Below are 144,179 nucleotides of genomic sequence, written 5' to 3' on the forward strand. Positions count from 1 at the left end.
CCAGCTTTGTTCTTTTTGTTTAGGATTGACCTGGCTATACAGGCTCCTTTTTGGTTCCATATGAATTTTAAAATAGTTTTTTTCTAACTCTGTGAAGAATGTCAATGGTAGTTCAATGGGAATAGCATTGAATCTGTAAATTACTTTGGGCACTATGGCCATTTTCACAATATTAATTCTTCCTATCCATGAACATGGAATGTTTTTCCATTTTTTTTTTTGTGGGTCCTCTCTGATTTCCTTGAGCAGTGGTTTGTCATTCTCCTTGAAGAGGTCCTTCACTTCCCTTTGTTAGGTGTATTCCTAAGTATTTTACTCTGTTTGTAGCAATTATAAATGGGAGTTCATTCATGATTTGGCTCTCTGCCTGTCTGTTGTTGATGTATAGCAATGCTAGCGATTTTTGTACATTGATTTTTGTATCCTGAGACTTTGCTGAAGTTACTTATCAGCTTAAGAAGCTTTTGGGCTGAGACAATGGGGTTTTCTAGATATAGGATCATGTCATCAGCAAACAAACATAATTTGAGTTCCTCTCTTTCTATCCGAATACCCTTTTTTTCTTTCTCTTGCCTGATAACCCTGGCCAGAACTTCCAATACTATGTTGAATAGGAGGGGAGCCAGGATTTTAAAATTGTTCTTAAATCACAATAAAATTATAGTTGCAAGCAGTCACATGACAAAATGCCTCTAGCACAACTTCCACTCATTCCCATGTGGTTAAAAAAACGTGAAATTACAGACTTGAAAGCTTGTTTTTTTCTCCAACATGTTTCTACCTTGTCAGTGGTCACTTCTTTTTATGTCCATAATCTAATTCCTTCTTTGTTTCTGAACAATCTTCTGGATACTAGAACAGAAATATCCATTTATTTTAAATCTTATTTTGTCCCTTGGCTTTAAGTGTGGTTCTTGTAAACAACTTGTGTAAGTTAAAAAAAATCCATTATGACAGTGTATGTCTTTTTATAGGGGAATGCAATTCATTCATTACATTTGCATTCACACTGGTACTTAAGCTTTATGTTTAATATATATACATATTAGTCTGGGTTCTCCAGATAGAACCAGCAGGAATACACACACACACTCTCTCTCTCACACACACACACACACACACCTCTGCCATAAGGTATTGACTGATGTGATTATAGAAGCTGAGAATTGCAAGAATTGATTATGGAAGCTGAGAATTGCAAGATCTGCAGCTGGAGATATGCTCCTGGAGACCCAGGAGAGTCAATGGTGTAAGTTCCAGCCTGAGTCTGGCTGAGTCCAAAGGGAGAAGAAGCCCAATGTCCCAGCTCAAAGACAGTCAGGCAGAGAGAAAGAATTCTTTCTTACTCATCCTTTTATTCTATTCAGGTCTTCAATGGATTGGATGAGGCTCACCCACGATTGGGAGGACAATCTGTTTTCTTCAGTCTACCAATTCAAATGTTAATCTTACCCAAAAACATCCTCACAGACACATCCAGAAATGTTTAACCAAATAACTGGGCACCTCATGGTCCAGTCAAGTGGATATATAAAATTAACCATCAAAAGTGTGCCCCTTGTCAACGTGGACACCTCCTCAAACCATGCTTATTTCCAAATAAATATAATAACAAAGTGATAATTCTGCCTAACAGGGTACAGCTATCCTGCATACCAGCAGAAACACACTAACCCCTCCCCCAGAAGATGAGGTAAAATCCTAGAATGATGTTTACCCTTCTGATATCTCATAACTTAAATACTATAATTGAAATACTTAACTACATTTAAATATTATGATATAAAGTTAATTCATGTTATGTTACATAAGGGAATTAGAAAGGGAATAGAGCAAAAGTATTTGCATATATGTGTATATGTATATTAATGCACACAAACATATTCATAGCAAGATAACTCATAATTACAATCTCATTTCTGTAACTGATCACATGATTGTAGCTGGTATTTGTAACTACTGACAAATACCATTACCCATTCTGCATTCCCTTTGCCTTCAGCAAGCACTTTAGCTGGTTGTGATTCTTTACCTGGTGGGGTGAACCAAGCCTTCATTCCTGAAGGGTCTGGACCATTAGCAGTGCTGCCTATATTGGGTTGTTGTAATTTTACACTGACCTTAATCACAGGGCATGGTCATACTAAAAGAAGCCCTAAGGTATCTCCTGTATTCCAGACACTCTCTCCCTTAACTCTATTGTGGAGTAGTAGTCCCAATTCGCTTTGGTAGTCAGGATCAATCACTCTAGCCAGATCAGTAACTCCCCTTTTTTGTCTATTGGTTCAGAGGCATGGAGATCCCCAGTGGCCAGGCGGCAGTCTTTCACTCTGCGGTTTTCAAGTCCTTGATGGTGGCACCGTCTCTGCAGTCCCACCAGAGATGTGGTATTGTTTCTGATTTACTATTTTCCTAGGTGGAGTCAGCTCTAATGGCTTCCATTTGGTCTTTCCCACAATAATAACCCTCACTACACAGGTTAGGGAACTAATGTGGGGATTCTGCCGACTGCTGAGTATATCTATTTCAACTATGCATTCCAGAACAGAGGTACACCTGATAGCAGCAGCAGCCTGTCTGGAGCAGCTGCTGCCATGACACTGGCTGCAGCAGGGGAGGCCCAGCTAGGGCTGCGTGCTCCATAGAGCCACAGGGACCCAGGAACAGGTGGAAGCCCCGTCCCCTTCCAAGTTGGCAGGTGAGAGCACTGCCCTCCTGGGTGCAGCTGCAGCTGCTCAGCCATGGCTGCATACTGGGCATCCCTGTACTCTCTGGGGCCCAGGAAACCCCCATTACCCACAGGCTTAGAAGTGCATGGTCCTGCTGCTTGGCCTCTCCCTGCTCCCAGTGCCAGCTCTGATTTTGGAGCAAAGTTCTGGCTGAGTCCTGGATGCTGTCTGACCTGGCTGGGTGTGCACACACTCGGGGTGGTGCTGACATGTCAGCCCCCTGCTGCCTTAGCCTTCTCCAGACATTGGTTACTGATGAGCTCAGGAGGGAGGCCAAGGGAGTGCTGAGGGTGGGTGGGCACAGGCTTGCAGGTGCTCCTTGGTCCAAACAGCCTAGGTGTCATGGATGACATGTAGATGGTGGCAGGAGGCAGGCAGGCTCCTGGGCGGAAGGAGACAGGTCCCTGGTGAAGTTCCTTCAAGCCAGGGGCCACCTGAATCATGGGGGTTGGGCTGTCAGTGCTGAGTGGAGTCTGCAGCCTGGAGTGAGAACTTATGGTGCTTCTTCTGGGCCCACCCATGGCTGCCTGTGGACAAATCAGCATGCACTTCCTCCCTTCTAAACTGCATAAAAACCCTAGACTCAGTCATACTCACAGAGACAACATGATGACCTGCCTGCAGATAGGAGCTACCCACTCCGGGTCTCCTCTCTGCTGAGGGCTGCACATTGGTCAGGACAACCTCCCTGTGGATAGGAGCTACCCACTCTGGGTCTCCTCTCTGTTGAGAGCTGACACTCGTTGGGATGACTTGCCTGCAGATAGGAGCTATGCACTCCAGGTCTCCCGAGAGCTGTAATGTTGCTCAATAAAGAACCTCTTTGCCTTGCTTACCCTCCAGTTGTCTGCATACCTCATTCTTCCTGGACGCAGGATAAGAACTTGGGAGGTGCCAAATGACAGGACTGAAAAAGCTGTAACACAAACAGGGCTGAAACATACCCCATCACTCGCCATGTTGCAGGTGACAAGAAGGAAAGAAGAGCTGCGAGACGTTGAGGAGCCCAGACCTAGGAGCTCCTTGGGTCAGGATTGTGATACCTTCTTTGGGGCTCTGCAGTTCCTGGCATCTCCAAGCTTCTGGGTACCATGTTCCCCGGTGCCCATAGTGGAAGCCACTTGCAGTGTGTTTGGTCCAGCTGCAGCCTCGCATGGAGCTGGCACCTGTGCCAGTGCCTGGACCTGCCTGTCTCACTGCAGCCAGCATGCCTGGCTGTGTGCAGTGGCCAGACCCCATGCTCACTCACACGCCCCTTGCCACTCTGCGCCTGGCTCACCTTTGGCAGGCATGAGATCTGGGCTGGTAGCAGAAGCCAAGTGCAGCCTGCCTGGCTGGGTGGGTGGAATGAGCCCAGTGGGCCCGAGCCAAACTTGGGCAAAGGCGCCACCAGCCACAGAGGTTTCCGGCTGGCAAAGCGACACCCCAAGGATTCTGCGACACAACCACAGCATGGGTTCAGTGACACACCGAGCCAACTGTGAGTTGGACTTGAGCTAAAACTCAGTTGATCACTGGACCTAAACCTGTACTCTGACTGGTGGAGTATAGTGACATAGTGGGTTACCTGAAATTAGTGTCAACTCAAGGCCAGTGTCTAGTAGTCTCTGGAAAGTCTGATTATTTCCTTTCCCCCATGCACAGTTACCTTGATAGAAGGCCATAGGTCTTTTTAGGGAAGTCTGGGAAAAAAGATTAACAATATAAATTATTGGCAGTGTCTGGGGTCCTTCTTTAAGGAGACTCAGCCTCTTCCTTCAAGGGGTTCTGGGCCTGTAAACTGGCTCTGTAAGTCTGGGAACTGACTGAGGGGTTGTGACAGTCTGCTTTTATAATTCAGGTTAGACTTTTATTCAGGTGACCTATAACTTTTTTGCTATCAGATGAGAATAGGCTTCCTATTTCACTTCTAGCTTTCGTGGGGAAATAGTTTAATCTTAGGTAAATAACCTGATTCTCAACAACATAGTTTTGCCCATTAGTAGGTATCCACTGATGATTCATAGTTGCCAGTTCCTGGCTTGGCAATTTCATCATTCTTTCTACAATTATTAGATGGAATTCTCCTTCTCTACTTATATACATATTTGTTTGTTTGTTTGTTTGTTTATTTATTTAGTGAGACACAGTCTCACTCTGTCGCCCTGGCTGAAGGGCAGTGGCGTGATCTCAGTTCCCTGCAACCTCCACCTCCCAGGTTCAAGTGATTCTCATGTCTCAGCCTCCTGAGTAGCTGGGATTACATGCCCATGCCACCATGCCCAGCTAATTTTTCATTTTATTTTTATCACCATGGCTTCATAAGCTTCATATATTCTTATCTTATTCTATGGGTTATAATCCATTACCATCACTATTTATTTATTTTTGCCCAAGTGAAGCCAGTGGGTGCCCCTTGAAGTTGGCTTCTGTGTCCTTTTTCACATGTTCTCCCATCATTCTTTAAGGATTTCCTTACTGTCTAGTATAACAATATGTTGGAGGATTGTTTTGTACTTTACTTGACACACCCCTAGAAGCAGCCCTGAATGTTTTAGTGGAGAATGGTACTTGGAAACCAAGATTTGGGTATTTAGTGTGCTCATTACTACTAGCTATCACTGCTTCTAAGCCAGCTCAGATGGCAGAGTTAGGAAATACACATATGCATGCTTGTGTGTGTGTATATACATATATCTCTATGTCACATATATACACACATTGCTTTTTTTAAGAAAAAATAAGGTTTTTTTTTCTTTGTGGACAAAATAGTCTTTCTTATACAGAATATTAACGACAAGATTTAAAAATTATTTTCTATTCCTCATTGTCTTTGTTTCACCTGCGCTTCCACTTTTCTTTTTTGTCATTTAGGTCTCTGTCTCCTTCATGTGGAATGTTGCCCGAAACATCCAGTGGTCACTGATTGATTTCATATTTAAGAGTGATGCGCAGCCGGGCATGATGGCCTATGCCTGTAATACCAGCACTTTGGGAGACCGAGACGGGCGGTTCACGATGTCAAGAGATCAAGACCATCCTGGCCAACATGGTGAAACCCAGTCTCTACTAAAAATACAAAAATTAGCTGGGTGTAATGGCATGTGCCTGTAGTCCCAGCTACTCACGAGTCTGAGGCAGGAGAATTGCTTGAACCCCGGGAGGCAGAGGTAGGAGTGAGCTGAGATCGTGCCACTGCACTCCAGCCTGGTGATAGAGCAAGATTCCATCTCAAAAAAAAAAAAAAAAAAAAAAAAAAAAAGGGTGATGCACAAGGGATTATTCTGTATAATGCTGAAATAGTTTATTCAGACCCACCTTTCCAGGAAAACAACTACAGATGTTGGGGGAATGTACAAAGAGAAAAATAACTTGTTAAAAGCAACATAAATGGGAAAACATATTCATATAACCATTTTGGAGGGAAACTTGGAGAATCAACAAAACTACCTGTGCACTTACCTTTTGACTCAGCAATCGAACATCTAGAGTTTACCCTGAAGATACACTGCTAACAATGTGAAAATGCATATGCAGTTATTAATTGCAGCATTATTTGCAACTGCAAAATATGTGAAACAATCTAAGTATCCATACATAGGAGAGTGGTTAAATAAGCTATGCTACATCCACAGAAGATAAAATTATGCAGTATAATAAATAACAAGGAAGAGTTCTGTGGACTGACTTGAAGTGATTTCCAGGATATATTGTTACATGAAAAAGCAAAACATAGAACAATATATATCCCATAATACATCTTTTGTGTAAAAAGTGGGGGAGGGGAATAAGAAAATATATATGTTTTGCTTATTTGTGGGGAAAAAAAAGAAAGAAATTTAGGAAGAATAGACTGGAAACTAATGAGATTGCTTACCAAAGCCGATCGGTAAGATGTGGGTAGAAAATGTGAGAGTATGAGAATAAGATAAAAAAGATGAAGAAGTGGTATTTCTTTGACATAGTTTAAAAATATATTCTGAATGTTAGAACCATGTTAATGTTTCACATACTTAATTAAAGAAAATATACTCAAAGAAAACATCAACAAGGACAGGGAATTTAAAAAAGTAGAACACAAAAACAAATGAACCCAGCTATACTTTATTTTATTTATTTATTTATTTTTTAATTGTACTTTAAGTTCTAGGGTATCTGTGCACAATGTGCAGGTTTGTTACATATGTATACCTGTGCCATGTTGGTGTGCTGCACCCATTAACTCATCATTTACATTAGGTATATCTCCTAAGGCTATCCTTCCCCCTTCCCCCACCCCACGACAGGCCCCAGTGTGTGATGTTCCCCTTCCTGTGTCCAAGTGTTCTCATTGTTCAGTTCTCACCTATGAGTGAGAACATGTGGTGTTTGGTTTTCTGTCCTTGCAATAGTTTGCTCAGAATGATGGCTTTCAGCTTCATCCATTTCCCTACAAAGGACATGAACTCATCCTTTTTAATGGCTGCATAGTATTCCATAGTGTATATATGCCACATTTTCTTAATCCAGTCTATCACTGATGGACACTTGGGTTGGTTCCAAGTCTTTGCTATTGTGAATAGTGCCACAATAAACATACGTGCACATGTGTCTTTATCGTAGCATGATTTATAATCCTTTGGGTATATCCCCAGTAATGGGATGGCTGGGTCAAATGGTATTTCTAGTTCTAGATCCTTGAGGAATCGCCACGCTGTCTTCCACAATGGTTGAACTAGTTTACAGTCCCACCAACAGTGTAAAAGTGTTCCTATTTCTCCACATCCTCTCCAGCACCTGTTGTTTCCTGACTTTTTAATGATTGCCATTCTAACTGGTGTGAGATGGTATCTCATTGTGGTTTCGATTTGCATTTCTCTGATGGCAAGTGATGATAAGCATTTTTTCATGTGTCTATTGGTTGCATGAATGTCTTCTTTTGAGAAGTGTCTGTTCATATCCTTCACTCACTTTTTGATGGGGCTGTTGAATTTTTTCTTGTAAATTTGTTTAAGTTCTTTGTAGATTCTGGATATTAACCCTTTGTCAGATGGGTAGATTGTAAAATTTTTCTCCCATTCTGTAGGTTGCCTGTTCACTCTGATGGTAGTTTCTTTTGCTGTGCAGAAGCTCCTTTGTTTAACTTGATCCCATTTGTCAATTTTGGCTTTTGTTGCCATTGCTTTTGGTGTTTTAGTCATGAAGTCCTTGCCCATGCCTATGTCCTGAATGGTATTGCCTAGGTTTTCTTCTAGGGTTTTTATGGTTTTAGGTCTAACATTTAAGTCTTTAATCCATGTTGAATTAATTTTTGTATAAGGTGTAAGGAAGGGATCCAGTTTCAGCTTTCTACACATGGCTAGCCAGTTTTCCCAGCACCATTTATTAAATAGGGAATCCTTTCCCCATTTCTTGTTTTTGTCAGGTTTGTCAAAGATCAGATGGTTATAGATGTGTGGCATTATTTCTGAGGGCTCTGTTCTGTTCCATTGGTCTATATCTCTGTTTTGGTACCAGTACCATGGAGTTTTGGTTACTGTAGCCTTGTAGTATAGTTTGAAGTCAGGTAGCATGATGCCTCCAGCTTTGCTCTTTGGGCTTAGAATTGTCATGGCAATGCGGGCTCTTTTTTGGTTCCATATGAACTTTAAAGTAGTTTTTTCCCAATTCTGTGAAGAAAGTCATTGGTAGCTTGATGGGGATGGCATTGAATCCACAAATTACCTTGGGCAGTATGGCCATTTTCACGATATTGATTCTTCCAATCCATGAGCATGGAATGTTCTTCCATTTGTTTGTGTCCTCTCTTATTTCGTTGAGCAGTGGTTTGTAGTTCTCCTTGAAGAGGTCCTTCACATCCCTTGTAAGTTGGATTCCTAGGTATTTTATTCTCTTTGAAGCAATTGTGAATGAGAGTTCACTCATGATTTGGCTCTCTGTTTTTCTGTTGTTGGTGTATAGGAATGCTTGTGATTTTTGCACATTGATTTTGTATCTTGAGACTTTGCTGAAGTTGCTTATCATCTTAAGGAGATTTTGGGCTGAGACAATGGGGTTTTCTAAATATACAATCATGTCATCTGCAAACAGGGACAATTTGACTTCCTCTTTTCCTAATTGAATACCCTTTATTTCTTTCTCCTGCCTGACTGCCCTGGCCAGAACTTCCAACATTATGTTGAATAGGAGTGGTGAGAGAGGGCATCCCTGTCTTGTGCCAGTTTTCAAAGGGAATGCTTCTAGTTTTTGCCCATTCAATATGATATTGGCTGTGGGTTTGTCATAAATAGCTCTTATTATTTTGAGATACGTCCCATCAATACCTACTTTATTGAGAGTTTTTCGCATGAAGGGCTGTTGAATTTTGTCAAAGGTCTTTTCTGCATCTGTTGAGATAATCATGTGGTTTTTGTCTTTGGTTCTGTTTATATGACGTTTATTGATTTGCATATGTTGAACCAGTCTTGCATCCCAGGGATGAAGTCAATGTGATCATGGTAGATAAACTTTTTGATGTGCTGCTGGATTCGGTTTGCCAGTATTTTACTGAAGATTTTTGCATTGATGTTCATCAGGGATATTGGTCTAAAATTCTTTTTTTGTTGTGTCTCTGCCAGGCTCTGGTATCAGGATGATGCTGACCTCAGTAAAAGAGTCAGGGAGGATTCCCTCTGTTTCTAATGATTGGAATAGTTTCTGAAGGAATGGTACCAGCTCCTCTTTGTACCTCTGGTAGAATTCGGCTGTGAATCCATTTGGTCCTGGACTTTTTTTGGTTGGTAGCCTATTAGTTATTTCCTCAATTTCAGAGCCTGTTATTGCTCTATTCAGGGATTCAACTTCTTCCTGGTTTAGTCTTGGGAGGGTGTGTATGTCCAGGAATTTATCCATTTCTCCTAGATTTTCTAGTTTATTTGCATAGAGGTGTTTATAGTATTCTCCGATGGTAGTTTGTATGTCTGTGGGATCGGTGGTGATATCCCCTTTATCATTTTTTATTGCATCTCTTTGATTCTTCTCTCTTTTCTTCTTTATTAGTCTTGCTAGCAGTCTATCAATTTTGTTGATCTTTTCAAAAAACCAACTCCTGGATTCATTGATTTTTTGAAGGTTTTTTTTGTGTCTCTATCTCCTTCAGTTCTGCTCTGATCTTAGTTATTTTTTGCCTTCTGCTAGTTTTCAAATGTGTTTGCTCTTGCTTCTCTAGTTCTTTTAATTGTGATGTCAGGGTGTCAATTTCAGATCCTTCCTGCTTTCTCTTGTGGGTATTTAGTGCTATAAATTTCCCTCTACACACTGCTTCAAATGTGTCCCAGAGATTCTGGTATGTTGTGTCTTTGTTCTTATAGGTTTCAAAGAACATCTTTATTTTGCCTTCATTTCGTTATGTACCCAGTAGTCATTCAGGAGCAGGTTCTTCAGTTTTTATATAGTTGAGCGATTTTGAGTGAGTTTCTTAATCCTGAGTTCTATTTTGATTGTACTGTGGTCTGAGAGACAGTTTGTTATAATTTCTCTTGTTTTACATTTGCTCAGGAGTGCTTTACTTCCAACTATGTGGTCAGTTTTGGAATAAGTGTGATGTGGTGCTGAGAAGAATGTATATTCTGTTGATTAGGGGTGGAGAGTTCTGTATATGTCTATTAGGTCCGCTTGGTGCAAAGCTGAGTTCAATTCCTGGATATCCTTGTTAACTTTCTGTCTCATTGATCTGTCTAATGTTGATAGTGGGGTGTTAAAGTCTCCCATTATTATTGTGTGGGAGTCTAAGTCTCTTTGTAGGTCTCTAAGGACTTGCTTCATGAATCTGGGTGCTCCCGTATTGGGTGCATATATATTTACGATAATTAGCTGTTCTTGTTGAATGGATCCCTTTACCATTATATAATGGCCTTCTTTGTCTCTTTTGATCTTTGTTGGTTTAAAGTCTGTTTTATCAGAGACTAGGATTGCAACCCCTGCTTTTTTTTGTTTTCCATTTGCTTGGTAGATCTTCCTCCATCCCTTTAATTTGAGCCTATCTGTGTCTCTGCACATGAGATGGGTCTTCTGATTAAAGCACACTGATGGGTCTTGACTCTTTATCCAATTTGCCAGTCTGTGTCTTTTAATTGGAGCATTTAGCCCATTTACATTTAAGGTTAATATTGGTATGTGTGAATTTGATACTGTCATTATGATGTTAGCTGGTTATTTTGCTCGTTAGTTGATGCAGTTTCTTCATAGCATCAATGGTCTTTACAATTTGGCATGTTTTTGCAGTGGCTGGTACTGGTTGTTCCTTTCCATGTTTAGTGCTTCCTTCAGGAGCTCTTGTAAGGCAGGCCCGGTGGTGACAAAATCTCTCAGCATTTGCTTGTCTGTAAAGGATATTATTTCTCCTTCACTTATGAAGCTTAGTTTGGCTGCACATGAAATTCTGGGTTGAAAATTCTTTTCTTTAAGAATGTTGAATATTGGCCCCCACTCTCTTCTGTCTTGTAGAGTTTCTGCCGAGAGATCCCCCGTTAATCTGATGGGCTTCCCTTTGTGGGTAACCCGACCTTTCTCTCTGACTGCCCTTAACATTTTTTCCTTCATTTCAACTTTGGTGAATCTGACAATTATGTGTCTTGGAGTTGCTCTTCTCGAGGAGTATCTTTGTGGTGTTGTCTCTATTTCCTGAAGTTGAATGCTGGCCTGCCTTGCTAGCTTAAGGAAGTTCTCCTGGATAATATCCTGCAGAGTGTTTTCCAACTTGCTTCCATTCTCCCTGTCACTTTCAGGTACACCAATCAGACTTTTCACATAGTCCCATACTTCATGGAGGCTTTGTTCATTTCTTTTCACTCTTTTTTCTCTAAACTTCTCTTCTCACTTCATTTCATTCATTCGATCTTTAATCACTGATATCCTTTCTTCCACTTGATAGAATTGGCTACTGAAGCTTGTCCATGTGTCATGTAGTTCTCGTGTCATGGTTTTCAGCTCCATCAGGTCATTTAAGGTCTTCTCTATGCTGTTCATTCTAGTTAGCCATTCGTCTTATCTTTTTTCAAGGTTTTTATCTTCTTTGCAATGGGTTCGAACATCCTCCTTTAGTTCAGAGAAGTTTGTTATTATCAATTGCCTGAAGTCTTCTTCTCTCAAATCCTCAGTCATTCTCCATCGAGCTTTGTTCTGTCACTGGCGAAGAGCTGCGTTTCTTTGGAGGTGAAGAGGTGCTCTGATTTTTAGAATTTTCAGCTTTTCTGCTCTGGTTTCTCCCCATCTTTGTGGTTTTATCTACCTTTGGTCTTTGATAATGGTGACATACAGATGCAGTTTTGGTGTGGATGTCCTTTCTGTTTGTTAGTTTTCCTTCTAACAGTCAGGACCCTCAGCTGCAGGTCTGTTGGAGTTTGCTGGAGGTCCACTCCAGACCCTGTTTGCCTGGGTATCACCAGTGGAGGTTGCAGAACAGCAAATATTGCAGGATGGCAAATGTTTCTGCCTGATCCTTCCTCTTCCTCTAGAGCCTTTGTCTCAGAGAGGCACCTGGCCATATGAGGTGTCAGTCGGTCCCTACTGGGAGGTGCCTCCCAGTTAGGCTACTCAGAGGTCAGGGATGCACTTGAGGAGGCAGTCTGTTCGTTCTCAGATCTCAAACTCCATGCTGGGAGAAACACTACTCTCTTCAAAGCTGTCAGACAGGGACGTCTAAGCCTGCAAAAGTTTCTGCTGCTGTTTGTTCAGCTATGCCCTGCCCTCAGAGATGGAGTCCACAGAGGCAGGCAGGCCTCCTTGAGCTGTAGTGGGCTCCACCCAGTTTGAACTTCCTGGCCATTTTGTTCACCGCCTCAGCAGTGGCGGACCCCTCTCCCCCAGCCTCGCTGCCGCCTTGCAGTTCGATCTCAGACTGCTGTGCTAGCAGTGAGTGAGGCTCCCTGGGCATAGGACCCTCCGAGCCAGGCATGGGATATAATTTCCTGGTGTGCCGTTTGCGAAGACCATTGGAAAAGCGCAGTATTAGGGTGGGAGTGTCCCGATTTTCCAGGTACCATCTGTCATGGCTTCCCTTGGCTAGGATAGGGAATTCCCTGACCCCTTGCACTTCCCAGGTGAGGTGATGCCCTGCTCTGCTTTGGCTCAGGCTCTGTGGGCTGCACCCACTTTCTGACAAGCCCCAGTGACATGAACCCGGTACCTCAGTTGGAAATGCAGAAATCACCCATCTTCTGCATTGCTCACGCTGGGAGCTGTCGACTAGAGCTGTTCCTATTTGGCCATCTTGGAACCTCTCCCAAACCCAGCTCTATTTTAAATGGATAACATGACCACACTGAAAGAGGATGGGAGTAATAGTCAACACAGTATTTTGACTACATGCCCTCAGGTTAAAGACCAAAAGAACTGTAAACAAATATTATGCTCTTGTGAGTAGATATGGGTTAGCAATTATGAAGCACTTTTATGTATATTATAAAATTGGGTAAGTAAATATATTGTAGATAATAAGAACCAGGAGAAGAGAGTTAATATATGAAAAGGGGGAAGGTTAGCATGGACTCTGAGTTGTTGTATTAAAATTTGCCTATGCATAACTATGCACTGGTAGAGATGTATCTACCTGTATGTATATATATCTCTATATCTATAGAGAGATAAACACACACATACATACACACGTTTTCTCATATATTCACAAGAAAACTTCAGATCAACATCTCTCATGAACACAGATATGAAAAGCCTTAACAAAATATTAGCAAGTAAAATCCAGTAGTCCATAAAAAAGGATAATACTGTACAAAGAAGTCAGGCTTATCTCAGGAATATAGGGCTGGTTCAGCATTCAAAATTAATCAATGTACCTCACTATATGAGTAGACTAGATAAGAAAAAACCTATCAGTAAATGAAGAAAAAACACTCAAGAAAATTCAACATCTACTCATAATTTTAAAAAACTCATACAAATTGGAAGTTGAAAGGAATTTCCTTAACTTAATAAAAGATGATTATGAAAAACTCTCAACTAACATCATACTTCATGGCAAGATACTGAATACTTTCCCTATAAAAATACAGAAAAAGGCAAAGGTGTTTTCAATTAACACCTTTACTTAACATCATCTTGGAAGTTGTAGCTAGTTCAATGAGGCAAGAAAAAGGAATAAAAGGCATATACAGTGGAAAGGAGAAAAGAAACACACACACATACACACACACACACACCACTACCTGGAACTAATAAGTGGGTTTAGCAAGGTCACAGGATATAAGGTTAACATACAAAAGTCAATTTTAATCTTATACATCACCAATAAAAACTAGAATCTAAAATTTAAAAAACTACTATTTACAATAACACTAAAAGAGTACTTAGGTATAAGTCTTATATGTGGAAGATTTGTATGTAGAAGACTATACAATACCAATGCAACAAAGATCTAGATGACTGAAGAAAGATACTAAGTTCATGGATTGAAAGACTTAATATTTGAAAGGTGTCCATGTTTCCCAAATTATATATGCAACACAACACAAATAAAAATCCAAACAAACTTTTTAATAGGTATCAATATGTAGATTATAAAATATATACAATCTATGTAATGTACACAGAACCAAAGGAATAGCCAAGGCAACTCTTAAAAAGGAAAATATACTTGGAAGATGCATGTGTCCTGATTTCAAGACTATTACAGTAATTATGATAGTGTGAGACTGGTGAAATGATAAATACACACATCAATAGAACAGAATAGAAAAGTCAGAAATGAAAAAGTTGTCCTAAAACAAATGACCATCCATGTGAAAAAAACAAAACAAAACAAAAACCCAAATCACATAAACCTCAAACCTCATATACTTTACATCTTATACAAAAATTAAATCAAAATGGATCATAGGCCTACATGTAAAACATAATACTACACAACCTACAGAAAAACATCTAGAATATCTTCATGACCTTAGTTTTGGTTATAAATTTTTAGATACAATTTCAAAAGCCCAATCCACAAAAGAAAAAAAATATATAAATTGGACTTTACAAAAATGGAAAACTTTTGCTTTTTTCGATACTGTTGAAACAATGAAAAGACCAGCAACAGACTGGGAGAAAATGTTTGCAAATCATTTATCTGATAAAGCATTCATATCTAGAATGCATAAGGAATTCTTAAAACTCAATGACAAAAAAATCAACCTAATACAAAATTAATCCAATACCAAATAGACAAAGGATCTGAACAGATATTTTGCTAAAAATGTTTTATGAAGCTGGAAAATAAAATATAAAGGTTCTCAACATCATTTGTTATTGGGAAATGTAAATTAAAACAACAACTAGCTAAAACCGCCTGAGACCAATATCAAAATAGCTTAAGAATGTGGGGCAACAGAAATTCTCACTCATTATTCATGGAAATAAAAAAACTGGTACAGTCATTTTGGAAGACAGTATGAAAAGTTGTTATAAAGTTAATCATAGATTTGTATGACCTAGGCATCACACAGAATCTTTGCTACCTACAAAGATTACACACACACACACACACACACACACACACACACACACATAATCCTTCATTCCTATTGTATGTAAAGACCATAAACCCATAAAAGTTGGGAACTTTTTCTGAGAATTAACAGATTTCATAGCTTTTTCAGATGCAGTATTATAAACCAAGGCAAATAAAATTCATTTTCCAAGTGTATCACACACTCCCAGGGCAACTAAATCGCAGATAGAACTTTGTAGTCTTATTGACTTGAAAAATCAGACAATACAGTTTGGAGGGAAAACAGCAGCTGGGAAGTAAAGGAGGAGGTGGGAATCCTGGAAAGCAGAGAGACTCAGAACAGGAGGCAAATTCTGTGTACAAACTTTGCCCACATTTCTGACTCTTGTACCCATACAATGGGCAGACCCCAAGGGGCCAAATTTAGGCTAAAAGAATCTCTATATCAGAGGCTGGGCGAGGTGGCTCATGTCTGTAATCCCAAGCACTTTGGGAGGCCCAGGCAGGTGGATCACCTGAGGTCAGGAGTTCGAGACCAGCCTGGCCAACATGTTGAAACCCCGTCTCTACTAAAAATACAAAAATTAGCTGGGCGTGGTGGCACGCACCTGTAATTGCAGCTACTCGGGAGGCTGAGGCAGGAGAATCACTTAAACCTGGGAGGCAGAGGTTGCAGTGAGCCAAGATAGCATCACTGCACTCCAGCCTGGGTGATGCAGCAAGACTCCGTCTCAAAACAAAACAACAACAACAAACAGGAACATGTGAGCCACAGACAAGAGAAAAGGTGATCCGTGGGAAGACCCTGAGAAGGAGCAATGGCTGGGATCAGCAGAAAAGGATTTGAAGATGATACTGAATGACATAAAAGTACGTGCTCACTGAATGAACACATAGGAAATCTCAGTAGAGAAAGAGAAACGGTAATAAAGAACCAAATAAAGATTATAGCACTTAATCCACCATCAGAATACATTTAAATAGATGGTCATCCAGAGTTATGGAAAATAATAACGCTAAAGTTTGCTTGCAAAGTATTGGGGTTGTCCGAGAAGTGCCATGGGGGTGTGTGTAGGTGGGGGTGGTAAATGGGTCCATTTGTGAAGAACAGGGTAGAGAAAAGGAATAGCGAAGAATTAGTGTTATGGGGCGTTCTCAATGGAGGAAAATAGTTGGTATTTTCGTCTACAAATAAAACAAGAGTCATGTGTGATAAGACTTAAAAAGCAGGGGAAGGCCGGGCATGGTGGCTCACACCTGTAATCCCAGCACTTTGGGAGGCAGAGGCGGACTGATCACCTGAGGTCAGGAGTTCAAGACCGGCCAGCCAACATGGCGAAACCCCATCTCTACTAAAAATACAAAAAATTAGCCAGGTGTGATGGCACTCACCTGTAATACCAGTTACTTGGGAGGCTGAGACAGGAGAATTGCTTGAACCCGGGAAGGGAAGGTTGCAGTGAGTGAGATCGCGCCACTGCACTCCAGCCTGGGCAACAGAGGGAGACTTCATCGCAAAAACACAAAAACAAAACAAACAAAAAATAAAAAGCAGGGGAAAAGGGACTGTAGTGATTAAAGAGACGAAAACATACAAAGGAACATCAAAGTTAAAAGGGGAAGAAGTGGAATGATTAACAACTCTATTAAACTGAGAAAAATAAGGTAAATGAAAAAGAGAAACCATCCTTAAAGTAATAAGCACAGAGTAAGAGAATAAAATCAGTCTTAACTATGAATGAACTGAATAAACTCATTAAAGACAAAGACTGTTAGATTAGGTGAAAAATTGAAAACCAATAGTAAACTATCACGCACACAAAATTAAAGCAAACAAAGGGTGACCACATCACAAATAGATGGTGAGATTTTTTGAGTGCCAGCTTGGTGAAGTCAGACTAGAACGGCTACAAACATAAGGGAGTCTCCTTTCAGTGGAGATGAGAGACTCCCAGCATGCAAATCCTGTGGCAGCACAGGTGAGATTCTGCAGGGAATGGGTGATTTCCTGGCAATTCCAAGTCCCCAGATGGATCCAAGAACAACAGGAGCATTTGAAGTGAGCAATTGCCTGAGTAAAGATGGGAAGGAGGAACTGCCCAGAGGAAGGGGAGCCTCAAGCACCATCCGCCTTTTAGAGAGCAGGCTGAATTTCCCATAGTTAAGCTCTTTCAAAACGGCAAGAAAATGAACCCCATCCTCCACCCTCCTCCCTACCCAACCAGTCTTTCTGAAGCCAGAATAACTTGAGTTCCAAAGGCTAATAAATTCAGCAAAAAGGAAACTAGGTGCCGATTTTACATATTGATATGGAGTCAAAAGTTCAAACAAAGTATTAGCATAGAGAATCCAGTAATGTGTCAACAACAAGCAGATAGTTCCCGGAATGCCAACCTGTTTCAACAAAGATGAAAACACCAATAAACGAAAGTAGAAAAACCTACATGGACGCATCAACAGATGCTGAAAAGGCATTTCCTAGAAGTCGGCAGCCAAACTTGGTAATTCTTGCATGTGATAAAGGCGACCGTCTGTTCTGCTTGGAGGGGGTTTCTTAACAGGAGGGGCCGGATGCAGGCGTCACATCAACGCCGCCCCAGGTCGCACATCTCGGCCGTCTGGGTTGTCCCAGAGCCGCAGGCCCCGCACCATCCGCGTCCTCGGCGCGGAGCCCGCAGCCAGGTGCGGCCGAGACCCGCGCGCCTGAGGAAGCGGCGCCCCGGATGGCGGAGAAGGTTGGTGGGTACAGGCTGCCCCTGGGCCGGAGCGCCCACGCAGGGCGAGCTGCACACCGCAGAGAACTGCGGTGGGGTCGCCAGACCGCCTTGCTCCGCGCCTGAGCGGGGCGCCCCGGCCCAACTCCCCCGAAGGAGGAGGGTCCAGGTGCCGCAGACTCAGAGCCCCTGGCCCGGCGCCGGGCAGGTCCTGGCATTCCTCTCTGGTAAGCCCCGTTATTTTGTGCGCAGTGTTTAGAGAAGAAAAGGTACTTCAGGAAACGATGTTACAGGAGAAACGCTTGGATTGTCCCCAAACTATCAGAGAGTATCTTATTAAAAAAAAAATCATTTCAGTTAACCTCAGGAATGAGACACCAATGCCTATCGCCATTATTATTTTTTGGAGGTTTTAGTAAAGGTAATAAGAATATGAAATAACTGGCATGGACACTAGAAAAATACTGTATTACTTTTGCTTTAAATTGCTCCCCAAACTGGATTTTCCAACTCGAACTCCATAGCACCTTGTTCTGTGGTTCCATGTATGTCTCCAAAGGGTTAGCAGGGATCTTTTATTCCTTTGTGTATGTGTGGGGGTGGGTGGGGTGGGGGGAGAGAGCAGGGAGAGTGCGGGGGAGAGCAGGGAGAGGGAGGGGGAGAGGAGGGAGAGGGAGGGGGAGATAGGAACTTGATATGTCAATCCTAGCCACTTGTATGATTATCAAATAGCCATTGAAAACATTTATATTACATTAGCATCAATCGCTTTCAAAAATACTTATTCACTAGCAAATTATCAATAACTTAGATTTAACCAAGTTATTGGTAACTCCCTGTTTATAACCACATTTATCTTCTGCTTTCTGGAGATATCCATATTGATTCGATTTTTGCTTCTCTAGGTTATTTGTAATTAAAAAAAATACAAAGTATGCTTTCTGAGTCCTTAAGTATCAGAACTGTGTCAGAACTCGTCTTTTGCTTCAACACCTGGTTGACAACTTCCACACCTGGTTCCACTGACTTCTTTCAGTGTTTCAAGTCTGTCTCATTCTCTTTCAAATTGTAGGTCTCTGGGACCTGTGTATTTTTTCTTTTTATCCGTCTAATTCAGAGCTTAACGAGCCTTTGAAGTACAAAGGAGGATTAGAATCTTCGATGGCTCCCTAGTTTTGGTTCACTGTAGGGAACGCATTTAGTGATGATGTACCTGTGAAGAGACAGTACACGTGTAGCATCTCCTCACGTTGATGCAGAAAACCAGAACAAAAGGAAGTTTAAGGATAACTATACACTCTTCAGAGTATAAAATATACTTTTCCACAGAATAGAGATGCCCCATGTCAAAATTATTTTATTAATTTCTAGTGTCAAATTTTGAAAAGGTTTTTTAAAAGTCTCCTAAGTATTAAAATGGCTGAGTCTTTCTGGGAAGCACTGTTTGTCATTCTTCCAACAAATACTTGATTATCTGCCCTGTGCTTGGAACTATGTGGATAGGGTTTTACCCTCAAGTTGTAGAAAATATATTATTCTGGCGTGAACCCGGGAGGCGGAGCTTGCAGTGAGCTGAGATCCGGCCACTGCACTCCAGCCTGGGCTACAGAGCGAGACTCCGTCTCAAAAAAAAAAAAAAAAAAAAATATATATATATATATATATATGTGTATATATATATATATATATATTATTCTGAGACGATTTAATCAAGTGTATGTGGATAGGGCTTTGCCCTCAAGTACTAGAAAAAATATTATTGAGATGATCTAATCAATGTATGTGGATAGGGTTTTGCCCTCAAGTACTAGAAAATATATTATTGTTATCAACTGTAATATATGTTCAGAGGGAAAATAAATTACTGTTCAGTTAATGAGACCAGAAGGCTTTGTGGAAGAGAGAGAATTAAAAAAGGGGTGGAGGATGGATAATGGGTAAGATTTTGGCATGTGGAATTCCTGTGCAGGAGGAGAAATCCAGCATTCCAGGGATGGTGGACAACTGGAGGCAAAGGGACAGATAAGCACAGGCTCCAGTATAAGGAACAGTGAGTAACTGCTTATGAAAATGATGGAAAAAGGCAGAGGAGGAAATGGGCAGGTGCTGTTAAGGATGGAGGAACATTTCAGGGTCACTGACTGACTCAATAAAGCTAGCATATAGGAATAAATATGGACATATATAAAAGAATTTATGACAAAATACAAAAGTAGCACTTTACCACTGCAAAAAAAAATAATAATTATTATTTAACTGAGAAAGCTGGGGATGAGTTGAACTTACTGGCTGGAAGTTATTAGACAGCATGGTCTTCAAGACACAGGGTTTATATTTGTTATAGCCACTGATCACCATTAATTCTGGGATGGGAAAAGCCGACAAAACTTAAAAATCTTTAAACAGGGCATCATGGCTTGGGTTATTAACTTCCTTACACAATGAACATTCCTAGGTCATGAGAATCTGTTTACAGGAACCTGCTTAAAAATATCAGGTGTGTGTGAATCCTAATAATAGATCAATTATTTTGAAACAGCAGTTTACTAACATTATTCCAGTAAGACTACTAGTTGCACTAGGAACACTTTGAAAGGAGCCTCAATAAATTATTAAAGTTCTCTAATGACAAATAGAGTAAACCAGAAGTAATACCTTTCCAAAAATTATAATACCATAAAGCAGAAAACCTTATGTGAGGGGCCTTTACTCTTCCCACTCATTCCCTCAAAACCCTAAGACCTTGATGGAGGTGTTATTTTAAATGGACTATCTGCCTGTTTAAAAAAAAAAAAAGATTCAAATTTATAGAATTTTCCACTTGTGCATTTATAATACACATTGGTTTACATTTAAAGTATCTATCTATTGAGTAAAGCAAAGTTAGCCTGTTTACATAAAAAAAAAAATTGTTCATTTTCATCTGCAATAATGGCAGCCAAATACTACAGTAAAGAAGATACTCTGTGTACTCCTTCATGGATACAGTCTCCATCAAGCACCATGCTCTTTTCCCATTCCTTTTCTCAAGCAGACAGAACCTGGGAATTTATGTGCTATGCTGTTAACAGTGTATCAGGGAGAAAAGTATTTTCGTTTCCTTTAAGGTAAAACTATCTCCTCGAAAGAATGGCAGTGACATATTCTGCAAAAGGCAAAAGAGCACAAGTATTTTCCTTCTGTGAAGTCCTTGAACTATTTCATATGAATTTAAAACATATTTAGTGTTAATTCTAAGAACATAGAAATATTGCATTAATTTGCAGAAATTAAACAAGTGAAAAGAGGCGGGAATTGCCACACTGGAATTATGTTCATTTTCTTTACCTCTCTGGAAGTTGGAAAAGGTAAGGGAAGAATTTTTCCTATTATACTCAAAGAGGTGCTATGAGATACATAACAAATTATTTTTACAGTTGGTTTCTGGAAAGGTATTAACCAAATTTTTAGAATTAATACCTGTCTCAGAAGCTGTGTTGCTGACCATTTAGCAGATGAGTTTTAGCTGAAATATGTGTGTGATAGCCATTTTGGTCCACACAAATTGTCAAGGGAGCTTTCTTCAGCAAAATTTTAGGCAAACAGCCCAAAGCTAAACATTATTCTGAAAAACACATAAAAATATTCTGAAAGAATAATTTTAGTACTGACAAATAATAAGTGTTAAATAAATGCTAAATGCCAATTTTATCTCACAGAAACAAGCAACTAATATCATTTTTTGAATTCTAAACTCACCTGGATTAAAGTTTTGATGCATCATCTTTTGACTTTTTTTATTTACAATTTCTATCCTTCCTCTAAAGATACAAAAGTTTTAAAACAAACCAAAAACCTAGCTTTTACATTTCATTTCAACAATATTGTCCTAGAGCCAGCTATTAGAATCTTAATCAAAGGAGAAAATATTTATAATTTGAAGAAAAAATGTGATAGCAAATAGAAAAGTATCATCTATTAAAATTTCAGGAAGATCTACATTATCTAAAGCCATTCTATAATTTTATTCATATATTTTGTGGAATTCACATATCTTATTCTTACAGCAAACATAACACTGTAGGCCACAAGAAGCTGCAGTACTATTGTTTAATTAGCAGCAAATTAATATTTTAAATCCGGTATATGGACAATAAATAGCCTGCTTCTTTGGATGTGAATGTTTAAAATGTAGTATCACTGCAGCTTCATAATGTGATTGCTATTTTACAGAGCTTATACACACACAAAAAATATGATCTTTGTCTATATTTTATACAAATACAACAGTAGTTTGTGAATACATTTTAAGTACATGATATACATGATAAGCCACTTGATTTCCCAATATTACAGAATAGCAATTTTAAATGCAATAAAAATATACAAAATTCGGCCTGGAATGCAGATTTTTTCTTTTCTATTTTGACTCAAAACTTTATCATTAGAACATTTTTAGAGTACTAGTCCAAATACTTTTTCATTAGCTAAAAATACAATTTCAGCAGTCCAGCTTATGTTCAGGTATGATGCGATCCGTTTCCTAATGGATTCCCAGTTTTTGTTAAATTCAAAGGGCTGTTAGTAACATACAGCACGTTCTTCACTCCACACCCTATTATAAAGCCCACTTTCCATTCTGAGTTACAGTCACCTTGTGGACAAAAGCTGGGTTTGTTCTGGTAACATTTGCATGTCCGAGATCTCCTTTTGCAAGTGCACATGAATACATTGTGGTGGTGTAAAAGTTTGTTAATGACAAATTAAGTCACAGTATAAAAATATATTGTACACTTTTACACCTAATGTAGTCCTTTTTCTATGGATAAAAAAATACGACTGAATGAGACAGAGAAGTTTGTAGCACCATGAAGAGTTGTAGCCCAAGTTACATTAGCAGCATGATCCAACATAATATTGAAGGAGTGTTTCTGAGAAGATAAACATTCATTCTGGTTCATCTGTACCACTGAAGCTTATACAATGAAGTGTTTTATACATTAGCAATAGTTCTGTGTCACTTCTAGGCTAGATAACATCAAAAGACACTGCCTTCCATCCTCAGAGGGTTGACAACATCATGGAAAGGGCCTAAGTGCAATCTGAGTGTGCCTTCACCAATGCTGGTCACATGATCTTCTTTTCTATGATCCCAAAGGAGCTCCCTATGGGTTTTTAGCACAAAACTGCACAACTTATGTAGATCTATGTGATCACAACAGACTCTGTGTGTTGTAGACATGGCTGCTGACACAGTGTGAGAAAAACAAGGCACGTTCAACTTAGGCACACATTTACCAGAACTAACAGCCAGCCATTGCTAATGACGAATACTAAACATTGAAAAGATCTCCTCCAATGTCACATGGATCTCAGTAGGCTAGAAGCAACTTGGGTGAACTGGTATTTTTCAACTTACGTACTGGGAAGACAGTGTGCTTTGAGACACGTAAACCTTGTAAAAAAATAAACCATTGTAAAACCTTATGAAAAGACACACACTGATTCTGTGCAATATAGCAAATTGATAAGAAAACACTGTAAAAATGTACCTGTTTAAAATACCATCTACCATTTTTGTACACAAAGCATTATATATCAAAGGCCTACATATATATCATCTAATGGCACTTGAAATGAATTATAATAAGTCTTAAAAGGCATAACCTATAAGCAAGTTTCTGTAAAGGTTTAGATTCATTTTGAAAGTGCTATATCTTGTAATATGTGTAGTATAGAGGTTGACCAAGCTCTATTTTTAAAAAAAATATTGGCCTATAATATGTGTATTGCTCACTAGATGAACGATCCTGAAAATATGTACTCTTTAACATTCATTATTAGCTTAATAAAGCAATCAGCTCTGGCTCATGTTTCAGTCAGTATATGGTTTTTAAAAACCGCTACTGTCCAAATTAACACAATATATCACTATATTCCACAAATAACTAAGAAAAATAAAGCACAAGCAACAAATAGGCAAAAATACACAGCTTGGAAGAAACACTAAATGAAATAAAAAAGCTGCACACAGAGTGATGCATAATCAGCCAGGACAACTGAAGTTTTAAAAAACTGAACTTGGTAATAGGATTTTAAAATGAAAGTTTTAACAGTGATCGATAACTATAAAGGATAGCATTGCTTACAGTGCCAAGATCCTTCCACACTCACACTTCTGTTTGGTGACCTAATTTGTACACACATGTGGAAGTGAAACTGAATGAGGTTCAATATCTTGTCTGAGGTCCAAATTCTAAACTACTTTTATTTAATGTTAATCCCTTTTTTTTTTTTTTTTTTTTTAAACCAAGCTAAGGCACTACCAGAAATTTCAAGGATAATGATTCTGGCCACTGGAGAATGAAAACAGCATTGGCAATACTTATTTTTAATCATATCTAGTTGACATAGAAACAAACAATCTTTTTCTAGGGGGAAAAAAAAGCCAATTCTGTGTTACATCCTTATTAGAATGTTGTGCAATTCAAATAAGCGAGTCTGCCTCATCTTTAATAGAAATTCTCTCAAAAAGGGTTTAGTGACCACTACAGTCAATTTTCAAAACAAATTAGCTGAATTCCCTCTTACTCTGAAGTGTTATTTCAAGTCTGTGGGGGCGGGAACAGGCAAAGAGGTGTACATATGAAAATTAAGACTCCACAATTTTAACACTGGTGCCCTGAAAGATGTGCCTCTATATATTTGAATTTCATGCAGGGCAAGATTTAAGTGTGTGTGTGTGTATGTGTGTATATATATATTTATATATATATACACAGATACACACATATATGGCGCTATTCCCCATTTCCAAAATGCTTTACTTAATAAATCCTGGTACTCCCTTTTTAAAATTAGCAGTGAATACAGCCTACTAAGGCCAATGTCTCAGTTCACTAATTTGATGCCTTCTTAAGTAAATTTTAAACAGAATAAAGTAGTGCTTCCATACTTGCTATTTGTGATTTCTATTTAAAAATAGGTTTTCTATTTGTGCTCTGTCACCAATTTTTTTCCTTTTATATGGTGATTAAAGCAATATTGAACACTAATCATTCAACTAAAGATTTAGGTAAGCAATCTGTTTCATAGAAACTAAAGGAAGCAGTAATGAAGCAGAGCGAAAAGCCTACTTTCAGAACAAATATTCTCCTAACCAAAAGCTAGGAGCAGTTTGAAAAATTTAAAAATGTACTTCCTTATTAACATATATAATTTTAATGCCTTTGGAACACACTTTTTTAATAAATGTAATTTTTCATAATAAAATTTAAATACATAAGTATAAAAACTACTGCTCCTAGGATTAAAAAAATATAGGAGCATGATAAACTATCAGGAGCCAAAGCTCCTTCAGAGAGCAACTTTGATTCTATGAAGTGCGATATGTGTGTGTGTGTGTGTGTATTATATATATATATATATTGAAGCCCCCATTTACATTATTACAATTTACATTTCTCCACAAATTATACTACTCCCAAATATTTTAAATAACGTATTATATTCAGTAATCTGCACTCATTTTTAGAAATTCTTGGTAAACATTGCAATCTGCAGTGATAACTGGCCCTACAAAAAGGAAAGAAGTTTCCATATAGGGCTAATGAGTGCTCAGAAATATTTTTCTTTTTTTTTTTTTTTAAAGAGATATATACTCTTCTAAAAACCTCCCACCCTTGCCCCCGTCCCCAACGGAGAGGGTCCCAAAATAAGGTGTTAACAAGTGCTTAATAGATATGTTTCTTAGGTTAATGTCCCAACTGACCCTTAGAAAAATATATTAATTAGACCTTTAAGAAGATTATGTTGGTTGTCTAAGGTGAGGAAAAGCCTATAATTATTCAGTGAATATAATATATTCTCGATTGTTACTTTCATGTTAACTAAGATAGGCTTGTTTTACTTTACTTTGTTCCCCTCTACAAACTCAACTTATTTGCAACACTCCTATCATTTCCCAGAGAAGCATGAAAGTGGGATTTTACTGTATATATTTCTAGTCACTTAAAACTTTGTGGTAGTTCCTCAGGTAGTTTTCTAATGCATTTAACTTCAAATTCTCCATCCAAAAAATTGCAAGGAAAGATGGATTCACGTTGAATCAGAAAGATAACATGGGGGTAGGACTGTTGTTTTTGTTTTCTGCTTTTGGTTCTTAAGGGAAAGAAAAACATATCAAATTCAACAAGAAATGATATAAGCGATATGCTTTCACTTCACTTCTAAAAAGTCCAGTTTTTAACTGTGGCTACAGGGACCATGATCCCTAGCCAAGTTCCCAAATGTAACCATGTTCTTCACATCTATCTTCCTGCTTAGAAGTCTGTCACCCACAGAGGCTGAGTCAGTCCACTCTGGGATAAACACACCTCATGGCTGCAGTTCCACAATGGCTCTAGATTATGGACTAACCATGGACCAACAATCAAAATAAATTGCTGGCTGTACTTGACCCACCCCTTGGATGTGAAAGGTGGAAAAGACTAAAGAGATCTACCTATGTATTGACTCTGAAGACCCCAATGCCATACATTATTACTATTATTAAATGAAAAGGTAGCATGTTAAGAAGGATGAAACATGACAAAATATCCTGTGTAATAATTTAGGGCCAACTATTAAGTGGCACGAAATGCCATGTCACCTAACAAAGAGTTTATTTTTGCTATAAATACTGATGCTTTGTGTTTAGGGTTTATTTTTCTTAAAGGCTCATAATAAAGATGGCAAATATTTTAGCCAGACAATAGCGAGTCTTCAGAATATACTGCTCTGAAATTATGGTGTATCTAACAAACATCTGTTATCTTCCCAAACTGGACTCTTAATTCATTTGAAGTACTTGATTATTAATCCATTTAGATGCTAGTAACAAAATTTAAACCCTTTAGTTATTCAAAAACATTTTATACAATTTACATTCTATTGCTAAACTTTTAATGAGCCAGATGTCAAAAGGTAGAGCCATTGTTATTAGACAAAAATGAAAATTTTAAGATCTAAAAGTAATTTGAAAATGGGATTTATAAAGGTTTACTACTAATAATGGCTTTCCTATATGGAAAAAAAAAAAAAAACAAAACCAACCTCTTAAAATATGACAATTGGCAGTGAATCAGGACAAAATACCCAGGTAAACATAACTGAACACAAATGGTTCCAAAGCTCGTTTTAAAAGCTAGTTTCTATTTTATACTGGCTTAATGAAAATTTGTATTATACAAAAGCAGAAATTTTTATACTGTTTTAAAGTAGGCACTAAAATAAAAATGGTCATCTAGGGCACGGCTACACATACATTTCTGTAATCAATCCATGTCCCAGAATCCTACTGAAAAGCTTGATGGAAACGTGGGAGGGTGGTACTTGTGCTTAAACTGCTGGTGAAAGCTGCTGACAGTGAGTGCAGAGACCCAAGCCCTATAGTGTTTGCAGGATCCTGAAGATCCTGTGTTTGTGGGGGGAGCTGGGAAACAGAAGAATGTGCTTCTTCCTGGGAATAGCTCATTCCAAGGCTCCCCACTGATAGAGGATTATAGGGAGGACCATTTAAAGGTATGAAATTAAACAACTGAGAAAAATCCAATGCTGGTGTGTTTAGGGGGTCACTGATGGAGATAGAGCTTTTGGATAGGGAGAGGTCCCCTGCACCATCATCTAGGGACCCAATCTGAGGATCCAACCCTAGCTTAGATGATGACGATGCTTGAGAATCTTGGGATGAAGAGGGCACGCCACTTTGTAACTCCATCAGGTAACTCTCAATTTCCCCCTTTAATGGCTGTTCTTTTTCAGGAATAGAAATTGCATATGAGGTAGAACTGAACGGATATTTGAAAGAAAGGTGGTGAGAGGGATGAACAGTGTCCATATCTATTGGGCATGTCATTCCCAAAGGTAAAGTTGTGATCATTTGGTGGGCAGATCCCGAGCTCTGCATGGACTGAAATGGAGTGTTGTAGAGGTTTAACTGCAAAGTGTTTGTGAATGGCTTTGATAACAGTTCACTGGAAGGTAAGGACATCACCGGAAGGAGCTCGTCTTTTATAGGCACAGACACATTGCAGGTAAATGGGTCAAGGAAATCCACTGGTTCTGTTTTGACCTTCAGAAGCTCTTGATTGTGACTCTTCTTCATATGTCGAGTCAGGTGATCCTTTCGCCCAAATCTCTGTGCACAATACTGACAGAGGAAGTCCTTTCTTCCAGTGTGCACCACCATGTGTCTCCGGACATCCTTTCGGGTGTAGAACCGGCGATCACAATGTTCGCACTGGTGCTTTTTTTCTTTAACCCCACCAGACGACTTGCCTGCATGAGATTTAAGGTGCTCCAGAAGCACTCCCGTGCTTTCAAAAGTTTGCAAACATACCTTACAGGTGAGGTCACCACTCGTTGCGGCATGCAAGGCCAAGTGACGTTTAAATCCAAGCTTGGTATTGTAGTTCTTGCCACACTCTTCACACTTAAACGTCTCTTTGTTAGGGTCATGCGTATGGAGGTGATTCTTCAGATGATCTTTCCGGTGAAACATTTTCTCACAATAATTACACTTGTGGGTTTTCTCAGGAGAATGAGTAGCCATGTGCCTTTAAACACAGATATAATCTATAAGTAGTTATCATGACAAAAATGGCATGTATTCACTTTTCAAATGGAAGCTAAACTACTATGCTAACACAGAATTCCCTTAGTAATGGAAACTGTTTAACTTAATATATACCACAAGGATAGTTAATATACCTAATTACTGCAAAACTTGAGCCATTTAAGTTGCCACTTTAGTTTTTGCTGGTTTCCAGCTATCATTACAAAAGCAAATGAGCAAGACTGAATATACTCACGTAAACGTCCTTACCCTTTTCTTGTTGTAATTTCATTCTACAAATGGAAATTCTACCCATTAAGCATTTTATTTTAAAAAGTCCAAAGACACTAACACATAAAAGTATGTGATTCAGAATACTAAAAACTAACCAATGTCTAATCTACTTAACATTTCCTCTCTGCAAATTAGCTGAAAAATGTGTATACAAATACATACGTTTACAATGGCTTCAAACAGCCAACATAAGAGAAAATATAATCTGAAAGACAAATAGAGTTTAATACCTTTGTAATTTGTACTTAGAAACAAAGGCCTTGGTGCAGTCTTGTTGTATGCACTTGTAGGGCCTCTCTCCTGTGTGAGAGTAGGAGTGAACCTTTAATTTCTCAACACTGTTAAAGGCCTTGTCACACAGTTGGCAAGGAAAGTTTTTTCTTGGTTTGGTTTCACCACGCTTACGTTTCCCTGAAGGGACTTTCTGGGTATCTCTTACTTCTGACAAATCACCAGGAATGACAGTGGCCATCGCAGCCTAAACCAGGCCTTCTTGTTGGACACTTGGGAACTGCCCAACTCCACTAAATGATATAGCTTTAGGTGGCTTCTCAAGTTTCATGTGGTCGTAAAAGAAAGCAAAAAGGGACTGGAAAAAAAAATAAGAAACAACTAGTTTGTAACTAAACTCAATTTTTAAAAATTTTATTTGCTATGTGATGCTTTCGAATTAAAAAAGAAACCAATAAAATGGATTCAGCTGGTCTAATGTAATATCATTACATTAGAAACCCCATAGGTTTCTTTATATTTGTCAAAATACATAGAAATGCATTGCTCAGAATGAACAGTTCATACATACCCTGAAATTCCACTTGACACATGTTTTACTTAGGCATAGCAGTAGTGATTTCAGGAACTCTCATGAAGCATCAAAACATGACTCTAAAAAGTGGCATTATTAAGCTTCAATTTTTACAAAGGATGAGAGAACATAAATCTGACTAAAAACGTTTCAGCAAATATTTCAGTCTCTAAAAATCAGTTCGATTTGTGCATGTCAGCTCTAGTCAGACTGCATTATAGGAAAACAGAGATAAGCAACTGTAAACTCTTTTAGGCACCTTGTGAACCAGCAAGTCTGTGGAAGAGGTACTTCACGCAGAGACACTAGAGGCCTGAAAGAGTTGAATGCACCACCCAAAGTGATGCATTATACCAGTGTCATCATACTCTGAGGGATTCCTGAGTCAAGAGTAGAAATGATTCATCTTCCCAACAAATACTAATTCTTCAAATAGTAAAACCTTTTGATGTTTTATTAGGTGAAGCGCATGGTTCTTTGTCATTTTGGGAGAAAGACATGGTTAATGTAATTTTCCTCATCGTTTTTCACATCACAAAAATTTTAGGCACACTGAGGTTAGTAGGTAAATGAGTCAGCAGGCATCCCCGAGAGCTGAGGGCACTGGCCTTTGGACACACCTGCAACCCCTGTGCAGCAGACCTGTGTGGACTTCTGACATGGCACACAACACATCATCAAAGAGGTGTTTAAGGTTGGCAAAAAGGTATGTCAGAGTTTCAATTTGTTATTGGTGCTGCAAAAAAGAATGAAATGTACATATTGTACAGCAAGGAGTATATCTTTTTAAACAAAAAATTTAAAAATCAATTAAAACCTTTAAAAATTCATCGACAAAACGCAGTAAATATTATTGACTCTGTTTCTAGGGTAAGAAAACCAACTCCTCAAAGATCCAATTCTTCAACGTTTGTAAAGGCTATAGAGTGATGTACTTTTTTTCTTTTTTTTAAAAGACAGAGTCTCACTCTGTCACCCAGGCTGGAGTGCAGTGGGGCAAGCATGGCTCACTGCAGCCTTGACTTCCCCGGGCTCAAGCTATCTTCAAGTGCCTCAGCCTCCCGAGTAGCTGGGACTACAGGCACATGCCATTATGCCTGGCTAATTATTTTTTATTTTTTGTAGACACAGGGTCTCACTATGTTGCCCAGGCTGGTCTTGAACTCCAGGGCTCAAGCAGTCCTCCAGTCTCAGCCTCCCAACATGCTGGGATTACAGGCGTGAGCCACCACACCTGGCCTGTGATGTACTTTTAAGAGACCATAGAAATAATACCTGCAACCTCTTTTAAAAATATCTGATTTTTAAATTGAAAACTTGAATATGACTAAATGACTGTTATTAACTACTAATCAATTGATTTTTTCACCCTACTACATGTTTAAAAAAAGAAAACCAACTTCCTTATATCACTTTGTTTTGGCACCAGACTGACACTGACACTTGCTGTCCCAAGCTACTACCAAGCTACTATTAGACTGACTTTCACAGATTCCAGTTACACTTTCACAGGAACTCTAACTATCTACATTTTTGTAAAATTAACTGTATGTTACAATAGGTCTTACTGTATTTTAATGTAAAGGCTGTTTCTAAACAGGCAAAATACAGCAATTATCCACTCGCTTGATTAAAATGGTAAGGCATATGGGTAAGTTCATCACTACTTGCTTCAAGTATCTTTCTTTATTGGGTAGATAAAGGCAAGGCCTTTGTGCTATTCAAATGGTCTAAAAATCCGCCTTGCTGTTTAAAAGTGACATTAACACAATGCAACTGACATTACCAATGGTAACATACGTTCTTTTTGTTTTAGATTTTCTGGATCTCAAGGACTTCTTGCTCTTTTTCTGTTCTATTCTCATTCAAAAGCTAGGTCCTCTGCCTCCCTCGGAAATATCTAAACAGCTATTCTGCTGTGACCAGTAATGACACTATAAACTGGCATAAAGCATTCTACCAAGGCAGGAAACAAACCTTAATTTTCATTATTTGATTTCCTAATCTGATACTTCTATGCACCTATTTAGAACATCGTGGGGAACAAGTTGATCATTTCACAATTGCAAAATCTACAAGGAATGCAAAGTATCTGAATCCCTGTATATAACTAATATCTGAAAATACTTCAAAGACTGGTCATATTTGCCATTGTGTTATAAAATCCAACCATAACAGGCAGAGAATTCCAGTTAAGAAAAACAACTTCTAAGTTATTAAAAAAATTATTAGAAGTGCACCAATATGCAATATACAAACATTTGATTGTACTAAAATTGGTGATAATGAATATGGAGTAACACATGAATTCTGTTATCTTTGGATGTACATACTGAGCAATGAAGATTGCACTGATTTCAAATATTACACTTTTCTAAGACCAGCTGAAATTTTTTCATGGCTGATTAACACCTTTTTATTTTAGTATATTACAAAACTCAAATTAATTATCATAGGTGCATTTCAAACTATAGGATAAGGTTGTGAGCTCAAAATCTAATAAAAGACCACATTCATAATATGCATATCAGTCAAATACTTTAAAGGTGCATGCACAGAATTACAGTGATTTTCAGTTCAATGCATACCTGATTATAGATGGAAAAAGCCTCAGACTTTGATCTTAGCCAGTCCCATTGACTCTTCGTGGAAGAGAGTGGAATCCAATCCTTCCCATTTTGGCCAATCTATGAAAAAAAAGTGAAAATGGACTATCCTCTAAATGGAATCGGTGTGTAAATGATGGAAAATACAGGATAAAAGAATTGCAGTTTCATGGCACATGCTTACATTCCATACTCTGCTTATGAGTCATGCATTAATTTTCACCAACTACATATGTTTATTAGGTCTAAGCACATTTACATGACCAAATAAATGCATAAATAAAAAGTATTACCTAGATAAATAGCAATTTGTGATGCTGAATGACTCCCCACTTCTTTCCCAAATTTATTATTTCTAAAATCTGACTTACCTACTGAAATGGATATTAGGCCTACTGTTTATAAACCAAATGATCAAAATTTTATTGTTTATTAATATTATGGAAGTGACAATCTTAGGCCCCTTTCGGAGGATGTATCTGGAGCCACCCAAAGAACAACAGGCTGCCGGTGAAAGCACTCACGCCCATACTGTGCACACTAGCACAACTGGGGCTTCTCAGAGCTACACCTTTGCTATCTGCAACACCTGCCAATTTATTTTTCAGGATGCTGCAAGGATGGCTGAAATGTAGCAACAACTCTGCACTCTTTAGATTTCAAAAGCATGCAAGAGAAGTTAAATATAGATTTGCTACAGAAGAAGGGGGTGTTAGGAAGAGAGCATCATTTGGTTTAAGAGGTCATTGTTGAAAACTCTTAAAGTAGCTTATAATGTCTATCAGTAGTATGATCATTAGTAGACTGAGATCACACACAGAAAAAAATCTGTTAATTCTTGATTGTACAAGTAAACATGAAAAGAATAATGGTCAAAAGTCAGAATAATCTAGAATCATCTATTGTAGAGAGCACAAGGCATAAGAGATCAGTAAACTCAGAGTATTTTAAAGATGAACATTCAGAAATCATGATTACAAAGGGATAATTAAATCAAACAGTTAAAATATAATAACAAACAGATATGTTAATGACAGGTTAAATAAAAATAACTTTCAAATTCTTAACACAAATCTAAAAATGTCCCCTGTGATAAAACTTTCATTCTTGAAGAATTTGATGATATCTAAATCAAGTATTTAATAGAAGGCATTCAAGCATCATCATAAAAATGCCAAGGGTATATCTGAAAGCAGCAGGTTTTTATAGTTTAAAAGACAAGAAAAGCAAAAATTTAGACCTATAAAAGATATTTTAAACATTAAAGCAAAAGCTCCATTCTTTTGTAAAGCACAGGACATGCATAAATGGAAGAACGGAATTCTGCACATCAAAATTACAAAATAACAACATTAACTTTGTAAATACTTACTTGCCCAGGGCACATATTGAGTTTTTTGTAGGGTAATTAAGAATATGAAAGACCATTTTGTGTCATTATGTTATCTTAAGAATATAAATACCTGACACGTGTGGAGTGTTTTCATCTCTATTATCTCCCTGGAATTCAATGAATCTGAGAGGTGGATGTGTTTACCATCATTGCCATTTTAAGGTGAGAGGCCCACAGAAGATGAACAACTTGACAGCATATGTGTGATAAAGAAGGGATGAATGCCCTAAAACCACGACTTCACTTTTATTCTACTATTTTCTATGACAAGGCAGGTTAGCAAACCAATTTGCAAGTGGATAAATCCTGTCACTACACTTAAAAGATCAAAAGAGGGGATAGTGCCTATTTTCTCTTTTAGAGCTGCCAAATATGCCAAATATCCAAAAGGAAATAAATTTAAGACTTAAAAAGTTTAAAAGACAGTTTATAAAGTCAGTTTTAAATAATTTAAACAACTGTTAATGTAAAGTCATAGCTAATACATCTGTCTGAGTGGATAACGATTTGGGTAGAAACAAATTGAAAACCCAAGTTAACTAGTAAACAATAAGTTTATGTATTTTTTCCTTTATTCTCCAATCCATATAAATTTTATTGCATTCTCAAATACAGTCATAAAATCTTTATTTGTGCTTATTGTTCAATGGCATTTTACAATAAAAAACTTCAGCATCTAAGTATTTCAACAGTTTAAAATTATGTATATTGTGACATATTCCAATAGTTTAGAAATTACCCATGCTGTATATTTTACAGTCTAAAACAACACAGCCAATCATTTTACTTTATTTTATCCCAAAATATAATCTCAAATTTCTTAATTTCCCTAAATTGAACCTATTTTGAGTTCTTATGAGTTGCCAGATAATTTCAAAGTTCTGCTAAATATTTCCCCCCAAAAAAGAAAGCAGGACTGGTTAGAAATTATTCTTTGGATTGATTTAATAAAAATTGAACAGTTTGTATTTATGTAATCCTAACTGAAAAGTTAGATAGATTGGTTACTGTGCTTTTCAAGTGATGAAAATTCTTCTTTGCCTTGGTCTGACGAACTGTGAATCAAAGTAGAAAATACATACACCCATTTCAAATCACTCTGTGATGAACAGCAGTTCAGAGTACCCTTCTAGTTTTTATTGGTACCAGAAGAAGCATTTTTTTCTAGGGCAACTTTGCATACAGAAACAATACAGTATGGAGTGTTTGTGCACACACACCCAGGTTTATTTTCTGATGTTTTACATTATTCTAAAACAGTGACTCATACAGAAAACTAACAAGCAAAAATGAGTCATACAGCAGAGGGTCTACTAAAATCAGTTCCTATGAGATGCCAGCAAAAGAATAGGCCTGTATTAAAACTGCATCTATATTTTAAATTCCATAGTTCTGATAATCATTTTGCTAAAAGCTGTGAATTTTTTCACTTACCTGCATCAATAATTATTTCATATTTAAAAGTCAAACATAGATTTTGCTAATTAAGGGCAAATACCATCAAGCATCAAAGCTTTATCCTCCTTTATGCTTACAAGATGCCTTTAGTAAGTAATTCAGAAAAATTAAAAAAATTTCCTTAAAACAGGTTTTTCATATAGAGTAAATAAAGTAGGTTGCAAAAGGAAACTTACCAGTTTTTAATATTGTAATTTACATGTATGAAACACAAGAGAGTTTTGAATAATGTGAAATAATCTATTGCTAAGATAATAACTGAAGGCAGTCAGTTTGGAAGTAAGAGCAACAGTATACTTAGAACATTTTTAAGAAACAACTTCGGTGTTTCTGTATAATTTGTAAATTTTTATAGCATTCACTTTCCATAGGTCTGTAAAATCACTTATTAGTGAAAAATAACAGGAAAAAAACTATCTTATAAAAACCTAAGAATGAAAAATCAACTGCAGACAGTACAGGGGCAGAGAGGTTGTGCCAGTTTTATTCACTGTTGTTTCCCATAAAAGGCAGTTAAAATAACTGTTGAATGAATGAAAAAAAATTAAAGCGGGGCCAAGTGCTTACCAGCACCACAATGACCTACAGGCTTGCTTAGTCATCGTAATAGACATAAGACAGAATTTACAGTTGGCCCTCTGTATTTGTGGGTTTTGCATCCATGGACTCAGCCAACCATGGATTGAAAATATTTTTTAAAAACTGCATTTGTATTGAACATGTACAGACTTTTTTGGTCATTATTCCTTACACAGTACAGTATAACAACTATTTACATAATATTTACATTGCATTAAGTATTATAAGTAATTTAGAGATGATGTGAAGAGTTCATGAGAGGATGTGCATAAGTTATATGAAAATACTATGCCATTTTATTTCAGGGACTTGAGCATCTGTGAATTCTGGTATCCTAGGGAGGTCCTGAAACTAAATCCCTCACGAATATCAAGCGACAACTGTATATATCTATATTCAAGTCAAAGATAATGTAGTATGAACAAAATTTGGTCCAACAAATTGAATAAGCTAATAGAACAGTATTTTTTTTGAAACTAAGCAGCTATTTGAAAAGTCTTAGATTAAAACAATAGCAATTGTAATAAAAGGTTATCTAAAAATACTTATTTTGCCTCAGAAAACAAGCATTCTCTAACCTTAATACCAAGAAATCAACTAATACCAGTAGATAACATCAATTTGGCTCCCATTCCTAATAAAAATTTCCAAAGTGAAAACATGCCTGATGCTTGCATTAGTCCTTGGTATGGGGCAGGAAGGAAAACGAGACCCTCAGTTGGGGCTGCTGGTCCCTACAGAGGGGAACAGAAAGGAGCTGGAGCAACTACTGAGAAGCAGGAGACATAGCCAAGACATGTACCTAACTCGCCTGAGTTACAGCAGGTCCCCAAAAATGCATTTTATAACTGGAATGTGGAAAACTCAGTATTTACTTTCCTAAATTAGATGTCATAGTTAACTAAAGTTACTAAAAAATAAGGATGCCCTTTTTGAATTATTGTTTTATATTTTTAACTCATTTTGAGCAATTCATTAAAATATAGTTCATCTTTTTGAAATTTACCATAAAAATTAGCCTTACTGATGTTTAGAAATGTCTTATATTTAGCATACAACTATTTGAGAAGTGAGGACAAAAATGGCATAACTTTTTGTGTAAGAACCAACAGGAAAAAGTCAATGAATTCCAAAGTGGAATCAGGAAACCCCAATATCAGTTCTCTTATCTCTACAAGTAGGATGTTCCTTTTCAGGCCACTCATTTTCTAGAGTACCCAGAGAGAATGAATTGATAACCCAATGAAGAAGGAGTATCAAGTAAATATCTCCGATTTCAGACATATTTTCCTTGGTTATTTATTTTATAGAGCAAAAATGCCATGTTAAGTTAAAAACTGTTTTTCTCTTTTGAAAACTCCTTTTTTTTTTTTTTTTTTTTTCCAGACAGGGTCTCACTCTGTCACCCAGGCTGGAGTGCAGTGGTGCAGTCTTGGCTCACTGAAACCTCCAACTCCCAGGTGTAAGCGATTCTCGTGCCTCAGCCTCTGCAGCAGCTGGGATTACAGGCATGTACCATCATACTGGCTAATTTTTTGTATCTTTAGTAGAGATGGGGGTTTTGCTATGTTAGACTGGTCTCGAACTGCTGGCCTCAAGTGATCTACCCGCCTTGGCCTCCCAAAGTGCTGGGATTACGGGCGTGAGCCACCATGCCTGCCCGACCAAAAGCTCCCTTCTAGTGATCCATAACTTAGAAGCACTTCATTTTAACTGCTATGTGGGGTGGGGCGTGGGGAGGGGTTCCCTACGATTGTGTATTTTTATCAAAATAAAAAGACTTAAAAATACAATGGGTGGTACAATACTGAGATATTTTCATTTTCTTCACACAGGGCCATTAGTATTTTCAAAGAGGAAATGAAAAAGAAATTGTGCAAAAGGGAAGCAATGATGCTTCAGAGAGCAAAGAACGGCAATTATATCTGAATGCAAAGTAAGATTAATCAGTACTCTATTTTCAGATAATTTCTTGTGCTTTTTTTTTTTTTTTCTATAAAACAGTCCCAAAATGTTGGTGATCTGGGTCTGATTACAAAGTAGGTAGCCCACAGGTCAGCTCAATCTGAAAACTGCATGTATCCCAAATTGTGGTAAGTTATTGATCTTATTACCAGTAACTGCTTAAGTTTCTGGGGGTACAACAAAAATGTTTGACACCAACTATAAAAATGTTCACAATGAAGGACGCTAAATGTCTGGAGAACATGCCTCCATTCATGTATAGTTAATTGCCTAATGCTATTAAAATCGCAAATACAGAATAATCCAAATTTCATGTCTGAACTGTCAAGCACTCATACTGAATCTGTCTATAAATTCAAACAAAAAGGCAGACATCAGACACTTTATAAAAGTGCTAAGGAAAGAAAATTTTACTTAGCTATAAATTTAAGTTTTACTTAGCTATAAAAGCTCAAGCAGAGAATTAGTTTTAAGCCATCGCAAAGTAAAGTGTACTTTAAAGATGGGCTTGTGCTATGGCATAAATGTTGTATATGTGCTAATGCTTGAGTAGCACTAAAAAATGTATTGAAAACAGAATTTGTGGCCTGGTTCAGGTCTGCACATACCATCCATCTGTCCTCCCTAAGTTATGCCCATGTGGATGTCCAGGATAAAATCACTTCTAGAAACAACCATTTCTATTTATTCCCACATAGTTAAGGTTAAACAGGATCAGTTCTAGGCAAAACCGTCATATCAAGGGTAGCTGCTCTCTCCTCTGCCTCCCTCTAGAGGACGCCATGTACTCTCTTGGCTGGAACAATTAGAAGAGATTTGTTATCTATATTCCTTGACTAATTCTATTTGATCAAGAATGACCTTTAAAACCTTACCTCTCTGAACCTTTTACCCTTAATATGGACTGATATGTCTTTCCCCCAGTGACAGTAAATTCATCAGCAGGGATGCTATTATTCATCTTCATATCCCTAGCACCTGGTCAGCACCCTAGCATGTAGCAGACATTTGCTGAACAGAACTGTGGTCCCTTTAAGGGAATTTCAGGAATCAAACCTAGCAGGTAAATATGTTTCAGGTCTCCTGAAATTTCACATTGGTTATAAAGCAAGCTCAGAAGACAAGCCCCAGAGAAATACATGGTTAGTTTGTTTTGGCAGAGAGGTAGGAACTTAGGGAAAGCACCACCGCCACCTGGGAGTCCGTACTGCTTCTGTGTCCCCAGGAGAGGTGTCACCTGCTTTGGCAGACCTCAAAAGCCAGGGAGTCTCAGGCTCGTACTACCCAGAGCCCGCCAAGCATGGATACAAACCTGGGTAGCACTCAGCCAGCCTGGACGTTTAGAACACTTCTGCTTTAAATGTCCTGTTCCATAGCTCCTTAAGCACATGGAACCTGTATTGATCATGATTTATGATTTAGAAATAGTGAGTGAATTTCTATGGGAAGGAAAAAGGAACAAAGTAAAATTTAAAATCTCTAAAAAAGGACATCCTTCATGTGAAAATAAAATGTGAGGATCATGTTTAAAATATCAGAGAAAATTTTCAACTGATTACAGATACAGGAGAATAAAAAAAGAGAAAACCTGCATAAATGTGGTTTGGCTAAGTAAAATTAATCATTTTTCCTTTTTCTAGCTACTAAAAAACAACTTCATTAAAAACAAGTTTAAAAACTATAGTAAAGAAGAAAAAGAAAAAAAATACATAATCCCTAACACGAAAGATTTTTATAGTATACAGATAGCTAAAATTTTAATGTTAATGGCGTTGATGCTTAAACCCATAGAATGTTGTTCTTATAGAAAATTTTAGCCAGATCAATTCATGTACCTTTAATTTGATTGTCAAGCTCTGTTCATGTATCTTGTGAAACCCTGTCCAAGGCCTCCTTTCCCCCATCTGCCATCAGTGAAGAGTTTAGGAGCCCATCCCCTGGTATCTGGCACAGTCACCATTGGCTTTTTTTCCAGTCTCCCCATCCTAGGGCTGGGGGTCCTGGCCTCTCACCCTCTACCCTATCTTGAAGGTCGTACTGACAGACTTACCTGGTACCATATCCATGTATGCCTGGATTTCCAAGTATTGCTACACCTTGATTCTGTGACACTGAGCTGCGCCTACAGGTTAGGAAATCTAGATGCTTGTGTGTGTCCTCTTCCCAACAATGCTGGCAAATTGCTCTTGTTGCATTGGGTTCCTTATTCTAGCATCTGCCCCATCCCTGTGAGCAAGTCTAATCCCCCTCTCCACCTGCCCATAGGTAACAGGATCCTTCCCAGGACAAAAAGAAAAAAGAAAAAAAAAATAGATATAAGGGCAACATGAGATAGTGTATCACTGAGCAAGATTTAGAGAAAGAAGAGCTTAAAAGTACATCTGTGGGCTATCTGGGGAACAGGAACAAATATTAAGTTTTTACAGCAGCTATGTGTTTTGTGGAAAGAGTGAGGAAGATTGTTCCTTGCTAGTATTTTAGGTCTCCCATTCAACCATAATTATTACTAAAGTCCTGATCACAGTACATACTGATAGACCCTAAGATCGTAAGTGGCATGCTTATTATGTGGCATGCTTTTCAAAGCTTTTAATATTATATCTTATAGTATTTAGGAACTGGAATAATTAATCACTTTGAAAGTCATGCCATATAATGATAAAAGCCACCTACCTGAGGCCCTGCTCCAAACTCTAGCAAGGCAACCTTATTAATAGACCGTCACAGAATGAAGCATTCTGGGTGCCAAATACGGCCAAGGCAGCACCAAGAGGCAACCTAAAAAGAAAAGAAGAGTTAGTTTTAAATTCCAAAAGTCAGGCTAATCTGGTTAATGGCATATGTACTAAACTGCTTTTAATTCATTATCATTTATTCACATTCTTTGCACTTTATTGAAAAATGTATCTTAAATCCTGTTAAAAACATATAGTACATGGAAAAATGAAAAGTACACAAATTAATATCCCTAGATTTATATATTTTCCCCTGAATCACAGTTATCTAGATTACTCACATTTTTATTTTGATAAATTACTTCAAGTTTACTGTCATTTCTCAAAACTGCTGCTTACTTTATGTTCTAAACACACCCATTATCTTCTCTACAACACAGTTTTCAGAAAAACCTTTTGTGGTGTCTATCTTGTCCTTAACAATCGCTATGGGAGAAATCTTGCCCCATGAGTGCCTTCCTCAGTCTGAGACCAGGCCATCTGTCCACAGAGAAGGGTGCAAGCCACTGAGCGCCCTCAGGCAGAGGCAGAATAAGGAGCCAGGGATAATTTCTGAGCTCTTGAATTAGTCTTTATGATGTGATTATTGCTTGTTTTCAGTTAAATTCCCAGGTCATGTCCATCCTCAACGACATACAAAGAAAATGCAAAATGTATTCTGAAGTATTCAATGTTTTGGGTTATCTTCAGCATCCGTCTGTTGGTGCAGGTTATGAAGACCAATCTCTAGGGATATTAACTAGGAGAGAAAAGGAAGCCACAAGTTCTATGCAGAAAATCACTTGCTTCATTTCCCTACACCAGAGAGTCAAGGCTCAATTATACATGGTTACCACTCTACTAAGACGAATATGTGACACTGATGGAATAAACATTACCAACACCTATTATGTATGGTACCAATCTGAATTACTATGGGTACAGACAGACATGATTCCTGTTCTGTAGGAGCAGACAAGTCAGTTGTGGCTGGAGAATATATGTTTTGTCGTGCAGAAGCTCTTTAGTTTAATTAGATCCCATCTGCCAATTATGGCTTTTGTTGCCATTGCTTTTGGTGTTTTAGTCATGAAGTCTTTGCCCATGCCTGTGTCCTGATGGTATTGCCTAGGTTTTCTTCTAGGGTTTTTATGGTTTTAGGTCTTACATTTAAGTCTTAAATCCGTCTTGAGTTAATTTTTGCATAAGGTGTAAGGAAAGGTCTAGTTCCAGTTTTCTGCATATGGCTAGCCAGTTTTCCCAACACCATTTATTAAATAGGGAATCCTTTCCCCATTGCTTGTTTTTGTCAGGTTTGTCAAAGACTGAACAGGCAACCTATAGAACAGGAGAAAGTTTTGCAATCGATCCATCTGACAAAGGGCTAATATTCCGAACTACAAGGAACTTAAACAAATTTACAAGAAAAAAAAAACCCAATCAAAAAGTGGGCGAAGGATATGAAGAGTCACTTCTCAAAAGAAGACATTTATGTGGCCAACAAACATATGACAAAAAGCTCATCATCACTGGTCATTAGAGAAATGCAAATCAAAACCACAATGAGATACCATCTCACACCAGTTAGAATGGCAATCATCAAAAAATCAAGAAACAGCAGATGCTGGAGAGGAGGTGGTGAAATAGGAATGCTTTTACACTGTTGGTGAGAGTGTACATTAGTTCAACCATTGTGGAAGACAGTGTGGCGATTTCTCAAGGATCTAGAACCAGAAATACCATTTGACCCAGCAATCCCATTACTGGGTATACACCCAAAGGATTAGAAATCATGCTACTATAAAGGCACATGCACACGTTATGTTTATTGCGGTACTGTTCACAATAGCAAAGACTTGGAACCAACCCAAATGCCCATCAGTGATAGACTGGATAACGAAAATGTGGCACATATACACCATGGAATACCATGCTGCCATAAAAAAGGATGAGTTCATGTCCTTTGCAGAGACATGGATGAAGCTGGAAACCATCATTCTCAGCAAACTACCACAAGAACAGAAAACAAAATAACACATGTTCTCACTCATAAGTGGGAGTTGAACAATGAGAACACATAGACACAGGAAGGGGAACATCACACACCGGGGCCTGTCAGGGCGGGGGGTGGGGGGCTAGTGGAGGGACAGCATTAGGAGAAATACCTAATGTAGGTGACGGGTTGATCGGTGCAGCAAACCACCATGGCACGTGTATACCTATTGTAACAAACCTGCACGTTCTGCACATGTATCCCACAGAACTTAAAGTATGTATGTAAAAAAAGAATATATACCTTTTTGTCAAGTTAAGAAATATAAATGTTAAATAAAATCTGCCATAAGGTGGTATCAGAGTGACAAATCAACATTTAAAAACAATATTATATGGTATAAAAAAGTACCACAGAAGGTCAGAAAAGGAAACCAGTACTATGGATATTTGGTGATTTTTGCCTTAAAAAATGTACAATTAAGAAAGACAAAGGAAAAAAGCGTGTGTGTGCCTGTAGGGGTGGGCATGACTGCGAAAAAGAAGTCAGAGATTAGAACCATAGATTATTAGATTCTAAGATGACCTTTTGGCTACCATGCAGCACAGTTTATACATGCTGTACAGATTCAGGTGAGAAAAGTGCCCAATGGGCTGGACTGTTCACACTCATGTACTCATTATGAGATGTTTGGCAACTGTAAAACACCAAATGGATCGAAAGCACTGAGAACAGCAAATGCTTTGGGGAGGTAGGATGGGAGAGAGAGGAAAGGCAGTGCTTGTTTGAATGAGACACAGAAGATATGTGTTGGAGTTATCCAAAGCAGACATGAAAACCAGCAAAAATAAGATTTACTAGAAGAAAGTCTACTTATGTGCCCAATAGTATTAACAAAAAGAGATATGAGGAAGAAAGACAATGATAGTTGTACAGTCAACTCTTACAGAGACAGACTCAAGCCAAATTACTGGTTAACTGCTGATGGAGCCGAAAGATCACCTCTATGAGGCAAAATCAGGTAATTTAAGGGGAGAAAGAGCAGAGATAGAACTTTAAGGAGAAGGAAGGAAAGTGTGGCGGAAACCACAAAAATATAAAAATGCTAAGAGCTACAGAACCGGCCCACAGGTTCACCACTTAGGCATGAGGATGCCAAACTACAGCAAGAGAAGTGGGGCGGGAGGGAGTGAGAGAATGGGGGGACGGAGAATGAGAACGTGTAAGTAAGGATAGCTCATTGGGTGACAAGGAAATGACATCCAACAAGAGGATGTTTTCTTTCTAGGAGTTTTGCATCTGAAGAGAAAAATAAAATAGGGGGTAGCTAAGGGGGAACTCAAGATCCCAGAGGGAGAGACAAGAGAATGCTTCCATGCTAGGGATAAAGATACAGGGAAGAAAGTAGGGCATTCTTGGAAGAATCAGGGTAGAACGGGATCTAGAGAAGAGGGAGAAGATTTTGCCCTGGATAAGAAAAGGGGCTTCTTTATCAAACTAGACTTAGGAGGGAGGTATGTTCATCCTGCTAATTTTTTTGGTAGCAAAGGCAAGAAATGCATGGAGTTTGCTCACCTTGGCCAGTGCTGAGTAGAAGGGTCCTATGTCTGGGAAGAATGAGAAAGGAGAATGGCACTTGGCTAGCGGAAAATACTTGCCTTTGAGAGAAGCAGAGGAGTGTCCAGGGTATCCTTGAGGTTTTTACAAAAACAAACAAACAAAACTTGCAATAAAGGATTAAATTGCTTAGTTATTGCTGATGGGAGTGTAAATTGTTGAAACCTTTCTGGAATATATTGTGCAACTATGTAATCAAAGCCATTTAAAAGTTAATATATGTTGACCTGATAATTCATTTAGAAAAATTTAAGCAAAAATAAAAATATTTTAAGTTTAAAGATGCTCAAAGTATATTTTAAGATTAAAAATTGATAATGTCAAATAAAAGAGGTGAAGTGTGATATGCATGTGATAGAACAGCTATGCAGCCATTAAAAACCATGCAGTTAAAGAATATTAAATCCCATGGGAAAGAGCAATTAAAGAATACTAAGTTACGTGGGGAAAGTTATAATGTTAAAATTGTAAAAAGCAGGACACACAGTAAATATATACACTATGATACCAATTTTTTAAAACTATGCACTTAAAACTTGCTCTCCCTCTCCCAATACTGTTAAATGTACCTAGGTAAATTACAAACAGAAGATTAGGAAGACATAAGCTTTACACTTTTCTACATTATACAAATGTCTTCCTAATCTTTACAATGTCTTTACAATCTTTACACGTCTTTATAATCAGAAAAAATTATTTCACCAAAAATATATTTTTTTAAACAAATGCTGCTGGAAAAGTTTGGTATCTACATATCAAGAAAATGAACTTGGTATCACATCTCACATCGTATAGAAAAATTAACTCTAAATGGATCATGAACCTAAATGTAAAGCCTAAAACTATAAAACTTCTGGAAGAAAACAAAAAAATCTCTGTGGCATTCATTTAGTCAAAAAGTCCTTGGTCACAACACCAAAAGCACAACCCATAAAATAAACACACTGATAAATCAGATTTCATCAAAATTTAAAACTTCCCCTCAAAAGGCAATGTTAAGAGAATAAAAAGGACAAGCCACGAGAAGATTAGAACATCTCTGCAAAGCATTTACTTCATAAATTACTTGTATCCAGAATATATAAAGAACTTCCAAAACTCAACAATAAAAAAACTCAATTAACAAATGAGCAAAAGATTTAATCAGATATTTCACCAATGAAAATATATGAATAGTAAAGGAGCACACGAAAAGATCATTGATCATTAGGGAAATGCAAATTAATACCACAGTGAGATAATGCTATCTACCCATTAGAATGACCAAAATTAAACACACTGGACAGTATCAAGTGCTGCTGAGAATGTGAAACAAATAGAATTCCTATCTACCATGGACAGGAAGGTAAAAATGGTACAATTGTTTTAAAAAGCAGTTTGGCAATTTATTTAAAAGTTGAACACGTGTCTACCATATGACACAGTCATTTCACATCTAGTTATTTACCAAGAGATCTGAAAACATAAGCCTTCACAAAGCCTTCTTCATGAATATCCATAGTAGCTTTGTTTATAATAGTCAAAACTAGATGCAACCCTAAGGTCTATCCTTGTGTGAATGGATAAAACCAAGTTTTAGCCGGGCACGGTAGCTCACGTCTGTAATCCCAGCACTCTGAGAGGCCAAGGTGAGTGGCTCACTTGAGGTCAGGAGTTCGAGACCAGCCTGGGCAACATGGTGAAACCCCATCTCTACTGAAAATACAAAAATTAGCTAGCCAGGCGCAGTAGCTAATATCTGTAATCCCAGCACTCTGGGAGGCCAAGGTGAGTGGATCACTTAAGGTCAGGAGTTCAAGACCAGCCTGGGCAACATGGTGAAACCCCATCTCTACTGAAAATACAAAAATTACCTGGGTATAGTGGCATGTACCTGTAAGCCCAGCTACTCGGGAGGCTGAGGCACGAGAATTGCTTGAACCCGGGAGGCCTGAACCCAGGAGTCGGAGGTTGCAGAGAGCCGAGATCATGCCATTGTACTCCAGTCTGGGTGACAGAGTGAGATTCTGTCTCAAAAAACAAACAAACAAAAACAAAAAAACCCCCAAACAAAACAAAAAAACAAGTTGTAGTATATTCCTATAATGGGCTACTAATCAGCAGCAAAAAGGAATAAGCTATTGATACATACAGTAACATGGATGAACCTCAAAATAAGTAGACTGAATGAAAGAACTTGGGCAAAACAAAGAGTACATACTATATGATGGCATCTATACAAATGTCTAGGAAGTGCAAGCTTATCCACAGGGACAGGAAGCAGATCAGTGGTTGTCTGGGGACAGGAGGTAGGATAGTGAGGGATCCATCACAAAAGGGCATGAACAAACTTTTAGGAATGATGGATATGCTCACCATGTTGATAATGGTGATGGTTTCAGGGATGTATGCATATATATGTGAAAACTGCAAGCATATTTTACATGTGGGCATTCTGTACAATATCAATTATACCCCCCTAAACTCTTAAAAAACAACAAAATGACAGTTTTCATATTACAAAAAACAAAATGAGGATGAGAAACTCATTATCATATAAATTTACAGAAGTAATGAAAATAAAACTTTCTGCAAACTGATAAACTAAAATCCTTTAAGGGTAATGACTCAAAATGACAAAAATCTCTCCTTCCCATTCAGAGGGAGGAAAAAAAGAGGAAAGGAATATTGGCTTAAATGTGAGTTGCATTCAGTTCTTACTAGAAAAGGATATATATCTAGGCAGGTTTTAGAGCCACATTCTCAGCTGTCAAACTTGGAGGAAGCCAGTTCAGTTCACCTGTTGCGTTATGGGCTGGCGTATCACACTACATGATTTAAAGGCTCCAAGAATACATCTAACTGGAACTGAGACCCATGGATGATAAATAGTTCTGGGATACGTTCCACTTATCAAATACCAAAGGAAGTACCCACTGAAGTGTTTCAATTCAGCCTCTGCATAGACTTTTAAAAAAATGTTCACTAGCAGTTGCTTTAAAAGAAATAAGTGCCATGCTAATTGATAGGCCTGCCTTTGATTAACTCAATAAAACAGATGAAGTAATACAGAAGCCAAGATAACAAAAGAACAAGTATCAGCCAGGCATGGGCAGGTACTCCAGGTAGAGGGAGTCACAAACTGTACTGTGGGTCTAGGTAACTTCAGGAGATTCACTGTTTTTGGGGCTAAGAGCAAGAGAGGCAGACTGGAGCTCTGCAGGAGACAAGAAGGGTGAAGGAGCCATATATGTGTCATGTCACCAGGGGCTTAAACTTTAAAAATTATTTGTATAATTTACAAATTACCTTAAGTGTAGATGCCTATACAACTTGCTTCCCCAACTCCTATACCCAATGCCATTGTTAGATTCTTCAGAAAGCAACCAATCTTTATGTGCCTTCATTGCTCTCCGAAACAATTAAGTGGCCATTCTCCTTTCAGTTTCTAATTAGGTTATTTTATTTATATTTATTTATTTTTTTGAGATGGGATCTCACTCGGTCATCCAGGCTGGAGTGCAGTGGTGCAAACTTGGTTCACTGCAACCTCTGCCCCCTGGGCTCAAGTGATCCTCCTACCTCAGCCTCCTGAGTAGGTAGGACCACAGGTGCATGTCACCACGCCCAGCTAATTTTTTGTATTTTTGGTAGAGACGGGGTTTTGCCATGTTGCCCACGCTGGTCTTGAACTCTTGACCTCAAGCGATCTGCCAGCCCTGGCCTCCTAAAGTTAGGATTATAGGTGTGAGCCACCGCGCCCAGCTGGTTAGCATTAAAAAAAAAAAAAAAAAGGTGACCTTCCTAAATTACTATTATTACATTATTTTTGAGACCGAGTATCGCTCTTGTTGCCCAGCCTGGAGTGCAATGGTGCGATCTTAGCTCATTGCAACCTCCACCTCCCAGATTCAAGCGATTCTCCTGCCTCAGCCTCCTGAGTAGCTGGGATTACAGGCAAGCACTACCATGCCTGGTTAATTTTGTATTTTTAGTAGAGATGGGGTTTCTCTATATTCGTCAGGCTGGTCTCGAACTCCTGACCTCAGGTAAGCCATCGGCCTCAGCCTCCCAAAGTGTTGGGATTACAGGCATAAGCCACTGTGCCTGGCCTGACCTTCCTAAATTATAAACTCACTTAAGGCTTTGCAGTGTTTGCTGACAGTTAACAAAATGGGGTTCAAACCCATCAATGCAAAGTCCCAGGCTCCTCTTTCTTGAAGCTTCAGCACCAGGATCTGGGGTGGCCCCTACACTGCATGACGACACACTCCTCGGTTTTTCCCCATTCCCCTGGTCTCCTTCCCTACTGCGATACAGAAATGTGTTACAGAGAGAAGATCTTTCCATCATCTCAGGCAGTATAGTTCTGGAAATCACCTTTGCAATGCTACTTTAAAACTCTGACTTGGAGAGGGCCCCAAAACATGAATCCTTGCCCTGATTCAGAGCCTAAAGCAGTGCAGGGGAATAGTAGCAGAGAGGCAAAGGCAAGAATCAGAACTACATTTGAATCCTGTCTGACCTTCACTATCTGTGTAACTACTTTCAGTGATGTATTTGGTCTCTCTTCAGCATTTTTCTCTGTAGGATGCGAAAAAATACTTACCTTGCAGTAGTGTGTGAATTAAAGTGGGGTACGCAAAGTCTCTAGCATAGTTCTGAGGGTTCAAAATGCAAAGTTATTATATTCAGAGTGTTACTCAGAGGTAAGTGCTGCCCTGGCCTGATGTGGATTTAAAAAATAAGGTTTGTTTTTATTTTTGTTTTTTTGGGCACAGGCTCTTATACAGAATCACAGTCAATGGAATCTTTGAAGGACAAACAATGGGAATACTTCCTGAGAAGAAGGCTCATATATAAATGAGATTCGTATTAAAAGTGTTATTTGGTGAAGTAGCATACTTCTAATCTTCTCATCTCTGTGGCATAGGCGGGGTGTACCTTAAATTTTATGGTGGCCATGGTCATACATAAACCCAAATCACAGCTAAAATAAAACTGATCCATGGGAAGTCAGCAGTCATTCTGCATGTTCAATTGAAAAGTAACTTGGGTAATACATAATTACTGACTATTCAGCAATGGACTGACCCCTGTTTATGGCTTAACTTTGGTTGGTAACAGATGATAATGCACGTAGGAAAACATTATAATTGCTAAAAATCAGAGAAAATAGCTACATGTCATAAAAAAAATCTACTCGACTGAAGTACATAGGAGCCACGATTCCATACTGTGAGTTCTACAACACAGGATGCCTCTTTCACATAGCCTTTCAAATTAATCCCCTTCTCCTGTCCTCCTGAAATGAAGGGAAGGTTTGGTAAGAGGTTGTGTGGAACCAAATCCCATCTTTCAGAGTCATTCGGTATGCGGGGAAGATGGAGGGAGGGGACAGGGAACTGATACTGGAAAAAAAATGAATACTCAACTAAGATTCATACCACAAAGGAGGCTGCTCTAACAGATAGTAACTTCTTGGTCTTAAAACAAGCAATGTGTGGTAGTTGATGCTTCTAAATTATTACATGTGTATTCTTTTTACACTCTTGTTTACCCCTTGAAGAAGAACTGTTTCTAAACACTAGACGCAACTTTAAGTAAACTTACATTAGGTCAACTTTATCACTCACCATTAGCACTGACACCGTGTATGTGAAATTTGTCTATAGGCACCTTTCACAATGTTGGACTTGTTTGCTTTCTTTTGCTTTAAAACACTTTACTGGCATTGATCATAAAGGAATGAATGATACCAAGACCTGAATATGTACTTTCTCGTGTATTTACCTGTGTAACATTAGACATGATTTTTTACCTTTAACTTCCATATCTTTAACTGTAAGAAGAACACAGTCGATTCTTGATTAACTGGGTAACTGGGAAGAGGGGAGAAGGTCACCAATAATCATGGCTAAAACAAAATTAGTCACTGTGATTCACTGACCAGTAGTCCCTTTGCTTGTTGAAATGAAACGTGTGTAGATAATATAAAACTATGGATCGATCCATGCTGGGGGAAAGGGGAAAAGATGACTCCAGAAGTAACAAAAAGCAGCAAGGAAACTCTTGGTTCTATCTCCAATATCTTCCACTGGGTCCCAGTGAAGGCCACAAAATGTAAGTTCCATCAGAACAGGATCCTGCCTTTTACTGCCCATTTCTGTATGTCTAGTACCTAGAACAGTGGATGCACACAGGTGACACTCAAGTATGTGCTGAATGAATAAAAGGAAGACGGGAGGAAGGGCAGGAAGAGAGCTTTCCATGCTGTTGGCCAAATGAACCCACAGAAGAAAACAGTTGTCCAATCTATTTGCTCACCTCTGTGAATAACTGGGAATTGACAGAATGCTTTAAATTTGAAAATTCTCTTGGATTTCCCTTGAGTCTCCTGCAATCAAGAAGACATTGTTCTCTTTCCTGACTTGGCCCACCCTCTATAGACACCAGGACGCTGCAGTCACTGTTGCCATCTTGTGGTCATGTCCAGAAAGTTCGTCTTCCCCAACAGACCAGTACAGTCCCCCTATCTGCAGAGAGCTCTGGGAAAGGGCTATAAGAACAAACTTACAGATAAATAAATCCTTATCATTTAATTTAGCTATCAAGGTATCATGGTGAACACAAAGATTAATCAGTCACCAGTTCTACCATCAAGGAGCTTGCGGTCTAGTAGGGGAGGTATCCCAAAAGGATACTCATAATTTATAATTATTGATAATACAAAACAGAAGGTAGAAGATGCCACAAGGTAAGTATAGATTAGGTACAGTGGGAATTCACAGAAAGAAACGATCTTTCCAAGCTTTGGAGATGGGAATTTGGGAAGAAAGAGCCAACTGAACCCAGATTCGGGGTAGGTGAGATGTGGACCTAGACAGGTGAGGCTGGAGAGGTGGGGAGTGCGTCCCAGTCCGGGGAGAAGAAAAGTGCAGACCAGGGTAGAAGTGCTTATTCCTCCTGTGACTGGAGCTGATGGTGTCTTAAGGAAAGCAGTGGGAAGGGAGGTTCCAGAAAGGCAAGGCTGGAGCCTACTGGAGGCTGAGAGCCGCTGCTTTAGCAAGTATAACTGGAGATGGAAGGGCTGTGGGACAGGTCACTCAGCCAGTGGTGTGAAAGCAATCTTGCCTGATGACTGCAAGTCAAGTGGACTAGCTCACAGCCTTGGGTAAATGACTTATCTTTCTTCAGTTTCAGTTTCCTCAGCTATAAAGTGAGATAATGAAGCCCTACAGAGTTGTTGTGAGGAATAAATGATACTGCATGTAAGGCACAAAACACAGTGAGTGGCACACCAGTAAAGGTTTTGAAGAGCAGGGTAAGGACTAGGGGGAAGATGGCATATGGCAGAGACCATGGCACCGCAAGGTGTGGAAATGGGCATGGAGAGGGGGAAAGGAGGGACTACTTGGAGAATGGACAGAGTGGGGAAGCCAGCAAACAGGTCAAAGGTATGCCACTGAGTAGCAGGGAAAGCCAGGATGCTCTAGGGTCACAGAAGCCAAGGGAAGAGAATGTTGCAGGGAGGCAGAGTCAAGATAAGGACTAAACCCTACTTCCTCCTGGTTGTGTGACATGCAGGTTTTTAGTAATCTTGAAAAGAACTATTATATTTGGGGAACCAGAATGGAAGCCTGGTGTGGAGGAATGAGTGCTGCATGAGGAACCCGGGGCACTAAGTCCACATCCCTCTTTGGAGAAATGCTATCAGCTGAAGGGGAAGGTACAGAGAGGAGCGTGAGCTGTCACTGTTTTATTTTTTAAAATATGGCAGAGATTTGTCATGTTTAAATGCTGACAGGAAGGATCAGATGGAGAAGGAAAGGCAAAGAAAGGATAATGCATTAGAGGGGATGGGACCCAGGGCACAAGAAGAGATAGAGAAGGACAGGGTGTGTGCAGATGCTAAACCAAAGACCATCAAGGCACAGGGGGAGGACACAGACAGTAATTAATTTTGCTTCATACAGTAGGTGACACATGAGCAGTTTTCAAGGATGAGTAGGTATTGGTTCAGTGAACTAAAGGGGTAAGAACATTCCATCAGAGGAAATGGCACGTGCAAGGGCAGGCATGTGAAATGTGGCTTGACATGCTGGAGGAACGTGGGAGCCCGGCACTATACGGAATTTAAAGGGAATGGGGGGATGTTCCCATGACAGGGCTGGAGAGTGACTGAGGAGGGCCAAACGACCACAGGCCCTGGACTCATGCCATCATTGCAGGCCTGCTTTACACACGCTGCTTCTGGATCACCCAGTAATGTCACTGTCCTGAGTCATCTGGAAAAGGCAAGAGGAGAGGATTCTCCCAGGGCTGGGAGCAGGAAGGTGAAGTAGAGAGCAGTGGAGAAGCAGAACATTCTAGAGCACTAGCAGGAGCCAGCGGTGGCAGCAGAGAGCACATGAGACCTGAGCTAGCGAGAAGGAGGTGTATACCAAATTTGTCCATAGGCACCTTTCACAATGCTGGACTTGTTTGCTTTCTTTTGCTTTAAAACACTTTACTGGCATTGATCATAAAGGAATGAATGATACCAAGACCTGAGTATGTACTTTCTCATGTATTTACCTGTGTAACATTAGACATGATTTTTTACCTTTAACTGTAGCATAAACTGTAGTAGCAGAAACAAAGTCAGCAGGAGCAAGGAAGGATATAGAGGCAGAGGATGTGAGCCTGTGGTCAGCAAGGGCCACTTTAGGGTTCAAATTCACAGGGGTGGGGTGTTCCAGACAATGATGCAGCTTTACAAGCATTATGCAAATGTGAGGTATTTTTAGTATGCACTGTAATTTCAGAGCACTTCGATGATGACTTTTGGAGTTCTAATACTTTAGATTCTCAACTGACATTGCTCAGATAGGTAATAACTAACGGTACCAAAAGAGGTGCCAATTTCAATCCTTTTTTTTTAAAAAAGGCAACTTGTTGGGTAATGTGAATAATTATTCTCTTAAATTATCTGCTTTACAAATTCCAATATAATTCAGAGTTTGGCACATGTTCTTCTCCCTACCTTAACAGAACCTATGGTATTAACACAGGGTGATCTTTCATTTGTCTGGCAACATCAACAATCTAAAACACAGGAAAAAAAAAAAAAAACCTAGAAAGGAGGAACACAGGAACACAGGTTCTGAACAGCCAAAGTAGCTACTACAAATCTACACATATCAAGCACTTCATATTGAGGCATGTACTCACTCAGTGCCAATCTTGTAGGCAAAACCACAACAAGTTGGGGTTAACTGGGCTTTTTGGTACAGGGAAGATAAGCAGCCCCAGGTATCAAAGGGAAATGCAATGACGGCAGGTAGGTGACTGCTAAGAACAGAAAACACGAAGGACAAATTAAAACAAAAGAAATCAACAAGTGTAGAGAGAGGGAAGGTTGCTCTAAGTGGCTGTGGCCCATGGTAGGGAAAGTGAAGGAAATGGGCACTCCTGTGTACTACCAGCGACAGCAACTGGAAGTCTTCCCTGGAGGTCAAACTTGCTATGCAATTGCCAAGCCAATGAAAAATGGGCACTTATCTTTTTGCCCACTCATTTTACACCTAAGCATTTAACTTAAGAAATAACCTGAGACACCCATAAAGATTCATGCATGAGGTCATTCATTACTGCATTATTTAAAGACTGGACTGGAAACTACCTACTCGCCAACAACTAGGGAAGGCTAAATAAACTGTGGTCATTCATTCTCAAGTGGTCTAGCTTTTGAGGAATACACAGAAGTAAATATAAGTACGCGGGAAACAATCTTTAGACAATATTAGGTTTTTAAAAAGTAAGATACAAAACAAAGATCCCAATTCCATTTTTTAAAGTATTACACAGTTTTAAAGAACATTTCAGAAGGAAATATCTGTTAGTATTTAATGCATTTTTTAAAACGATGGGAATGCTAATTCTACACCATAATACTATAGCTATGATAAATAGCTATATTTACTATATTGGTAGCAACGTTATCATGATTACTTATGGCACTTAATTCAATATGTATTTCTTCCACATTCAATCTTTCCAACTTTCCTTTTTAAGAGACTAGAATGTGTTTGGAGGCAAAAAGCAGAACCTGAACCTTACAGAGCATGTAAAGAATACAAGAGGGATGCAATCTGCAGAACTCAGACTTGGGGGAAACACTACAGGGCAGACAGACAGACACAAAAACAAAAGACAAAACAAAACATCCATTTCTTTAACAAATACGTTCTAAGGAAGAAAAAAAAAGAATAACTGTGGGTCAAAAAAGACTTAAAGAGATATACCAGCTAATAGTAGGTATGGACCTTACAGAATTTGGATCATGGATATCATTAAAAACAGGAGATAGGTAGGCAGATTTTAAAAAACTCACTAGATATTAAGGAATTATTGTTCTTTTAGTGTGTGATAATTGTATTGTAATTATACCTTTAAAAAGAGTCTATACTTTTTGGAAACACCAAGAAATATACAAATGATATGAAGTAACTGCATCAAAAGAGTCTGCAGGAGAGGCAATGGGTATGGGTAGGGGACGAAGGAAACAAGACTGGCTGCTGAGGTGTGGTAACTTGAAACTGGCGATGGGTATGAGGATTCATTCTATTGTTTTCTGTACTTCTATATATCTTTAAAATATTCTACAATGAAAAGTTTTTAAAAAAATCTCTAAAGGCAGCACTACACTTCACCCTACACAGTAAACCTACACGTACATGTACCACAAGCTCTGGGTACATAATAAAAGCTGGTTGACAATGACAAAGTCAGAAATGATTTACACAGTTTATGATGTTTACATCTTCTCCAAACTAAGGAATGCACATGATCATTTTTACACTCTTGACCCTCCTACAAAGGCCACAGACCAATCAACTGATAATTCTACTCTACTGAGGCTAATTCTACTCTACTGAGGCTAAACGGTTATTTTTAAGCATTTGAGACGGATGTACAAGTAACACAGTAACCAAATGTTTAACAGTCAGACCTTTCTTTTTTTTTTTTTTTTTGAGACGGAGTTTCGCTCTGTCACCCAGGCTGGAGTACAGTGGCGCCATCCCCGCTCACTGCAAGCTCTGCCTCCCGGGTTCACGCCATTCTCCTGCCTCAGCATCCCGAGTAGCTGGGACTACAGGTGCCCGCCACCACGCCTGGGTAATTTTTTGTATTTTTAGTAGAGATGGGGTTTCACCGTGTTAGCCAGGATGGTCTCCATCTCCTGACCCTGTGATCCACCCGCCTCGGCCTTCCAAAGTGCTGGGATTTTAGGCATAGCCACCGTGCCTGGCCTTCATTAGGTAAACTATTTTTTAGAAATTAAATATTCCTGTAACCTCAGCACTTTAAGAAGCTAAGGCTGTTGGATCACTTTAGGCTAGTAGTTTGAGACCAGCCTGGCCAACATGGCGAAACCCTGCCTCTACTAAAAAAATACAAAAAGTGTGCTGGGTGTGGTGGCACACGCCTGTAGTCCCAGCTACTCGGGAGGCTGAGGCAAGAGACTCGCTTGAACCCAGGATGCGGAGGTTGCAGTGAGCTGAGATCGTGCCACTGCACTCCAGCCTGGGCGAGAGAGCACAACTCTGTCTCAAAAAAAAAAAACAAAAAAAAAAAAACAAAAAACCGGAAAAAGAAATACTGCCATTAGGCTATCAAGCAACTATTCAGCATATGATGACTAGTTTTTTGTTTTTTGTTTGTTTGTTTTTTTTTTTTCTGAGACGGAGTCTCGCTCTGTTGCCCAGGCTGGAGTGCAGTGGCGCGATCTCCGCTCACCGCAAGCACCGCCCCCTGGGTTCACACCATTCTCCTGCCTCAGCCTCCCCAGTAGCTGGGACTACAGGCGTGCGTCACCACACCTGGCTAATTTTTTTGTAATTTTAGTAGAGACGGGGTTTCACTGATGACTAGTTATTTTTTAACTAATAAAGGTGGAGAATAAATGAGCGTAGCAAGATCAAGGCGCTGTCAGGCTGAGGTGGCAGAATATGGTGGCTCATGGGTGCAGTGGGTGCACTACAGCGGGAGAGACTTGGGTCATGAAGCAGGCAGGTGGAGCAACTGGGAAAGCATCTGCTGGACTCAGCACTGGGGGTGTGTGTGTGTGTGTGTGTGTGTGTGTCGTGTGTATGTGGGTGCAGCATGCGTATGCGGCAGGAGGCCATCATGAAACCTTTGCCCAAGTTGCTTCGGGGGAGTGGTGAGGCAGGAGTCTGCTGGGTGTGTGTGGTTTGAGAAAGATGTGAAGGCCTGTAGGAGAAAGAGAATGGAGATGGCAGAGACAAGTGAGGACTCTGAACCGTTTTGATCTGGAGAATCTTGAACACCTCCACTGGCTGAAGGGAAGAAGTCAGTGGGACCAAACACGATCCCATATTTAATGGGACAGTGAAAGAGTGGATGAGCCTTGGGCAGAAGAGCAGAGCTCCTCTGCAGCCAAGAAAAGGAGGGGTTAGAATGGGAATAAGGTGGGTGGTGAGAGAAGAAGCTGCTGAGGGTGCACATCCGATAGACTCAATTTTCTCTGTGAACTTGGGGGGTAAAGTTACCTAATGACTATCAGAGATTTCTAGTTCTATTAGAGACTATTATCATCATTATTAGCCAAAATTTCATGAAAAACAGTGAACAGGCTGTTTAGAACAAACAAACAAAAACCGTTTGACCACTTGAATGGAACCGAGTGTTATGCTGAGAATTTTTTTCATGTATTATCTCATTTAATACATGTGACTTAAATTCTCTCTGCTCATTTTCTTCCTCCGTAAGTGGGAATCAGGACAATACCCACGTTAGGGAGCCATCACTAGGATAAAAGGCATCACTATGTGTAGGTGCCCGGAACAGTCAGCACAGGGCAAGCACTTCAGTCAGACAGCACTATTATTCCAGATAAGGGAGTCACTTCTCAGTTCACGGAGTCCCTTACAGAGCCAGCTGGTCCACCACCTGCACTCTTCACGGGAGCTAACCAGCTTTCTTGGGCCAGCAGGGGAGAACATGCAGAGGGCAGGTGCCAGAGAGGCTGGGGTAGGGTGGTGGTGGAGCCACGACCCAGAAAGCCAGCATCCAGGGCTGGTGAAGGCTGCAGGGGGCAAGACAGATGTGAGGAAGCCCCAAGTTCATAGCCAGCGGCTGGAGAGAGCACCGAGCAGGTTCCCTTGCCTGAGGCCACCTCAGGCCAACTCTAAGGCGGCAGGAGGTCCTGAAGCTCAAGGCGCCTGGCTTCTTGTGGGAGAACAGGAGACAGTGCAAGCCGGGAGAGGGCCAGTGCCCAGGGAGCTCTGGGTTGGTGAGAAGACAGGGCCCAAGACGGGCAACACAAGTCTCTCCTTTGAGCTGTTACAGCTCGGGGCACTTGTCTCACAAAACCTCCCAAGTGCTTGCTGTGTGCAGGTAAGGAGTGATATCAAGATGACAGACCTAGTCCCGCGGGTGTGGGAGGACACACCTAACTGCAAGGCAAGGTAGCTGCGTGCTCACTGCCATAACACGGGCACCACAGGGGGATTTGGGGAGCACAGAAGTACCATGGAACCACAGAGTTGGCCGGAAAGGTGCTGTCTAGGGAGCAGGGGAAAAGAGAATCCCAAGCAGAAGATGCTGGGAAGCCAAAGATACATGATCATAAATATACAAATGACATGAAATAACTTCACACCTGCAGGAAAATAAACAAGCTCGAGGGAATGGGGACAGGCATGGGTAGGGGATAGAAGAAACAAGCCTGGCCGTGGAGGCACTAACTGTTGAATCTGGTGATGCACCAGCATTTACTGTATTGGTTTAATCGAGAGGTTCTTCACTCTACTGTTGTACTCTCAAGATAGTTGTGATTCACATGTACATCACATTCGGAGGATAGAACCAGCTATATGAGCGTGTGATGCCTCTGCTGCATACTTCCAGCATTTTAATTAGGGTAAAGGACCTTGGTGTGACCTTTTGTCTGGATATGGGTGACCTGAGGAGGATAGGCAGAGTTCAGGTGTTTTCAGGGGCCAAGCGCTGACTGCCATGCACAGACCCGGCTCTATGGGTGCACCCAGTGGGGCTTGAGGACAAGTGGGTGGCACTGCGATCATTTCCCGCCCTGTTCTCGGGGATAGTGCAAGTACCACAGGCATGGATGAGTAGTGTGTAAACATCTCTTGATCCCGTGTATCTCCTCTCACTGCCCTTGGTGCGCTATCTTTCACCTGGCCTGTCTTAACTCCTCTGCAAGCGTGTGGGCCTCCCTCCTGCATCCTGGCATGCGTACACATGTGTCCATCCTCCTCTATGCATGTGTCTCTCCCCTCACCCCATCCAGATGCATGGGGGTGTGCATGTGTGTGCACACATGTGCCGCCTCCCTTTGGAGTTGCTCTGTCTGTGGTCTTGTGTTCCCAAGTGGGGCACAGGCACCCTCTCCCTCCCTAGTGTGTGTGTGTGCTCCTCTCTCCCCTCCAGGGCTGTGTATGTTTGTGGATCTCTGGGGCCCTCCCACTCTGGAGTGTATTTGTCTCTTCCCCCAACTCTGGGGGTCTTTCTCTCCATGCTGCAGAGCAGGTGTCTGTGTCTCTCTGCCAGCTCTGCATGCTTGTGTGTGTCTACCCCGTCTGAGAATGTGTGCCTCTCTCCCCAAATCCTGGCGGGACTGGTGTCCTGTCCTCGTGTCTGGAGCTGTGTGTCTCCCTCCACCGTGGGAGTGTGTGTCTCTGCTCACATCCTGGCGTGAGTGTACCTCTTTCTCCCGCCCATCCTGGAATCTGTCTCTCCCACCTCCACCTTTTGGATGTGTCACTCTCTCCCCCAGTCCGGCTGTCCTCAGTGTCTCTTCCCAGCCTGTCCTGGTGAGCATGCAGTGTCTTTCCCCGCTTTGAGGTCTCCCCTCAAGCAAGGGAAAGACAGAGTCAGAGTTGCTGGTGCATCTCTTTCCCCTCTCTGGGTGTGAACTGGGTGTGTGTCTCTCTTCTTTCTCTGTGCCTGTCTTTCTCCCACTGGTTCTCTCCTGAAATATAAACATAATTTACACATACCTGCACAGACAGATACAGCCTCCCACGCCCACTGTGCTTAGGCCCCCGTGTGTTTCTCTTTCTGGGATTGTGGGTCTCCCTTGCTCTGGGTATTCTAAGGGGCGTGCATCCTTTTGCCTCATGCGTCTGTGTCTGTCTGTCTTTGAGGCATGTGTAGTTGTCTCTGCCACCCCCATGGTAACAAGGCTTGCTGCAGGTGAGGGCTGGCCTGGTGGCGGTCAGGGGGTCTGTCTGTACTTGTTGGGCAGGGCTTAGACATGGAAGGAGCAGGGAACAGGGTGGGTAGGGAGCAGCAGAGACAAGCTTAACTACCCCCTCTCCCCCAACCTTGCTGTTCCACACTTCACAGTTAACAAGGGGCTGGGTGACTCCAAAGAAGTGATCCCAGGCCTCCTCTTACTGACTTCTCCCCGGGACTCAATGTCATCCCGGACACCCTCTGGAATGGACGACCCGCATCACACAGCCTCTAACTGCTGCTCAGGGCTTCCTCTAACTTCCCTTCACCACAATCAAACCTCTGGACTGCCCCTGAAAACAGAGCACTCCTCTCCAGGAATTTACCACGCGCCGGTTCTGAGACAGAGAATGCGGGGTGGAGGACAGCACGCGGTCCTTGCCTTCCACAGCTCAGTCCTGAGAGGAAGATGCATACTCACGCATGGTATGGAGCGGTGTTCCAGGGCAGGTGAGAAGGACGTGGCTGTGCAGGCACAGAAGGGTCACCATAGCTGAGGCAGGCAGGCTGTGGGTGCCCCAGCAACATGGCTCTCAAAGAGGCAGGGGAGGAAAGAGGTGACGGGGCACCCTCCTATAGCCATGTGCAGAGGGCAGCACAGATGAGGATGAGGCTGGAGGTGACAGCCACCCTGCAAAGGACAACCCCCGCTCTGCTCCAGAGTTCTATTGCACTCCAGGCCAGTGGTCCCCATAGAGGTTACAAGACAGTCCAGCAAGATGGCTCTCTGCCCAGTCCCCTATCTCGCTCCCTCTGCCTCCAGCACATAGGGCTCCTCCGATACAACCTCAGGGCCTCTGTCTGGAGCATCCCTCCAGGTCACTCCTGGCCCACCCCTTCTCATCATTCAGGCCTCTATACAAAGGGCCTTTTATCAAGAGGTGTCCCCTGATCGCTGTCTCTTAGAGTCCCTCTTCCCCGGCCCCCAGGACTCCTCACCTTTGAACTCCTTCTTCCTTCCTTCATGCTGCCTGCTGCACCCCAAGGGAACCCTGCTAACTACTGTGTCCTTTGCTCAATGAGGGTGGGGCCTGGCTTAGTACCCAACATGGTACTTGACCTGTGTGGCAGGCACTTTGTAAACTTTGCTGAATGACTAACACACAAAAGGAAAGGTGTCTTGCACATAGATGTGGAGATGTTAGTGTAAACAGAAAAGCGACATGGAGGCCCTAGAGAGAGGTAGAGACTGAGGCTTCATTAGCACAAAGCTGCAAGCTAAAGGTACCACAGGAGTGGGAACCGGTGCTCAGGAAAAGTGTACACTGAGAGAAATGGACTGGGGAATGCCGCAAACCCTGGGGAATGCCAAAATGCTGGTGGTTGGGGGACAGGTGGAAAAATGGTGCCACCCAACCAAAGTGCAAAGGAGGTGTCAGAGAAGGAACAGCAAAGCCAGAAAAGTCACAGATGCAGGAGTTTGCAAAACATGTGGAATCCCGCAGAAAGGCCAAGTGGGGATAAAATGGAAATGATGCCACCAGGTTTGGTACCTGGGAGGCTGTTGATGGATGTTCCCTCCAAAGGCAGACTCAAAATAAAGGGGCAGGATAGCTAAAGAGTAAGGGGAGATGAAAGAAACAGACAGCACACGGACCACTCTTCCAGAAAGTCTGGCCCTGATGAGGAGAAAGGTACTTAGGGAAGGGGGATGATGAAGCCAAAGGTATATTTTACTTTTTTGATTCAGGAAGATCTGAGCTTATTTTGCAAGTGGAGAGGAAGAGATGGGAAATTCCAAGATGGGAGGGGTGAGTGACAATACAAGGCCCTACGAGGGGCCGGAGTAACTGGCTGGCTCCAGAAGCCCCGGCATACAGCCCTGGGGCCCAGCCTCCCCAACTAGACCAACCCTTCCTGGCACTAGGCAGTACATCTCTGCCACCCCCCGATCCTCCCCTACAGGAGGGCTGGGCACCATTACAGAGGAATCCAGAGGTAAAGAGGGCACTGCCAGTCCCAGTCTTCTCTGGGAGCTAAGCTAGACATCTGGTGAGAGGGTTATAGGAGAACATTAGATGTTGAGAATCGCTGGTGAGAGGAATGAGCAAAGGAGAGAGAATGGGAACGCAGGTAAAAGACTGGGTTTACATCATGAAAGACCCAGCTCTGAACCTCAGTGGGTGCCCTCTCAATGGAATAAAACCCCTTGGAATGGAACCCCTTCTGTATGGCCTTCAAGACCTGATGCCTCCTGGCCCCAGTCTCCCTTTCTAGCTTTCTCCACCATCATTCTGCTCACCCCTGACACCCTGATACTCAACTACAGGAGAATGGGGTGCGTGCTGCATATGCTGGGCCTAAGCATCCTTCCCCGGGTCCCCTGGCCATCCCCCACCATTCTCGGCTTTACAGCCAGCTCCTCTGTGAGTCTAATTCCTCCAGGTGGTATTAACTTCTTCTATGTGTCCACTTCATTAATATCTCTATAACACTAGTATTAAACCTATGATGTAAGTTCCAACCGAATGCAGAAAAAGGTGGTTCCATGACTGGGGAACTAAAAAAATGGTAGAGCCATTCACAGAATAGCTGAAGTCTTAACTGCTAGCAGAATGGACCTAGTGGTAAAGACCTGAGACTTCTGCATGCAGCGGGCCCCACTTCCAATGCGGAATATGTTCACATTTCTCTAACTCTAGTCTTACATCCGTGGGGTCAGTTTATTCTGGACTCTGGATCAACTTATCTTTCCTAATTCATCCTCCTCTGCTCAAAAAGCTACAATGCCTTCCACAGCACATAGTGCACGTTCCTCAGGCTGGTAACAAAGGCTTTTCACAATCAGATCTCAGCACACCTTTCTAGCCGCTCCTGAACTGTCCCCTTGCAAACCATCCTCTCCAGTCAGACTGGTCTTCTCTGTCTCCTAACCTCTGCTGAACCCATTCCTCTCACCTGAACAGCCCTGCTTCTTTCTGCCGATTCCTAACTCATGCCTTTTTCAAAGCCCATCTCAAGTTCCATCTCTTCCTCCCTTGAGCACCTATAGTTTTTACTGTCTCTACCATTCATTTAGCATTTTAAAATACAATGCTCTGGGATCTCTTTATATATTAACTCATCATCCAAAGACATAAAAGCAGAGAAGTTTAAAAAATTTTTCTTTCTCTCCCAATTCAACATTTAGCCACATTTCCTGTATCAATTACATTTTTATTTTAAAATAAATTTAAGGAATATTTATGTGTTTATTATAGGGGAGACACAAAGGAAGAGAGAAATCCCCAAATCCCCCAAACCCATGGAGATTACATGAATAACAAAATGGAGATGTGAAACTTGAAATTCTTTAGTAATTGGGACAATACCATATACTGTATTAAATTCTTTTAACTCTCCTGGGTGGGAAGATCATCAGTGGCATTTCTAGCTTGGAAGCCTAACATCTAAAATTAACCAAGCTAAGCAGTATTTTCAATTGTCATCATGCAGAATTACATTGTTTAATGAACTAAGACCATTCAAAAATTTTGGGGAAAATGTTTATTTATTATTCTGAAATCAGACAGCTTTGCAACAAATTTAAGGTCAAAATTAACGAAACTACCTATTTAAGATCCTTATTATGAGACAAAGTTTATGCTTATATCTTTACAAAAATCTCCTTTAGCTTAATAAGTTGATAAATTTCCCCAACTCCTTATGTACAGCTTAAAGCTGACATTTAGCACTTTTTAACTTGAATTACTCTATCAACTCTATGCCTGAAATCTTCATTTTTGTAAGAATGTACATTTTCTTAAATATATGAACTTCAATATGGACATAATTTAGGTTTATACTACCCAAATAACATATAATAATTAGCTGCTATAGGTCTGTCCATTCTAAAGATTTACTTATAAAAAGTAACAGAATTCCAATTTCTGAAATTATTATTGCTTCTTGCATACACATTATCCTTGCAATTCCTATCTCATGAGATTGCTGTGAAAACTAAATGCGATAGTATAGGTAAAAGCAAAGACTGACAGGTAGCCAAAGTATTTTATGGCTGAAGCATAGCATTAATGCTCAAAATATTTTGGGAGTTATAATTTAAAAGTCATGTTGCTAATGATTCAGGGAATAATTCAACCAATCAAATCGAGTTTCTTTTTCTTTTAAACATAAACAGGTTTTGTGCTCACTTTGTTTTGTTTTTACTAGGAAAAATTTTTAACTAAAACTTGGCTGAAATAAAAAAATCTTCTAACATCTCATCTTTAAAGGATCAGAACCTCTGCTTTCTTATTTGATCAATTTCAAGCTAGATTTAAAATACTAATCTAATTCTACTTTATTTCAGTGAAATGATGGATGAAATATATAAAGTTACTTATCTTTAAAATTTTCTAAATTTTATACTTAGCAGTTGAAGACCACACTTCTGAACTGTGCAACTTAAAAAAAAATCTAGATTTTAGTACAGCATTAAACACAGAACCAGAGTATACCACAATGACTTTTATATTAATTTTAATACATATGCTCATTTTCCAGAAGTGGTTTTGGATGTCATTGCTTGATTTTAAAAAGCACAGAAAACTAGTCTACGTAAGGCACTGCCATACACAGGGTGGCAGCACTGAGAACCAAACACATGCAAACAGCAAGAACACTTGGAAGGGCCAATGGAAGCACACAAGTGTGCCTGAAATCTGATTAGGACAAACTTAGATGTACGGATATTTTGGCTTTAATTAAGAAATTTCTTTTAATTCTGGAAGAGTATCATGCATTGTACAAAAGCTATTATGAGTCAGCCTCTGAATGTGATCAATTGCATTTCTCCCACAACAAACTGCTTTCTCTACCTTTCTCTGCACTGACGGATAAAAGGTGAACTAAGAATAATTAAATTCAAGCACCATATGAGATCCAATGTTTAAGTAGAGCAACTGTATCTCTGATATATATTTTAAAAGATAACCCAGGCTATAATTAAAAGTGCTCTCAGATAGGAATTTAAGAATAACATGATCTTGAGAACATATCAAATAAAAGCAGTTATAGAAGTAAAGTTTTAAAATAACTGTCTATCAGCACTCTCAACAGCAATATTGTGAGATAGGAAGTACAGACACTTGTTTATACTTTCCCAAAAGAAGGGCTTGTAAGAAAAACATCTGTAACAGTACTTAAAAAATTGAAATACTATTAAAAGTATTAAATGTTTGATAATTAAGAATTTAAATACAATAGACATTCAACTAAGTGCTGACCTATTTGTCACTCCTTTTTTTTGAAAAATAATGAAAATAATTGAATATATCATGATCTTTAAGTAATTTTGACCATATATTTGAAAAAAAAATATTTTTATTAACTGATAAAGGCTAGCTGCTCAGCAACTTCTACAGAATTTTATATGTATTTTTTGTACTTTGCTTACAAACCTCTAGGCATAAAAAGTAGATTTAGATACAAAAACAACTATTTCAATTAAAATTATGTGTATTTCAGCAGTAAGTCAAGTTATTCAGTTAAATATTTAAAGCTTTCATTCTATGTCTAATTAAGCCTATTACTTGATAGTTTACTTTCATTTTGATTTGGGTAAGCAAATATGACAATATATTTTAATACAGCATCTTTCAAAGCATAATATATGACAAATTATTTCTGAAAAATATGTCTGATACCTTTTTCTTAAAAATAAACTGAGCAAATTACATTAAAAGCTAGACCTGATAGATGTGCTTAACATAGAGCACAGTTAAATCAGTTATTTGTTTGCATGACAGTAGCCCTGAGAATGCTTACGTTTTATGAAGCAAGATAAAAACATAAAATGTCACTAACTCCTGTTTGGTGTGCCTGATCATTACAGAAACTTTCCTTCCCTGAAACATTTAAAAAATCTTCCAGATAACTGGCAGGGCTGCTTCCACCACTCTTGGTGTAATTAACCTATTTTATTATACATCTATTTCTATTTTAATGCTAAAATCCTACGAAATTGAATAGTAAATATCAAGTAAAATGCTACCAATATTAGAAGAGAAAAATCTAGATTGAAATTTATACAATTAAATTACCTCAGTCTATGACAAATTAGCAAAACACATGAAGAACATTTTCTTAGATTTATTTAGAAAGAATTTTAAAGGTGCAAGGAAAACAAATTCACGTTTGAGGTGTAGCTTATTTATAATAGGATATGCTGGTCATGTTAATATTTGTTTTTAAGTTTATAATAGGCTATAAGGTCATAAGAATCCAAATATATAAAGTGACAACTGTTCTATAAGTTGCAAATGTATAACAACATAGAATAATGGAGCAAATTTCTCTTCAATGGAATGCAGTGCTTAAATAAATTATGTTTAGGAAATACAGAAAATAGCTTAAGAAAAGGAAAGTGCTCATATATAATAAAACAGCATTTTTCCTTCATTGCCCAAAGTTGATAAAAATGAAACCTAGTCATTATAACTCTTTTAGGGTATGATGAAAAGTGATGTGAGCTCTATGTAATTCCAGCATTAAGACAACACAAGAAAAAATCAAGTTACTGAGAAAATCTGGTAGACTAAAATCCAACCGGTGCTATTTTGAACCTATACACTTGAACTATCTTAAGTTTCCAGGTTTAATTTCTTAAAATTCTCATGATCAAGAGGAATTCAATAAATATTTACTAATGTATCTTCAAAGGAATAAAAGTGATTATGACACTTTCCAATTTTGCCTTTGAGCCAAAGGGGCTAAATTCCTCATTTGCTAATTGATTTCTAGTTTAAAAGTCTCCAAAAATGTATTTTAAAGTTAAAGGGCTCTAATGTCTAACCATTGGTTAAAGAGATACACTTTTTAAAAAATTGATACGGCAGTCCTCTACATGTAGTATTTATTCTGAGAATATTATCACATTCAGAAACAAAAAGATAGGAAATCATAATCAATATGTATATGTGCAATTCCAATATTGGTCTGCAATAATAATTCAAATATTTAATGACTGAAAGGCTAAAATAGGGCTCTCATTTTCAAAACAGAAGAGTTCAAGACTCTCTAATGGCACATCCTTCACAATCTGTAAAGGATTCTGTTGCCTTTTAAGAAAACATGCCCCCTCCACTCTCAAAATATTTTCTAATACTAAAGGCAACTTCTATCCCAGAAGATAATATCAAAAGTTTAGATTCTCTTTCAGAAAAGTAATTGCTAAATAATAAATGGGAAAGAAAAAATTCCTTTAATCGGCAGTATAGACCTAAAAACATACCAGAAATTAAGAACTTTGTTGGTGAAATGTTATCATTATCTTGTGAAAGGCTTTTTAAATGTGACTAAGTCTGTAACAAATTATTTAAATTGCTCTAAAAAAGTCCATGAAGCAAACTATTCTTAGACTGAGGTTTTAAAATTTATTTCATTAACTTAAAGTTTTAAGCTTTCTGATGAACAATGAAGAAAATGATTTAAAAATAATTTCTAACTTTCTCAGGACACTTCACGAAGACACACATTTAAAATAATCTTTAAAATCTTTTATAAAAATAGGAGAAAGTAATTTTTCTTATTTAAAAAAAATTCTGAATAACCACTACAAATTATTCTTAGAATTTAATTTAGTTTAATTCAAATCTAAGAAGATAAGGAAGGAAAGCTTTGGGGATCTATTTTAAAAAGGTCATTATAAAACCAACAATTGGTATTAAAAATATTCTTGGCAGATCTCCCCAATTATCTAATTTTTAAGGCAAAATTATAACTTTTGCCTTGTAGTTGGTTATTATTTATTCACATAAGATGAATTTTTAATTTACCACAATTGTTATTTTTCTCTGAAATTCTTATCTACCAAATTCTTTACCATGAATTTTGGACATTTTAGTCCATACTTATTGTTATATACTTTCATTGTTTAAAATTATTATTTTTAAAAGGCACCAAAAAAACATTTTTGCTTCCTAACATCTTCACACTGCTAGGTTTTCTATGTTTTTAGATTAAGAAGATTCCACTTTTAAATGCAAGGAAATATTTTAAGCAAATTTCTTGTCCTATTAAGCTAAGACATACTGCATAAGTTCATTCATTCTACACATGCACACACATTTTTTAGGTAGTCATCTCAAATTCTCAACACACACTGTGGTTAGTTTTAATACCATGATCCTGTAGTAACTCTGTTTACAAGACATCCAGGGACTTTTAAATACTAACAATTTTAATGCAGTATCACACCACCTTTTAAAAAAAATAAGATATTTCTGTTTTATAAAATTTTTAACTGTTCTGATAAGCATTTTTTTTTAAAGAGCAAAATTCTTAACAACAAACACCAATACATATGCAAAATCAGACAACAAAAATACCCAAGTGCCCTTGGAAGTTCCACACCACCATATCCTTGTCAATACCACCCTGTAAAGAGGAGGCAGGGATAGCTATAAACAGTGACTATAATGCAAACCTCTGGGCAGCAGACTAATCAATTTAAAAGTAAAAATCAAATTATGTCCCTGTAATAATTTCTACTAGGCTATCACACACATACATTTCTTATAACTTCAAATGTTAATAGCTCAATACTTTTATAAAATTTTACAATCTAAAAATCTTAATTTTTCAAATGATATTTTACAATGAAATTTGCAAATAAGATATAAAAGTTAACCTAATATAAATGAAAAGTAGTAACAGTGGATTTCAGGTTTGAGCATTTCAAAACATTTAGGCAATAAAATAAATACAAAAAGCAAAAATTAGTTACCTCCAAAGTATTCTTATGGTAAAATATAAAAGAATTCCCATGCATGAATTCTAAAATCAGGTTAACTTTACAGCTAATCAACCTGATTTACCCTGCACTTATATTTTACATATTTGTAAATACTTTTCCATGACTACCTAAACACTTACTAATTGGTTAAATATGCTACCTATATTAATTCCTGCTAAAACTAAAGGTCTACCTTTGTTTTTCAGAAGTGACTTATATACTTTCAAAGTATTCAATGTTTCAGAAAAGGTGTTTATCAGGTTCTTAAGACATTTAAAAATGGCTCAAGGGATGATTTATAGCCCTTTTACCTTGATCATATTCACTACCTTGGATTTTGTTGAACAGATTCAGTTTTCTCCTTTTGAAACTCTTCCCTTACTCAAATAATTAAAGAATCTAAGATGTTATCAATATAAAGAGAAAAAATTAATACTTATTTCTTATACACTTGCAAACACACCAAAAAGAATATGTATTCCAAGCAATGTAAGTAAATTTCTTCAGTAAAACTTTTTTTCCTTGGGGATGGGTGTAACTGGTAATTTTTTATATATCTTAATTTTCCAAAGAACAGGATTCTAAAGAAAAAATATTAAAACATTCTTAGATAAAATTATTTGGACTACACAGCTCAAGAGGCAAATGATTACTGAAACAAAACTTCAAAGATAGCTATAGATATATATTTTAGTCATCTGGCTTTTCAAATCTCACTTAAGACAGGAGCATTACATTTAATTTAGGAAACAACAAATTTAATCCTTAGAAAGGAAAATTTGCAGAATATCAAACCAAAATGTACATACTGACAATCAGGATTACATTAAAAATGAAGGAATAACCCCCACCTGTGCATGCTATTAAAACACAAATAGTACCCTTCAAATTTTAAAACTATACTGATAAACCAAATTCACTAATTTATTTTGTTATAAATATCTACTTACTATTTACTAAAATATTTTGGTAATAATATACAGATACAGAATGTGTCAATATTAGCCCACACTTATAAATCTTCTACAGCAGCTAAATTCTTTGTAGGATTTCAAGTAGCAAAATTAGGCATATAAATTTCAAATAAGACTATCAATATATGAGAATTCTCCGATTCCAACTGAAATAAAGATTTTGAGTACACAACATCATTACATTATTTCTGTATGTTGGTATAATTTAACAGTAGCTTCAGAAAAGGATGTTCAACAGGTAGTATTTCTAAGGCATCACAAAAGCTTAGTACAATCACTTCAAATTAAATATTGTGCTGTGCCCCACCTAAATAAGACTCTCTAAGCGATTACAGATTTTAGATTTGTGCACTCTGAGTGCATTTTCTAAATCAGACAAGTAGCTAGTTGCATCAAATACAAACATGAAGAAAGTTTTACACCACCCTATATGAGAGGAAGAAAAAAAATCATAATACTAGCACTTTTATTTAGATTGACAATAAACCAATCACAAAGTGTCCAAACAACCTGAATAATACGATGATCTAATATAACTTGAATTCCTTCATTTTTTTATAGAGATTGAATTTATTGATATTAGCATCTGGTTTGTCAAAGTGGCAATTATTCAAGATCTAAGTCTCATTTACTTTAAATGCACAGCATAATTCTGACTACTTATAGTCAATGTAACTGTCTTGAGCCAAAATACAAAGAAAACGTAAGATAAACTGAAAAGGCTTTGTAAGTCTTAATGGCATTCTGAAACCTCCGGACAGAAGATCATTGGGCAGGGAGGAGTTTCCCTTCTCTATTGATAGCTTAATCCTTTTCCAATCAATTTTGATTTAACTGTGGGTGATGAGATTAATTTTTTAATGAGTTCTTAGAAAGTTGTAATTGCTTCCAAAATCAGAAACCACAAGATGATGTACTCAAACACGTTACCGATGTGATGTTGTTATGGAGGTATTTACAGAAAGTTGGAAGAACTCAGTTGTAAACACAAGTTAACATATAATGGACTACAAAAATAATAACTTGTTTATACAGTATGGCAAGAAAAAACATTCTATATAAGAAGTCTAAAAATTCAGCTCTAACTTTAATCCATGTCTATAAATCATAAAAACAAGAGGAAATAAGGATTTATTTCAGAAAGTCCATATACCTGTGGAAAATGGAACACAAGTAATTTCTACTGAAGATTAACCTTAATCCCCATTATAGTACAGCTAACAATTTACATATTTTAAATTTGGAAAATATCGTGGAAATCTAAAACCTAAGAGCCGATAGTAGTTTATGGTCAGTAAACACTTTCTGTTAAATAACACAAATAAATTCAACGCAGAAGATGAAAACTCATAGGGCTCAGGATTTTTAAAATCTTTTCATTTCAAAGGCGCAAAGTTACAGCCCATGTATAGGATGGACTTTAAATATGGATGTGTAAACTTTTCCATGGTGTTGGTGTGTGTACTTTCCTTCCCCCTAAAGAAATGCCTACTGCTTACAATATTAAAAGAATCTTCACCACTCTGCAATTTTCAACCAGAAGTCCTCAATGTACCTTAAGCAAAATTGAATATTAGGTATTTTACAGCTTTTACAAAATGGCTGTAAAATCACATTATGGGCATACACAGCTCTTTGATCTCACTGCACAGAATTCATAACTGTTCAATAATGCTATACCATTACACCACACACCTTAAACTATTTCCATTTTTCCACAATTCCTTCCAAAATCAGCTTCCAAAGCAAAGCAATGTAACATGAAAAGTTCCTGGGAGGGCTTGTTACACAAAAGAACAGCTTGGATACAAACTATACACATATTCATCTTCAGTTGAGGCTGTTTATCCCTCCTGTCCCTCCATCACTCCTATGGGTGGGTGCACTGGAGTAACAGAAAGGGAAGGATCTTCCATCACCACACCCTCCTAGCACCTCTGCTTTTGGTCCTCAGACAGTGATTCTGTGTAGGTGATGAAAACCATAGGAAAAGAGAAGCTGTCCCTTTAAAATGCCCTGCTCTGTCCCATATCCCACGTGGAACCAACATCAGCAGCACTTTCCCATTAACATCAATGTGATGCAAGAGACATCATCCTTTTATATACATAAAACCAGAAAACCTCAGCTTAACATTCTTCAGGAAGGATGAACAGGTGAAGCAAACGTGTCAGGAAGGGGGAAACCAAGCAACTCCACACCCCTCCCCAAAAGGTACTCCAGCCTTGCACTCCAGCCTCTCTGAGCACCATCACCTCTCTATCCCTCCTTTGCAGAGCCCAGTTTAAAGAAAGGAGGGAGCCACTAACAAAACCTGAAGCATAAATGCGACGAAAATGCAATCTAAAGCCGGAAAGGTTTATTCTTCCAATCACACATATTAACTCTATTAAGAAAATGGCATCACTTTTTTTTCCACCCAAAAAAACCCCGCAAAGATCATTAAAAGAGAGTTATAAAATAGCAAATATAGTGTTTATCTTATCTCAGATCAGTCCACATTACCAATAAGTTTAGCAGTTTCTGCACTACCACCTCCCCCCTCGCTCCCCCTGCTTCTCTTGCATCGGATTTTCACGTTTTCTCATTGTCGGTTGAGTTATAAAAGGCTTTTGCCCTTCGAAAGTTTTAAAAAATAAATAAATATTAACTCCTTGGTCCCTGCAAAGTCAAAATGGACTTCAGGGGAAAGGCGGTACATACTTTTACCTTTAGCGAGAAAAGGGGGAGCATCCCGGATTTTTAGGGATTTTTTGCGATTTTTTAAAAATTTTTATTTGGTTATATGCCTGAGTTCTCCCTCCATTTTGGTTGTTTATGATACTGACAACAAGCTGTCCCTGCTCTGTGCCGATCTCCTGCTTTCATTTAGCACCCCCTCCCCCTATCCCCCCTCGCAGCCACACACCCCGGGCTCACACCTCCCTGCAGACCCCGCACCCCGACCCCGGCTTGCCCACCTGAGGAAAGGGCAAAAACAAATTCATTTCTCCAGAAAAGAAAAACCTCTTTTGAAAAAGGGGCAAAGTTACCCCAAGTCACTCAAAGTGCCCCCCAAATATTGCCGACTGCGGGTTTCCGCCAGGCCCTTTGGGAAGCGACCTTCCCCCGGGATGTTTTGGTGGAAAATGCGGAGAGTTTACTCTCAAAACTGAATTTATATTAATTTTTCCCTTATTTTTCGGGTCTCTAATGTCTTCCGCTCTCGCTGCTGCCGCTGCCGCTGTCACAATATTCACAGCACCAGAGAGGAGGAGGAGGAGGAGGAGGAAAACTTTTCAAACTTTCCAGACCCTGAATAAAGGGTTTTTTTTTTTTCCCACCGACCTCACCTTCGGGTCCCCAGCCGCATCGCCCCCTGCCCTGTCAGAAGCGACTTCGGGAGTCCTCGCAGCCCCGCGTAATTATTTTATTTTATTTTTTATTATTATTTTTCTCTCTGGGGTCCTGAGCAGGGGCTGAGAGTAGCACAAACTTTTCCTCCTCCTGCCGCCGCCGCTGCTCCTCTGCCCCCTCGGCTAGTCCCATAATTTAAATAACCCTGATATTTCTCCCGCTAAACGCCTCGCCGCCGCCCCGGACCCCCGGAGAACTCACCGCGGGGCTTTAACATCCTCCCTCCGGCCCGTCCGCCGCCTCTACACCGCCCGCGGAATTTCTAATAATTTTTTTCTCATATTTCGGGCTGGACGCGGCGGGCCTGGAAATTGTTTCCTTACGCCTCTTTCCAGCAGCCATTGTAGTGTATGCGCTGCCCCTGCAGCCCAACTTGCAGCTGCCGCCGCCGCCGCCGCCGCCGCCGCCGACGTCGCGCCCACCGTCGCCTCCCCCTGCCTGTTCGGCCGCCGCCCCCGCCTCCCATCGGACCGCCCCCAACCCCCGCCCGCCACTGCGCCCGCCCCCCGCGCGCGCTCCGCCCGGGAGCCGTCCACTCGGCGCCGCCGCTGGCGGGAGCCGACCCACCCATTGGGCCGCGGCGCCGCCCGTCAAGGCGAAGTGTTAAGAGACGGGCCGCGGCTGGGAGGCGCGGTGGGGCGGGGGAGAGGGGGCGGGGTCGCGCGCCCCGCCCCGCCCACTCCTCCCGCCTCGGCCCTCCTTTCGCCAGGCGGGGGCGGGGCGAGGCCCGCCTGCCCCTGCGGCCCAGGGCCCCGCGCGGCTGTCAGTCTGGCGGCGGCGCGCGCCGATTGGGCGGGCTGCCGCCGGGGAGCGGGGGCAGCAAGTTCGGATGCGCACTACTTAAGGTCCTGCTGCGTGAGCCATTGACGTGTTTGGAGCTGGAGACGGCCTGGGTGCTGGCGAAGCGGAGGCCCGAGGTGAGTGGTCCCCCGCCCTACCTCCCCGGCGGCCGCAGAAAAGCGGGAAGAGAGGGGTGCCCTTGGGCCGCAGCGGGGCCCGAATCCACTTCTGCGGCGCGGAGGCGCTGGCGCCAGGTTTCGCCGCAGCGCGAACCTCTTCCCGTTGCTCTTCCTCCTGCCACAGCGGTCTGTGCGCTCCGGGGGCGAGGAAGATGACCCCTGCCTAGTCCGGGCAACCCCAGCTCTTCTTCCACTCTCCTTCTCTGTAGCCTCTGAAGCGCAGTTGCCGGCCCCACCCCCAGTTCCCTGCGTTTTCCTCGCCCCTTGCCTCTCTCGGCACGGTCTCAGGGCACAGCAAGGTGTGTTCACCTGTGCGCACTGTCCAGGATCAGACGCTGGCGGGCTACACCGCGGAAGGCGGCGAGGCCTCGGGTTCGCCCCATGTTTCTCCTCGCCCTGCCCGCCCACCTCCAGCGGGCCACCCTTGACTTCTTACCCTCTGCACCTGGCAGTGGGTTAACGGCACGGCGTGTGCAGCTTCCGGGTTTAGCAGAACCGCGGACCCTGCCCGGGCTCCGACCCCGGGGCGTGTGGTCATGAACGTGTTCAGAAACGTTCCCATCCCCCTGCCCTTTCAAAGCTACTTAGAGAGGGGGGACGTGAACCATTGGATGGGAAATCAAGAACTGCCTTATTAAGCAGTTTGCCCTTTGGAGTGGATTTTAGAGTTATTACCCGAATGTGCTATGGTTTTGTGGCCCCTCCTTCAAATCTTTGCTTGGTTTTTCTTTCTGGCTATCCTCTGCAAGTAGTAGAGCCTTGTAACATTTGTTTAGTACATTCAAAAAGTAATAGATAAGGCCCCTTCAGCCAAGCACTCGATGTTGCACTTCAGCCCCGCTTCTCACTGTAAATTGACATTTCCTCTTCAATTCCAGTTAATACACGAGGAACTCATGCAAAGGAGGGGACTTTCGGAAATCCAAATTTAGAGTGCCTTGTGTTTAGAATCCGGAAGGAAAAGGAAATGAAATGTGAAGAAACTCATGCACCAAACTCGAACTGGTTATATGTCATGTTACCTAGGTATTATTTTTAAAGAATTTCTGACTGACAATAAAATATAGAGTAGGATACTTTCACGTAAGGCACGAAACTTTAATGCAAAGTTGTCTGATCCTCGTTGAGATGATTAAAGTGTATGAACAGCTAAGAAGAATTCTGTTTTCTCACATCATAGGATAGATGTAAAAAAGAAAGCTGTGAATTTATTTACTGTCATCTCTCAGGAAGAAGTCAAGCGTGAAATAAAAATTATCTTCAGGAGAGGAAGAAGCTTGTAGATATAATTGAACAGCATCGATTTCTTTTTTGCCAAGATGTTACTGTTTGCAGGATATTTTCTTGTATTGTTCAATGAAAATCATAAAATTATTATTCAGTGATTACTTAATGGACACCAGAATAACCAAACCCTTTTCCATTGATTTTTTTGCAAAGCCTGGTCTCCTTTGGCCTGGACATCCTGGTCTTTCCCATAGTAGAACCGGGCTGGGTGAGTCTTTTTTTTTTTTTTTTTTTTTTTTAAGACGGAGTCTCCCACTGTCGCTTGGGCTGGAGTGCAGTGGCACGATCTCGATTCACTGCAACCTCTGCTTCCCAGGTTCAAGCGATTCTCCTGCCTCGGCCTCCTGAGTAGCTGGGATTACAGGCACGTGCCACCAAGCTCGGCTAATTTTTGTATTTTTAGTAGAGACAGGGTTTCACCATGTTGATCAGGCTGGTCTTGAACTCCTGATCTTGTGATCCGCCCGACTCGGCCTCCCCAACTTTTGCAAAGCTGTTTCTCTAGGAATTGAATTGGAAGATTACAGAAGCACAGTAGCATTCCCTGACTTCCTGCAACCCAGGGAAGTAATCAGTTAAAAAGAAGATGCCACTGGAAGTAAAATTTCTACTCTTTTGTTTTTTAAACAGTATAACTTTTCATAATGTCAACTAAGCAATAACTTGGCTTTTTGGTGTGTTGGTTACCCTACTATTGGCCATAAAATAGGCACTCTGGTACTTCAGTTGATGAATGTTTGTGCTAAAGTTGGACTGTGCTGAATTCCATTCTTATTTTGTATGCTAATTGCTGTAAAATAAGGGAGTAATTGTTGGAATGCATACTGTATTCTTAGGTTTTATTAGTGCATTTGGTTGCTTAAGAATAAGAGTAAACCACAACTGAATTATAATTGAACTATCTTTCTTTTTTGTTTTTTTGAGACAGTCTCTCTCTGTCACCCAGGCTGGAGTGCCCTGATGCAATCACAGTTGACTGCAGCCTTGACTTCGTGGGCTATAGTGATCCTTCCACTTTAGCCTTCCAAGTAGCTGGGACCACAGGCACACGGCACGACACCAGGCTAATTTTGTATTTTTGGTAGAAATGGGGTTTCTCTGTGTCGCCTAGGTTGATCTCGAACTGCTGAGCTTAAGCAGCCCTCCAGCCCTAGCCTCCCAAAGTGCAGGAATTACAGGCAGGAGACACCACACCCAGGCCATAGATGCATTTCAGTCCAATATATGGCCTTTGTGTTGAGGCATGGCCATACAAAGGAAAAACACGTTCAAGTTTTTTTTTTTTTTTTTTTTTTGAGATGGAGTCTCGCTCTCACCCAGGCTGGAGTGCAGTGGCGCGATTGCGGCTCACTGCAAGCTCTCCCTCCCGGGTTCACACCATTCTCCTGCCTCAGCCTCCCGAGTAGCTGGGACTACAGGCGCCCACCACCATGCCTGGCTCATTTTTTGTATGTTTAGTAGAGACGGGGTTTCACCGTGTTAGCCAGGATGGTCTCGATCTCCTGACCTCGTGATCCACCCGCCTCAGCCTCCCAAAGTGCTGGGATTACAGGCGTGAGCCACCGCACCCGGCCACGTTCAAGTTTTTATTCACAAAATACAGAGAATACACGAAGTTCCTCACTAGGTGATCATTATGCCAAAATCAAAATTTCAGGTACTTTTAGGGCTGTTGAGATGTATTGATTTATTTTCTGTCATCTGCATAATTATTTTTTTGTGTCTACCCTCAGTAAGAAGACTGTCAGGATGCCCGTGGTAACAGGGAGGCTGAGAGATCCTGACATAAATCCTTGCTTGTCGGTAGGATGGTTTGCTTTAATTTTCATGAGTGTTAAGTTGGAAAAACAGGCTGCTTTTAGTTTTGTGGGCCTTTGTTTTCTGCAGTTGTTGAATAAAGTTATTTCTCTACAAAAAATATTGCTGGCCAGCATATCCTATTTAACTAGAGCATTTTTAGATGTTTATAATTTCTGTAACATTCATGTTTTCTTTAGTTTTCCTTATTTGTATAATATGCAAGCATTTGGTTGTCACTGTAAAACTACACAGGAAAATGTAACACTGAGAATGTTTAGTCCAAACATGGAAAACTGGAAGGTATGATATTTTTAAACTGTCACTGACATTTATTGTTTCACTAGTAATAATAGCATCATGTCCTTGACAACCTAGCTGAGAGTAATGGGCTGATAATAGAATTAGCCTATTTAAAGCTTAAAGGTTTTCACAAAGGTATCTCATAAACAAAATGTCTTAAGAGTAGGCTTTTATTGGCATTTATTTGGTATGATTTGCAATACTTACTTGTGGTTTTGCTGCCTTTGAATAATGTAGTTATCATACTGGTCCCATGAAAATTATACTCTTTAGTGATATGCATTTTCCAAATATATACATTCATTAAATATTTGGCATAGAAATTCGGCTTTGTTCTGTTTAGGTAGAACATGTTTCTTAGATATGTGTTGCAAACTATCTACCCATATAGCTAAAGCTTTCCTTTAGATCTGTGGTCCCCAACCTTTTGGGCACCAAGGACTGGTTTTGTGGAAGATAATTTTTTCCACAGACGGGGAAGGGGGTGGGCGTCAACAGGCGTTAGATTCTCATAAGGAGCTTGCAACCTAGATCCCTCACAGACGTGCAGTTCACAATAGAGTTCATGCTCCTGTGAGAATCTAATGCTCCCACTGACGTGACAGGAAGGGGAGCTCAGGTGGTAAGGCTCACTCGCCCACTGCTCATCTCCTGCTGTCTGGCGGGATTCCTAACAGACCACAGACCAGTACCACTTTGTGGCCCGGGGTTTGGGGACCCCTGCTTTAGATGACTTCACAGAATCATACCTTTCACTTTTAAGTTATTCAATGTACTTCCAGTTCACACAGCTTAAATTTAATCCCCATGTGGCACCTACTTTCCTTTGAATTTATAGCCTGTGTTGTTGACTTTGGTTTTGAAGTAATATCTATTAAAATTGCTTATATAATAGTGTATTCGTATAATGGAGTAAATGGTAGCCAAAAATGCATTGAGATAAATGGTGTTAATTTAGGTTGTCTTGATGTAGACCAGTTATTAGTGATTTACTTGGAATCTTGAAACCAACGTTATGATCAAACATTCAAGCCAAAATGAAAATCTGGAAAAGCAGGAGAGATGTACTGTGAGTCAGGAGATGGATTCTGATTCTAGCTGTGCAGTAGTCATTTAACACATTGCACCTTGCCTCAGTTTCTTACTAAAATGGTTACTGGATTAATTAATCACAGTTATTTGGCTCAAATTCCTGTGATCACATATTCAGAAAACAGGCCCAGATTATAAAAAGGAAGGTGTTAGCCTAAGCAGAGTGCATACTGGGATAGTTGGCGAGATTGTCCAGTTTTTATTAGAGTCTACCCGTCAAAATGAACACAAATGAACTATTTCACGTTATTTGCTTCTAGGGAAGCAGCTTGTTTATTTTTTTGTCTGTTTGCTTTTAGATCCTATTCTACCTTTTAAATGATGCCTCTCTTATGTCTGTAAGGAATCTGATGCTTCCACCAGATGTCTGGATGAAAATAACTATGACAAGGAAAGGTGTTCCACTTACTTCTTGAAGTATAAAAACTGCCGGAAATTCTGGGTAAGCCTAGATTGGTTAACTTTGTGTTAAAACCCATCTCCTAGGCTTGAAACTGAAGCCTAAAATTAGTCAGTACCGACAATCCTTTCCCACTGATGGCTGTAGGGAAACTTAACTTTTCAACTTTATCCTCTGCTGCTTTAGCCCTGAAAGATCCTTGAGAGCTCTCGTTAGCTGCCTCCTCATCCTCTAAGCTATAAGAATGCAGTTTTAATATAGGTGGGTCTTCCTAGGCATTTAAGTATCTGCAGCCCTAAAACAATGTCTTTGTTATAAATTTAGTTTTCCTGGAGATGAACAGAATGTTTCACTTCCCTTGTCATAACACATCATGTTAGACTTCCATTTCTGCCTTTTTCTTTCTCACTGCCATCCATGGTAGTTAAAATGCTCCATTTTTCTGAAAACATTGGTATATAATTTCTGTTTCCTTGAACCACTGGATCCAGCTATTTCCTTTCCCTTTGCTAAATGCACTGTTGGTTTTATTTCACGATTATTCAGTAGCTCTTCTTGATGGACTGTATATACTTTTGTACTTTGTATATTCCCATCCCAATTGCTGTTAATGTATTCCTGTGGGAATGACTACTTCTATTTAATTGTTAATAATTTAAAAACGTTTATCTGGAGTCCTATAATTAGGTTTTGGGTTTTTTTTTTAAACTTGGTTTTTAGAATTTCCTGTTTGAGGAAGCAATAGCAAATTACTGGCAAATGATTAGCATTTAATACATGACTGATTTTGGTTTCTTCTTTTTTATTTTAATGCCTGTACACAGCATTCTATCATGATACAGAGAAGACGGACCGGAGTGAAGCCATGTATGCCTACGGCAGCAGAAAGAGATGAAATCTTGAGAGAAATGGGAAAGATGCCTTATTGAATGTTTGCATTAAAAGTATTTATATAACTTAGAAGCAGATGAATATTTCTAATAAATGATCGCTGTAATATTTAAGACTGTACACCCCTCACCCAGACAGACCTTAAGTTCTTCAAGTGGAGACAGTGAAGTCACCCCGTGTCCTTTTTGCTTGCTGTCAGTGCCATGCCGGTGGTATGTTGCTGCTGGCTGTGCTGTGGCATGAGTTTGCATGATTTTCTCGAGGCATGGAGTTAGGTAAGGCTACATGAGAAATCAAACTTTTCCACTGAGTTTTGAAAGAAGAGTATGATGTGAACAAGTAAAGACTGAATGGGGCTGAGATGAAGGCAATGTTTCCAAGTAAAGGAAATGTTATTGAGCAAGAGTGTGAGGCAAGGGAAGCTGGAACCACATTCAGAGAGTATCCTGTAGCTTGTTCCACCTAAAATCTCAGGTGGGTGGAGCAGTGGTGGGAGAAGACTGGAAAGGTAAGTTGAAGGTAAGGAATGTGTGGTGGGCCTCAGATCCCAGGCTCATTCCTCAAATCAGTTCTTACTTCCCTCACTTATCTTTGTTTAAATAAGGTTAGTACATTCACTAGGGACAAAGGGGTTTTTCTAAATAAATGGCATAAAAAAGAACTGGTTGTCTTTCTTTAAAGAAAGGCTTAGTTACAGGATTCTGTGATTAAAATCCTTAAATATTGGGTAGCTGTAGTATCAGTTTTTGAACCACAGTAATGGGAAGAAAGACAAATGGATTCCTTTAGAAGTAGAATTTCTATTTGCAGGATGAGTTGGGTAGGGAAAGGGATCGGGGTTCATCAGGTGAACTCAACACTGATGAGACTAGAACCTCACTTTATTATGATATAAACACAATACTTATTCAGTGTGGTGACTGGGGTAGATTGTGAAGCAACCCTCCTTATGCCCACTGCCTTTTAGAATCATTTGTTTAATTCACGGTAGTTGTATGAAGACATACTATTATTGAATGAAATTTAATATGTACTTGAAAACATGCTTTTGTCCCTTCTCTTCATTTGGTCTAATTCAAGAACATTGTTTTAATGGCTGCTGACAATGAACCATCTGTCTGAGTCTAAAACCAAGCTCGGGTTTCTAAGCCACATGACCTTGATTGTTAAATGTAGTTATATTTGAATAAAAAATGAATTATTTCCAAAATTCTTTTCATTTGTATGGACTGGTATAAAAATGATGGATTAAAACAGGACCAGAAAAGAATGAATGCATACCTGTGTAAGAAGTATTTTAGTACTTTTTTAAGCATACTTGTTAAAGGGCTTGGAATTTTAATGTCACTTCTTTGAATTTACATACCAATATCAACATTCATCCTGTAACTAGTTGTCCTGATGCCACTCTTGTTGAGTCTTTTCAGTACCTTTGCCTTATTGCTGAGCACTTCAGGTAAAGACATGGATACCCGCCTTCCCACCAGGCCCTCCTGCCCGCTGGGCCTCTGGGTTGAGGTTGATGTAGGTTCAAGAACTGCAGTTGGCGGCTCGGCGTGGTGGCTCACGCCTGTAATCCCAGCACTTTGGGAGGCTGAGGCAGGTGGATCACGAGGTCAGAAGATCAAGACCATCCTGGCTAACGTGGTGAAACCCCGTCTCTACTAAAAATACAAAAAATTAGCTGGGCTTGGTGGCGGGTGCCTGTAGTCACAGCTACTCCGGAGGCTGAGGCAGGAGAATGGTGTGAACCTGGGAGGCAGAGCTTGCAGTGAGCCACAATCGTGCCACTGCACTCCAGCCCACTGGGCAACAGTGAGACTGTCTCAAAAATGAAGAAGAACCAGTTGGTCACCAGTGGCACTCTGTAGGGAGCAATAGTTCTGGAGATTGGGGAAGAAACTTTTTTTTTTTTTTTGAGATGAGTGCCGCTCTGTTGCCCAGGCTGGAGTGCAGTAGTGTGATCCCGGCTCACTGGAACCTCTGCCTGCCAGGCTTAAGTGATTCACGTGCCTCAGACTCCCAAGTACCTGGGATTACAGGCATGAGCCACCACGCCCGGCTAATTTTTGTGTTTTTAGTAGTGATGGGGTTTCACCATGTTGGCCAGGCTGTCTTGAACTGCTGACCTCAGGTAATCCACCTTCCTCAGCCTTCCAAAGTGCTGGGATTATAGGCGTGAGCCACTGCGCACGGCTCATTTTGTTTTTTAGAGACAAGGTCTCACTCTGTTGCCCAGGCTTCAGTGCATTGGCATCATCATAGCTCACTGCAGCCTTCAGCTCCTGGCCTCAAGCCCTCCTCCTCTCTCAGCCTCCTGAGTAGCTATAGTTGTATCTGCCTGCCTGGCTCCCATTTTCTCCTAAAGCCAACCTCCAACACTTAGGCAACTGGTAATCTACTTTCTGTTTATCTTATTGCCTATTTATGGACATTTATATAAATGGAATCATATAATATGTGGTCTTTTATGACTGGCCTCTTTGACAACCTCATGTTTTCAAGGTTCGTTTATGTTGTTACATGTATCAGTACTTTAGCATTCCATTATATGGCTATACCACATTTTATTTATCCATGAATCAGCTGATGGGCATTTGGATTTCCACTTCTTGCCTATTATGAGTCATGCTGTTTTTTGAACATTTTGTACAAGTTTTTATGTGGACATTAATTTCTCCTTAAGATACATACCTAGGAGTTGAATTGCTGGGTCAGGTGGTAACTGTTTAACCTTTTGAGGCACAAACAGTTTTTCAAAGTCGCTGCACTGTTTTACAATCCCATCAACAGTGTATGAGAGTTCCAAATTTCTCAACTTCCTCATTAACACTTGTTATCTGCTTTGGATTACAGCCATCGTAGTGGGTGTGAACTGATATCTCCTTATGGCTTTGATTTGCATTTCCTTGATGGCTAATGATGTCAACCAAATTTTAATGTGTATATTGGCAGTTTGTATCTCTTATTTGGAGAAATGTTTATTTGGATCCTTTGCCCATTTTTAAATTTTTAAATTGGGTTGTCTTAATTACTGAGTTTTAAGAATTCTTTATATATAACAGATAAAAATTCCTTATCAGATATATGGTTTGCAATTTTTTTCTCCCATTCCGTGGGTTGTATTTTCACTTTATGGTGTACTTTGAAGCACAAAAGTGTTTGATTTTGATGAACTCCAATTTATTTTTTTCTTTCGTTGCTTTTGGTATCATATGTAAGAAAGCATTGCCTAATCCAAGGTAACAAAGATTTCCACCTTTTTTCGTAGAGTGTTATGGTTTTAGCTCTTACATTTAGGTCTTTGTATATTTCGAGTTAATTTTTGTACATTATGAGGTGGGAGTTAGGCTTCATTCTTTTGCATATGGCTATTCAGTGTTCCCGGCACCATTTATTGACAAAGAACTATTCTTCATTGAATTGTCTTGGCACTGTTGTTGCAAATTTGTTGACTGTACATGTGAGAGTTTATTTCTGGCCTGAAATTCTATTCCATTGATCTGTATAGGTCTGTCCTTATGCCAGCACCACACTGTCTTGATTATTGTAGCTTTGTAGTAATGGCACAGCTCTTTGATGATTGGTTTCTGTAAGTGTGTTTTTTATAAAGTGCTTTCAATGACAAACTAATTGGGGATTTTTAATCAGTAAATCCTTAACATATATGTAATGACTCCGTCCAGGCAAAACTGTTCAGTTTAAAATTTGTCTTTGGTAATTCCCTAATTCCTAGTTTGCCTCTTTACACCTACCCTGAAAACTTCAGTATACTCTTCTTATAACCTGGTTGTTCAAGATCTCATGGCACCACTTTTTAGTGGCAGTCTCAGGAGTTTTTCTCATCACCACTGTTAAATTTGCCTCTATTGTATTTATTTCCCTTTCCAAGATTCTGCTTTGGGAGAGGTGAAGCTAATTAATTTGATAACTCAGGCCAGTGGGCCTACAGGCCTTGGCTGCCGGGCAAGCTTTTGATATCAATTATCAACTAACAAAATGTGGAGAAGGCATTTTATTGCTTAAACTACATTTTATTTTTTAATTTTTCTTTGCAAAATAAAAACTGAAGGTGAAAAAATTAGAGTGCATTAGGTGATTTGATTTGCCTAATTTTACCACGTTCAGTAACATACCCAGCTATCCAGAGTACACAAAGTGAATATCACAGTAGAGATGAGGGGGAATTAAGAGGAGGTGAGAAGAATTCTGACCAGGCATGCGAGGAAGGCCTTAGAGAGATTACACATGAGCTGAGCCTGAACAGACTGGTGAAATTTTAACTAGAGCAGTCAAGAGATGGCCATTCAAGTTCAGAAAGTAGGATACATTGGGAATGGTGAGTGTGCATGGAAGGAATGGACAGGTTGAGCAACCCAAATTTGAAAATCTGAAATCTAAAATGTGCTGAAATCCCAAATTTGATGCTCATAGAAAATGCTTATTAGAGCATGCCAATTTCGGATTTTCAGTACAATAAATCTGTCCCAGAAGCAGCCAGTGTCAAGAATTTTCAAGATTTTCCCTGCATTTAAAAGTTTACCTATTACATAAAAAGAACATCATAGTACATGAGATATAGGATACCTTGCTTTTTTCACTTGATATTAAGTGATAATTAAGGTTGGAATAATTTTCTATATGTGATTATAGATTTACTTTATTTCTTTCAGTGGCTTCAGTTTCTGTTTTATGGCATACCATTATTGAAGCAATCTCCTGTTGATGAGTATGCTACAAACAAGGTTGCAACATCTTTGTTCTGGGATCTTTGTCTGTGCATGTTTTTATCTGTAAAATTTCTAAGAGTGGAATTTCTAGGTTAAAGCTTTCTGCATTTAAAAATGTGTAGATACTGCAAATCAATTGCCCTTCAAGAAGGACCACACCAATTTATACGCTCATAAACAAAGCCTGTGAGTGTTTCTTTCCTGACCCCCTCAGTCCCATTGGATACTTGAAAACTCTTTCATCCTTACCAGTCTAATCAGTGAAAATGGAACTGCAGGTTATTGGTTTTCCCTTGCCCACTTAAAACATGTTGGTGTGAATGATTTGGGGACCTTTGGTCTATCAAAGAAATTACCTTTTTGTCATATGTCTTCTATGTGTTTTCCCTAGTTTGTCTTTTAACTTTATTTTTTGCTTGTAAAGATATTTCTGTACAGTGTTTTACATTTCAATGTAATTAAGTGGATCCATTTTTTAATTTATGATTTCTGGAGCTCAATAAATACTCAGTGAATCCACGTACCAGTACTGCTGTTACCGTTCAATTCTGTTCAACAGATATTTGCCAGGTGTCTATAATGTGCCAAATGCTAGGCTAACATTGTGGAGGAGCATGGATGAATAACACCATCCTGGCCCTCAAAGAATTCCATTCTGCTGTAAGGGAAAATGAAACGAACACCGTAATAGGAATAAGAGCAAACTTTTAAGAGGGGAACCTCAATAAACACAAAGGGGCAATAAACATAGCATGTTGGAGGAGAAGTTCTTATGGGAGCCAGGGTATGTGAAGGGAGGTAGCAACAGAAAAAGTCTAGAAAGGTAAAATAGGTGTAGATTATGAAGGGCCTTGAATGCTGTGCTTGGTATTTTAGACCTTATTCTGTATGCAAGAGAAAGCTATGAAGGATTTTGAAATGGAGAGGATCAAATCTAATTTGTGTTTAGAAAAATCTAGAGGCATTGAGGCAGGCAGTTTATTACAGTGACTCTGAATCACACTGCAGCTGTCTTAACTTTTCTCCCATTGAATCTTACCCCGACCTCCCACCACCATTCCTTCTCTATACTATGGCCAGGCAAATCTTTCTAAAACACAAATGAATACTCTCCTGAAAAAAATTCCCAAGACCTTTTTCCACACCTTTGTGGCACATGTTCATATTTCTTCCCTTGGTTTACAAAATCCTCTGAGAGCTGGCACATTTATGAGGGGAGCAGCTCGAGGAAGCTGAAAAGGGATTTGGTTTTGGACACATAAGACCCAGCCCATGTCCTCAATGACCTTAGATTTTAGTTAGAGAGAGAGACACATAAAAATATCTAACTATAGGCTGAGCATCCCTTATCTGAAATACTTAGGACTGGAAAAGCTTTTTATTTTGATTTTTATTTTTTAAATTTTGGAATATTTGCATTATACTTAGTTGAGCATCCCAAATCTGAAAATCCGAAATTGGCATGCTCTAATAAGCATTTTCTATGAGCGTCAAATTTGGGATTTCAGCACATTTTAGATTTCAGATTTTCAAATTTGGGATGCTCAACCTGTCCATTCCTTCCATGCACACTCACCATTCCCAATGTATCCTATTTTCTGAACTTGAATGGCCATCTCTTGACTGCTCTAGTTAAATTTCAACCAGTCTGAAACCAGGCTCAGCTCATGTGTACCCCTCAAGGCCTTCCTCGTATGCCTGGTCAGAATCCTTCCCACCTCCTCTTAATTCCCCCTCATCTCTACTGTGATATTCACTTTGTGTACTCTGGATAGCTGGGTATGTTACTGAACGTGGTAAAATTAGGCAAATCAAGTCACCTAATGCACTCTAATTTTTTCACCTTCAGTTTTTATTTTGCAAAGGAAACATAAAAAAAATAAAATGTAGTTTAAGCATCAGTTGCTTTATTCCAAAAAGGAGACTCAAAGAGACAGATTTGTTTTGCTTTTCAGTTATAAACACAAGAACAATTTTCACTGATAATCTTCCATATTATGAGTGGTGTCTGTCATTGCTTGTGTCCATTAGCACATGACAGTCCTGCAAGTGTCAAGTATGGTGTTGGTGAGGTCTGAAGCCAGGCCTCCTGCCCTGTTCAGAGCCCGCGGTTTCAGAGCAGCTGGGCTTTTCCTCTGACAACTGGATGGTGCTATTGTGCAACGAAATGCAAAGTCTGTTTCAGAACACATGCTTTTTTTCCAGGAAAATTCTTAAATTACATTTTAAAAACTTCACCTACAAAAACTTTAGGTGACTCTACACTCTATTTTTCTGCTTCTTTTGTCATTGTTTAGTCACCACAAATGAATAGGCTTGAGATAGACTCAGATTCCTCCCACCAGTCCTGGTAAGAAACTAAAGGAAAATCAGGTTCATTGCAAAGCCTTGTACTTCAGTATTGGTGGGTTGAGGGAAACAGGGCTAGTTATAATATGAGGAAGTTTAAGCAGGAAGAGAGGAAATGATAGAGACTCATGAGGCACTAGCAAGAAGAAGAGTATGGTTCACTGAGTGCAGGATGGGGGCTGTGGATTGCAGTAGGTCCTGAGAATAAATGATCATCTACCATACACATGAAGATCCTCATGCTAGAATCTCAACCACAAATCCTGCTGCACACACAGAAGTAAAACACAGCAGGGTGTGGAAAGAACGTTGCATTCAGAGTCCAAATACCTGGGTGTGGGTTCTGGCCTTGCCTCTTATCACCTGGATGGTCTTGAGTAGATTGCTTCATCTTCAGCACCTTTCCTTCTGTGAAATATATATTTAAAAAATAATCCGTAGGATGTTGTGAAACCCAAAGAAGCTTCCCATGTGTTGTGCAAGTAGACATTATTAATATTTGAAATGCATCTACATAGATGCTGGATGCATTTGTAATAAGTAAAAGCCTCAGCTAATTCTTGGTCGACTCTGGTAAAGCCATAATATCAACTACTACAACCTTCTTACTCAGCCACCTCTTAAACCTCTCTCCCACCCACCCCCCAAAAATCCAAAATGACAATTTAAAAAACTCCACCTCTCCTATGAAAAGTTACAAAAAATCAAATTGTGTGTTCTTTTATTTCACTCCTTTACTTTTAGTTTCATTATACGACTTGGTCCAGAATGTCCTCTCTTGATAATTTTCTTCTCCTTCACATCCTACCATGATCCTAGTTCCTTAATATATATCTGGAGTCTCCAATAAGCAAGGCATACAAAAACATTTTATTGGGGGGAGGTGGGGAGATTATAAAAGGAATTGGACCTATATACCAAATCATTGAGAAGAAACTTAATAGCATCCATCAACATTTAGAGCACAACATATATAGGAAAACCTGACTGTCGGCTAGATTGTCCCACTGACCATAACTAGAAGTCCTTTCCTTTCTCTTCCTTCCAAAGCTGTGCTTCATTTCCTTCAAGAACTGCTCCAGTCTTTTCTCACTTCCACTGAAATCTGTGTGCTAATTCTGCCTCTCCTAGTCCTGCTCCTGAAGCACCTCTTCAACCTCACCTGCAGCTTCCTCGCTTTCCACCTTCCCTGTGCTGTAGCGCTAAGTAAGGCTCTAGGTGGCTCTGTACATGGTTATATGTTGGTGTCTATCATTTTATCCCACATTGCACACATAGGTTTTATCTGTCACATCCTGCATGAAAATGCAGAAGCAGAGACCACTGGGGTACTTCATATTTGTACAGCCCTTTGCAGTTTATAAGATGTTGTCAGAAACATGCTCACCTTTAAGATGCACTACAACCCCATGAAGTCAGTATTTGTCCTGCTTTGTAGGTGCAAGATGGAAACTCACAAAGTTTAAGTGACCTGCCTACTGAATGGGGTTCTATGTTGCCCCTACTCCCCAGTTTCTCCTGTGGTGAACTCCACTCGCTCAGTGTCCTTCATTTCCTTTGCAGCTCCTGACTCTGACTATTATTCAAATTACTATTCATTTCACCATTTCATACTTACTGAGTGGTACAAACACACACACAAAAATGCTTCTGTAGAAGATGTAAAAGTGAATGAGGATGTTTATACTGTAGAAGAAAATTACAAATTAACAAATACCATTGATTGGATAACTGATTCTCTACTAAACCTTCTCATGAACTCTAAGAAGTCTTTCAAAATGTTTGATTCTGTGTATCCTGTCAACTTCATCGCATCCTCATCCCATCCACTGCTATCCTCTGATAACAGTGAGAGATGACATTGGTGAGAGATGACAACATGCCCTTTTTCATAAAGTCAAAAGGAAGAATAAGGCAAAAAGCCTTGATCATCTGCAAAGTGGGCTTCTCCCCCCTGGATAAGTGGGCTGGTGTTGTCATTTTCTTGTACTGGAGTTTCCTGACACATACATGGACTCTTTAAAGACTTGGGAGTTGTGGACTGGCATGGGGTGTTTTGAGTTTATGGTACACACCCTGGGCAACCAGAGTGTCATCTCATCTCCCTGTTTCTTTCACTTCATTTATACATATATGTCATCTTGTAGAACAGAATTCCAAACCCTTGACAGCTTCTGTATATAATTCCTACTTTTGAAGAATGTCTTTCATAACTTTAATAGATTGCATTTGTCTCCCTCTCTGGAAAACAAAACCAAAGGACCACCACTGCAACAGAAAACTCAGACTGGTGAATATTCCTGCAGTCCTGCTAAGCTGAGGCTGTACATTTCCAGCCTTCTCAGCGTTATGACTTCCCATGCCTAGTACGAGGGTGTTAGACTAGTGTTTGGGTCAGTTTCTATGTCTCCTTCTTAAATCTCATGACTTATTTGCTTATTTATTTTTAATTGTTGTATGGGGATGGAAGAGAAGATACGAAAAAGTAAGGAGAGAGGGTATACAATGGGAGGTGTGTCACTGGTGATTAGAGGCATGGTCTCTGCTCTTTCACTCGCTGGATTTATAATTCTCCTTACTTATTTTTAACTGGGAGCTTTGGATACATTCTTAGATTTAAAAGTCTCAAGTTCTGTAACTGTAAAATGCCAACCTCAAAGAGTGACCTGTGGATATTGATTAAGACAATGTCTGTAAAAAACTTAGCATCGTGACTTGTTCATAGGAAGCACCAATAAATATTGGCTACTTTTATTATTCTCTCTTGTTACCTTTTGAAGAGAAGGGAAAGTCAAAAGACTCTTATAAAATCTCTGTTGAAACAATGAGGTTCTAGTTTAGTTTTTATCTGCTGAAATAATAGATCAATATTCCCTAATCACCATGCTGTTGAGCTCCTCATGTTTTCAAAATTGCATCCTAGTCTTGAGTAAGAATTCATTATTGCTGAATGATTTCAAAACTAATTATAGTCGTTTTAGTATCTGGATATCTCTAAGGGAGAGGGCGAGCTCGATAAAACTGCATGATTTGGCAAGTCATTAATCTTCAAGAAGACAGTAACATATTTCCAAAGATAGCCAGAGCATATTATAACAATTAATTGGAATAGAGACTTTCCTCCTGAAATGTTTATGGCTCTGAGGTTCTTCTCTAAACTATACAATAAATGATGAGATGGATTTTCTTAGAAGAAGTGAGTAACCAAGAGAGGGAATGCATTGGGCACTTTGAAGAATATAGGCTAGGGTGGGACAAGGAAAGGATGTGTTTAGATTAAATAAAAGTTCTGGGCAATGGGGAATGTGGGAAGAAGGTAACAAAAGAGAGAAGAGACCGGGTACAGTGGCTCACACCTGTAATACCAGCACTTTGGGAGGCCGAGGCAGGTGGATCACAAGGTCAGGAGTTCGAGACCCCAGCCTGACCAACATAGTGAAACCCTGTCTCTACTAAAAATATAAAAATTAGCTGGGCATGGTGGCGGGCACCTGTAATCCCAGCTACTCAGGAGGCTGAGGCAGGAGAATCACTTGAACCTGGGAGGCAGAGGTTGCAGGGAGCCAAGATCATGCCATCGCACACTAGCCTGGGTGACAAAGGGAGATTCTATCTCAAAAAAAAAAAAAAAAAGAGAGAGGAATGACACGGACAAAATTTAATTTGAAATTTTGCCAAGGCTTTGAACCTAGAAATGAGGAAAGCAAGCAAAGAAAAGATTTAGAGATGAGCAGGGTATGCTTAATGACTTGAGCATTAGAGACGTAGCTATCTTTCAGCATTCGTTCATTTGTACAACAAATATTGAGTACTTGCCGTGTGTTACACTGTCTTTGGAACTGGAAGTTCATTACTGAACAAAATAGGCCAGATCCCTACCCTCATGGAACCTATATGATAGTGGAGAGAGAAGGACAATTTGCAAGAAGCGCGATAAATGAACCAGATTACAATATCAGGAAATTATAAACGCTGTGAACAAAAGGATCCATAAGGCAAGATAAGAGGAGCTGGAGGTGTGTGCCTAGAGGGTTAGGGGTGGGGAATAAAGGGATGCTGGGGAGGAGGGAGTGTGACTGTACTGAACATGACAATGGGCAGGGGCAGCAAAGTTTGCTCCTTCCTGGCCACCACCCAAATGGGTGACTTAGCTTCTTGCTATCCTATCTGACTGTTTTTCTACTGAACCTCTCCTGGGTTTTAGAATGTGCAAATAAAAGAGATCATATGAGTGTCCCTATGAGAGTAGGAGTAGGCATTTAAGGAACTTGGAAATAATGTTTATCGAGGTAATGAAAATGCAGCAGTGAATAGTAGTGTCAAAGCTTTCTAGGGTTCAGGCAGCAAAGGACTCTAGGGGTGCCAGGACAAAGACAGTGCAATGAACTTTGAATCCACAGACAGCAGGGAGTGAGTTTGTGTATTGTTGTATAAAAAATAAATGAAGGCTGTGCATGAAGTTCAAAAATACTTCCAAGTTTGAATGCATAGAATGCCAAACATCTTTGTCAGACAGCTCCTTTTCTGCTGTGCTGTCTGTTGCATCCTTGCAAGGTTAAAAAAACATATGCCAAACATCTTTGAAGAAAAATCCCTTAGCATAGGGGATTCTAAGGGCCTAGGTGGAAAATTCAGTTAGTTGTTTGCTATGATAATGCCAAGCTCCTAGACGATTGCCTCAATTTCTTACTTCTTCTCCAGGACATTGGACTGTGTACCCAGGGTCAGGCCTAGAGCTGTGATCAGGGGGCTGGTATAAGATACCAGTGTGAGATTGGAGCAGGGCAATCTTAGGTAGAAGGAAGAAACATTTTCCCCTCTTTTAGAAAATGTTCCGTTATTTTGTCCTGGTTGCTGGAGGCCATGCTATCCTAAACACATTGTTTAGTGGTGGACCTTTAATTCTGACAGAGGCAAGCACAGTGAGTCCATGTTTCAAAATGTGGAGGGTCCCTCTAAGCCACAGGGAGAATTTGTCAACCTCTACTCTGTTATAAATTGATGCCACAGTGCGAGTACTGTTTTCCAGTTCCCACCTCTTGACTAGAGAACCAATTCAGGAGAAACAGAGGAGCAAAGGCTCTTGTGCCAAGTTCTCAGACCTTCCCAGGGCTACCCCCAGGATGAGCTCAGCGTTTCGTCTGAACACCACACAGACTGGAAGACACGATATGGAGTAAGCGTTCGCTGAACCACCTATCTAGTTAAACAGGGATTTTAGCCTCTAACACTCCAAGTTGGGGCTTGAATGCTTACAAAATAATAACAACAATATATCACTTCTCAGGATATGCTGGGGGCAGTGACGTCTGAATGAATGAAATGAATGAGACAAAATCACCTCCACACTATAGAACACTGGACTTCACCCTGGGTAGCCCAGCCACACAAGACGCTGCTTACATCAAAATAGTTCACAATATTCCACCCAAATTAAAACAATGGAGACAACTAGACAGTGATATAGGAACTATACATAAACAAATGAAGAGAAAGGTTTTTAACACTGACAGGTAAATACAGAATAAATAAGTGAAAAATAGGCACTTGAATGTTTTCACAATTTTTTTGCAAGCTTGGGGGATTCTTTTGCAGCAGATTTTCTGGGCACCAGAAACGGATTACAGGATATGTAAGGAACAAGTGAAAGACAGAAAGAAGCAGACAGAGCCAGAGGCATAGAAAGCATATTTAATTTTAATTCAAATCTAAACATTTTTATGGAGACTTCAGAGTTTCTGGCTTGGCTTCATAAGTCGGCCACAAGTTGCAATTGTTTCATATTGTAGAAAGAAGGAAGCGTTTCATGGAATTGTATTTTCCCCTTTGGTTTTCCTTGCTTCATTGCAAAATGTTAAAATGAAAAAGTTTACTCTGTGGTTTATTCTAAACAAATTCAATTCAGCATCCAGGTATTACTGCTCCACCGGCTAACTGAAGTCCTTATTTTGAAAAGTGTATTTCTGACTTTAAACACTTAAATCCATTGTGGTTTATCATGTCAATGTATATTTTGGAGCGTGCACAGCTCTGCAAAAGCCTGTTGAAATTCCTTACAGAAGTCTGTGAAAGGACTCAGCTACAGAGGCGCAGCCCCCTACTTGCAGAGAGCGTGGATCTACATCGCAGACACCTCATGGCATATTCTGAAACTGTCCCTCCTAAAAGGGAGCTGAATTCAGGCCCCAGTGGTAAATGTGTCAACCAACCAAATAAGTTGTTTTTCAGTTAGTACAAACAAAATTCAAGAATCAGCATCTGTGTGGGTGAATGAGCTCACATTCTGAAATAAGAATAACTTAAATTTATACAATGACATCAATTACAACTTAATCCAAGTTTTTCTCAGCTAATATCCAATAACGACTTTGTAAAACAAGCCAGATTCTAAAGTCTCTGTTTTCACAGTTGAGGAAAATTGAGATTAAATATTAATCAGTCCAGGGCCACAATATTCTTCCTAATACAGTAGATGAAGGATCATTTAAATATGCATGTTTGGTTTTGTTTTAACTTCAAATACAGTGCACATCCATTATATAATAGAAAGCCTCTCAAAAGTAAATTCATGACCAGGCATGGTGGGTCATGCCTATAATCCCAGTACTTTGGGAGGCCGAGGCAGGCAGATCATGAGGTCAAGAGTTTGAGACCAGCCTGGTCAACATTGTGAAACTCCTGTCTCTACTAAGAATACAAAAATTAGCCGGGTGTGGTGGCAGGCGCCTGTAATATCAGCTACTTGGGAGGCTGAGGCAAGAGAATTTCTTGAACCCGGGAGGCACAGGTTGCAGTGAGCCGAGATCGCACCACTGCACTCCAGTCTGGGCGACAGAGCAAGACTCTGTCTCAGAAAAAAGAAAAAAAGTTAGCCGGGTGTTGTGGTGGGCGCCTGTAGTCCCAGCTACTCGGGAGGCTGAGGCAGGCGAATCGGTTGAACCCGGGAGGCAGAGGTTGCAGTGAGTTAAGATCACGCCACTGCACTCCAGCCTGGGGGAGAGAGTGAGACTCCATCTCAAAAAAAAAAAAAAAAAAAAAGGAAAGTAAGTACACTTCAAAAAAAATAACATTCATAATGTTAGGCCAGTTAAAATTTTGATGTTAGAAATATTGGCAGGAATTGTTGTTTGTTGTTTTTAATTATGCCAATTGTCAGTTAAAATAGCACAAGAAAGGTTTTAAATGAATTAAATGGAACCTCAAGGGGGAAAAATTGTTTCCCCATCTAGAATGTTCCTGGATGCTGAGCACTTGTAGTTTACTCAGAACACTTTTTCAAAGGCCCTTGCACTGTTCAGAGAAGATGGGTATTTATAATGAGCTCCAGTCAGGAATGGGAACATTACTTCTGACAAAAACATTTTTCAAAGATATTCCACAGTTATAATTATAAGTTGTCTCCCAAATAGAGCAATATTGCTACCACGACTGTTGCTGCTGCTACTACATTAATATTAATGATAACAATTTCATATATATATATATACACACACACACATATATACCTTTTTTTTTTTTGAGATGGAGTTTTGCTCTTGTTGCTCAGGCTGGAGTGCAATGGTGCAATCTCAGCTCACTGCAACCTCTGCCCCCGAGGTTCAAGCAATTCTCCTGCCTCAGCCTCCCAAGTAGCTTGGATTACAGGTGCGTACCACCACACCTGGCTAATTTTGTATTTTTGGTAGAGATGGGATTTCACCATGTTGGTCAGTTTTTCACCATGTTGGCCTGAAGTGATCCACCGGCCTCGGCCTCCCAAAGTGCTGGGATTACAGGCATGAGCCACTACGCCCGGCTAACAATTACCAATATTTTAAAAATGCTTAGTATGCACCAAGCACCATGCCATGCACTTTCTGTGGATACATTGCTTTTCCTTCTCATTTATTCTTCATGACAACTCTCATTCTCATATTACAGGAGAAAAACCTGTGACTTGAGGTTAAATAATTTGTCCATAGTCACAAAAGTAGTATGGGATGGAGCCAGGATTTGAACTCAAGCAATATAATTCCAGAACCCACGAGCATAAATGTAATGTGACATTACCTTCCCAGCAGAATTTATAATAAGAGCTGAAATGTATTAATTGTTTGTCATCAAACTGATTACCAAACTTGTTTTCACAAATAAACTGAAGGAGATTTGAAGAGGTGAAGTGACTTGCTCAAGTTCACATGGCTAATAAGTTAGAAAATAGGGATCCATTTAGAATACTTTATCCACCATTCAATTTTAATGATTGTTATATGGTATCTTAACTCTATACTTTATTTAAAAAAATTTAGATTTGAGAGTATGTGTGTATGTTTGTTACATAAGTATATTGCAAAAATGGCTTCTAGTGTACCCATTACTCAAATAGGGAACATTGTACCCAGTAGGTAATTTTTCAACCCTCAACTTCCTCCCATCCTCCCCACTTTTGGAGTCCCCAGTGTCTATTATTTCCATCTTTATGCCCATGCCCATTGTTTAGACCCCACTTACAAGTGAGAACATACAGTATTTGGCTATTTCTGAGTTACTTCATTTAGGATAACGGCCTCCAGCTCCATCCATGTTGCTGCAAAGGACATTATTTGATTCTTTTTTATGACTGCATAGCATTCCATGATATGTATATACCCCATTTTTCTTTATCCAGCCAACTTTGATAGACACTAAGTAAGGTTGGTTCCATGACTTTGTTATTGTGAATAGTGCTGTGATGAACATACGAGTACAGATGTCTTTTGTACAGTGATTTATTTTCCTTTGGGTAGATACCTGGTAGTGGGATTCCTGGGTTGAATGGTAGTTCTATTTTTAGTTATTTGAGAAATCTCCATACTGTTTTCCATAAAGGTTGAAGTAATTTATATTTCCACCAACAATGTGTACGTGTTCCCTTTTCTCTGCATCCACACCAACATCTGTTGTGTTTTGACTTTTTAATAATAGTCATTCTGACTGGTGTAAGATGGTATTTCATTGTGGTTTTAATTTGCATTTCTGTGATGATATTGAGCAGTTTTTCACATGGTTGTTGGTTGCATGAATTTCTTCTCGTGAGAAATGTCTGTTCATGTCCTTTGCCTAGCTTTTAATGGAGTTGTTTTTTTCTTGTTGAGTTGTTTAAGTACCTTGTACAGTCTGGATATTAGTCCTTTGTCAGAGGCATGATTTGCAAATATTTTCTTTTCTTTTTTTTTTTTTGAGATGGAGTCTCTCTATGTCACCCAGGCTGGAGGTCAGTGGTGCGATGTTGGCTCACTGCAAACTCCTCCTCCCAAGTTCAAGCGATTCTCCTGCCTCAGCCCCCAGAGTAGCTGGGATTCCAGGCGCATGCCACTAGGCCCAGCTAATTTTTGCATTTTTAGTAGATATGGGGTTTCACCATGTTGGCCAGGTTGGTCTCAAACTCCTGACCTCAAGCGACCCACCTGTCTTGGCCTCCCAAAGTTCTGGGATTTCAGACATGAGCCATCGCACCCAACCTGCAAATATTTTCTCCCATTCTGTAGGTCGTCTGTTTACTCTGTTGATTATTTCTTATGCCGTGCAGAGTCCTTAATTACATCCATTTCTCTATTTTTGTCTTTGTTGCATTTGCTTTTGGGGTCTTCATCATACCTTCTTTGCTTGGGCTAATGTCCAGAAAGTTTTTCCTAGGTTTTCTTCTAGGATTTTATAATTTTAGGTCTTATGTTTAAGTTTTTAATTCATCTTGTTAACTCTATATTTTAATAAGACATTAATAGCTACTTTTTAAAAACAAAATGAATGTACTTAAACATGAAAATTTCTTCTTGTATCTTTCATATTTCTAAAGATTTTAATTATAATTTTCTTTAGTTATAATATAATTTTCAGAAATTATCTTCATTTTTACCTAGATAAAATTATTGTTTTTTGGGGTCATCCTCTTTATAAGCCACTTATTCTGGATAAATCATTCTAGGTTGAGGGTCTTTTTGTTTTTGTTATTATTTTGGTACTGTGAAGTTGTTATACAATAGTTTCAGAAGTTTGCTTTTCTTGTTTAGGAGAAATCTGTCTGTCTAGCTGTTATTCCTTTATAGGTAGCCTGTATTATTTCTTGGGATATATTTAGGCTCTCTTTTTTTTTTGTTTTGTATTTTGTGTTTTTAATTTCTTGTTGATTTGTCTAGGTATGTATTTCTTTAAGCTTCTTGAATTTGAAAATTTATATCTTACATTAATTTTTAAAAATCCAACTTCATTGTTATCTTTTAACATATTGTCTATTCCTCATTCAGTCTTTATTTCGCTTCTAGAAATGTAGAAAGTTCTCTATTCTCAAGTGTTTTAACCTCTCATATTTCCCTATTCCTTATGTCTCTCAGATACAGTCTTGGCATTTCTTCAACAGATGCAGTTTTGGTATTTCTTCAACTCTACCTTCCAATTTGCTTCTTTCTTCATCTGTGGCTAATCTGCTTTTTAAGTTGTCCATTTAATTATTACTTATAATTATTCCGCATTTTAACCACTAGAAGTTTTCTTTGATTCTTTGCTTGATATTCTTGATTATTTCATAATCTCCCATTCTTTATTCATATGTTCAGTCCTGTAGATCAGGGGTCCTCAATTCCTGTGCCATGAACTGGTACCGGTCCGTGGCTTGTTGGAAACTGGGCCACACAGCAGGAGGTGAGCAGAGGGCGAATGAGCGAAGCTTCATCTGTATTTACAGCTGCTCTCCATCACTCGCATTACCGCCTGAGCTCCGCCTCCTGTCAGATCAGAGGCGGCATTAGATTTTCACAGGAGTGCTGTGTATGCGAGGGATCTAGGTTGCATGCTCCTTATAAAAATCTAATGGCTGATGATCTGTCACTGTCTCCCATCATCCCCAGATGGGACCGTCTAGTTGCAGGAAAACAAGGTCAGGGCTCCCACTGATTCTATGTAATGGTGAGTTGTATAATTATTTCATTATATATTACAATGTAATAATAATATAAATAAAGTTCACAGTAAATATAATGTGCTTGGATCATCCTGAAACCATCCCCTACCCTGGTCCATGGAAAAATTGTCTTCCATGAAACCAATTCCTGATGCCAAAAAGGTTGGGGATTGCTGTTGTACATAGAACATCATGTAGATCTTTAATTTAAATCTATTAATCACACATATATATGTGATTCCATGTATGAAGGTGCCAGTATCTAATATTTCTGCAGATCTTATTATCTTGCCTGTTGTTTCATGTGGTTTGCATGCAGTAGTGTCCTGTTCTAGTTTGTGTTTGGTGTTTTTTGATTATGAATATGTTCTTTAGAACTTTATCTGTAAGACTTCTTTGTAAATACATTTCTCTAGAGAGGATATGCTTTTCAATAATTTGGGAACATTTAATATGAATTATTGGCTATTAATTTTTAGGGAAACGTTGATAGTAGGAACTTCAGAAACACACTTATAAGAGGGCCTATTGGTAATTTTACATTTTTTGGAAATTCTTTTTCTTCTCCATCCACCAGAAAGATGAAGAAAACAACATTTTCTTTATGTGAATAAAACCAACAACAATGAACAGGGATACAGATTCATACAGTCTAATTCCCAAAAAAGGGGAGTGGAACCCCATGATTTGATCACTTCCCTCCTGTGAATGATCTCACAAATTAAGTTACAGGTCTCAATTCTCTAGAAAAAGGGACTTAGATATTATATCCTGCCAAATCCAAATTTCCCGTCAGGAATGCTCAAACTTTTGAATTGACAAGGAATCACTTTCGTTTCATGGGACTGTTATGAATGACAGAAGAACTTGAGAGACCTGGAAAGGCTGGAGCCACATATACGGAAACTTCCCAATGATTATGAAAGGCTTACTGACGGTGCGGAAGCCTGAGAGCACAAAATTCAGAAAATCACCTTCTTGTTTGTCCTAAGGATGCTTCGGACCTGATTTTAAAAACCTCATATTGTTTTTGTGAGAAAATATTGCAAGGGTCTCTGTGACTGATTCTGCGGCTGTCTCTCTGGATCCCAAGACTATGAAGAGAGGAGTCTCTACGCAGAGCAGGGGGGACCTGCAAAAGCTTAGCTCTCATCTAGCTTTGGCAGGGTAAAGGGATTAGCCAGGTGCTGAAGGTGGCTCACTGCAACGCTGGCACAGGCACGATCATGTGCTCATTCTTCTCCACCACATGGTAAAGTAGAAACTACTATCACCATGTCAGATAGCAAAGGTGATCTTTATTCTTGCCAATAGTTACAATGAAGAAAATTATCTTCCGTCATGAGAGTACCCCTTAATTCCACCTTATCTATCTGGGCAAATCTAGAGAAGAGACATGCTAAGTGTCTATAGAAAAGAACTGGCTTTTAAATTTAACGTATAAATTTGAATTCAAAACATGTACAAGGTGCTGTGATGCAATGGCTTTCTAACTCCACATTTCCAGAAGGCACTCTGCTGGAGATATAAGCCCCCAGAAGAATACGTAGCCTTGTTCTCCTACTACCATTGAAAAACAGTTGACTGGAATGGTTGTGCCTGAAGAGTTGTCTGAGATTGTATTCACCTGGCTGTTTAGAGAAGGACGCACATCAGGGAGGCAGGAGATATCCATTTTGGCCCCCGTTCCAGGGTGTTGCAATGACTCCAGGACGGCAAAGAGTTTCATTGTACAAGACCTACCTAAGCTGACAGGCAGTTCCAGAAGTGTGAACAAGGATGAAGTGTGTGAATCAATGTCAGAAGTGAAATATGCCCATGACTTCAATAACAGCACCAGATACCAACTCATGAATGACTGGTTAGAAGTGTTTTATGGATGAGATGCATGGTGGTGATATACCCAATCAGACATTCAGGAAGTGAGTCTGTTGTGTCATTTTGTGTGACCTTTGACAAGCCACTTAACTAGTCTGGCCCTTACTTTTCTCAAGTGGGACTTGTTCATCAACTCTTCCTGTCTCACTCTGAAGTGCTCTGATCTCTGTTCTAATCTGTCAAATAGATTTGTAGACCATGCTTTGAGAACCATTGATATAGTAATCTAAAAAACTGACTGGAATTAATTTCCCAAGCCTTTGAAAGTATAAAGGAAGAAAAGCTTACTCAGTGCCAGAATTTGGTTACAGAGGAATTTAATTATAGCATTTGGGGATGTGTCATTCAACTATAGTTGTTAGGAGTCATGGTCAACTGTTTTATTAAGTCATTTATCGTCTTCAGAAACTACCAGTCTGTAATTACCTTAATTCTATTCCACCAGTTTGTGTGAAGGGAGTCCTATTCTTTTGTCCTCTGCATCTAAACCCTAAAATAAAGCATGATCATCATACTTACATTCTGTTGAGTTTAAAAAATTTTCCACTCCTGATTTTCTGTTACCTGATTTCTACTTTTTTCCTGGTGTTAGAATAATAGAATCATAGTGTTTCAGAACTAAAGGTGATTTTAGATATTATTTAATCTCACCTCCCTTTTACTCTATTGAAAATTGAGAACAGGAAAGATTTAAAAATTTAGAAAGGCCTACAGCTGGTTAGTGATGGAGTCATGCTTACTATCAGGAGCCCAACCCTTGCAGGTTATGGAAATACCTACGGATTTCCATTTCAGTGAGGCCCACAATTTCAGTGAGGCCCAGGAGGCTCTAGTTCAACCAGAAGGCAGAACCCAATCTAATCTGATTTGAGAGATTTGGATACAGCCATCTGGATTTATAATGCCCAGGTAGAGAACCACAGTGTACAATAGAATGTGGGCAGCCAGGTAAAGATGGTGTGGAAAAGGGAGCATAAAGGTAAAGTCAGGGGCATATCGTTACTCTAGGGATGAGCTACAGTAGAAGGAATTTAACTGAGATTAAACATTTGGATGTTTTGCAAATGCTAAAATATTCAGGCAGGCACTTTCGAATGCATTTAGCTCAAATCTCTCCTTCTATTATTTAAAAAAATGTGAATGTGTACAACATCGTTTCAATTTGCTTTACCTAAAAAAGCAAATTACAGAATGTTTTTACTATGATTCATTTTACTATGATTCATTTACTATGATTCATTTACTAATTAATTCAGCAAATGTTTGTTGAGCCCCTACCAAGTGCCAAGCACGAGGGGCGCACATCTGCCGAGATCAGATGGGGAGGGCACAAGAAAAAGTGGGGAACCCAGTCTCCAGTCAAGAGATGATGGAGGCTTGGAACAGAGGGTGCAAGAGACACGTGACTTAGAGACAGGGGAAGAAAACCTGTAGACAGGTGTTACCTGGATAACAGGGAGGAGGTTTATGGCTGATTTTATTTTCTTTTAAAAATTTCCATTTTTTTGGTGCACAATGGTGCTTTATTAATAAAGTAATAACAGGATTTTGGCCTGGAATGATGATCTTGCTACGATTTTTTAAATGGATTATTTTTTGTTTTGAAACAATTTTAAATTTATAGAGGGGTTGCAAGAATAGTGCAGAGGACTTTCAAATACGCTCTGCTCTGATCCACCAGTTGTTAACATTTTGCTACATTTGCACATTCTTTTTCTTTTTTTCCTCTCCTCCTACACATATAATTCTATATTTTTTCTGGACCACTTGAGAGTACATCGCCCTTTACTCCTAAATACTTGAAGTGTATATTTCCTAGGAACAAGGACACTTCGCTTATGTAACTATGTACAATTATCAAAATCAGGAAGTTTTATATTGATACATCAGTATTGTCTAATACATAGTTTTTAGGAGAATTTTGCCAACTGTCTCAGTAATGTCATGTATAGCCTTTTTTTTTTTTTTTTTTCTGGTGAAAGAGCCAGTCCAGGATGACATTTTACATTTGTTTTTATTTTTTTTTTCTTTTTTTTTTTTTTGGATCAGTTTCTCATTTTTTTTTTTTTTTTGGGGGGGGGGCCCTTTCGTGTTTGGCAATTTTGTAGCATACAGGTCATTTATTTGTAGAATTTATGTTAATTTGGGTTTATCTGTGATTTTGTCATCATTGGATCTAGGTTTAAATAACCTGGAGTTATTTAACCTGGAGTTTTTTGACCATAGTACTATCTAAATGCTGTTGTGTCCTTCCCAGTGCACTGTATCTAGAGGCACATGATGTGGTGTGTTAATATCACTGATAAAGTTAATTACTGGTGGTACTAATTTTAAGGTAAAACTACACATTTTAAATGGTAGATTCTTTTGTTTTCTTTGGCTCAAAGTAGTGTCACTATTAAACAGTGTTTTAAAATCACCTATTTGAATTAATATGGGCTCATATTTACTACACAGTAAGTTACACATACCTCCAGAGAAAAGGGATGTGCACATAATTGCTATGTCAGGCTAGGTTATTACAATACAAAAGCAGGTCAAGTATAAGTCAGTCCTGACATAAGCAGGGTTAACTTGTTTTCAGATTCTGGATATGCTTATTTTCCAGGGAGTTGTTTGGATGTTTTTCTCATCCGTTGACTAAATCTATGAGCCAAATGTAAGTTGTAGCATTTGGGGATATTATGTACACTTTTGACCTTCTCCTTATCAAAAAGACCAAAAATAACAAACTTTGGCAAGGATGCAAAGAAAAGGGAACTCTTATCCACTGTTGGTGGGAATGCAAACCAGTACAGCCACCATGAAGAACAATATGAAGGTCCCTCAAAAAACTACAAATGGGACTACCATATGATCCAGCCATCTCACTACTGGAAACTTATCCAAAGGAAAGGAAACCAGTATATTGAAGAAACATCTGCACCTCTATGTTTATTGCAGCACTATTCACAATAGCCAAGATAGGGAATCAACCTAGGTGTCCAACAACACATAAATGGATAAAGAAAATATGAATATATATGCCATGGAATACTATTCAGTCATACAAAGAATGAAATCCTGTCTTTTGCAGCAATAAAGATGAGCCTGGATAACATTATGTTAAGTGAAATAAGCCAAGAATGGAAAGTTGAACACCACATGTTCTCATTTATATGTGGAAACTAAAAAATGGTTGATGCCACAGAAGTAAAAAGCAGAACAGAGGATACTAGAGGCTGGGAAGAGTAGAGGGAAGGGAGGGATAGGGAGAGATTTGTTAAACGTTATAAAATCACAGCTAGATAGGAGGAATACATTCTAGTGTTCTGTACCACTGTAGGATGACTGTTGTAAACAGTAGTGTATTAGTTATATAGTTTCAAGAGCTAGAAAGAAGATACTGAGTGTTCTTAACACAAAGAAATGATGAATCTTTGAGGTGATGGATATGCAAAATCCCCTGATCTGAGCACCATATATTATATGTCTCAAAACATCATTAGGTACCCTAGAATATGTACAATTATTATTTATCAATTTAAAATGTTAAAAATTAAAAAATAATATATTCAAAAGTAGATCAGAGGATACTAGAGGCTGGGAAAGGTAGAGGGAAGGGAAGGATAGGGAGAGATTTGCTAAAGGTTATAAAATTACAGCTAGATAGAAGGAATAAACTCTAGTGTTCTGTACCACTGTTGTAAATGATAATATATACTTTAATCTATGATGGATCACTTTATAGTCATTCCTATTGGTAGCTATAAAGGAAAATGACCCATTTCTTTAGATCCATGCTGAAATTTTACAAAATCTTTTGAGTTTTTGGAAGAAATATACTTTATTTGTATGAATCCATTTATAAGCTACTCAGTATCTGAAAATTTTTCTTCAAAGATGTTGATAAACTAATGTTTGACTTTTCTACAAAAAAAGCCATTGGATCTCTCTGGCATCTTTGCTTTTGAACTAATCATGTCAAAATGTGATTTGTCTATAAGCATGTGAGCTGTTTTGTTTTAACAACATTTTAGCTGTAGCTGAGCCACTGTGGGTTTGAAAGAAACAGGCCAAATACTTGCTGCAGAGTGGGCCTTGCAATTCTTTCCTTTGGGTGTGAAAAGATTCTCTTTTAAGAGAATTTGCAGTAAATCAGATTTTCTAGTCATTTTACATTCCCAAGAACAACAAGATTGAGTGAGGGAAAGTGGATGGAAATAGTATTTCAGGAACACCAATGTTCAGGGCTTAGATGGTGCAAGGGGGTGGGGAGTTTGGCTGGGACATTTGCTATTTCCATTGCTGTGAACCAGTTCTTTGGAACCTTGCGGAGTTCAGCGTGATGAAGCCGCAATGCTGCCGAAGGATGAAAACAGCAGTGGCTCCATGCTGCCATCTGGTGGTATACTGCTGCATTGCCTCCCCCAGTAAGTCCTGGTCTCTAGCCCGTGGGCTCTTGGCTGGCCCCTGTGGACCAAAGAGAAAAACTGGAAAGTTTGGATTGTTTGTTCATTATGTGCCACGGGAGTTTCCCTCTTCTTTTGGTGTCCTTTTCTCTCCTCCTTTGTGGAATATGTATCGCCTTCCCTTCAGATAACTTGGTGCCTTTTGTATTGTCTTTCCCCATCAAACAACAACAGCAACAACAAAAATAAAAAACAAAAAGTGAAACAAGAAAATGACTAACATTTATTGAATCCTCCTAGCTGCCAGACTCACTGAGTGCTTTCTAAATATTATTTTCTTCAATCCTGGAAACAAACACACGGGGGAGGAGAGAATTATTTTTCCATTTTACGTAGTTAGTAATAGTTGAGCCAATGTTGATCACTGGCTGGTCTGTCCAGAGCTTGAATTCCTAATCACCACATTGCCTTTGTACCTCCGTGTGACACTGAATAATATATGGTTGATCCCATGGAAATTTTGTTTGGTCTCACTTCTAATTGTGGAATGAAAATTTATCTCTTATGCCAAGCTTTAGTGAGCAGGTTGCAAAAATATTTTGGGATATCTGGGGCCCTCAACCAGTGCCCCTTAAAATCTGCCTATAAAGGCAGTCACTTTTCTGAGGTGGCTGACAAATCTAGAAAAATTGGAGTGACTTAGTAAATGTAAAAGTCAAATGAGAATGCACATGAATTAGATTTGGATGTTCCGTACCAAAATTAATTGTTACTATGCAATAATGTTAGCCATATTCCTAGTTAATGTTCACACATGACCAACTTAATATATTCAGTAGAGGGGTAAGTATTCTTTTCATGATGCATTTGAGTTGGGTACAACTTCTCTGATTTGAAAAATTTAGAACTCTGTATGATTGATTTTAAAATGAGGCTATTTCTAGAATACGCAATAAAAATTACATATTTTATTTCTTAGCATACAATGTAACTAAAAGTAATAGTCAACCAACAAACCACTATCCAACCAATCAAATACAAATTCTTATGAAACTTATGAATATAATGTTGTACTAGTCACTGTATTTCCAAGACTTAAATAGACAACACATTTATAATTAAAATGTAGACTTTAAGCTTGTGGCAAGTGGTAGGTATTCCACCAATAATTCCTTCTGTGGCCCCACCTAGGTAAGCCCTGAGCACTGGCATTCCTGAAACTCCATTTCCTTCCACTTTCTTTCATTCCCCCTTTTAGATTTGCGAAGATTCCAGAGTCGGATCCCAAGCTGCATGCCCTCTACAGATGCAGTCATGTCTGGAGAGATATAGAAGACCTCCCAAAGATGAACTAACACAAAATGCTAGAGAGGGCATGGGAAGTAATTTTCTTTAAGATGCCTGGCATAACTACAAACTTTATTTCAATGACCAGCTTCAGAATAAGATGGGAGAGAGATCATGGCAAAGCTGGTCTGGTAAGGTGGCATTGCTCCAAGTATGCCATAGCATGCTAGCTCTGGGTTGAATTGAAGCTGTGACACACATGAGGCCACAGCCTCCACATCTCAGTGAGCCACTGAACACAGCCAACAGGGTTGGGTGGGGTCCATATCCAAGTGGGTCACCAACAAGAGTTGGGGGCGCTGTCTTCACTTGGCCAAACAACGGTGAGGGCACGATGGAGAACACAGTAAAGGCCCTGAGTCACATACTGGAGTTTGGCTGCTCCAAAAGTCATTTCCAATGTCCTTTCCCATCCTCTACTGGGGGCTGGAAAACTCACACACTCACTTTTCCAGATGCTCTTACAGACAGAGGTTGCTGGGTGAGCTAGTCTGGACAACGAGATAGAAGTGGAAGCCATTAGATAGGGCTATCAGTGAAGTTTTTGGAAAAAGACAACTTTAGCTGGAATGCTTCCTTCAGCACTTTGCCCTTCGTTCTTTTTTCTTCCTTCTCAGAATCAGCCCTGGACACCTATGTCTAGACTTCTTTTTGAATGGATAAACAAACACCTATTTTGTTTAAGCCTCTTTAGTATGATTTTCTGCTATTTGCCACTGAATGCGTTTCTAACTCATGAAAGCTCTGAGAAACCTAAGTGTTTGCTGATGAGCACTGGTGTGGTGTTGGTACTAGCTGGACTAGCCCACTTTGGGGAGTGGGAGCCAGAGATTCAGGAGGCAACACTAGGAGTCATAGAGGGGAGAACTGAAGGAGGCCAAGTGGTAGCCAGCAGAAGGGCCATAATTAGAAACTTTAGTGGGTTTAGGAGGGATGGAGTTCCTAATTTCGGCAAGTGGAGTGGGAGGCTGAACCAGAGATTTACACGCTGGGTTTTTCTTGTTGTTGGGATTCATTTGTACTCATCAGCTGATATAGCCTGAGGAAACTTGGGTTGCAAAGTTTTTAGTGTTCACATTTATGAATTTTAATGTATCAATTAGCTTTTTTTTTTTTTTTTTTTTTTTTTCCAGATGGAGTCTCGCTCTGTCGACCAGGCTGTAGTGCAGTGGCACAATCCCAGCTCACTGCAACCTCTGCCTCCCGGGGTCAAGCGATTCTCCTGCTTCAGCCTCCCAAGTAGCTGGGACTATAGGCATGTGCCACCATGCCCAGCAAATTTGTATTTTTAGTGGAGAAAGAGTTTCACCATGTTGGCCAGGTTGGTCTCAAACTCCTGACCTCAGGTGATCTGCCCACCTCAGCCTCCCAAAGTGCTGGGATTATAGTTGTGAGCCACCGCATCCGGCCAGCTCATTTCTTTACAAGAATCCACTATGTGCTTAACAGTTCACTAGATCAGGGTTTGGCAAACTTTTTCTATAAAAGACTAGATAGTAAATGTTTTGGGCTCTGCTGGCCATTCAGTCTCTGCCTCAACCACTCAACGCTGTCATTGTTGCATGAAGGCAACCACAGACAATATCTACAGAAAGAAGGATGGCTGTGTTCCAATAAAAGGTTACAAAAACAGTCCGCAGCCTGGATTTGGTGTGAGAACTATTTGCCAACCCTTTGCTCCAGATCTTATAGTGGCACCACCACCAACAACAAAGAAGTTAGGGTTGGGTGTGGTGGCTCACACCTGTAATCTCAGCACTTTGGGAAGCTGAGGTAGGAATATTGCTTGAGACTAGAAGTTTGAGACCAGCCTGGGCAACATAGTGAGACCTCATCTCTAAAAAATAAAAATAAAACATTAGCTGGGTGTGGTGGTGCTCACCTGCAGACCCAGCTACTCAAGAGGCTGGCAAAAGATTTGAGAACTATGATCACACCACTGCATTTCGGTTTGAGTAACAGAGTGAGACTCTCTCAAAAAAAAAAAAAAGTTAGGTTTTTGTTTCAAGTTGGGTGTACAGTTGACTCTTGAACAACATGGGTTTTAACCACAAGGGCCTACTTATATATGGATTTTTTTCAATAAATAAAGTTGGCCCTCCTTATCAGTGAGTTCCACATCCACAACCAAACATTGTGGATGGAAAATACGGTATTTGTGGGATCTGAAATCTGCATATAGATACTTTATGTACTTAAGTCCCACCTTGGGACTTGAGTATGTGCATATTTTGGTATCTTTGGGCAGTTCTGGAACCAATCCTTTATGAATACTAAGGGACGGCTGTGTATATCTCTTTAAATCATGTTTACATTGTTCCTTTCACAGCAAAATTCCTTTGTCGCCACACAGTTTTTCTTAGGATTTTCCCAGTAGGAGTTGGATGACATGGTGCAGTTGGCTTTCTGATGCAAGATCCTCCCACAGCAGTGTTTCCAGAAGTGTGTTCTATAGAACACTAGTTCCATGGGATATCTCATGGGGAAAAAAAAAAAAAAAAAAAAGGGTAAGCACATTTGGAAAACAATGGGTTTAAAATGTTAAATTAGGCCAGGTACAGTGGCTTACGCCTGTAATCCCAGCACTTTGGGAGGCCAAGGTGGGCAGATCATGAGGTCAAGGGTTCAAGACCAGCATGTCCAACGTGGTGAAACCCCGTCTCTACTAATATTAGAAAAATTAGCTAGGTGTGTGGTGCATGCCTGTAATCCCAGCTACTTGGGAGGCTGAGACAGAAGAATCATTTGAACCTGGGAGACGGAGGTTGCAGTGAGCTGAGATTGTGCCACTTCACTTCAGCCTGGGCAACAGAGCAAGACTCCATCTAAAAAAAAAAAATAGTTAAACCAATTTGTCTATCTCTCTATCTCATATGTTACAACATTTATTCAGTTGCCCAATCTAGACATTTGTGAGTTTATTTATTTCTCTCTTATGTTTGATTCACCTCCAAGTGCTATTGATTCCATCTCTTAAGCATTTCTTCATTTGTCCCTCTCTCTCCATCCCTATTCCCCTAAGTATCCCTATTTCAGATTCTGGCTTCCCTTCACATTCAATCTTTTCTATCCTCAAACCCAAGCTGCCAGAATCCTGTGTCAAACATGAAAATCTAGGCTGGGCATGATAGTGAGCACCTATGGTGGCAGCTACTTGAGTGGCTGAGGTGAGAGGATTGCTTGAGCCCGGGAATTTGAGGCTGCAGTGAGCTATGGTTGTGCCTCTGCACTCCAGCTTGGGTGACAGAGCAAGACCCTGTCTCTTAAAAAAATACGGAAATCTAACCTTGGCACTCCCCTACTTTCAACCCATCAATGACTCCTTTCTGGCCAGGGCAGCATTTTTCTACCTGGTGATCACTGGGATGTTAGATGTGCCACAGGAAAATTCTGCATGAAACTTTGGATAAACATTTAGACAGAGTTCTTTACCTCTCGGACCTCTTAACACATGAATGTACATTTTGGCTGCTTTTTTTTTTTTTTTTTTTTCCCCTGCTCCTCACGGAGCAGAGCTACCCCACAGGCAGTGTGCCCAGAGTAGCCCCATTTTGGCTCTTTAAGAGAGGATACCAGATGCAGCATTTCTCAAACCCAACTGAACATGCAGAATTCCTTTTTCATGGGGCACTGTGAGGGATTAGCATTTCAATGCAAACTCTTTGAGAAACACTACCTTGTATATATTGCAAAGAGTTCCAATTAATGGGGATTCACTCAACTCTATCTCCTCAATGTAAGAATTAGAGTGTCTACTTTGATGTTGCCTACTGTACTTTTCTTGGCTAGATTGTCTACTTTTTCCTTATTAAGCAGCCTGGACAAGTGCAAAACAATATTAGAGGTTTAAGAATCAAAGAGGTTAGCCTCAGAATTTCAACCATTCACTAAATGTAAGAACTTGGGTAAGTTTCTTCAGTTTCTTTGAGTCTCTGACTTCGTCATTAAATTCAGTGTAAAACCTGCCTCATATGGTTACTTGAGTAAATGATACACCATATATAAGGTGGAAAGCTGAGTGTCTGGCATACAGAAAGTGCTCAATAAATGTCATTTCTGCTAGTTTGGACTTTCAGGGGAGCTCAGCTTGAATGCCATGGAGCCAAAGTCTGTGTGTTTGGCTCAGCCCCTAGGTGAATAATAACTGAGTCTCTGTGTACAAGGAAGGATCTTGAGAAAATATCTCATGCCACTTAAAGAGAGTATTGTCCATGCTGTGCCCTTAGGAACTAAAGTGTATTTTAAGTGGCATTCTTATTTGTCGGTTCAGACTGACAACTCATTTGTCTGATCTGGTGATTTCATCTGCTTTCCTGTGTCTACGGCAGTGCCGATCATGCCTTTATGCCAAAGCCTCCACCTCTGCATTTGTTAATAATTGCACTTTGTTTGCATTTTGCATTAAATAATGTGAACATACCTTGTCCTCACTTTGTGTGAAAATGTTTTCCTCTCATTAACAAAACTTTTCCTGAATTTATTAACAAAACAAGTGGTAGTTTTGTTTGTTAATAAATAATAGTCTGAACTTTGGAGATGTATTATTCACTAGTTTTTATTTTTAAATTTTTAGTTAAAGATATTTAGACAAAGCACCTTACAATTTTTAAGGAAAATATGAATGAAGTGTGATGTATTTGCAAATGGGCATGAAATATTTATTGAAGAGATGTAAAGTTTTCTTAAACATTAATGCTTTAAAATAATCTGGAAAAAATACTTAATAAAATATGTGGTGGACAGAGGAAGAAACTAGATACGGCAACTCCTAGAAACAATTTAAAAACAGGAAATTTCAGCTTTCACTGCTCTGTTATGCTCCAATATTCTCAGTAGATGGCACCCTTCCCCTACCTTCAGAGCTTTTATTTACACTAAGGTGTAAAGGGCTGATAATCCATTACAACAGTTACTAAATTCTCTTTGGGAATTAGCTAATTAATTGCAGCCCTATACAGCACCTACAGTACCTTGCACAAACAACGAATTGCATGGGCAGGTCAGTATTTCAACTACAGTAAAGAGGTTTACTCCCGTATTTTACTTTAGTGTTTGCAAAATTTGATTCTTTCTTCTATCCCTTGATGACTTGCAGCCACATTCCTAAACATTCTTTTCTTTCCAACATGCTGACTTACTAGATCTCTTACTCTAGGCAGATGACCCATCTACTATTTTATCAAGAAGATCAAGCCTTCACTTTTTCATTCATTCATTCATTAGGTTGGTGCAAAAGTAATTGCAGTTTTTGCTATTAAAAGTAAAGGCAGAATAATAATAATAATAAATCAACAATCATTCAGTCAGTACCTACTGTATGCTAGGCTCTGTTAAGCTCCAAGGATGTAAAGATGCATGAGTTATGGTCTTTGCCTTTAAAGAGCTCTGAACTTGTTTGGAGGAAACAGAAACATAACTAGTAGATTATTAAGAAGACACCATTCTCGGCCAGGCGTGGTGACTAACATCTGTAATCCCAGCACTTTGGGAGGCTGAGGCGGGTGGATTACAAGGTCAAGAGTTCAAGACCAGCCTGACCAACACGGTGAAACCCCATCTCTACTAAAAATACGAAAAATTCAAAAAATTAGCCGGATGTGGTGGCGCACGCCTCTAATCCCAGCACTCAGGAGGCTGAGGCAGGAGAATCACTTGAACCCAGGAGGTAGAGGTTGCAGTGAGCCGAGATAGGGCCACTGAACTCCAGCTTGTTCGACAGAGCAAGACTTCGTCTAAAAAAAAAAAAAAAAAAAAGAAGAAGATACCATTCTGTCCATAGTTTGCTGAGTTTCTTTGATATTTTATTATAATTAAATACTTTTTCTGCATATATTGAGACAACCATAATTCCTTTAAATTTGCTTTCCCAGAAACTTTAAGTTAGTTTTGATTGATGATTCTTCTTCTTCTTCTTCTTCTTCTTCTTCTTCTTCTTCTTCTTCTTCTTCTTCTTCTCCTTCTTCTTCTTCTTCTTCTTCCTCTTCTTCTTCTTCCTCTTCTTCTTTTTTAATGTGTTGCTGGATGCAGTTTACCATCATTTTATTTAGGATTTTTGCATCTATGCTAATCAGTGATAATGGCCTATAATTTTCCTTTTTCAGAATGCACTTGTCAGTTTTGTTATGAAAGTCATGTTAACCTCAAGAAATGAGTTGTGCAATCTTCTTTTCTTTTATATTTCTTAAATGATTAGTCAAACTCACCTGTAAAACCACGTGTGCCTAATGTTTGCTTTATGGGAAAATTTTTAGCTAGTTTATTTTCCTTAAGGGTTATAGGTACATTTAAGGTTTCTATTTCATCTTGAAGTACTGTTTGGCAGGTTATATTTTCCTAATCGTTTGGCTCTCTCATCTAAGTTTTCAAGTTTATTGACATAAGGTTGCTCAAAATATTCTCTGAGTAATTTTTAAGTCTTTGCAGGATCTGGCAGTTACATTCCACTTTTTATTAGACTTTCTGAATAACCAACTCCTGATATTTTTTATCCTCTCAATTTTATTTGTTTTCTATTTCTTGAATTTCTGCTCTTATCCTTATAATTTTCTCCCTTTTGCTGTTTTTATGTTTATTCTATAAATTATTATCTAACTTGGTAAGTTAGATTATCTTATTAATTTTTATTTAACCTTCTCTTTTCTATTATAATTACAGATATCTATGCATTTCCATCCAGGACTTTCTTTGGATACATATATAGATTGCAATCTTTATATTTCCATTAATGTTCAGGTATAGGTGGTTTACTATTCCTATTATAATTGTCTTTGACCAACATATTATTTATAAATATGTTTTGTAATTTTCAAACAAAGTTTTCCTTGCCATCTTTTTGTTATTATCTCTAACTTAATTACCTTGGGTTTGAGAATATGATTTGTATCAGACCCAGTCTTTTGAAATACATTGAATCTTAAATTTATGGTCTAGTGGAAAATTTTCAGAAATGTCTCATGATACTCAAAATGAATCTATGTTCCCCAGCCTCTAAGGTAAGTCCCAATAATCCCCAACTCCTGTGTTCATACCCTTGTGTAATCCCTTCCCCTTAAGTGTGAGCTGGACTTAGCAACTCACTTCTATGAGTATGAGTATGGCAATATGGCAAAACAGCACATCATTTCAATATTAGGTCATGAATAGACTGAGGGACTTCTGCTTCTGGCAAGACAATGTGAGGAGCTCTGTAGAGCAACTTCTCAGTGAAACGAATGGAAATTATAATAAAAACTCTAACTAAAGTCTCTAAAAATGATCCTAAGGGTATACTACAACTGAAGAACCATTTATCCAGTAAAAATCACTAAAACGTGCTGAGAACAGTGAGAGTCTGTAGCATTTGAAGCATGACCTCTCCTGCCCCCCCTGCATCTGCCACCACAGCTCAGCGGGTCTCTCTGCAGCCTATAGAGGAGATAAAATAGAGAATGGAAAACAGAGACAAATAATGAGACCAAAAATTGGATCTTCGAAACTATCAACAAAATTGATAAACTGTTAGCTAAATTAACCAGGAAAAAAAGAGAGAAGCCTCAAATAATAAAATCAGAGAGGAAACAGGGGACATTACTACCAACTTTATAGAAATTGAAAGATTTATAAAGAAATGCTATAAACAATTGCATGCCCATAAAGTAGACAGCTTAGTTGAAATGAATACATTCCTAGAAAGACACAAACTACTGAAACTGAATCAAGAAGAAATAGTGAATAGACTTATACAAAATAATAAAATTGAATTAGTAGTCAAGAACTCCCACGAAAAAAAGCCCAGGCCCAGATAGCTTTACTGGTGGATTCTAATAAACACTTAAAGAAGAATTAATATCAATTATTCATACATTCTTCCAAAAAATAGAGGGGAAGAAAGTACTTCCCAACTCATTTTATGGGACCAATATTTCTTGATACTCAAACCGAAAATACCGTAAGAAAAGAAAACTATAAATCAATATCTCTTATGAATATAAATGCAAAAATACTTAGTAAAATACTAGCAAACTAAATACAGAAACATATAAAAAGAATTACACACCATGACCAAGTGGAGTTTATGCCAGAAATGCATGATTGTTTAAACATGAATATCAGCAAGTATATGTCCCCTATCAATAGAATAAAAAACAAAAAACCCATATAAGCATTTCAGTAGAATACTGAAAAGCATGTTACAATATTACAGTATATGACAACTTTATGTGTGTGCATATGCTCAAATAAAATTTAATGACACAAATCATTTTTGCTAAATGCAGTCTTTCTCTTTCTCCCCTAGGGGCATCCAGTCTCAGCATAGAAGGTAGAATAAGATGGAATCACAGAGCCAGAGTGAGCCTCAATAATACATACTTCACATACATGTTCACTTACTGCATCAGCTTTTTCTCAACCCCAAATACTGCTTTAGGTATTTGGCTGCCAAGGGAAGTGAAGGTTTGAGCCTGAGCAGACTCCAAAATGGATTGTGCAAAACCTCAGGCCTCCCTCCTTCCTCTGGAAGTTCCAACTGTGGAAGAAATGAAGATAGAACTTCTCAAGAATCAACAGCTTCTAGCACGAATCCTCTGGATATCCCCCAAGTATCCCTTCCCCTTTGGTCATGATTACAGCTGGGATAATAATCATGACAGATCGGCTAGGTGTCTGTCAGAGGTATAGAGTAAGGTAGGTGGACTTGGAGTGAGGAGAGCTGAAGCTGTGTGGACTGAGGGTCTGTGGCATTGAGGTACTGGGGAAGGGGGGCTCTGTTTTCATCCTGACCTAGAGTCAATAAAGTGCTCATGGAGGAAGCCAGAGCCCTGACTCTGTACTGTAGAGAAAGGGCCAAGGCATTGAGTGCACCACTCCTTGACCCAGAGGTAGAAAGAATTTACTCTGGAGAGATTTGGTAGAGCTCCAAGAACAAGCAAGTTACATGCGGACAAAAGGAGGAAGAGATATCACAGTAATGAATAAATTCAAACAAAGCTGGAGGATAACATCCCAGGACTGAATACGCTCTGAGAAAGGCCTGGGCAGAGGCACCGAAGGAAGCATGTCAGGGAAGATACACTCATTACAGCCTAGGAAGTTTGTAGTAGTTGGGAAACGAGGGAGGAGGGCCTGACTGCATCCCTAATTTCACAGGGCGGGAAAGAGGACGATGACTAGGATATTGCACAGAGGACCCGACACTGAATTGTGGGAGCTAGAGGTTGCTTGGGGCAAAGTAAAAAGGCTTCTGACCCTTTCAAAAGGTGGCTGGCCAAGAGCATGATTAGGGACTCCTGTCATGGATATACTAGAGGTCCTCGGGTGCCTTGAGACCTGAATGGGTCAGCAGCTCTCCATCCTAAAGAGCAAAGGCAGACACCATTGGACCCTGGAAATCTGTAGCATGTGGACCACAGAGTCCCGGCTCCCATGCACCAGAACTGCCACCTCCCGGTAGCATCTGCCACTGGAGACCACAGTGTCCGTCAGCACCACTGCCCACTCCCAGAAGCACTCCATATCCAGGGCCACCTTGGTGGACTCCAGTCCCGTCAAGCCATATTTGACACCTGTATCCCTTCTGAAGCATGCCAGGCTGCTGCTGGCAGCTTTTCCTTCCAGTTTGAAGGGATGCCTCTCCAGGCCTCTGTGGTGGCACCCCAGCCTCCCCAACTTCCTTTGGCTCCGCAGCAACAGCGCAAAGAACTGTGTGAAGGACAGTGCTGCCTTGCGGCATAGATGAACCTACAACATTTTATGATAAAATGCTCAACAAACTCAGAAAAGATGGAAATTTTCTTAACCTGATAAAGGGCATCTACAAACATCTCACTGTTAACATTGTACTTAATGGCGAAAGAATAGATGGTTTCCTCTGAGATTAGGAACAAGACAAGGATGCACACTCTTACTGCTTCTGTTAAGTATTGTACTAAAGGTTCTATCATGGACAATTAGGCAAGAAAATGGAATAAAAGTCCCTAAAAAACGATCAGAACTAATTTATAAATGAGCTCAGCAAGGTTGCAGTATAGAAGCTGAGCATATAAAAATCAATTGTATTTCTATACACTAGCAATGAACAATCTAAAAATGAATTTAAGAAAAAATTTACAGTAACATAAAAATAAATACTTAGGAACAGAGTTAATAAAAGAGTGCCACACTTGTACTAGGAAAGCTGCAAAATATTGTAGAAAAGAATTAAACTTCTTTATTTTCTTATAATTTCTCTATCTTATGTTAACAATGTAATATAGTTAAGATGGAAATACATCTCAAGTTGATCTATAGATTCAATGCAATGCCTGTCAGAAACCCACTTGCTTTTTTTTTTTTTTTTTTTTTTTTTTTTGTAGAGACGGAGATCTTGCTATGTTGCCTGGGCTAGTCTTGAACTCCTGGACTCAAGTGATCCTCTCACCTTAACCCCCCGAGTAGCTAGGATTACAGTAGTCCGCCACTAATTCCGGCTCTTTACTTGCATTCTTTGTAGAAATTGACAAGCTGATACTAAAATCCATATGAAAACGCAATGGATCCAGAATTGCCAAAACAATCCTAAAAGGTGGAACAAATTTGGAAGATGCACAATTTCCAATTCCAAAATCTACTAAAAAGCTAATCAAGACAATGTGGTAATAGTACAAGGATAGACATATCTATTACTGAAATAATTGGGAGTCCAGAAATAAACCCATATACTTATGGTCAATTAATTTTGGACAAGGATGCTAAGACCATACAATGGGGGAAATAATCATTTCAATAAATGTTGTGACAACTGGATATCCAAATGCAAAAAAATGAAGTTGGACCTTTATCTCATACCAAATACAAAAACTAACTCAAAATGGATGAAAGACTTAAATGTAAGAGCTAAAAGTATAAAACCCTTAAAAGAAAACATAGGGGTAAATCTTTGTGTCCTTGGAGTAGGCAAAGTATTTTTATATATGACATCAAAAACACAAACAACAAAAGAAAAACTAATTAAACTTCACCAAAATTTAAAAGCTTTTGCATTTCAAAGGACATTATTAATAAAGTGAGAAGACAACTCACAAAATGGGAGAAAGTATTTGCAAATCATGTATCTGATAAGGAACTTCCATTTAGACTATATAGAGAACTTCTTCCTCTTTATGGACTAGCTCTGAAAAAAATCTCTTATAATTCAATAATAACAAGAAAAATAATAATCCAATTAAAACATGGTAAAGGATCTGAAAAATGTCTATTTTTCCAAAGAAGACTACACAAATGGCCATAGGCATGTGAAAACATGTTCAACATTATTAGCCATCATGAAAATGCAAATAAAAACCACAATGAAATACCACTTCACACCCACTAGGGTAGCTATAATAAAAAAGTCAGATAATAAGTGTTGGTTAGGATGTGGAGAAATTGAAACACTAATACATTGTTGATGGAAATGTAAAATGATACAGCTGCTTTGAAAAAGAGTCTGGCATTTCCTCAAATGATTAAACATAGAGTTACAATTCAACACAGAAATTCTATTATATCTACATACCCGGATAGAGAAAAAATAACATATGTTCACATAAAAGCTTGTACCTGAATGTTCATAGCAGCAGTATTCATAATAGCTAAAAAGTGGAAACAACTGAAAGTCCATCAGTTGATGAATGGATAATCAAAACGTGGAATATTGTGTAGCCTTAAAATGAAATGAAGTGTTGATACATACTACAACATATATGAACCTTAAAAACATTATACTAAGGGAAAGAAGCCAGTCACAAATGACTGAGCATTATATGATTCCATTTATATGAAAATGTCCAGAATAGGAAAATCTACAGAGACAGAAAGTAGATTGGTTATTGTCTAGGAATGAGGAAGAGGGAGGGGCTAACGGGATGGCAATGAAAGGGTATGTGTGGGATACCTTTCTGGGTTAATGAAAATGTTCTGACATTGGTTGTGGTAATTATTGCACAACTCTGTGAATAGTGAATATACTAAAAACCATTAAATGGTACACTTAAATGGGTGACTGGAATGGTATGTGAATTATATATCACTAAAGCTATTACCAAGAAAAGAAAAAAAAAGTCTGTGGCTTCCATCTTGGATGCTCTCACTTGTTCTCACCCACTTCCTGCCTTTTTTAGACTGCTTGGTCTGGGGGAAGCAAGCTGCTAGGCTATGAGAGGCCCATATGGTGAGGAAGTGAAGTCTCTGGCCTACCAAAGATATAACAACCCTGTGAATGAGCAGATCCTCCCCAGTTGAGCCTTCAGATGAAATTACTCACCCAGTTAAGTTGCTTCTGGATTCTTGACCCATACAAACTGTGAGATAAGAAATGTTTGTTATTTTAAGCTGCTAAATTTGGGGATAATTTGTTACACAGCAATAGATAACTAATATACCACTTGTTGGTTGCAATGCTTTAGAAACAACCAGTAGATTAAGCTTATTTATTTTTTCTTCAGGACTACTGATTACTACTCATTGATTTTTGTTTCCTTAAGGAATTAATTATTGAATGGGGTGTGTTAAAATCTATTATGATTATAAATTTGTATATTGCTCTGTTTAGCTCTGTTAATTATAACTTTATTAGCTTTACCTATTTTGAGAATACATCACTAAGTAAATACAAGGATTAGCCTAGCAATTTCTCCATTTACTCTGTGGTTTCCCAGTGGTATAGTTCATATTGAAAAGGCAGGAGAAATTATTGATTCTTTCTCTTTCTAAACTAGTTTTCAAGATAATAATTTCTTCTATATCATTCTTCAGAGGATAACACATCTGTTCAAAACAATGTTTCATGAACTCATAGATTTAAACTATTGATGAATTATTAATTGATAAATTATTGATGATTTATCAATAATTAATAATTGATAAATTATTAATTGATAAATCTGGCCAGTGGGAGCCTCTTCAAGTTGTCTCCCAAGTCCTTTGACACAACTCTAGCAGTCTTTAATAAATAGCTTCCCTGCTATCTGGTATTAACTTTTCCAAGCACATCTTGTGTATTTCATATCCCAGTCTTGCAATCAGCTCCAAGAAACCCTTGTTTCATTTAGTAACTAGGTGAATGGTATTTTAAGACCACATTCTGGGGACCTGGGATATTCATTGCTATTGGGCTACTTTTTCTAGGCCTCACACACACATTCAAATAGGACTAGATAATATTTCTAGAAATTTCTTCTTTGTTATATCTGCATGTCCTTTCTTCACACTCAGAATCCCAGTTCTAAGGGACACAGAAGATTATAGAATTGAAATGATAATTACTCATTCTTTTCAAATCACATGTCACACACACAAGTTTTAGAGTAATAATAATATTACCAGTCTCAATATACCTACTGACAAGAGTGAACATTTTTGGTGTATGCTCTTCCCATTTCCCCTTATTTTTATAATTATACAATATGTAAATTGAGAAAACAGACATTACAAGCCAGACTTTTTCCCTTTTAACTCCTACTTAATCTTAGTTCTAATAGTAATTATACTTCTAATGCTTACCACCAATCCTTTTTTTTTCTTGAGACAGAGTGTCGCTCTGTCACCCAGGCTGGAGTACAGTGGCACCATCTTGCATCTCAGCCTCCCAAGTAGCTGGGACCACAGGCGCATGCCACCATGCCTGGCTAATTTTTGTATTTTTAGTAGAGGCGGGGTCTCACAATGTTGGCCATGCTGGTCTCGAACTCCTAGCCTCGACTGATCCTCCCATCTCAGCCTCCCAAAGTGCTAGGATTATAGGAGTGAGTCACTGTGCCTGGCCTGACAAATCCTTATGTTGTTGTTTGCAAGGGCTTGGCCAACTACGATTGTTAGAGGGTACTTGGTTCACACAAGACCTCCCTCACTTCTGATACCAACTGCAAGTGTGGAAGAGTTTCCCAAACCACACTCATGTTCAATGATTTGGTACATGGGGATATACCCAAAGGATTATAAATCATGCTGCTATAAAGACACATGCACACGTATGTTTATTGCAGCACTATTCACAATAGCAAAGACTTGGAATCAACCCAAATGTCCATCAGTGACAGACTGGATTAAGAAAATGCGGCACATATACACCATGGAATACTATGCAGCCATAAAAAAGGATGAGTTTGCGTCCTTTGTAGGGACATGGATGCAGCTGGAAACCATCATTCTTAGCAAACTATCACAAGAACAGAAAACCAAACACCGCATGTTCTCACTCATAGGTGGGAACTGAACAATGAGATCACTTGGACTCAGGAAGGGGAACATCACACACCGGGGCCTATCATGGGGAGGGGGGAGGGGGGAGGGATTGCATTGGGAGTTATACCTGATGTAAATGACGAGTTGATGGGTGCAGCACACCAACAAGGCATAAGTATACATGTGTAACAAACCTGCACGTTATGCACATGTACCCTACAACTTACAGTATAATAATAATAAATAAATTAAAAGAAAAAGAAAAGATATTTCTAAAAGGAATTTTTGTTTCTTACAAAGATATTTTGTATAGTTTTATATTGATAGTTAATTTTTCTCATGTTGAAGATCCTATTTCACTCTTTTGAACTTCAGTTATTGCTTTTGAGAGTTCAATTGTCCAGCCTAATTGTCATTACTATTTAGGTATCTTTTTTCAAGTTACGATGCAGATTACTTTTGTCATTAGTTTCCAGTACATTTACCATGACATATCTAAGTGCGGATTTATTTTATTTATTGTGCTTGAGAATATTCAAATCTGAATCTGAGGACTGTTGTTCTTTACCCAGTTCATCAATTCTCAAAGATTCTCAGTCATTATCTGCTCAAATATTATATTTCTTCCATTTTCTCCCTTTTGTTCCGCTGAAATTCTCACAGGACATTTCTATTGGAACGTGACACTCTGAACTCCATTCTCCTCATTTCTCTTTTGCTTTTCTTTGTGCTACATTAGGAAACACTTCTCTAATTCTGTTCTGTAAGTCATTAAATCTGGATTCTAATAAATTCATTTATTAATATTTTAATTTTTATTATGTTGTAAAATGTCTAGAAGTTATATTTACTTATTTCTTAAATAAGCTTGTTGTAAAAAATTATCATATTTTAGGAACAATTCATGTAAGGAACAATTCTTCTTGTTTCTTACAAGAATATTTTCAACCCATTCTTATTTTATATTTTGTATCTGAACATTCTAAAAATCGCAAGTATTTGTGGGTCTCTTTCTTCTGTTTATCTTATTCATAGTGTTTTGTTCCCTCGTGTGTTCATAATTTCTAATTGTGAAGTCCAGCTCCTTGCAGGTTTGTCAGTGGGACTTATATGGTGGACTTCTCAGCACTTGAAACTTTGAGTATTTTCAGCTAAATTCTTGGCTTAATATATTTTAAGCTCTCTCATACTGGATGTATTTGGACAACAAAATCATGTGAAGGTTAGTTTGTAATTTTTCCTTCTTTTCCGTAAACCAAGCTTCACAATAGGAAAATATCCTTTCTGTCCTCTGAAGGGGTCAAGGGTGGGAAGAAGGAGCAAGAGTTACTTGAAGGTCACCTTTATCCCGAGAATGTGTCTTTAAGAGGAGTGTCTCTTATTTGACTCCCCAACTTGGGAAGACCCTAAAGACTTTATACTTGAAAACCCAAACTCTAGTTCTTTGAGTTCAACAAATGTTCAGAGAAAATGCCAGCTTATCTCTTTGAATCCCTGTTTTCCTCTTTGAATTCCTCTTTTTGGCTGATTAGGAATCCTCCTTTTTGGTCAGTTTACCTATACATTTAAAAAGATATTTTGAACACAAACTTTGAGCACTTCTAGTGGTTGTTAATTGGTTGGCCAAGGCAGGGAAACCCATTTGCCAAGAAAAAAAAAACAAAGTTTCTCATTTAAAAAAAAATTTGCTTATATTAAAAATATTAAATAATACAAATGTAAAAAAGGAAAGTCTTTTTCTCCAGTCCTCCAAATCCCTCTGTTACTAATTTGTGCACGTGTGAAGATTTCCAGAGGTAGTCTGTGTGTATAAAAGTATACCTATTTGCATCCACCCGCTCTTCCACAAGACAGCCTTTTGTAGGAGAAGTGGCAGCATCCTGTGTGCACCTGTTTTTTTCATTAATAATACATCTTGAGAATTGTCCATATCAGTGCATACAGACACGAGTCATTCTTTTTAACAAGTGCATATTGTTTCATTTTATGTATGTACTATAATTTCTTTAACTTGCCCTTATTAAGGGTTACTTGTTTCTTGCCTTTATTTATAATAAATAATCCTACAATAAATTGTCTTCTACAATAATTGCTTGAGTATGTAAATATGTCTGTGGGCTAAATTTTTTCTCTAAGGAAATTTTGGGTCAAATGACTGTCACAAATTATCATAACAATTGTTCCTGCCAAATTGTCTCCAATGATATTGAACCAAGTTACACTCCACTAAAAATGCACAAGAGTGCCTTTTCCTGTAGACTTTCATTAACACAGAATAATATAAAATGTTTCTATCTCTACTTATCTGATAGGTGAAAGTAGAATCTTATTCAAAGTTTTCTTGACATTTTTCTTATAATGGAGAAAGTTGACCTCTGCCTTATTCTTATAACTCTTTCCTTTGTTGCTTTCAATATATTTTACTACTTTAGTCCTTCCTTTAGGTCCAACTGTTTCTTAATAAACTTTCTCACTAAATTCCTTTCTTCTACTCAGTGTAGAAATCTAGGCATTTTTCAAAGTTCTGTTCTCTAACCTTGTTCTTTTTTTGTATTTTAAAATTTCTATGATTTCAATGATTGCATCCACCCAGAAAACCGTCAAGTTTATATATTTAATTTTAAATTTCCCACTGATTGTTAAGTAACCATGCATGGATGTTATAATAGTAAACACCTCAACTTTGTATTTCTAAAAACCACTTCTAATATAAGCAGTTCTCCTTTCTGATTCTTCTGTTTTCATTAATGGCTCCATCTCTCTTTGAGTCACAGAATACCTTGTTTCCCATTCCTAGTTAAAAGCTTAAATTACCGGGCATGGTGGCTCACACCTGTAATCCCAGCACTTTGGGAGGCCAAGGCGAGCAGATTACGTGAGGTCAGGAGTTTGAGACCAGCCTGGCCAAAATGGTGAAACCTGGTCTCTACTAAAAATTAGCCGGGCGTGGTGGCACACACCTGTAATCCCAGCTACTCGGGAGGCTGAGGCCAGATAATCATTTGAACCTATGAGGTGGAAATTGCAGTGAGCTAAGATCACACCACTGCACTCCACCCTGGGTGAAAGAGCAACACTCTGTCTCAAAAAAAAAAAATTAAGTCAAGACTTCTTAGAGTGGATGCAGGATGCAGTGATATGTGCCTGTAATCCCAGCTACTTGGGAGGCTGAGGTGAGAGGATCACTTAAGCCTAGCAGTTTGAATCCAGCCTGGGCAATACAGCAAGACCCCATCTCTAAAAAGAGACTTCTCATATGGGGTATGGGGGTGTTGCAGGAGAAGGGGAGTCAGTGATGACTTGCAACTTAATGGCTTCTTCCCTTTTTGTGTGTGCATTACAGAGAGGGTAGGGGATGGGAGGATGGGGTGGTCAATACCAGAGGAAAATAATGAGTTCAGTTTTGGACTTGTTGAGATTGAAGTATCTGAGAAATAGGTGAGTCTGTTTAAGAAGGCAATTAAATATGTGGATGTAGAGTTAAATAAAAGACACATATTTTGGGCTCATTACCAATTAAATCATGATTGCGGTCATGAGATCACCCAGAAATAATGTGTTCAGTGAGGGGGTTGAAGATGGAACACAGAAAACTGCAACCTATAGTGGAAGAAGGGAACTGGCATAGAAGACAGGAGGAGCTGCCAGAAAGGTGGGAGTTGAGTCAAGAGAGCGATGTGTTAAGGAGCTATCAAGAGACGGCTGAATCAGGTGAGCAGTCAAGCACTGGGCACTTACGCAGGCTACAGAAGAAACACTTCACACCCAGCAGAGGAAAAGCCTAGGCTAAAGAAGGAGCACAAGAACCATCAAAAGACAAACGACACCCTCAAAAAATGTTTTAGACTCTGGTAAACGGAAGTTTCCTTGACTATGTTTGTATATAACCCATCAGTCTGCCATTTTCAGGGGCACTCTACATGTGCTTCAGACTTGTGTACCCCTTGACTACACCTCTCTCAGAATGTATTTTGGATGGTTGCTAAGTGATTTTTTTTCTCACACCACTTCTGACACCAGATGAAAGGTTTCTCTCCTTCTGACACCAAATGTGCAGTGTCTATTCAAAGTCCACTTCTTCAAATTTCTGACACCAATGAGGTATCCTACAATTGAATTCAATCCTGACACTATCTGCCTAGAATTAGCATCAGATCACACAAAGTAAAGGGCTTGGTCCCAAAAGATTGCCCCCACTTCAGATGCCAATTGCAATTTTTTGGCCATATGTACTTCTGACTGATCAGCTATAAATTAGAAATTCCCTCGACCCACTCTGCGGGTGTGATAATTTGCTGGAATGGCTCACAGAACTCAGGAAGGCACTTGTCTTATGTTTACTGGCTTGCTATAAATGATATATATAAAGTGAACAGCCAGATAACAAGGTATATGGGGCAAGGTCCAGAAGGGTCTCTAGCATAGGAGCTTCTGTCCCCATGGAACTCGAGTACCCCACCCTCTCTGTACCTCAATGTGTATACCAACTCAGATGCTCTCTGGACCCTGTTGTTTAGGGGTTTTTATGGAGGTTTTATTATGTAGGCATGATTGACTAAATCATTGACTATTGATGACTGACTTAGTCTCCAGTGCCTCTTCCTTTTCTCCCAGGAGGTTGGGAGGCGGGGCTGAAAGTTCCAACCCTCTAATCACATGGTTGGTTCCTTGGGCAACCAGCCCCATCCTGAAGCTATCTAGGAGTCCCCAGAAACAAAGATCAAATATTATTTATTATACCACAGTTGCTAAGTGTAATTCTGGGCATTTATATATGTATATATAAGATATACATATATACATATACATATATACACACATATATACTGATATATATACATATCTATATATGTATTTTAAATATACTTATGTATATATCAGTGTGTATATATATACTGATACCACGATACATGTACCACAGTATATACCACTGATATATATATATTGATATATGTATACATATATAATATACATATATATTATATGTAACTGTCCAATTACCTCAGCCTTCTCTCAACTGTCATGTGCTTGCTATAGAGAGCAGCAACATTTGCTCAAGGTCATCTTTCCCATTTGGGAAATAATTGATTGGAAACTCCCTTCATTTCCCTGTGGCTGATTTTATTTATTTTGCATTTGTCTTCCTTTCCTAATTCTTTCACAACTAGTGTCAAGTGTCAGTTACAGATAAACCTTGGACATGGTATTTGGGTTAAGGGCAGAATATGGCTGTGGGACATTTGAAGATAGGATTTGTGTGGTGTGAGCTAGAAAGTGACTGTAGATTCTCTATAAGATACAGAACAAGGGCAAAGGCATCTGTTAGGGTTCCCAGGTGTGATGTACATGGCACATTGATAAAATCAAGCTAAGTCAATAGTAATCTATGGAGGCTTCAGTTTCATAAGATTCAATGTAACCTATATAATTCCAGGCTTACAAAACAGATCATTCTCTAGGTGAATAATCTCATCCAAGTCTTTTCAAGGTGGAGTTCCACATCTTCTGGTTTGACAGCTCAGCTACTTTCAGGTGAATGGTCTTTACCTAGAATCATACTTAGACAATGTAAATAATATTTGTAATTGCCAGCTATTGCCCAATAATGTTGCACAAGGAACCACCCCAAACTCTAGGGATCACAAAGATAAGCATTTGTTTATGTATTCATTTTTTTGCTTACAGGAGGAGACTTTGCTTTCGGCTGTGAGTCAGCCTAATGCCATGCCCCTAAAGACATCTGCTTACGTAAGTTTCACTGAAACTCCTCTGTCCAAAGCAAAAGCAAGACACCTTACCTAACCAAGTCCAAGGTCAATGGAGCATGGAATTATACTCTGCCTGAACCTCGAAGAGGAAGGGAATGAATATTTGCAGAATAGTAGTAACATCACAGCGCTGAAGTTCAGAGTGGAGAACATTTCAACAGCGCAATTCAGAACAGTTGTCTTTTTTTTTTTTTTTTTTTTTAATGGAGTCTCATTCTGGCTCCCAGGCTGGAGTGCAGTGGCACAATCTCGGCTCACTGCAAGCTCCGCCTTCTGGGTTCACACCATTCTCCTGCCTCAGCCTCCAGGTAGCTGGGACTACAGGTGCTGGCCACCATGCCCAGCTAATTTTTTTTTGTACTTTTTAGTAGAGACAGGGTTTCTTTTTTTTATTATTATTATACTTTAAGTTCAAGGGTACATGTGCATAACGTGCAGGTTTGTTACATATGTATACTTGTGCCATGTTGGTGTGCTGCACCCATCAACTCGTCAGCACCCATCAACTCGTCATTTACATCAGGTATAACTCCCAATGCAATCCCTCCCTCCTCCCCCCTCCCCATGATAGGCCCCGGTGTGTGATGTTCCCCTTCCCGAGTCCAAGTGATCTCATTGTTCAGTTCCCACCTATGAGTGAGAACATGCGATGTTTGGTTTTCTGTTCTTGCGATAGTTTGCTGAGAATGATGGTTTCCAGCTGCATCCATGTCCCTACAAAGGACACAAACTCATCCTTTTTTATGGCTGCGTAGTATTCCATGGTGTATATGTGCCACATTTTCTTAATCCAGTCTGTCACTGATGGACATTTGGGTTGATTCCAAGTCTTTGCTATTGTGAATAGTGCCGCAATGAACATACGTGTGCATGTGTCTTTATAGCAGCATGATTTATAATCCTTTGGGCATATACCCAGTAATGGGATGGCTGGGTCATATGGTACTTCTAGTTCTAGATCCTTGAGGAATCGCCATACTGTTTTCCATAATGGTTGAACTAGTATACAATCCCACCAACAGTGTAAAAGTGTTCCTATTTCTCCACATCCTCTCCAGCACCTGTTGTTTCCTGACTTTTTAATGGTCACTATTCTAACTGGTGTGAGATGGTATCTCATTGTGGTTTTGATTTGCATTTCTCTGATGGCCAGTGATGATGAGCATTTTTTCATGTGTCTGTTGGCTGTATGAATGTCCTCTTTTGAGAAATGTCTGTTCATATCCTTTGCCCACTTTTTTGATGGGGTTGTTTGTTTTTTTCTTGTAAATTTGTTTGAGTTCTTTTTAGGTTCTGGATATTAGCCTTTTGTCAGATGAGTAGATTGCAAAAATTTTCTCCCATTCTGTAGGTTCCCGTTCACTCTGATGGTAGTTTCTTTTGCTGTGCAGAAGCTCTTTAGTTTAATTAGATCCCATTTGTCAATTTTGGCTTTTGTTGCCATTGCTTTTGGTGTTTTAGACATGAAGTCCTTGCCCATGCCTATGTCCTGAATGGTATTATCTAGGTTTTCTTCTAGTGTTTTTATGGTATTAGGTCTAACATTTAAGTCCCTAATCCATCTTGAATTAATTTTCATATAAGGAGTAAGGAAAGGATCCAGTTTCAGCTTTCTACTTATGGCTAGCCAATTTTCCCAGCACCATTTATTAAATAGGGAATCCTTTCCCCATTTCTTGTTTTTCTCAGGTTTATGAAAGATCAGATGGCTGTAGATGTGTGGTATTATTTCTGAGGACTCTATTCTGTTCCATTCGTCTATATCTCTGTTTTGGTACCAGTACCATATTGTTTTGGTTACTGTAGCCTTGTAGTATAGTTTGAAGTCAGGTAGCGTGATGCCTCCAGCTTTGTTCTTTTGACTTAGGATTATCTTGGAGATGCGGGCTCTTTTTTGGTTCCATATGAACTTTAAAGCAGTTTTTTCCAATTCTGTGAAGAAACTCATTGGTAGCTTGATGGGGATGGCATTGAATCTATAAATAACCTTGGGCAGTATGGCCATTTTCACGATATTGATTCTTCCTATCCATGAGCATGGTATGTTCTTCCATTTGTTTATGTCCTCTTTTATTTCACTGAGCAGTGGTTTGTAGTTCTCCTTGAAGAGGTCTTTTACATCCCTTGTAAGTTGGATTCCTAGGTATTTTATTCTCTTTGAAGCAATTGTGAATGGAAGTTCATTCATGATTTGGCTCTCTGTTTGTCTGTTACTGGTGTATAAGAATGCTTGTGATTTTTGCACATTAATTTTGTATCCTGAGACTTCGCTGAAGTTTCTTATCAGCTTAAGGAGATTTTGGGCTGAGACAATGGGGTTTTCTAAATATACAATCATGTCATCTGGAAACAGGGACAATTTGACTTCTACTTTTCCTAACTGAATACCCTTTATTTCTTTCTCTTGCCTGATTGCCCTAGCCAGAACTTCCAACACTATGTTGAATAGGAGTGGTGAGAGAGGGCATCCCCGTCTTGTGCCAGTTTTCAAAGGGAATTTTTCCAGTTTTTGCCCATTCAGTATGATATTGGCTGTGGGTTTGTCATAAATAGCTCTTATGATTTTGAGATACGTTCCATCAATACCAAATTTATTGAGAGTTTTTAGCATGAAGGGCTGTTGAATTTTGTCAAAGGCCTTTTCTGCATCTGTTGAGATAATCATGTGGTTTTTATCTTTGGTTCTGTTTATATGCTGGATTACGTTTATTGATTTGCGTATGTTGAACCAGCCTTGCATCCCAGGGATGAAGCCAACTTGATCATGGTGGATAAGCTTTTTGATGTGCTGCTGGATCCGGTTTGCCAGTATTTTATTGAGGCCATTACATAATGGTAAAGAGATCAATTCAATAGGAAGAGCTAACTATCCTAAATATATATGCACCCAATACAGGAGCACCAGATTCATAAAGCAAGTCCTTAGAGACTTACAAAGAGACTTAGACTCCCATACAATAATAATGGGAGACTTCAACACCCCACTGTCAACATTAGACAGATCAACAAGACAGAAAGTTAACAAGGATATCCAGGAATTGAACTCATCTCTGCAGGAAGCAGACCTAATAGACATCTACAGAACTGTCTACCTGAAATCAACAGAATATACATTCTTCTCAGCACCACATCACACTTATTCCAAAATTGACCACATAATTGGAAGTAAAGCACTCCTCAGCAAATGTACAAGAACAGAAATTATAACAACCTGTCTCTCAGACCACAGTGCAATCAAACTAGAACTCAGGACTAAGAAACTCACTCAAAACTGTACAACTACATGGAAACTGAATAACCTGCTCCTGAATGACTACTGGGTACACAACGAAATGAAGGTAGAAATAAAGATGTTCTTTGAAACCAATGAGAACAAAGATACAACATAACAGAATCTCTGGGACACATTTAAAGCAGTGTGTAGAGGGAAATTTATAGCACTAAATGCCCACAAGAGAAAGCTGGAAAGATCTAAAATTGACACTGTAACATCACAATTAAAAGAACTAGAGAAGCAAGAGCAAACACATTCGAAAGCTAGCAGAAGGCAAGAAATAACTAAGATCAGAGCAGAACTGAAGGAGATAGAGACACAAAAAACCTTCCAAAAAATCAATGAATCCAGGAGTTGGTTTTTTGAAAAGATCAACAAAATTGGTAGACCGCTAGCAAGATTAATAAAGAAGAAAAGAGAGAAGAATCAAATAGACGCAATAAAAAATGATAAAGGGGATATCACCACCGACCCCACAGAAATACAAACTACCATCAGAGAATACTATAAACACCTCTATGCAAATAAACTAGAAAATCTAGAAGAAATGGATAATTTCCTGGACACTTACACTCTCCCAAGACTAAACCAGGAAGAAGCTGAATCCCTGAATAGACCAATAACAGGCTCTGAAATTGAGGCAATAATCAATAGTCTACCAACCGAAAAAAGTCCAGGACCAGATGGATTCACAGCTGAATTCTACCAGAGGTACAAGGAGGAGCTGGTACCATTCCTTCTGAAACTATTCCAATCAATAGAAAAAGAGGGAATCCTCCCTAACTCATTTTATGAGGCCAACATCATCCTGATACCAAAGCCTGGCAGAGACACAACAAAAAAAGAGAATTTTAGACCAATATCCCTGATGAACATTGATGCAAAAATCCTCAATAAAATAGAGACAGGGTTTCACCGTGTTAGCCAGGATGGTCTTGATCTCCTGACCTCATGATCCGCCCACCTCAGCCTCCCAAAGTGCTGGGATTACAGGCGTGAGCCACCACACCCGGCCAGAAGAGTTGTCTTTTAATCTGAAACTTGTTCTAACTACAATAAAGATGCCTGAGAAATCCCAAATTGTTACCTTTAAAAAAGTGAATATAGTATTCCTTGCTTTTCACATTTAATATATGATATGATTTTATTGGTTTGAGATGGGGTCTTGGTATGTTGTGAGCCTAAACTCAAACTCCTGGGCTTAAGTGTGATCCTTCCACCTCAGGCTCCCAAGTAGCTAAGATTACAGGCTCACGCCATTGCACCTGGCTCACACTTAATACATTCTTGAATTGCTGGGCAAGATGGCCGAATAGGAACAGCTCCAGCCTGTAGCTCCCAGCGAGACCAATGAAGAAGGCAGGTGATTTCTGTATTTCCAACTGAGGTACCCTGTTCATCTCATTGGGACTGGTTAGGCAGGGGGTGCAGCCCACGGAAGGTGAGCAAAAGCAGGTTGAGGCATCACCTTGCCCGGGAAGTGCAAGGAGCGGGGTTGGTGGGGGGTCTCCCATTCCCAGCCAAGGGAAGTTGTGAGGGACTGTGCTATCCAGCCCAGATACTACACTTTTCCCATGACTTTTGCAATCCACAGACCAGGAGATTCCCTCGTGTGCCTACACCACCAGGGCCCTGGTTTCAAGCATAAAACTGGGCAACTGTTCAGGCAGACACCGGGCTAGCTGCAAGGGTTTCCAGTGGTGCCTGGAACCCCAGCAAGACAGAGCCATTCACTCCCCTGGAAAGGGGACTGAAGCCAGTGAGCCAAGTGGTCTTGCTGAGTGGGTCCCACTCCCATGGAGCTGACCAAACTAAGAACTACTGGCTTGAAATTCTGACTGCCAGCACAGAAGTCTGAAGTTGACCTGGTACAATCTAGCTTGGTGGGCGGGGGGGGGAGGGGGGTCATCCACCATTACTGAAGCTTGAGTAGGCAGTTTTCCCCTGACAGCACTAAGGAGGCCTGGAAGTTTGGACTGGGCAGAACTCAACACAGTGCGTCAAAGTGGCTGTGGCCAGACTTCCTCTCTAGATTCCTCCTCACTGGGCAAGGCATCTCTGAAAGAAAGCAGCAGTCCCAGTCAGGGGCTTATAGATAAAACTCATCTCCCTGGGACAGAGCGCCTTGGGGAAGGGGCAGCTGTGGTTGCAGTAAACATCCCTGCCTTCCTGCTTTGAAGAGAACAGTGGATCCTAAAAAGGAGGGTTCTCCCAGCCCAGTGCTTGAGCACTGCTAAGGAACAGACTGCCTCTTCAAGTGGGTCCCTGACCCCGCTGCCTCCTGACTGGGAGAGACCTCCCAACAGGAGTTGACAGACACATCACAGAGGACAGCTCTGGCTGGCATCAGGTCAGTGCCCCTCTGGGACGAAGCTTCCCGAGGAAGGAGCAGGCAGCAATCTTTGCTGTTCTGTAGCCTCCACTGGTGATACCTAGGCAAATAGTGTCTGGAGTGGACCTCCAGCAAACTGCAGAAGAAGGGCCTGACTACTACCAGAAAAACTAACAAACAGAAAGCAATAATATTAACATCAACAAAAAGGACCCCCACACAGAAACCCCATCCAAAGGTCATCAGCCTCAAAAATCAAAGGTGGATAAATCCAGGAAGATGAGGAAAAACTAGTGCAAAAAGGCTGAAAATTCCTAAAACCTCTTCTTCAAATGATTGCAACTCTTCTCCAGCAAGGGCACAAAACTGTACAGAGAATGAGTTTGACGAATTGACAGAAGTAGATTTCAGAAGGCAGGTAATAACAAACTCCTCTGAGCTAAAGAAGCATGTTCTAACTCACTGCGGGGAAGATAAGAACCTTGACAATAGGTTATAGGAACTGCTAACTAGAATAACCAGTTTAGAGAAGAACATAAATGACCTGATGGAGCTGAAAAACACAGCACAAGAACTTCGTGAAGCATACACAGTATCAATAGATGAATTGATCAAAAAGAAGAAAGGATATCAGAGTTTGAAGACCAGCTTACTAAATAAGGTGTGAAGACAAGACTAGAGAAAAGAGAATGAAAAGGAATGAACAAAGCGTCCAAGAAATATGGGACTATGTGAAAAGACCAAACCTACAATTGATTGGGATCCCTGAAAGTGATGGGGAGAATGGAACCAAGTTGGAAAACACACATCAGGATTTTATCCAGGAGAACTTCCTCAACCTAGCAAGACAGGCCAACATTCAAATTCAGGAAATACAGAGAACACAAAGATACTCCTCGAGAAGAGAAACCCCAAGACACATAATCATCAGGTTCACCAAGGTTAAAATGGAGGAAAAAATGTTAAGGGCAGCCAGAGAGAAAGGTCAGGTTACCCACAACGGAAGCCCATCAGACTAACAGCGGATCTCTCTGCAGACACCCTGCAAGCCAGAAGAGAAGGGGGACCAGCATTCAACATTCTTAAAGAAAATAATTTTCAATGCAGAATTTCATATCCAGCCAAACTAAGCTTCATAAACGAAGGAGAAATAAAATCCTTTACAGACAAGCAAATGCTGAGGGATTTTGTTACCACCAGGCCTGCCTTACAAGAACTCCTGAAGGAAGCACTAAATATGGAAAGAAAAACTGGTACCAGCCACTGCAAAAACACACCAAAATATAATGACCATTGACACTGAAGAAACTGCATCAATGAATGTGCAAAATAACCAGCTAGTGTCACGATGACAGGATCAAATTCAAACATAACAATATTAACCTTAAATCTAAATGGGCTAAATGCCCTGATTAAAAGACACAGATTGGCAAATTGGATAAAGAATCAAGACCCATTGGTGTGCTGTATTCAGGAGACCCATCTCATGTGCAAAGACACACATAGGCTCAAAATAAAGGGATGGAGGAATATTTACCAAGCAAATGGAAAGCAAAAAAAAAAAAAAAAAAAAAAAAAAAAAGCTAGGATTGCAATCCTAGTCTCTGATAAAACATATTTTAAATCAACAAGGATCAAAAAATACAAAGAAGGGCATTACATAATGGTAAAGGGATCAATGCAACAAGAAGAGCTAACTATCCTAAATATATATGCACCCAATACAGGAGCACCCAGATTCATAAAACAAGTCCTTAGAGAACTACAAAGAGACTTAGACTCCCACACAACAATAGTGGGAGACTTTAACATCCCACTGTCAATATTAGACAGATCAATGAGACAGAAGATTAACAAGGATATTCAGGACTTGAACTCAGCCCTGGACCAAGAAAACCTAATAGATAGCTACAGAACTCTCCACCCCAAATGAACAGAATATACATTCTTCTCAGCATCACACTGCACTTATTCTAAACTCAACCACAAAATTGGAAGTAAAACACTCCTCTGCAAATGCAAAAGAACAGAAATCCTATCAAACAGTTTCTCAGACCACAGTGCAACAAAACTAGAACTCAGGATTAAGAAACTCACTCAAAACTGTACAACTACATGGAAACTGAACAACCTGCTCCTGAATGACTACTAGGTAAATAACAAAATGAAGGCAGAAATAATGAAGCTCTTTGAAACCAAGAACAGAGAGACAACTTAGCGTAATCTCTGGGACACAGCCAAAGCAGTGTTTAGAGGGAAATTTATAGCACTAAATGCCCACATCAGAAAGTGGGAAAGATCTAATATCAACATCCTAACATCACAATTAAAAGAACAAGAGAAGGAGGAGCAAACAAATTCAAAAGCTAGCAGAAGAGAAGAAATAATTAAGATCAGAGCAGAACTGAAGTAGACAGAGACACAAAAAAACCCTTCAAAAAATCATTGAATCCAGGAGCTGGTTTTTTGAAAAGATTAACAAGATAGACCACTAGCCAGACTAATAAAAAAGAAAAGAGAAAAATCAAATAGACACAATAAAAAATGATAAAGGGGATATCACCACTGATCCCACAGAAATACAATCTACCATCAGAGAATATTATAAACACCTCTATGCAAATAAACTAAAAAATCAGCCGGGCATGGTGGCTCATGCTTGTAATCCCAGCACTTTGGGAGGCCAAGGTGGGCAAATCACCTGAGGTCGGAAGTTCGAGACCAGCCTGACCAAGTCTCTACTAAACCCTGCCTCTACTAAAAAATACAAAATTAGCCGGGCATGGTGACACAGGCCTGTAATCCCAGCTACTCGGGAGGCTGAGGCAGGAGAATTGCTTGAACCCCAGAGGCGGAGGTTGTGGCGAACCGAGATCGCACCATTGCACTCCAGCCTGGGCAACAAGAGTGAAACGCTATCTGAAAAACAAAAAGAAAAAAAAAAAGGAAAATATAAAAATGGATAAATTCCTGGACACATACACATGCCCAAGACTAAACCAGAAAGAAGTCATATCCCTGAATAGGCCAATAGAAGTTCTGAAATTGAGGTAGTAATTAATAGGCTACCAACCAAAAACAGCCTAGGACCAGACAGATTCACAGCCACATTCTACCAGAGGTACAAAGAGGAGCTGGCACCATTCCTTCTGAAATGATTCCAGCAATAGAAAAAGAAGGATTCCTCCCTAACTCATTTTATGAGGCCAGCATCATCCTGATTTCAAAACCTGGCAGAGACACATCAAAAAAAGAAAATTTCAGGCCAATATCCCTAATAAACATCGATGCAAAAATCCTCAGTAAAACACTGGCAAACTGAATCCAGCAGCACATCAAAAGCCACGACCGAGTTGGCTTCATCCCTGGGATGCAAGGTTGGTCCAACATATGGAAATCAATAAATGTAATCCATCACATAAACAGAACTAATGCCAAAAACCACATGATTATCTCAATAGCTGCAGAAAAGGCCTTCAACAAAATTCAACACCCCTTCATGCTAAAAGCTCTCAATAAGCTAGGTATTGATGGCACATATCTCAAAATAATAAGAGCTATTTATGACAAACCCATAGCCAATATCATGCTGAGTGGGCAAAAGCTGGAAGCAATCCCTTTGAAAGACAAGGACGCCTTCTCTCACCACTCCTATTCAACATAGTATTGGAAGTTCTGGCCATGCCAATCACGCAAGAGAAAGAAATAAAGTGTATTCAAATAGGAAGAAAGGAAGTCAAATTGTCCCTGTTTGCAGATGATATGATTGTATATTTAGAAAACCCCATCTCAGCCCCAAAACTCCTTAAGCTGATAAACAACTTCACTGTACCTTTTCATAGGTTTTTTTGAGGGAAGGCCTAGGAAGGGGGCTGTCATTGTTTATATACCTTTGTTGCAGAATTCCAGGTCCTTCCTCAGAGGACTTGGTCTCTGAGATCTAGCTCTAGTCTGAAAATTGGACAAAGGATTTCCATTGGAGCAGCTGACCCCAGCTTTCTGCTTATCTGTTCTTGCTATCTTTTGATTATATATACTTATAATTTATATATTTATTATAATTTATATAAATTATGTGCATATCATATACTATATATATTTGATTATTATATACATAATAGCAGTATCTTTATGGGCTACCTATCTGTTTTGCTCTAGAAGTACTAAATTCTTTTTTAAAAAATCTTTTCAACTTTCGTTTTAGATTCAGGTGGTGCACATGCAGGTTTGTTGCATGAGTATATTTTGTGATGCTGAGGTTTGGGATGCCAATGATTCCGTCAGCCAGGTAGCGCACCTAGTACCCAACAGTTAACTTTTCAACCCTTGCTCCCCTCTCTCCCTCCCCTCTCTAGTAGTCTCTAGGGTCTATGGTTACCATTTTTATGTCTGTGAATACCCATTTATAAGTGAGAACATGTGATTTTTGGCTTTCTGTTCCTATGTTAATTTGCTTAGGATAATGGCCTCCAGCTGCATCCATGTTACTGTAAAGGACATGATTTTGTTCTTGTTTTATGGCTGCATAGTATTCCATGGTGTATTGGTCCATTCTCACATTACTATAAATAAATACCTGAGACTGGGTAATTTATAAAGAAAAGAGATTTAATTAGCTCTTGGTTCTGCAGGCTGTACAGGAAGCATAGCGGCGTCTGCTTCTGGGGAGGCCTCAGGAAGCTTCCAGTCATGGAAGAAGGCAAAAGGGGAGGGAGGAGTGTCACATGACAGGGGCAGAAGCAAGAGAGAGTGAGTAGGGAGGTGCCATACACTTTTAAAAAATCAAATCCTGTGAGAACTAACCCACTACTGTGAGTAGAGTACCAAGGCAGGGATGGTGCTAAACCATTCATGAGAAATTGCCTTCATGATCCAGTCACCTCCCACCAGGCCCCACCTCCAACATTGGGAATTACAATTTGACATGAGATTTGGTGGGGGCACAGATCCAAGCCATATCACACGGTATATAGGTACCACATTTTCTTTATCCAGTCTACCGTTGATGGGCGCCTAGGTTGATTCTATTTCTTTACTATTGTGAATAGTGCTGTGATGAACATATACATGCATGTGTCTTTTTGGTAGAACAATTTATTTTCTTTTGGATATATACCCAGTAGCCGGATTTGAAGTACTGAATTCTAAAAGCCATCCCCAGAGAGCCCAGTGGCTCAGGTCCCTGGCTGCCAGTGCTGAAATTCCTCCCACTTGCTTCGGCTATTTGGGGGCTCCTAGCATCTTTTTTTTTTTTTTTTTTTTGAGATGGAGTCTCACTCTGTCACCCAGGCTGGAGTGCAGTGGTGTGATCTCAGCTCACTGCAAGCTCTGCCTCCCAGGTTCATAGCATTCTCCTGCCTCAGCCTCCCAAGTAGCTGGGACCACAGGCTCCCGCCACCACACCCGGCTAATTTTTTGTGTTTTTGGTAGAGACGGGGTTTCTCCATGTTAGCCAGGATGGTCTTGATCCCCGGACTTTGCGATCTGCCCACCTCAGCCTCCCAAAGTGCTGGGATTACAGGTGTGAGCCACCGCTCCTAGCATCTTTATTCTACTAGGTTGCTCAGTAACAGCATCTTTAACCTTCAGCAGCAGCTAGTAGACGGCAGACACTACTGAGATCCTCAGTGATGCTTCTGGCCAGTAACTTTGTTACCACCTCAGTGAGCCACCTCTCACTTGGTCCGTCCCCAGGGATATTGCCAGCCAGTGGCTCTTATCGCTCCAGCAGGCCCAATTCTCTGCATCTTTTGATCCCTTCCTCCAAAGTCTGTCATGGGGTATTTGAGCATTTCTCCTTCATTTATTGTGGCTCCCTTAGCACTATGTAAGAACTTGGAAATGTTTTCTTGGGACCTTGATAGGGTATCAGCTCTTGTGTCATGGGAGAGTTCTTCCTAATTGATGGGCTCTGCTTATCCAGCTGTATATTTCTTTTTTTCTTTCTTTCTTTTTTTTTTCCTTTGAGACGGAATTTTGCTCTTGTTGCCCAGTCTGGAGTGCAATGGTGCAATCTCACTGCAATCTCACAGGCTCACTGCAGCCTCTGCCTCCTGGGTTCAAGTGATTCTCCTGCCCACTGGAGTATCTGGGATTACAGCTGCCTGCCACCACATCAGGCTAATTTTTTGTATTTTTAGTAGAGATGGGGTTTCACCATGTTGGCTAGGCTGGTGTGGAACTCCTGGCCTCAGGTGATCCGCCTGCCTCACACCCGCAAAGTGCTGTGATTACAGGCATGAGCCACCGCGCCCGGCCACAGCTGTGTATTTCTGTCTCACATCTTGATCCAGTCCCTCAGACGTCGCTCCCAATTCTACTCTCCTGATACTGGCCAGCCACTTGGGCCAGGCACCGTAACTCTGCTGCCTTATAATTTCTGTTATTCTTCAGCAATCCCATAACTTTCTTGGTAGGACCATGCTGAGATTTGATGCTAGTCATTGGCATGGTGGCTGGGAGAAGGGAGCATATCTTGAAGAAGGCAAGTGTAATGTTGAAGGACCTCATTTGAGGCTTAGTATGGTCTTCAAGTTTGGGGAGGAGCCACGATTCCAGAAAGGCCGGCTTTCTTTCCTAACAAAGGAGAGTGGCCCAAGAAAATCTGGAGGATCTAGTGTCTCAACTGCACCAACCTGGGTTCTCTGTCCCAGTTCCCAGGTCCCACTGCTTCCTTACCAGGGCCTTGACTTTGTTGTAAGAGACCTACCTCATCTGCAGTTCTGCGATTCTTTGAATTAAGCTCTTTCCTTCTCTTCAGCTCTGTCTGTCCTACATCTACAGGTGATGAGAGTCTTTTTAAATAGCACCAAGGCTGCCCTCTGACCTTCACAGTTTGCTTTCTATGGGGATTAACCAAACCGAGCCAGTCATTTTTTTTTCCTCTAATGCATCAAGGGTATCCAGAAACAGCCACCCAATTCCACAGTTTTTACAATTACCATTTCTCCTGCATATGTCAAATGCAGGGATGTTGTACCAATCAGCGCATCCCACCCCAGCTCATCACAGAGGGATGTTTCAGCAACTCCATTGATATAACATGCCAAACCTTTTCACTAGCAGGGTCCTCCTTGTTAGCAGTTTATTCAATTCCAGGCTTCCCTCCTTAGAACCTGCCTCGTAGGCCCACTTCTAGTGTCAACAATTGTCTTAGATCAGATTCCCCAGCCTGAGATGAGATCTAAGTGTATGGGATCTATTAATACTGGGTTTGCCTGATCTTATGACTTACTTGGTAATCTGAGAGTCCTCATCTCATCTGGGAAGTTCGGTTGTGTAGTTCCTTGGTGTCCCATAGTCAGATGCTCCAGGGCCCGGGCCCGGTGAGATGTTAGGAGCTGATTTTCTATTGTGGATAGCAGAATCTTGCTCCAGAGATCTAGAAGCATGCCTGCATCTGTTGTACATCTACTATCGTGGGAACTTCTGGGTCCTATAGTCCGAGTAGTAGAACTGTGTATACCATAGCTTGGCTGTGCTTCAGAGCCCTTTCTTATTCTGGGCCACTTAAAACTAGCAGCCTAAACACTAGCAGTTATATGGACATCACTCCATAAAAAATGGGTTGATTGTTAAAAACCTATAAGGCAGAGAGGGAAGCTGTAGGGAAGGGGTAAGAACTAAGCAAGGGTTTGGCTAAGTAAAGTCTCACTTTAACATGATGGGGGAGGAGGGGTCATTTTGGAGCTGAAAGTGTATCACAGAGTTGTCCTGCTTGTCAAATCCTGAGTTAAATAGACATTGGCCACCAGAGTGGTTATCACTGGCTCTAGTAAGGCAAGCAGAAGTCTTGGGAGAAGATCACAGGGGTAAACTGTTAGCAATCACTTGCAGTAGCTGGGGACAAGGTATCAGTAGGTAGAGATCTGGGTGGGGCATTAACAGTATCTATGACATCCTCATTATAATTGAAAGACACAGGAAACAGAAAAATTTGAAAAAGTCACCAACAGTCGGCCAGCTGTGGTGGCTCATGCCTGTAATCCCAGCAATTTGGGAGGCTGAGATGGGTGGATCATCTGAGGTAAAGAGTTTGAGGCCAACTTGGCCAACATGGTGAAACCCTGTCTCTACTAACAAAACAAAGAAATAATTAGCTGGGGGTGGCGGCACACACCTGTAGTCCCAGCTACTCAGGAGGCTGAGGCAGGAGAATTACTTGAACCTGGGAGTTGGAGGTTGTAGTGAGCCGGGATCGTGCCACTGCACTCCAGCCTGGGAGACAAGAGCGAAACTCTGTCTGCAAGAACAAAAACAAAACAAAACAAAAAATCACCCATAGTCATGTTACCCATTGAAGCAGCATCTAAGACATTTTTGGTGCATTTCCTTAAAGTTTTCCCCTAACTGAGTTTAAATTGTTTTAACTTGTATTTTATATAGTTGTGATTATACACAATTTATTAACCTATTTCTTATATCAATTGTCACTAGCACTTCTCATTCATCATAAGATTTTTAGAAACATATTTTAATGCAATATAAATATTTAAACACTTATCATCATAATGAAAAGTTAAATTTAAGTATGAGAAGCAACTTCTAATTTCATATGATATTTTCAAAAATAAGAGTGTGGTTAGGGCTTTCCTGGGGATACCAAGTCGATACCATCCCTGGTCAGCTGTGAGCATATTGAATGTGTAGGTTGGTCAGCCCGTAAACTGGAGGAGATGGAGGGTCTGTGCATGTACATTCCTGGATGATGGGTCCATGAGGACTGTTAAGGGTCAATATTACAGTAGGGTCCAAAACTTTGAATGTCAGCATGGGAAAGCAGGTAACACAAACAGGTGCAATGTCATACCAACAGAAAGGAAATATGCCCCAAAAGGATAGTTGCCGAAGCAAATACTGCCATGCAGTACCTTCTGATGACTTGAGGAAGAATTGTGTGTGTGATGTGTATGAAACCTCCTGAGTTTTAAGGATTGGCCCATTTTCTTCAGACAGGGTTCAGGTCACATTCAGCAGTGAGTGGCAGCCTCAGTTCAGATGTGTGCACTGAACTCTGTGCTGTTTGGGAGCAGTCACAGAATGCTGTCCTCAAACTCAGAGGCCCCATATGCTCTATGCAGGTGACAGATTAAGAAATCAATTTGTACAATCACCGCATCTGGGTCTCTAATCTCTTAATCTCAGTCCTTTCTGAATTTTGGCCCTATCAAATCATTCTTGCAGCAGCCTCAGCCCTCACCTCAGCTTCAAATTAAGCCTCAGGGCCTGGCTACGCTACTTGCCTTGGGAGGGTCAACAGTGAACATCTCTGTTGAAAAGTCAGCCTCTTTAACAAGGCCAAGCTTTATTTTTTTTTTTCCTAGAAAAAAAATTATGTACATGTTAAAATAAATACAGGAGCCTCAACTTCTAATAAGGGCAATATGGTATAGAAGAAAGAGCTGCGTTAGCCATCATTTTCAACACAGAAGAAGGGGAAACAATTACAGAAAAAAAGAGATTTAAAATGAATAAAAGAGTATTATAAATAGCTATATGATAACTGAAAACTGGAATGAAATAACTATATTCCTAGAAAAATATACAATTTGAAAATTAACGCAAGACAACAAAATAAACTATCAACAGAGTAAACAGACAACCTACAGAATGGGAGAAAATATTTGCTAGCCATGCGTCCAACAAAGAACTAATATCCAGAATCTATAAAGAACTTAAATAAATCAACAGGAAAAAAACAAATAACCTCACTAAAAGTGAGCAAAAGATGAAAAGACATTTCTCAAAAGACATTTCTCAAAAAGACATACAAGTGGTCAACAAACGTGAAAAATTACTCAATGTCACTAATCAACAGAGAGATGCAAATCAAAATCACAATGAGATACCATCTCACACCAGTCAGAATGGCTATTATTAGTCAGCAGAAAACAGATGTTGGTGACATTGCAGAGAAAAGGGAACAACTATACACAGTTGGTGGGAATGCAAATTAATTCAGCCATTGTGGAAAGAAGTTCTGAGATTTCTCAAGAACTAAAAGTAGAACTGCCATTTGATCCAGCAATCCCATTACTGAGTATATACTCAAAGAAAAATAAATCATTCTATCAAAAAGACACATGCACTCGTATGTTTATAGCAGCACTATTCACAATAGCAGATACATACAATCAACTCAGGTGTCCATTAACAGTGGATTGGATAAAGAAACTGTGGTACCTATACATCATGCAATACTACGCAGCCATAAAAAAGAGCAAAGTCATGTACTTTGCAGCTGGAGGCCATTATTTTAAGCAAATTAATGCAGAAACAGAAAACCAAATACTTCATGTTCTCACTTATAAGTGGAAGCTAAACATAATCTACATGTGGACACAAAAATGGGAATAATAAACATGGGGGATTCCAAAAAAGGGGAGGCAAAGAAGGTGTAAGGGTTGAAAAACTATCAGGTACTATGTTTGCTATTTTGCAACAGAATCATTTAGAAGCCCAAGCCTCAGCATTAAGCAATATACCTACTTAACTAACATGTACATGAAACTCCTGAGTCTAAAATTTAAAAAATAAAATTTATGCAAGAGAAAATAGAGAACTTGAATCAACCAATGTGAATTAAATGAGTGAAAATAATGATCAAAGTACCTCTCTCTCAAAAGCCTACAAGCCCATGCAGTAAAGTCTGCCAAATTTTTTATGTACAGATTTGGTAAATTTGTACCAATTCCAGTTTCATACAAGTTACATCACAAAGTTGGAAAATCATATTTATAAGTTTAGAAACCCTTGGAAAATTTGGAATGGGAGGAAACTTTCTTCATTTGATAAAGTTTATATAGCAAAAGACCTATAATACGCTTTAAACTTAATTAAGAAGCTTTATGCATATTTCTTTTAAAAACAATAACAAGATATATATGCTATTACCACTAGTGAAAAGCCTAACCAATATTGAAAGGAAAGTGAAATAAGAGGTGTAAAGATTGAGCCAGGCACAGTGGCTCACGCCTGTAATCCCAGCACTTTGGGAGGCCAAGGTGGGCAGATCACCTGAGGTCGGGAGTTTGAGACTAGCCTGGCCAACATGGAGAAACCCCATCTCTACTAAAAATACAAAATTTGCCAGGCGTTGTGGTGCATGCCTGTAATCTCAGCTACTTGGGAGGCTGAGGCAGGAGAATCACTTGAACCCAGGAGGCGGAGGTTGCCGTGAGCCGAGATCACGCCACTGAACTCCAGCCTGGGCAACAAGAGTGAAACTCCATCTCAAACAAACAAAACGAAACAAAACAAAACAAAACAAAACAAAACAAAACAAAAAGAGAGATGTAAAGATTGGAGGTGATGCAGACGATATGATCACCTACCTAGAAAACCCGACATATTCAACAGATAAACTATCAGAACTAATGAAAAATCAGCAACTTTCTAGGACATGAGAACATCCTATAAAAATCAAAAGCATTTCTCTAATAAGTAATAACCAACTTGAAAAAAATTTGTTAATAAGATTGTACTCACAACAGCAGCAAAAACTGTAATGATATCTAGGAATTAACCAAGAAAGCACAAGACCTCTATGGAGAAAAAATTTAAAATTATTAAAAGACATTAAAAACCATTCAAATAAATTATCACTCTATATTTTTGAATAGGATCAGGGGGTGATTTAATATCATAAAGATGTCAAATCTTCTTGAAAGAACCCATATATATGTTCAATACCGCTAAACCCTAGATTTTTAAGTGAACTTTTATACATGTAAAAATTATATGATGGAATTAAAATCTAAAGTCCATTTAACTCAATCTTAAAAACAATGCCTTTACTACTAGACATTAATGAAACTACAAAGCTCTATTTAGAAAAAACCATTAGTATGGGTGCAAGGACAGACAAGACCAATGGAACAAAATAGTGAGTCCAGAGATAGACTCATGTAGATATAACAACTTAAACTATGATGAAGGAGGAATAATGAGGAACAAAGAGATAGGCTCAACATGAGGAGAATATAAAAAATAGATTAGTACTCAATGCCACATATAAAGGTGGAATCTAGATGGATTAAAAGCCTACATGAAAAATAAATTAATAGTAGAAAATATGTTATTATAACCTATGGGCAGAGAGGAACTTCTTTTTTTTTTTGAGATGGAGTGTCACTCTTGTTGCCCAGGTTGGAGTGCAATGGCATGATCTTGGCTCACCGCAACCTCCGCCTCCCAGATTCAAGTGATTCTCCTGCCTCAGCCTCCCGAGTAGCTGGGATTACAGGCATGTGCCACCATGCTCGGCTAATTTTGTATTTTTAGTAGAGTTGGAGTTTCTCCATGTTGGTCAGGCTGGTCTTGAACTCCCGACTTCAGGTGATCTGCCTGCCTCGGCCTCCCAAAGAGGGAGGAACTTCTTAATCAAAACTTAAAAAACAAACTAGTGGCTTGTTTCCATCAAAATGACAGAATTAATAAGATGGTAAGCTGGGAGAAGATATTTGCTGTATGTAATATCAGACGAGATAGGGCGCATTCAGGGTGGTACGGTCATAGGTGGCTGCATGTAATATCAATAAGTAGTTAGTGCCTGGCGTAGAGAAGGAACTGCAAATGAACAATCCCAGCAGACAAAAAGGAAAAGAATATGAACTGACAGTTTACAGAAGAGGAATCACCAAGGGCTAATAAGCATATCAGAGATGCTAAAAAATTAGAGAAATATTAATTTATTTAAACAATGATATGACTTGTACCATTATTAGACAGAGTAATACTGAAAACCAGAATAATGGCAAGTGTGGGGTTTCAGGTCCCCTCCCACACCCTGGACCCAGCCTGTACAGTTCATCCTCATTATTCATGAATTTCGTATTTGTGAATTTGCCTACTTGCTAAAATTTATCTATAACTCCCAAATCAACACTTGTGGTGCTTTCATGGTCATTTGTGGACATGCTAAAAGCAACTAAAAATTTGAGTCTCCCAACATGCATGTTTTTAGCTGAGGTTGAACAAGGTTGAATACTATGCTTTCTTGTTTGTGCTCCCATACTGTAAACAACTGTCCTTTTTACAATCTATTTAGTATCACATTTTTTGCATTTTTTTAGTGTTTGTTTGGTGAGTTTGGTGTTTAAAATGGCTTTCAAGTGAAGTGCTGTCTAATGTTCCTAAGCCAAGAGGCTGTGATGTGCCTTGTGGAGAAAATATGTGTGTTACATCAGCTTCCTTCAGGAATGAGTTACAGTGTTGTTGGCATGGCTTCAATGTTAACGAATCAACTATACATATATATGTGTGCATGTGTGTGTTTGTGTGTACATATATACATATATATATAATATAAAATAAGGTATCTTTAATTAAAAACACACATAAAACAAGGTTGAGTACTGATGGGTTGACAAAAGTATTACCAGAGGCTTTTCGGAACCTAAACTTGCATTTCATCTTTGGAGCAATGGTTCATTATTCACAAATTCAGGGTTTGTACAATTTTCTAGAACAGAACTACTGTGAATAATGAGAATCAGCTATGTGATAGCTATAGCTCTTGCTCTTCAGATATCCAACTCCCTCTACTATTCTTTAAGCAATGATTAGTAGTCCGATTATTCAGTGACTCCACTCAGTGGGACAGGTCAGCAGACAGTTGCCTTTTCTTCTCACTCCTGTGTTCTGCCAGAGCTCCCTTTCCCAACTTTTAACAGCATGATTAGCAGATCTCATGGTTTTCAGTCATTTTTAATCTCATTTTTGGAGATTTTTAAAGTCGAATCCACTCTAAATTAAAGACTCTTTAAGAATCTGTCCTGGAGAGGGTGGGTGGGGAGGCATGATCTACTTTTTCTCTTCTTACATCTTGTTCTGTTGATGCTTTCCATGAACACTTCAGTGGTGAGGAGGAAACAGGCAGGAATAAAGTCACAAGAACAGTGGGATGGGTGCTGATGTGATGCAGTTGTCAATGTCTGCAATAACAGGTGTCCAAATGCTCTCTCTCTCAGGGCTCGATTTTGGCAGTCTTGGGAAGCCCTGCCCCTTTATGCCACCATTCTCCAATGAGGTAAGATTTCTCACTGAGCCGCATATACATCCCAGCTCCTGTACA

The 144,179-nt window shown here is 39.5% G+C and overlaps 2 protein-coding genes across 8 annotated transcripts; one reads left to right on the forward strand and one right to left on the reverse strand.

Moving 5' to 3' along the window:
- Nucleotides 1–21,871: 21,871 nt before the first annotated feature.
- On the reverse strand, nucleotides 21,872–72,609 carry PLAG1 (PLAG1 zinc finger). 4 transcript variants are annotated; one of them, XM_003902771.5, is made up of 5 exons: nucleotides 72,416–72,609; nucleotides 40,235–40,339; nucleotides 32,149–32,247; nucleotides 28,986–29,344; nucleotides 21,872–28,462 (listed from the first exon to the last, which is right to left on the reverse strand). In XM_003902771.5, exons 4-5 carry the CDS (start codon nucleotides 29,225–29,227, stop codon nucleotides 27,202–27,204), a joined length of 1,503 nt encoding a protein of 500 aa, XP_003902820.1. In that variant the 5' UTR covers nucleotides 29,228–29,344; nucleotides 32,149–32,247; nucleotides 40,235–40,339; nucleotides 72,416–72,609; the 3' UTR covers nucleotides 21,872–27,201. The 4 variants fall into 4 exon arrangements, with proteins under 4 accessions (XP_003902820.1, XP_009211319.1, XP_003902821.1 ...); XM_009213055.4 differs by having other exon boundaries at nucleotides 29,195–29,344; nucleotides 72,416–72,608; XM_003902772.5 differs by lacking the exon at nucleotides 40,235–40,339.
- Nucleotides 72,610–72,936: 327 nt separating this feature from the next.
- Nucleotides 72,937–80,153, forward strand: CHCHD7 (coiled-coil-helix-coiled-coil-helix domain containing 7). 4 transcript variants are annotated; one of them, XM_009213061.4, is made up of 5 exons: nucleotides 72,937–73,131; nucleotides 74,052–74,199; nucleotides 76,194–76,263; nucleotides 77,952–78,094; nucleotides 78,877–80,153. In XM_009213061.4, exons 2-4 carry the CDS (start codon nucleotides 74,141–74,143, stop codon nucleotides 78,066–78,068), a joined length of 246 nt encoding a protein of 81 aa, XP_009211325.1. In that variant the 5' UTR covers nucleotides 72,937–73,131; nucleotides 74,052–74,140; the 3' UTR covers nucleotides 78,069–78,094; nucleotides 78,877–80,153. The 4 variants fall into 4 exon arrangements, with proteins under 4 accessions (XP_009211325.1, XP_009211323.1, XP_009211326.1 ...); XM_009213059.4 differs by having other exon boundaries at nucleotides 77,996–78,094; XM_009213062.4 differs by lacking the exon at nucleotides 74,052–74,199.
- Nucleotides 80,154–144,179: the final 64,026 nt, after the last annotated feature.

The sequence above is a fragment of the Papio anubis genome, chromosome 8 (genome assembly GCF_008728515.1).
Source record: "Papio anubis isolate 15944 chromosome 8, Panubis1.0, whole genome shotgun sequence".
Taxonomy (NCBI): Eukaryota; Metazoa; Chordata; class Mammalia; order Primates; family Cercopithecidae; genus Papio; species Papio anubis.

Excerpts from the sequence above, each read along its gene's own strand:
- PLAG1 (XM_003902772.5), bottom strand. The coding sequence starts at position 29,227 with ATGGCCACTGTCATTCCTGGTGATTTGTCAGAAGTAAGAGATACCCAG. Across the intron at positions 28,463-28,985 it reads TCTAAGTACAAATTACAAAG|GCACATGGCTACTCATTCTC; the intron begins GTATTAAACTCT and ends CTGTGTTTAAAG.
- CHCHD7 (XM_009213059.4), top strand. The coding sequence starts at position 74,141 with ATGAAATGTGAAGAAACTCATGCACCAAACTCGAACTGGTTATATGTC. Across the intron at positions 74,200-76,193 it reads TTATATGTCATGTTACCTAG|TAAGAAGACTGTCAGGATGC; the intron begins GTATTATTTTTA and ends GTCTACCCTCAG. Across the intron at positions 76,264-77,995 it reads ACATAAATCCTTGCTTGTCG|GAATCTGATGCTTCCACCAG; the intron begins GTAGGATGGTTT and ends TATGTCTGTAAG.